We start from the raw sequence: 123,554 nt of genomic DNA, 5'->3' as shown, positions 1-123,554 counted from the left end.
GGACTGTCCCACAGCAAGCATCCATCATGGACTTTATTCAGCTGGTGTGAGGAGCCCAGCGCTGCTGCAGAGCACTCACATGCAGCCCAGACCACATCTGTAAAATGAGGAATGCTCTGCAGGAATACAGGGCTCTTAGCATCTACCCGTCCTCATGCTAGCAGCACCAGCACATGTAAAACAGTCCTTATCTAAAAGCAAGCATTGTTATGATCCAACTGAGATAAACCCTCCATAGTTATCACTCTGTGTTTACAAGAGCTAAAGTAGCATTTGTATGCAGTGGGGGCCTTGGGTGGGAATTGCTGGCATGGATGAGATTTCAGAGATATTCCTCTAACTCAAACCAGCTGTGCCCCAGGGCAATGTGCAACATGCATTACCCATATAATAGCTTCTATTGTGAAAATGATGGAATCAAAGTATAACTTTCATATAATCTAAGAGAGACACCTGAATGCAGATACGCATGTAATTTGTGGTTTAGCTTTTTCTGAATTTTAGCACTTTAAAAAATCATCTACGAGGTGCAAGGCTTCTTTAGAAGTTACTAGGCTGTAATCAGACGAGTGTGTTTAGATTGTCTTTGCCATAATGAAATCGAGCATCTCTGGTTTACTCGGAGCACACAACTCACCAAGCTACTCACATGCAGGTCTCCAGGTAACAAAGGATTTCCTGCAGGTTTCAATGCGGCCCTGCTGCACTGCACCTGAAACAGGCAAACTGAAGCTCTTAGAAATAAATTCCCAATTGCATATAAGCCAAAATTATTTCATTCATGGCTTTAAAAAAATCTGAATTCACAAGCAGAAAGCTGAAAGAGACCTTCCTCCTAAAATCCACCATTGGCTGTGAGAGTTGCCATACGGCTTTCGACAAGCCGCGAGGATGAGAAGTCTGTAAACACAAGGCAGTTGCGGCCTGGAGGGGGGATGTATCCATGGGGGGAAACAGAAATCGCTGGAAGAAAAGCGGAAACAGGAAGAAGAAAGTCAGCGTGGAGTCTGACCTCCCCTGCCTTCCTCCTAGCATGCTTAGGCACACAAAGCAACCAGACCTGATGGGACCAGCGGCTACAGGACACCAAACCCATTCTGTGATGGCTTCTGAGGTTTACAACTGCGCAGCATTCACCATTGGAAGTGGTGCAAAAACTCATTAAAGTGGTTTTGCAAAGTTAATTTGTGGGAAAATGCTGTACCTGGATCACAAATACCTATTTTTAGTTCCCCCGGCTCTCTTTCTTGTGGATAGGAGTGGCTTCAGAAAAGTGTTTATTGAAAAAATTACTGAAATCACTATCTTGCTGTAGAGTATTTTTACTTCAATGACCTTAATCAAAATGCAAACATTTAACCAAACTACATATAATCAAGGATATATTTAATCAAAAATGATCTCATCAGCTCTATTTGCTAGGCATTCAACCACTGCAGAGTTATAAGAACATGGGTGATCAAGTGGGTCCCACTCGGGTCAAATTCTGAACTTTGGTTCTTCACGAAGACTTCCAACCCAGCACAAACACAGACACCCCAAAACTGTAAAGCCACTTCACCCACCACAGGGATAGGACATGACACAAAACTGAATTTTTATCACTTGAAGAATCAACCAAATTAAAATACTCCCACTAGCTATTGCTCACGAGCTCTGCAGGGAGGGACAGACATAAGCAAGTTCATTGAACCTAATTAGCCGCACGGTGAATGCTGGTGGTCTCAACCACGTTTCAGCCACCCCTGAAGGGCAACCATGGTTACAGGTGACAGCGGCCACCCCGGTCCACGGCTGCGCTCCTCACACGGCGTGAGTGGTCACCACTGCGTCCCCAACTCAATCGCTGATGCCATGCAGCAGGATCCCCCCCAGGCTGGAACACAGTGCACTGTCATGCTGTCTGTGGCAAGGCACGAAGGAGCCATAGCGGCAAGGAGCTCCAGAGGGCAACTTTAGCCCATTTTAGGTTTAGGGGAGGATAGGACTTCTACAAGGCTACGAAACAGAAAAAAAAAGGAGGAGAAAACTTCAATAAAAATTGAAAAAATATGGGATAGAAAAAAAACCCAGTGGCAATGAAACACTCTGTCCTTGCACACTTGCACACGGAGTGATGCTGCAGAATGTCCCTGCCTGTCTGCCTTGGACTGGGGCAGCTTCTAACTGCGGCAGAGTAAAACGTTTTCTGTTAGTGGGACAAAAACGTTCGCTGTATTGAAGCTTAAGAACAAAGCTGGGCAGTGATTTACATGGTAGGATTGTGAAACTGAATTAGTTTTGTGAATTTAGAAGACCACATTGCAGAAGAGGTTTAGAATACCTGCCCTGTCAGCTTAAAATGGTTTAATTTCCTGGATATCTTTAATGAAACAGCCCCACGAGTTCTTCAATCGGCAGTCCTGGGTTATGTTTCAGACCTGGTGTTTAACCTTTAGGGCAAGTCACTTGGTATCCCTCTGTTTCTGCTTATCCATCTGTAAAACGAGAACGAACATATTTACCTACCTCGGCAGGGTTTGCTGGGACGGACAGACCGTGGCGCTTCCACTCTGGCACTGCAAATAGCGAGGGCAAACTGTTCTTGAGGGACACCGGTACCTGGTAAAGATTTACACGAGTTTACGTGTTACACGTGCACAAGCAAAACTGGGGTATATAAACCCAGGCATCTGTCCCAGCCTGTGCCCAGCTGGGGCTGCGTTCTTCAAACACATCCATCCTTTGTACCCGTTCCCCGGTGTTTATTTACCAGTAACCCTTTCCCCTGGGTGCCGAGGGCACTCTGCCACCAGCCAACAAAGGCCCGTGTGCCCCAGCGGAGCCCGGGGAACCGAAGCGGGAGGCCAGGAGGCTCCAGCTCGGCCGTTCACCCCTCGCAGCCCTTGGGAAGCAGTCCTGGGAAGGCAGCAGCACTGCCTGCTCCCGGGCAATGAGAAACAGGCTGGCGGCAGCCAGCCCGGGCTCGACAGGCCCCTCTGCCCGCGCCAGGGCCAGAGCCAGCCATGCATGGCAGCGTGGCCACTGTCCCCAGGAATGGCACTCCCGAGCCACGTGTGTTGGCCCCACAGCAGCCGCGATTCGGGGCAGTTGGGCACCACGACGGCTGCCAACCCCTGGCCCTTCGCGGGGTTTCGGGCCTTGCCGCATGGGTAAGCTCCATCCACCATCCACCCCTCGCAGGCGCCCAGCCCCCCCCGGCACAAGGCAGGGTTGGGTCAAACCCCCCACTCCCGCACTGCACCCCCACAGGCAGGGGCAGGGAGGGGGGTCGCCCCGCCGGTGATCCCCCCTCCCACCGGCTGCTGCACCCTGCCCAGAGCCCGCTCCCAAAGCTGGGGAGCAGCGGGGAGGGCACAACCTGTGGTGGCGGGGGGCTGGAGTCCCCCCGCTCCCGCCTCGGAGCTCCCCGGTTCCTGCGGGCGGGCGGGCGGGCGGGCGGGCGTCCCTCCCCGGCCCGCCGCCGGGCCGCTCTCCCCCAGCCTCCCACCCCGGCTTGGCTCTCCTTCCTCGACGGCAGTCGCTTCCCCCCTCCCTCCCCTGGCCTGGCGCTGCAGCAGGGCCGGGCAGCCCCGGGGGCGGGAGGGGCCGTGTGGGGCGGCCCGGCCCGGCCCCGCGGGGGCGGCGGGGCGGAGGAGGAGGAGGGCCGGGGGGCGCCCGGCGGCGCGGAGCCGCTCCCCGGGAGCCGCGGGGAGCTGCGGCGCCTGCGTGGAGCAGCCGGAGCAACAGCTTTCGGCGGCGGCGTGGAGGGGGAGCCCCGTCCCGTCCCGTCCCGTCCCGTCCCGTCCTGTCCCGTCCCGCCGGTGCCCGCCGCCCGCCATGGGCCGCCTCCCGCTGTACCTCTGCTGCTGCCTCGGTAACTCCCGCCCCGCTCCCGCCGCCGTCGGGGCACGGCGGGCTGGGCCAGCCCCTGCGGCGCCCGCCGGGGCGGCTCGGGGCGCCCAGCCCGACCGCGCTGCCGCTTCTCTCTCTCATCCCTCTCTCCCTCCGCGGGCGCGCAGCGCTGTGGTCCGCGGCGGCGCAGGAGCCCGAGTACAGCTACGGCTGCGCCGAGGGGAGCTGCTACCCCGCCACCGGCGACCTGCTCATCGGCCGCGCCGCCCGCCTCTCCGCCTCCTCCACCTGCGGCCTCCGCCAGCCCGAGCCCTACTGCATCGTCAGCCACCTCCAGGTGAGCGCCTCGACGGGGAGGGGCGGCACCCCGGGGCACCCCGCCCGGGCGCAGGGCTCGGTCCCCGGCGGCGGGGCTGGGCATCACGTCCCGAAGCGGCCCGGGGTGCGGAGGCGGCCGGGGGCGCACGGCGGCGGGCACCGCCGCGGCTGGTGCGGTGGGATAAGCCCCTGCCTGCGGGCGGTGCGGGCGGGGGACTCGGGGGGGCACATCGTGCCCCTGTGCGGGACCCCCCGCCCCCTCGAAGCAAGCCGGGTCCACGGAACCCCTCGCGGCTTTCGGCTCCCGACCCCCCTTTCCTTAGCGAGGTTAATATGGAGGAATGTGCCGCAGTAAGTTCAATTAATACTTGATTTTCAGACTTACCCGGAGCCGTCTAGACAGCTTCCTGATTGAGAGTGGTCTGTAGGACCTGGGTAGTGTTTTGGCCGCTGTTCCCGTAATGTAATTACATTTGTATGGTCTCCAAGTGAAAGGATGCAAATAAGGTTGTCCCGCACATCTGGTGGAAAACACAAAGCTCGTTACTATTTAAGCCAGAAGCAGCTCACCAGACCTAAAATCTCTGAGACGGAAGGGATGGTGGAGAAGAATAAAATATCAGTTATAAGCGGGACTCTGTTGAACTGAAAGTAAGGGGATAATCTCTGGCTGAATTTACTGCAGAGACAATAGGGCCGGATTCTGGCGCTGGGAAGGAAAACCAGGGGAAGCAGGAGGAGCCCTGCCTGAGGGGCTGTAGCACTTGGCCCGTCGTGCCCTGAGGTTACCAAATCTCACCCCCACCTTTAGTTTTACTGTACTGCTCCATCTGCTAGAGCTAATGCTGGATTTAACGCGGGGTTTAGCTTTGCTGGAACATTTTTGGCGTATGTCAGGATTGTCTGTAACAGGACTTCTTTAACGGCATTAGCATCCCTGGTGGAACAAAACAACAAAGGCACTTCATTATGTTTTCTTGCCTCAAAAAATGCTGAAGTGGCATAGTAAAAAGCATTGCTTCAGGAGTTCACGTGTGTCCTTATTCCTGATCTCACAGCCCCAGTTCAGCTTTGGGATGTCCCGGGTTACTTCTGAACCATAAGGTGGTATTGAAGAATTTGTGTCAGGCTGTGGATGCGGGAAGGTGCCAAGTATCCTCTTAATAACATGGGGCTGGGCCACACTGAGCACTTTGCAGGATTGAGCCTTCCAGGATTCGAGTTTGGTGGGAGAAGGAGCAAGTTGTGGCATGAGGCGGGGGCTGTGGTGCTGGGGGAGAGGAGCCTGGAGCGGGCAGGGGGATGTCTTCCTTGGGACCCCCACTCTTGCTGTGCTTTTTCCTGGAGGAGTCTCTGGGGGTCGTGGGGGTGAAGCGCTGGGCTTGGGAGGAGCCGCTGAAGCCACAATCAATGAAATGGAAGGCCTCTGTGGTGCAGACCTGCCAGCTCTCACATTCTTGGCTGATAAAGCACAGCATTTGTCTCCATAAACCTGCTGGAGGAATGATACCTGTGTAGCTTTTGACAGTGATGTGTTGCTGGTGTGCCAGGGCTCCCTCGCGGCAGCGCGATGAGCTCCTCTCCCTCCTCTGCCCTCTCCAGTCCGCCAAACTGAGTTGGTTTGGGCAGGAACCCTCCCTTTTGGTTCGGTTCGCATTCTACCTTGCAATAATTGGAATGTAGTGATTTTAGGAACCAGGACAATGTAAAAATAGCATTGTTTGTAGTAATAGTCATGATGGGGTTTTGTCCTTCTGGTGAAGAAGCGTCCAGCCTTCCCAAGCAGCACATGCCAGACTTGCACCCAACTGTTTTTTTGTGGGCACACCTTGTAGTGTGTGCAAACTGGGTTTATGTGCACAGCTTGGGATTGCAAGCAAAGGTGAAGATGCAAGGTTTAGGTAGGAGCTTGACAAGCTGGATTCAGAGTAAAGTTAACCCCACGCTGAAAGGACGTGGTCACTGAATCACCGATGGACCCTTGATGTGTATTGAGCCTCACTGGAGGTATGCCTAATGCCAAGAACTTACATCTCCAAGATAGCTCCCAAAAGCCAACGTTAATTTCACACAAGTTGTTGAAGATGCAGTTTTGCACGTGTACATTTGTACAGAAGCAATTCAGTGATTTTCTGCAGATGCTGCCTTTGGTTCTGACTTCTGCTGGAGAATACGCATGCTGGAAGAGATTTCCTGAAACTGCAATTTCAATAGAAAACATACTTCTCCTAAAAATAAAGTTTATTGAATTCCTGGCATATTTTCCAGTTGGCAATTTGCATTAATTCATAAAGGTAAATACACTTATCATTTCAACAAAAAAAAATACCTTTGGTGACTCCTGCAGGCAAAATGAGTGGAATGTGATACGGATGGAAAATACTCTTATCTGCAGGAAACAACTATTGCCCTGCGCATAAAATCAGTGATGCTGATTATTTTGTTGTTCCAGGAGGACAAAAAGTGTTTCATATGTGACTCCGAGGAGCCCTTCCACGATAGTCTCAATCCTGACAGTCATCGCATTGAAAACGTGGTCACCACGTTCGCTCCAAATCGCCTGAAGCTCTGGTGGCAGTCGGAAAATGGTACGGGGGTTTGTCTGGGAGCCACTTCCAGGGCTGGGAGCTGCTTTCCCTCCTTTTGTTTAAGGGTACCTGCGGGCTCGCTGTTATGTCTGGCCTGGTTTGCCCTGTGATCATGCTGTTCGAGGAGGGCTGAGTAAAACTGGCTCCTTTTGTGTGCCCTGGAGCAGTCCTTAATCCATAACGAAGTGTTGGAAAGAGCTGTCCCACAAGAATCCTTTCCTAAAGAGAAGTTTCCCACACTGGCTCCAGATCCCCCTCATGTCTGGGCAGCAGGAGCAGAGCAGTCCTCTGGGAGTAAATACCCCAGGGCAGCGGTCCCAAGGAAGCACCCCAGGGCTGCCCCGCGCTCCTGGGCTGCACCGCAGGGCTTCCCCGCGCCCCTGGGCTGGAGGGAGGGTGTGGAAGGAGGAGGTTTGGGTGCAGAGCCAGGGGCCACCGTCCTGCCTGCAGACCTCCTGCTTCCCTGCCCTCCTACCCCGGGAGAGCAAAGCGGGGGACATCTCCTACCCTGCAAACTGCCTTCCCCCTCCTGGGCTCCCTGAATTCCTGCTTCCATATGCCAGACACTAAAATGAACACCAGAAACAGGCCAGCTAGTTAAAAAAAAAAATTGCATGTTAGTTTGGTGGCTTTTTTTTCTTTTTTTTTACTCTTCCTCTGCCCTTTTTACTTTTATGGTTATGCTTTTGGCATGCCTTCATACACAAAACAAGGCATTGAGGTTTCTCAAACACCAGTTCTACCCTGAAGCCTTAAAGCCAGCTGGACAGGATGGGACTTCTGCAAATGCATTGTCAGTAGCTGTCTTACTGTATATTAAAATAAAATGGTAATATTTGTAGCATTGCTGCTGCCTGGTAATGAAAGGTTTTCACTAAATCCATTTAACCATTTAGATCAGACTAGCAAGCTGCTTGTCTCCAGCAGCTCTCTTCTAGCATTCCAAATAATTCATGTTTCTTGCAACAGGCTTGGCAGCATTCACACAGAAAAGTTCTTAGCTCATAAGGTCATGAAAATGTCCTTCAACAATAAAAAACAAATGATTCTTTCTGTCCAATTCATGTTTTCTTCTATCCAGGCATACAGCAGAAGGGACCATTGCTGCATGCTGCACGTAAAGTTACAGCTGGCCGAAAATTTAAGCGCTTTATTGGTTTATTATCTTCATTTCTTACCCTTTCTCCTCTCTGTAAATCTTGATTATTTATTTTTTTTTAAATTTCTAACTACAGTATAATTAGTATCCAGCTGTTTTGAGAGGTCTTTTCACATGACAAAATAATGTTTGTAACTGTTTTTCTTCCTTTCTGTGTAGAGTCCTTGGCTGTAGGTAGTTGTACAAGAGTTTGGAAAACCTTTTGCTTGCCACTGGTTTCCTAGCCCTAATGGTTGCAAAGCATGGCTGTGATAGTTGCTTTAGGAGTATTTCAAAACCAGGTTGTAAAGGAACTGCTCCTGCATCCGGATGGACAGGAGAGTCCAGAGTGAGTGAAGAAAGGTGGGAAACGGCTCCCACCAGCCATCGGTGAGATTCGGGGTGTTAGGGCTGCAGAAGCTCGCGGCTCTGTTGCCAGATGGGCTGCAGTGTGTGAGGACAGCCTGGGGTCACCACGCAGATCTGGGCTCAGCATCCTCAGTCGTACCAGCCACTGGGCGCTTTGGTGTCAGGATCCAGCCCATAGCAGTCCCCATCCTTACCCTGTATCTGGTGATGTTAGCCACGTTACGCAGTCTAAAATAATGCCAGTGCAGGCTCATGCTTTGGGTGCAACGTGTTTGGTGCAGATGATGCACAGGAATCCCATGTGCGATACACTCTTCAGCAGGTCCTTGGTGTCTCCCCCGTACCTCAGTAATGCGCTAACCCTCATGTCCCTTTTTGACAACAGAGCCAAGTGGCAAAGAAAAGAGTCCCCACGTCACCGGAGCGAAGAGCTTTGGCTGGCGGGTGTCCTTGTGTGGTGCACAGTTTCTTTTCTCTGCCCCTGCAGGTTTGGAAAATGTGACTATCCAGCTGAACCTGGAGGCCGAGTTTCATTTCACTCATCTCATTATGACCTTCAAGGTAAGGAAGCCACAGCCTTACCCCCAAACCCCAAAACACAAGGAAAAAAGAGATCTCGTAGTCCTTCACATCTGTTTGATATTTGGGATTTGGGCTTTGTCTGAGCTGTTTTGCCTGATTTTTTTAGAGCTGTCAAGCACTATTGACTCCTGCTGAAGTCGTGCAGGAAGGCTGAGTTGTGACTTGTGGCATGAGTTGTGTTTGAACTTCAATGAGGCTGCAGAAGGAGTCATGCTGAAGCTGGGGTTTGTGTTGGTGTCTCTCTCTGGTAGTTGTGTTCTAGAAGATCATTAGCTAAATCATATAGTAGCAAGGATTTTTCTTCTTAAAAAAAAATTGGCCACGGTATCGGTTTTCATTTGGCAAAGGGAAAGGTCTTCAGGAAGAAGGAACATCTGTACACAAAGTGTCTTTGTTTCTTTACAAACAGATGTCTTGGAATAGCAGATTATGTCCCGTACATCCTAAATCGCAGGCAAGCACTAGTGGCAACCTTCAGCTGAGGTTTCAGGGGCTGCAGTTCCTGCAGGGCTAAATCCCTGCTCTTCGCATGGAGACAAATTAATCTCCTAATTTGCACCCATCAGCTCTCTAGGAGAGCTGGTTCCTCTTTCCTGTGGCGTTGGCTTGGGTTTCTCACCCTGCCCCACGGTGGTGACTGAGGTAGGAGGTGGTCCTTTCTGCTGGCCCCCAGCAGCGAGGGACCCCCGAGAGATCCCTGACCTGATGCGAGTGCTGCGGCCATCACGCCCCGGTGCCGCTGGGCTGGGTCTGCTGTCAGGAGGGGGAAGGATAGTTTTAATGATGATTTGTTGACTTTGTGCGGTAGACACTTGAGCTGCCTTACCTCTGGGTTGCTACATTTTTTGTTGGGTGAGATACCAGTTTGTAAGTTGGGTGATATTTTCAGCTGGGAAGCAGGAAGAAAATTTCTTTCCAGCTGTGACTGAATGCTTTTGTGCTTGGCTCTTGGAGGGCCTCTTCTGAATACATAAAACTGATGGAGACTGTTGGAGTTTCTTAGAAGGTGCAAGCCAGGTGTTAAATTAATATCTGCTTTTTGAAATGCAGCTCATAAATTGAAACATGAGATTTTTAGGTCAGAGGGATTAAAAATCTTTTAAAAATCTCATTAGCTACTTGTTCTGGAGTGGAATACAGGTAGGTAAGAAGAGTGGTGGTTTGTGTGAAGCGAATGCAGCCTGCCAGAGTCTGGGCAAGGCCAGCTGGAGTGGGGTCACTGGGACTGGGGGAGTTGAATGCAGCGAGAGTGGATGAAGCTGAACCTCTCAATCTCCTTAAAGAAGAAGGTTTTCCTAATGCAGCACAGAGGACAGCTGGCACGGGGTGGCAGAGATGCTGCAAAAGGTAGTGTGGTCAGACAAAGAGAGGTGGGCAATCCCAGGGCTTTTCTGAGCGTCAGAGATAAGTGCTCAGCAAGAACTTCTGGGTGTCAGAGCTGGAGGGGAGGCACTGGAAGTGGCCTCGCGGTCCCCAGGGCAGGAGAGGAGGCCCATTAGGTCTGTTGCAGATTAGGCAAGGAGGTGCAGCAAAGAAGGCGGCTGTGCTGCTTTCCACAAGCAGTGGAAAAAAGCCTTTTGTCTCCCTAAAGCCCTGCTTTAACCCCCAGTTTTAAGAAAGGATTTGGAATCCAAAAAACTTACAGGTTTGCTTGTTTATTGTGTGTTTAAGCACTTGGCCACTGAGTGCCATCTTTTTTAAAATGGGTAGTCTGTGGTTTGATGTGTGTTGTTTCAAAGGTCTGCCTCTGAGCAGAAAGTGGGATATCAGCAGAAAAATATTTCCAATATTTCCAAATATTGGAAATAGTGCATGGAGAGAGATTAAAATCCAGACATGTGGATTGCTCACACTTAAAAGCGCTCAATGTAAATGCAAGTAATAATTAATTGAATAAAATTTCTTTTGGTTTTCTTACTATTAGACATTCCGTCCTGCTGCAATGTTGATAGAAAGATCATCTGATTTTGGAAAAACATGGCAAGTATATAGATATTTTGCGTATGACTGTGAGAGCTCATTTCCTGGGATTTCAACTGGACCCATGAAGAAAGTGGATGATATAATTTGTGATTCCCGATACTCCGACATTGAACCTTCAACGGAGGGAGAGGTCAGAGAGTTTTTTTCCAATATGTTTATTGTATAGACTTTTTCCATACAAATTCAGATTATCTTATTTTTAAAGTTGAACCTTTCGCTGTACCATTTTTCCTCCAGGTAATATATCGTGTTTTAGATCCTGCTTTTCGAATTGAAGATCCGTACAGTCCAAGGATTCAAAGTATGTATGCAGTTACCTTCCAGACCCATTTGAAAGCATTTCTGTACTGATTTGCTTGCAAAAAAACAGTAAGCCACAAATAAAGCCATGCATTAGCCCTGATAACAGTTTTGAAGTCATATGAATACATTTGTGGTATGGCTTCTTTTCCTGACTCAGACAGTGACATGCTGGGCAATAACGATCAGTGTTGCCAACTCGATTGTTCTTACGCATATCATTGTAGTTGGTCCTTTTCTTAATTGATCAGGGATTTATTTTCATTAAAGACCCCCTTTCCCCAAAATACATGCAGTCGCCAAGAGAAACCTTGGAACGTGATCCCATAATTGTACAGTATTCAGAAAGCAAAGAAACGGAACTACAAAGGTACTTATAGAATTTTGCATTTCTAGGTAAAATCAAGGGGGTCGTGTTTTATTTTTTAGAACATCTTAGTCATGACTTTAGAATTGTTGGCCTTGGTAGCACTGCGTGGCTGGACCACACAGATGTGGTCGTAAAACACAAATGACTGTAGTGTTCATGCACGGTCATGACAATCCAGGAATGCAAAGGTGGAGAGATCTGTTGCTGAGTGTGGCTCAAAGAGAAACCTCGTGGGGCATTTGGCCTGAGCAGGGAACTGCAGTGTTTGGCCTTAAACTTGACCTCCGATTTAATACGCATTCTCAGTTTCGGTTCGTGTCATTGAATGTAAAGCTAACTGGAGCAGAAGAAAATATCTGAAGTAGAAAGGTGTCTGCTAGTTCCTGTATCAGTTGAATGTTTTTTTTAACCAATGTTTTAAAGGAGAAACTCTGCTTTCATGGGCTTGAAGTGCTTTTTCAAGCTTAGTTTCAAGGCTATAATAAATTACACAGGATTAATAATATCAAAGTGAACATGTAGACTGAATTGATTACTGCAATTTTGTCTTCCCATAGATTATTCCTCGGGAACTTCTCATTTGTATTTGGTCAGTGATGGGGTGTTGCTTCTTTCAGCAAAACATAACTAAATACATTTGCTAGGAAAGTTGGCCTTATAAGAAAGAAGAATATATTTGTGTCTTGTTTCCAGCTAAGATTTTTTCCAAAAAAGCTCGTAACTGTTAAAGCTTCTGGTCCACTTGTGGGCAGTTCCTCAATGTCAGGTCCCTGCCCTTCTTACATTTTAAAACCCCAAAGAACCAACGTCTCCTTGGTGGTACTGTTGCACATGCTTGAAATGTTTGTGTTTTTGCCTGTGCATGTCTAGAATAAAATAGACTAGTATTTTTAATTAAGCTTAAACTAACTTATACAGTTATCAACCTGTAGTAAAATAATGTAATTTTTTAAGTTTTGGAGTATGAAGGGATGTGCTGCATAGTATGTAAGTGCTGAAATTAAATCTGATCTAATCTGCCCATAGGAAGTGTGTGCTTGGGAAGTTACTCCTGGCTTCCTCCCATTCAATGCAATATCTGGTAAATAATTCCAAAACAGAGGGGTTTTTTTGTGTCCCCTGCAGACCTATTAAAAATCACAAACCTGAGAGTCAAGTTCATCAAGCTGCACACGCTGGGGGATAATCTCTTGGACTCGAGGATGGAGATCAGAGAGAAGTACTACTATGCCATCTACGACATGGTGGTTCGCGGGAACTGTTTCTGCTACGGACACGCCAGCGAGTGTGCGCCAGTGGATGGCTTTAATGAAGAAGTGGAAGGAATGGTAAATATTCACACTTTTCTGCACAAAGCTGTTCCTGACTCTGCCTCTTTTAAGAAATTTAAACACACATTTAAAGATGACACTCTGCCCCTCCCCACTCCCCCTTCTTAATTTTCAAACAAGAAAACCATTAAAACTATTCCTCCTCAGCAAACATACCTGTCATTATTGGTGTTAATCAAGCACAGAGAGCTCAGATTAGGTGAAAACTGTTTTAGCATTCCTTTTCTAATTATGTTAAAGAGCTGGTGAAATTAAAAGGCAGGAATGCAGAAAGAGAGTGTAACCGCATGGGGCCAGAGGCATGTGGGTCGACTTGATTGCCCTAAAATTGAAGCAAATAGACTCATCAAAGGATGAAACATCTTTGTGACTCAAACATGACCTGCATTTGTATCAGTCGTTATCAGCTGAGAAATGGAGACCGCAGCCCTAATTAACAGCAGGCTCTGAAGGAAAAGCCTGCTGCCTGCGTTGTATGCTGCTGCACGAGTGCCATATCCCTTCTGGGTTCTGGTTTTCCCCATGATTTTTGCCTGACAAGCAGTAATAGCACCCCTGTTAATGAGTAAGTTATTAACTGGATGAAAACGTGGAGCCATACAGGGAGGTTGTGTAGGTTGCCCCAGGGCCTGCGGGATGCCGGCGAGCGGGTATGCTGCATTGCCCTGCGCTTCCCATGAGTGTCTCCACCCAAGCAGCAGCAGCAAGACTGGCTTTGACTTTAAAATCATGGCTCCAGTGCTGGTAGTCCCCGTCATCTAAGGCAGCGGCTGTCACACAATCACTGTTGGTTGGCTTAGTGCTTGTTCTGTGCATGTTGAAGGCAAAGTCTGGGGTTGATGGATAAAACCCATCCAAACCTTCTGTTATCTTTGCTTTGAGAACCAAGGTAGGGCTGGAAAGAAGGCGCTGGGCTACTGACATGCTGATATAACTAGATGCATGTTAATAGCTAATTAACAGCTAATAAACAGCTAACTTTTAGGTCCAAGAGGCTTTTGTGATTATTTAGGTGGAACTGTGCTCTCCTTGTTCATGTCTGAAAGCATTTATTCAGGCATTAGTTCCGGTAAGGAAAGGACAAATTTATATGAGGACGTTCTTGCCTTGGCAGGTAAAGGACGCTGCTGTGGCCCTTTATGTCCTCTTACACACAGTTATGTGCATTAAAGTTTCCAAAAGTATATCCGTTATGTACTATCTATATTAATTGGAGCATGGGGGTTTTTCTTCCCCTTCCTCTTTTATAACCAACTATATTCCTCTCTTTTTTTTTTTTTTTTTTCTTTTTTTAATGACAGGTCCATGGGCACTGCATGTGCAGACATAATACCAAAGGGTTAAACTGTGAGCAGTGTTTGGATTTCTACCATGACTTACCCTGGCGACCTGCTGAAGGCCGCAATAGTAACGCATGCAAAAGTGAGTTTGAGTAAAATGCAGGTGTGGAGTCTGCTGTGAGTTTTACATGCTGTTACTTGGGAACTTGTGACAATATAGAAAGTCCTGCATGTTCTTTGGTTGACGTTGGTGTGTCTTTTCTGCAAACTTGCATCTCCCCTGGGACCAGACTCTTACTTTGCTTTCTGTCTTTGTCACAGAGTGCAACTGCAATGGCCACTCCAGCCAGTGCCACTTTGACATGGCTGTGTACATGACAACGGGGAATACCAGCGGGGGAGTGTGTGACGACTGCCAGCACAACACCGTAGGACGCAACTGCGAGCAGTGCAAGCCCTTCTACTTCCAGCACCCGGAGAGAGATCTGCGGGACCCCGATGTCTGTGAGCGTAAGTGCAGCCCCGCTCCTCGGGGTGGGAATGGCCGTGGCATCCCGGCTGTGGCCCTCCAGGGCTTTCCCTGGAGAATTTAGGATTTACTGGCCGCTTTTTGGCCAGTGTCGTGCTCCTGAACAAAGATCCTTGAGGGAAGGTGGTTGTCTTGGAGGTCTTGAGCGAGCCTGGCTGGGTTTTGTTTTGTCTTTGAGAATCTGGAAATTTATCTGGTCATTACATGTTCAACTCATGTCATGTCTAATACTTGCAGGAATGATACACTCTGGCTACACAGCAGCTGAGTTTAAATAATTCAGTGTGAGGCTTGGCCTTTTCTTTCGTAGCAGTTAATAAAACATGCGCGATGCTTCCTTCTTAGCTTGCAACTGTGACCCAGCTGGCTCCCAAAATGGTGGCATCTGCGATCGCTACACCGATTTCTCCACTGGCCTCATTGCCGGACAATGCCGTTGTAAATTATTTGTTGAAGGGGAGCGTTGTGACCTCTGCAAAGAAGCTTTCTATGGCCTGAGTGCCGATGACCCAGCGGGTTGTCAGCGTGAGTAAAAACATATGTTCCTTTATGTGTGATCAAAAGGTCTTTGAGGAGCTGCTAGAGCTGGGAGAAGTTGGTTTGTAGGGTGTTTTTTTTTCCCCTTTGTTTCATGTTTTTGCTAAAGGAAAAACATTCTTGTAGATTTGCCGTAGCTTGGAGTCCACCCGCCCTTAAAACTCAGTTCCCCAGGTGATTCTCCTTGTGCATTCAGTGGAAGTAGCAGAATCCTCCTTCTTTATTTTTAATTATAAGTCTCTAAGCCAGGGAAGTTTTACTGGGATGGGTGGTGGGCAAAGTGTGCAATTAATCTCTGTCCTGGGAAATTTAGGGGAAGCTTTAATGTAAGTATTTAAGTTGGATACTGTCTAAAATGTAACTCCAATCCTGTGTTTTGATCTGCCTATTTGTATTTCCCAATCTAGCTTGTGCGTGTAATCCTCTGGGTACCCATCCCGGGGGGAATCCTTGTGATTCGGAGACAGGAAACTGCTATTGTAAGCGCCTGGTGACAGGAAAGCAGTGCAATCAGTGCCTGGTAAGTAGCTTACCATAAAATAAATGAGAAGACACTGGTGTGAGGAAGGCTGGCGTGCAGAAAGCACAGAGCAAGGTGATGGCTGCCATCTCTGACTGCCTGCGAGCAGGCGCCCGGCATTCAGGCTGGAGCGGGCGCCTCGGGATGTCAGGAGCTGTGGCGCACACTGTGTTACGGGGAACTGGGAGGCACATCAAGGCAGACAAGAGCATCTGGAAATTAATTCCTGGGACCACAAGGAGTGAGACATTAGGATACCTGTTGCAGTTGCTCTGTGAAAATGAGGGATCTGGGGTAGTTCTGCTGGAGCCCTCACAAGGCTCCATTCTCGAAAGACAAAATGGTCAGAGAAACAGTGTTACCAAAAAAATTGCTTTCTATACAGGCCATTATTTTAGGCAGGGATTATTTTGTACGCATACATTTCCATATAGTGTTATGTGTGCTGGAGTGTTATAGAAACACTGTCAGATAACTGAATGTATTTGTATAAACACTGACAAGCTCTCTTATCTGACAGTCGACTACATGGAAAAGCTAAACAAATCTGTCTGTGTCTGCTGAGCAAGTTGTGGAGTAGCAGCCCTGCAAGGGCAGTGCCCCATGCAAAGCCCTGCCGCCCCATGCGCTGCTCTCCGCTGCGGTGTTATGTACTGGGCTGTGATTTTCCAAGCCCTTCGTGGGTCAGGAGCCCAAACTGGTGTAAATGGTGCAGTAGGAATGAGGTCTCTGAGCTGGGGTCCTCCTGAATCTTGCTTTTAAAACTAGGCGGAGAGATGTGTTTTTTTCTCAAGCCTCTGAGTTGGTCAACAAGGTGGAGGAGAACAGGCGAGGAGATTGTGTTGGTGGTTGTAGGTCTACCCCCACAACCAGGGGAGCAGGATTCATGGTTTGGGAGGGCAGTCTGGGGTGGCTTATGCCAAGTATTTCAAAATATACCTTTGGGGTAGATGGGGTTAAATCGGCACCAGGTTACAGCGCCGGTGATGTTTCCTCCTGCAGCCTGAGCACTGGGGCCTGAGCAACGACATGGATGGATGTCGGCCGTGTGACTGCGACCAGGGAGGAGCGTTGAACAACAAGTGAGTATCAGCCCGGTTACTCTCCTGTAATCGTTCACCTCAGCGAGTTTTGCTTCATTTGCAACCGCAACATGGGGGCTCAGTGTGCTCTGGAGGGAGACGTTTGGGACTGTGTTTCTGCTCTGGTGTGCAGAAGGTGGCAGGTCTGGATTGCAGCAAGGGGTGACAGAGGTATCCATGTCTTTTCCGTGCTGAGCAGCCTCCATTCGTGCCACTGATGCAGATGAGCACATAAAACTTTTTAGTGTAGCTCTGCCTTTGGTCAGCCAGGGTAGGACCCAGCCGTGGGTTGAGCTCTGCCTTGGCTGTAACCCGGTGTGTGGTCCGTGTCAAAGCTTTGCTGTCACAGGATCAAAGCACGAATTAGGCAGTGACATGGGAAGTCAGGCTGGCTCTTGGTTTCCTCCCGAACTGGCCCTTTGGCCAGTCTGTCTGTCCACCAGTGCTGGGGGAAGCACGCTAGCTGCACGGTCCTGCTGCGTTGCCCCAGCGGTGCTGCATGGGGTGGGATGTGGGCCTGGAAGTGCCCATTGGGGAGGTGGAGATTTTTCAGAGGAAAGCGTAGGTTTTGAAGATGCATCCATCAGTAAGAGCATGGAACGCCCTGGCTTAAATACCTAGTCAGAGAGGTGCTGGGTAGCCAGACCACTCCTCCGACCAGAGCAGTTTTCTGTGCATTAGGTGCGTGTCCGACACCAGGCTTTTCAACAGCAGCACATTCCTTCATTCTTTTTTTTCCTTCCTTCCACAAACCCTTTGAAATGTCCTGCTTTAGTCTGAAGCTGCAGAAGTTTCCCAAGGGGGTGGACGAACTGTTTCCCACTGGAGCCCGCAGGACCAAACCGGGGGAGTTTGGGACTGGTCCCGGTGTGACTTGTGTAGGTCGTCGCAGACTGTGGACGCCCCATCTGTGGCAGGGATTGCCGTGGGAATGTCCCACGGGCTGTCTCTCCCCTCCGCTCCCAAGTGAATTATTACCCCTTGGCAGACAGTGGCGTGGTCATTAATGATTATTAACTCCTCCATGCTCGTTCCCTGCATGAGGATCGGTTATGCCGCACAGCTCGTAACGGCTCCCCTGGTGCAGCTGCTTCCAGGGGCTTGGGGTATGGCTTGGCCATGCCTGAGCAAGGCTTTGCAGCCTGTTTCCCATGCGCTGAGCCCAGTGATTGCAAAACCACGTAGGGAGGGAGCAGCTGTGCTTTCCTCTGGCCACAGGAGAGCCGCAAAGCCTGGCTCCGGCTCCCAGCTTCGCTCTCTAACATCGGCGGGAAGGGGGAGCTTCGCCCTCCCCAGGGCTCCTCCTCTCTGCTGCTGAATTGCTGCCACCTGGCTCCCGTTCAGGTGTGGGGTGCAGCGCCTGGGGCTTTCATCCCCATGCTGTAACCCAGGCGGTGGAGTCATCCCCATCCCCAGAGGGGAAACTTCCCAGCTCCCTTTCTGAGGCAGCTAGGGCACTTCTGGCATCTCGAAGTGAGTGTTTAAATGAATCTCTGCAATTTCAAAAATTGTTTCAGTTAAAAATTACTCTTAGAACGTGAGCCTGAAAAGGCTGGAGATTTTGCATGGAAACCAGAGGGGTTTGACTTTAGAAAATGTTTCTAAATTCAACTGGAATTTAAAGAAAGGGGTGTCTTTTGGTGGACCAAAAAACCTTCCTATGAAAAAGTGTGACCGGGTGCATGCAAAAATACAACCTGCCCAAGGGTTCTTCGTAATGCAGGGCAGACTCTCTGGGGGCAATAAAACCACCAAAAGGCAGTTTGGGTTAGAGCTGTATTTACAAAAGAAAATGGCTCGTTGTGAAGGAAGTGGAGCTGCTGTATGTCACCCTGGACAGACCTTCTGCATTCCCCAGTGATGGCTCTGTCCCACATCTTTGGCTGTGTCTGTCCTACTTTAAAGCAGCCGGGTATGGTTTTCCCCTCTGTGTAGCTGCTGGTGGGTGACCTCTTAGGACGTGCTTTGTATCATACGAGAGCAGCTTGACATCCCGGGGCATGCAAGGTCGCGCATGTTCTTGCTTTGCCTGGGCCCGTACAAACAGACACGCTTCTTGCATGGCCTGCAAGCCTGGAGCCGAAGGCTGCCCTCGGCTTGCAGGACAGACGTGCCTCTTGGCTACGTCTGTGGTAGCAAGTGAAGCTCTCCCAGGACTGCTGTCTGGCCCTGGGGAACCGCCTGCATCCAAGCGTGAAATCCTCTAGCCATCCAAACAGAGGAAACCGCATGCAAAGTGCCTACTGGAAATGGTCCCTGGCCTGTGCTCGCTCCCAGCCTGAGCCTAGGAGTTGTTTGGGACAATGAGAGTTGGGTTGAGCCAAGACTGTGCCCAGGACCGTGCTGCCATTTTAGCAGCTGCAGATGGTGCAGCTGCAGAGCCTGAGAACATCTCGTGTCTAGACGCAGCTGTGTCCAGAAGCGCTCCTCCTCCTGTGTCACTTAAAACGTCAAAGCGGGAGATAGCTCTAGCACTGTCTCGGCATAGCCAAGATGTGTTGTACATTCATTGCTCTTCCTTTTTAGCTGCTCAAGTGAATCTGGCCAGTGCGAATGCCGGCCCCACATGTTTGGACGTCAGTGCAACCAGGTGGAGCCTGGCTATTACTTCATTTCGCTCGATCATTACATCTACGAAGCAGAGGAAGCCAGCTTGGGTCCTGTGAGTAGCAGTTTTAGTGGGCTGGTCTGTCTGGACAGCTGTGGGAAAGTTGTTTCACCGTGTGGGTGTTGGAAGCACCTGTTTTATACCCTGAGTGTTTTGCAATTAAAATGTGGAAAACACAAAACTGAATTGTATCAGAAAACTGTCAGTCTGTAGCTCTTGGATCTTAGTAACCATAAATAATGTAGTAATTTAGGGGGGAAACTGCCATTTTTCTTTTTAAACCTGTTTCTTTGATCATGACTGTACAGTTTGTTTCCTGTCAGCATCCCTCTCTGTACCCCACTGCGCACACACCCGCCGCACCCACATCTCCTTCACCTCTTATCTCAAGAGCGGTGGGACACCGACACTGGCTCTTCTCTTTGGTGGCACTGAAACTGGGAGGGAACAAGGCACACATTTAAGCACGTTGCCGCGGCTTTTAGGGTTTCTGTACATCAGTAGCATTTCTTTTATTAATTACTAAAACCATAGTTGATTGTGCAAAAAACTGTTTTTGTAAGTGAGGTTGCCTCTAGCTTGTTTTGCCCCCTGGCATGGTACATCAGGGTCTCTGGCTCTTTCCGTTCACCACTGCACAGCCTTGCTTTTAATTCATTAACAGCAGCTAGGTGATTACATCCTTTATTTTTGCCTCCAGCAAGGAGTCAGGGAGATGAAATAATGGTTTCTCTAAAGCAGCAGATCCTTGTCTGCCTGCAATTGGGACACTTGGTCCTAATTTATTTATTTCGGGCAAAATGCAGCCACTTTGCAGTTTCAGCCAAGGCAGAGGATTTTTGCTTTTAGGTAACTGCAGAGAGGGAAGACGGTGCAGAGCAGAAGTTGGACCGCAGTGGAGGGCACGTGAGCACAGGGGTTTTGGTGCATTTGTGTCTGCCCAACTGGAGAGGTGGTACCGAGGCCTTGCTGAGGCTTGGGGGTGGAGGAGCCCGGCGTGAAAACCACCTTGCCAAGCAGAGCAAGGGCATGTGCTGCTGGTTTGCCTTTCGAAACCTCCAGAACAAACTGTTTTAAAAAACACCAATATTGAAAAGCTTTCTCACAAATCTGGTGGCAGAATAAAACTCTGAATTCCCAGGTAGGGGCCCAGCACAAGACAAAATGAATTGGCACAGAGTTGCAGGGATTTTCAGGCGGTGCCAAGCCCCCATGCTCCCCATGCTGCATGCCCTCGCTCATGTCCCACCTGCCATCCTTTCTGGGGGGCTCCGACCCTTTGTGCAAAGCCAAAGGGCAATAACTTATAGCCAGGCTCTCTTCGAAGAGTGTGAGAGTACATGAGGGGACATCCTGAAGTGATACGTATATAGAGAGATGTTTCCGTACATTTTATCCCTTTCTACTGAAGCAGCTTCCTTAAGAATGCACAGGATGTTGTTCTATGGAGAGAACTATTCGTGGATGCAGATATATTTGAAACGGGAAGTTTGAACACCACACACTTCCATTTTCTGTTGCCTTTTTCCTCCTCTTTGCTTTATATAAAGAGTAGCAGATAAAAACCTGGCACCTCAGACTGAAAGGAGTGACCACGTATTGATTTGGCTATTAAATATCTATCGATGATTAGGATCTCTGTTATTTAGTGACAACCTACTCATGATGGCCGTGATCTGCTTTTCAAATGTTATCCTGAGCAGTGGTTTGGTTTGGAGCAGCCCGGTGTAGTCAGGAAGTAATTAGCACTCAGCTTGCACGGTTAATAGAGCAGCTATGTAAATCCTATGTAAATCCTGTGTAAATAGGTGGATCCTATGTAAATCCACCGCAATAAATCCTACTGCTACAAGTATGATGTGAAAGTCCTTACGGTGAACAAGATGTCATAGCTGGTGGATTAGTTACTCACAGCAAGTTTTTAAATTTAATTCCCCACTATAACAGAGAAATGGATGAAGAGCTGTGCAGTGTTGTTTTATTTTATCTTTCTTGCTTTTTGTATATTGTTAAGCAGAAGGGCAACAGTGTGCACGCACATGGGTTTAAAAGAGAATTCGTGTTCTCTGGGATGCAAACGATGGATGCTGTGATCCAGAAGTGATCCATCAGCAGAACTCATCACTTCACGCACTTCCATGGGGCTCGCAAATTTAATGTATCGGTATTAAAATCTGTGTTCCTTGTTTTTGTAGGGAGTAAACATAATAGAGCGCCAGTACACGCCGGACCGCACACCATCGTGGACGGGCATAGGATTTGTAAGGGTCCCTGAGGGGGCGTACCTGGAATTCTACATCGACAACATCCCTTACTCCATGGAGTACGATATTCTGGTCCGTTACGAGCCACAGGTAGGTCTGTGAGTTTGGGCATTGCTGCCTCCTGGCAGGCACTGGCTGTCCCGGTGCACGACTGACAGGAGCCCGGCACTTCCAGGAGTCATCAGGACTCAAAGATAAGGATAGGTGCTCAGTTATATGTCTGAGATGTGTGAAAATCCAAGAAGCTGTTGACTATTACTAGTATTATTTGCTTTACAGTTTCGTTCATTATTGTGTTGTTTCAGCACCTGTTTAGTGAGCAAATTAAAAAGTGACAAGTCCTGTCAGGACTGATTAGAATATAAATTTGGCACCAGCCAGATGGCCTTCTAATGGGTGGAAATGCTGTTACGCACCTTAGGAGACAAATTGCTCGTCTTGGATGTTGAATGCCTGCAGCCAAGAGTTCGCAAGCAGTTGGTTTTGACTGTGGATAATTCACAGGGTGAAGGGAAAGAGAAAAATACCCCCAGCTCCTTACCTAGAGCCTGGCAGCAATTGACTGCAGTGAAATACTCAGGTGCAGTACCCAGAGGTGGGGGGAGAGGAGGTCACCAAACCCCCCACTGATGCCGTGCCGCAGATGGGACTGCTGACCACCTACACCTAGTCATGTTTTTTGGGGAGGGAGGGAGAGAGGCTGTTGTGCTGGAGGGTGCCCAGGGGCACTTGCCTTGTCTTGTCTCAGCCCAAACCTGCAGCCGGTAGATGCCCCATTGATGCTGCAGCTGCAGCCCCATCCTCCCCAAAGCACAGTGACCACCGTGTTTGTGCGCACGCGTTTCCTGGCCTGAGCTCTGGATGCTCCCGGGAGCTTACAGCCGTTGCTTGATGCTGATCAGCCTTTTTTTCCCCCAGTTGCCGGATCAGTGGGAAAAAGCTGTGATCAGCGTCTCGCGCCCAGGCAAGATTCCCACGGGTAGCCGGTGTGGCAATACAGTTCCTGATGATGATAATCAGGTCGTCTCACTGTCACCCGGCTCCAGGTAGGTATAACTGGATGGGCCAAAAGGAGAAAAAACGTTTAAAAAATTGAAACAGAATAATGTCACGTTTTCAGTTTGCCGTGGCCTCTATGAAAATGAATGAAATTTAATTTCCAGCGGGTTATGAAAACATATTTTGCATTGTGTCTGTAGACTCAAAGCTTTTAGGTTTATTCTTGTTACCTGATTTGTTTCGTTCACTGAGTAAAGAGGGGGGGAAGTGTTTGCACAGCCTGTGAGTGAACATCGGTATGACTCTTTACTTTGCCGATAAGCTTTTCTGGTTCTGACTTGCACAAGCCTCCAAACCATCTCTTTCGCATTGTAGCTTTTGTTCTGCCTGGTCTTGGCTGCTTTCCGTTATGTCAATTGCTTTATAGGGCCACGTGAAATGCTTTATGGTGCTGGACGTTTGAAGTAAGAATTGTTTCCTGTTCCTAATCCAGATACGTCGTTCTCCCGCGGCCTGTCTGCTTCGAGAAGGGGCTGAATTACACCATCCGCCTGGAGCTGCCCCAGTACTCCTCGGTGGATACGGAGACGGAGAGCCCGTACACGCTTATTGACTCTGTGAGCAGAAATTGTTTCAGGGATGCTCTGGTGGAAAAGTATATTTAAAAGCCTGAAAGTTTGCATCTCCTCTGGGATGCATCTGTGTAAATCTGAAGTAATATTTTACAATGCTGTTGCTTGCGGCTGAAGCCAGATTTTAACTGAACAATGTAAAGCACTGCAGGTTTCTTCAGTCTCAAAGTATGTGGGTTGTTTTTGTTGTATTTTACAGGACTGCAGCTAGTGCCACAGACCTATAGTTTCCTTGGGGAGGCTAATGAGTGCCATATATGTCATGAAATGTCAACCTTTTTCTTTTGAATGGATAGAATTTGGTAGATTTGGTAAGAATTTGGTAGATACCAGAACTATTCCACCAAAACCAACAGAAATACTGTCATTTCCCTTCCCAATTCTGTCTGGCTGTTTGCTTTTTGGCCAAAAAAGGATCATAGGAAGCAGGATAATGGTGAATTTTCACAATTTTGTTGGAGGCTATTTATAAATAGTGATACTTTGTCATTGTAAAATCTTGTAGCTTGTTCTCATGCCATACTGCAAATCGCTGGACATATTCACAGTGGGAGGCTCAGGTGAAGACGTGGTCACGAACAGTGCTTGGGAAACTTTCCAAAGATACCGGTGTCTGGAAAACAGCAGGAGTGTTGTGAAAACCCCCATGACGGACGTCTGCAAGAACATCATATTCAGCATTTCTGCTCTATTACACGAGACCGCATTATGTACGTAACCACCTACTTGTAGGGCAAACTGTGCCTGGAAGCTGGATGGCGCTTGCAGGCAGAGCGGTTTGCACAGGGAAGGCATGTGCGTGGGATGAGGCAGGTAGTTCACGTCCTGTGCTGTGGTACTCACTCCCCCTGATGCTTTTCTCTGCTCAGCATGCCAGTGTGACCCCCAGGGCTCCCTGAGTTCGGTGTGCGACCCCAGCGGAGGACAGTGCCAGTGTCGTCCTAATGTCGTCGGAAGACAATGTGACAGATGCGCCCCTGGCACCTTTGGGTTCGGGCCGAGTGGATGCCGACGTACGTTAAACCCTCAGCTCTGGGCTGTGTTGTGGTCGGGGCCCTGCGTTTAGGGCTTGCCATGGAAATGCAGCCCCTCTCTCCCTCTCCTTGCAGCATGTGAGTGCCACGTCCGAGGCTCTTACAACGCCTTCTGCAATGCAGAGACAGGCCAGTGCCACTGCTTCCCCGGGGTGTACGGGCGGCAGTGCGACCGCTGCCTGCCTGGCTTCTGGGGTTTCCCCAGCTGCCAGCCCTGCCACTGTAATGGCCACGCTGACGACTGCAGCCCCTACACCGGGGAGTGCCTGAGCTGCCGGGACCACACAGCGGGGCACAACTGCGAGAGGTACGGCACGTGTGCCCCCTCCCTGGTCCCTCTCTTCCCCCTGGAAGGATGAGCACAGCAGCCATTCCCCTTCGGTGCTGTTGCTAGGGTGGGTGTGAATCCACAGGGAGAGTCCCTGCATCGTGGGAGCCAGAGCAGCGCTGGTGGTCCCCGAGGAGGATGGGAGCAGGGACCATCTTCCCTGCCCATGGCCTCATGCCTCCTGGCAGTGCCTGCCCAGATGCCAGAGGGCACGTTGCAGGACCCCGGGGCTTCAGAGAGGGTTTCTCCATTGAAAGCTTCTTGAGAGGCATCAGCCTTGGGTCTCCTGCTCTTACGCTGGTGTGAGCCAGTCAAATTTGCCTCTGTGGCTGCTCGGAGCATGAGTGGCACAAGAGAGCTGTAAGGATGTTTCTGCCCTTTGGTTCTTCACGGTGGTTTAAAACCTGAGTGTAGTTATGGCAAGGCTGCAGTCTGTTTGCCTGTGGTCCCCTGTATGCCGTGTACCCCATTGCGCAGGTGCCAGGCTGGCTACTACGGAGACCCCGTCCTGGGATCAGGCGACCACTGCCGCCCCTGCCCTTGCCCTGACGGCCCCGAGAGCGGACGCCAGTTTGCCAGCGGCTGTTACCAGGATCCGGTCACACTGCAAGTCGTGTGTGTCTGTAGCGTGGGATACACAGGTACTTCATGGGTGTGTGGGGCAGGGCTGGTTCAACCTCTGAGTGGGAAGGTGTATGTTCGTATGGGTTGTTGGATGTGACCACAGCACCAGCATCAGTGTGTTGCTGCTGGAGGTTGGCAGCACGTGGAAGGTGCCAGGGCAGAGTGGCTTGTGCAGGCGATGCTGTCAGCGTGGTGAAGGATAACCGGTGGTCGGCAGAGGTGGACAGGACAGCAGTGGAGCCAAGGGGACGAGCGTGCTGGCGGCTGGGCTGCAGCACCGTGCCTTGGTGCCCCAGGTGGTACCATCCATGCTGTGCCAAGCTGCTGCAGTCTCACCAAGCGCTGCCTCTGTTGCTTTGAGCATAATCCACTTAACACCCCCCCGCCAATTAATGGCCTTTATTGTCTTGCCTCAGTCTTGCCGTTTAGGGGGCTGCACGCTAGTGAGCCATGATGGTAATTCCCACTGTGCCTGTTTGTTCAAACAGGCAGTCGATGTGATGAATGTGCGTCTGGCTTCTTTGGGAGCCCCGACGAGGTTGGCGGTGCCTGCCAGCCGTGCCAGTGCAACAACAACATCGACACCACTGACCCGGAGGCTTGCGACAAGAAGATGGGAACGTGCATGAAGTGCCTGTATCACACGGAGGGGGAAAACTGCCACCTCTGCAAACGGGGCTACTACGGGAGCGCCCTGCAGCAGGACTGCAGAAGTGAGTGGGGAGACGCGGCCGTGTCCCCTCAGCCGGCCATGTCATGGGGTGGCAGCGGCTGTCCGAGCTCTTTTAAATTTACCTGGGAGCATTTGGGGTGGAGGGGAAACCTAATTACCTCCAGCTGGAGTTTGTGCAGCGGCCCTGCAGCTCAGCAGGGCTCCTGGCCAGGACAGAGTCCTTTACATTTGACAGGGAGAGCAGGGACAGCATTTACATGTGCTGAAAGGACAAGGCTTTTGCGGGAGGGGGGTTTCTTGCCCTCTTGTTAGCAGTCTTTGTTTCCCTCTTCTCCAGAGGTGGCCTGGGGCTGGGTGTGGGTTTGGCGTGTGTTCACACCAGCAGATGTGGCTGGACAGCGGGAGCGAGTCCTACCTGGGGAGCAAGGGCCACCCCAGAGAGCTGAACCAGGCGGTGGGGAGGCAGACCCTCCTCTCCCTCAGCGCTGGATGCAGCCTGGCAGGGCGGGTGGGTCGCTGGGTGGGCGAGCGGAGCCCTGCGGCAAGCAGATTTGCCGCCACAGCTGGCTGACAGGAGCTGGGCAGCCTTGACCTTTGGTTGTGTACAGAGGGAGGAAAGGAGAAGAGGAGGAAGGCTGGGCTGCTTGCCCGGCGGGCTCCTGTCGCCTCCTGGGTGCTGGGGCAGAAGCTGTAGAGGTGGCCAGCCTGGGACATGAGCAGGGCTCTTGAGCGGTGCTGGGTGGCGTTCAGTGTTGGGTCAGGCCTGGCTGCAGGCATGGCGACGTGCCGGCATCTGCCCACACCTCTGGGGACTCTGAGAATAAATTAAATACAAACTCCAGGTGGTTTGGTAACGAAAGGGCAGGCTGACATCGAGGCGCCATGCTCTTTCCCTCACAGAGTGCGTCTGCAACTACCTGGGCACTGTCCAGGAGGACTGCGAGGGCTCGGAGAGCTGCCGGTGCGAGGCGGCCACAGGGCAGTGCCGGTGCCTCCCCAACGTGGTGGGGCAGACCTGCGACCGCTGTGCCCCCCACACGTGGAGGCTCGCCAGCGGCACCGGCTGCGAGCAGTGCGGCTGCGACCCCGCACGCTCCCTCGGGCCCGCCTGCAACGAGGTGAGGGGAGCGCAGGGCACGCTGTGACGGCTCGGCCTTTGCTCCAGCGCGGGGGTGAGGTGCTGAGACGTCTCTTGGTCACGTCTCTTGTTATTTTGTGGCAGTTCACAGGGCAGTGCCAGTGCATGCGGGGCTTCGGAGGCCGGACCTGCCGGGAGTGCCAGGAGCTCTTCTGGGGCGACCCAGGCGTGGAGTGCCAAGGTGAGTCCCAGCCCGGCGCCCGCTCTGGTGCAGCCCCCCTGCTCCTTTTGGAAATGACCCGGTGGCCAGGCACACTGTCACCCCCCGGTGCGCTGGGACGCCCCTGCCAGGAGCAGCCTCTCCGGTGACCCCTGCCAGTGCCCACGCTAGCCTTGGAAATGAGGGAGGAAGGCATGGGGGGGTCTCTCCCCGGGGTTTTGGTGCCTCCGGGGATGGGAGGCACGGCGGAGCCCAGCCCAACGCTTGCCTGGTTTATTTTATTTCTTGTTGGACCCTTATTTAGAGACAATCATCTCTGTGTAGAAACCAACTCTTCTTTAACCGTTAGGTTGCAATGCTGCCAGGTAAGCCAGTGTGGCAAGAAAACATATCGCAAGTGTTTGAGTTTGAGAATTGGTCTGGAAACTAGTTTCCTTTGCCCTTTGTTTGTATGTAGTAGAAGACCCCTGTCTCCTCTTCTGTCTTGTTAGGGAGGCTGGGGCTGAAGAAATAAGGTTTTTGATTTAGTAGGAGACTTTCTTTGTATTTCAGATTAAAATAAAGGACCCAGCAGAGACTGTGCAGTGGGTTAGCCATAGCTACATGCCACAAAACAGAGCGCCATAAAGTCGCTTGTTTAGAAAACTGGATGCTCTCTGCCCTTTCATTATAAACAAGTCTGTTCATTAGCTGGAAAAGAAACTTCAAACACTGTCCAGACCAGAACAAACTTGTATCTCTGATCTGTTCAAATAGGAGCCTTTGCCAGGAGGGTTTGCAGTAGATTAAGGTATTTTTTCCTGCAGGGAGGAATGTGCTTGCTGTGGTCTTTAATAAATCCCTTACAATAGAGATACCTTAGCGCCTATTATCTAACCAGATAGGCAGGTCACAGTTACTTGGTTAATGCAGCAGATGAAAGGATTGGGGAATTGTCCCTGTTCCTGAGTACATATTGGGTTTCTCGGGGAGGCTATGTGTGTTCTGGCGTGGTGAGGGGCGCTGACCCTGCTGGCCCCAGGGCAGGGGTTGTCTCTTAGTATCAGCTGTCTCCATCAGGGTTTATTGGTGGAGTCCATCAGCATACCTTATCAGCAGGATTTTGCCATGTACCAGCATTTCTGGCCTCTCATGGAGTTTCTGCTGTGAACCTGGAGTTTCTGTGAAAACCTGCTTCTTAACATTTCTGAAGTAAAGAGAGGATATATTCTTCAGAGCCTGTTTTTACCATGCTCTTCTACACTCTCCTTCCAACCTGCCACCCCTTCTGTCCCCAAGTGACACAGGAGACTCACTTAGGTGGAAATGCAGATTTTCCTTCAGGATTGCATCCAAGGAGGTCTCTGTGGCAGGAAGGGAGAGCCGGTGCCCAGGGCCGAGCCGCAGCAGCCTGCAGCGCAATGCCCTGGATGGGCTCCAAGCAAGCGCTCGCTCGTGGAGTACATCCAGCCCCACAGCGCTGCCGAGTCTCCCCAGCGCGGTGGTGTCAGTGCCTCCCACCCTGTCTTCCACCCTTCCTTGGCAGAGAGAGAAGCAACTTCTCAGCCCTCATTTAGTCCCAGCGAGCAGAGGGGTGCTGTTCAGGCTGGCAGACATGCAGCCGCCGCGTGGGCAGGTAGTCACTCTCCGTGGTAAGCGATTTGCAGGCGAACTGGAAAACTGTGCCATTTAAGGAGTTACAGAGCAGTGCCCCTGGAAAATAGCTTTATGGCCTGCGGCCAAGGTGAAGCTGGAACTGAGACAGGGATTCATCACAAAGACGTTGACTCCAGCTGCAGGGGGACACATGGAGTCCTGGCTGTGGCGTTTGCCACCCGCCCTCGGTGGCACACTCATGCTGGTGCAAGTAGCCAAAAGGGCCACATTTTGTGCCACGTTCAGGAAGAAAATACAAACTGGGCTGGATGGGGAATGGCAAGAGAGCTCTGAACCGTGTAAGGATGGATGGACAGTCTTCGCTGCGGGCACTGAGCTGATGCGGAGGTGTGGATGTCAGTCCCAACAACTCCAGGTGGGATCCTCCACCGGCCAGGGCAAGCGGCTTCTGGTCAAGGTTGGAAATCACAGGGTGCATCACTCAAGGGACAGTGATGTGTGATCTCTTCACAAGAGGTCTTCAGGCTGTTGGCACCAATAGACACGAGCCCCTGCTGAGAAATGGGGACTGTACTGCCCACATTGCTGTGACACCCTTTACAAATTTTTTAATTAGTTAAAAAAAAAAAAAGTGAGGTCATGTGAACACAAGTGCCTGCAAATAACCTCTGAACACAGCTATGTGGAGATGTACAAAATGGCCCATCTAGGACAGGCTCGGGGTTGCAGCCCCCCATGGCTTCCCAGGCGCTTGCAGCAGCACCGAGCTGCGGATGCAGCCCTGGGGTCCCAGCACGCTCTGCTGGAAACCAGACTCCAGGGCACGCTTCCCCGCCATCCCCATCGATGGCAGTGACCATTTCTGGCTGCTGCCTGTGACTTGTTTTCTAGAAATCTTGGTAAGCTTGGAGATGGTGAAGCAGAAGCTGGGGGAGGCAGGTTTTTGCACCTGGTCTGGGTGCTTTGATTTGCAGTCTGTGCTCCCTGCAGTGGAGAGAAAGCGTCATACGATGTCTCCTCTCTGCATGTCCCCAGAGATCACACTGGGACCAGACCGCTGGGGCAAGCTAAGGTGGGTGCCTATGTTTGGGCAGCATCTCGACCCATCGGTACCGGGTACGCTCCCACCACCCACAGATGTCCATTGGGGATTATACACCGCAGGGAGTCTGTAGGGCTGGGTCTTCGGAGACTGCTTACCCCATGCTTTGAAAAAGCACAACAGTTACTCATTTAATTTAACATAATGCCCAAAACAAGCACAGGAGAGGCACAGAGGATAGGGAAGAGCCCAGCGTGTGTCTCTGGGCCTTCTGCAGGTCCCTATGAGGATTACAGTGAGCAGGAGCTGTGCAGTGAGCATCGTTTGCTCGGAAGGGCAGTGCCAGCCCCTTTGCAGGACTTGCTGGCCATTCCTTCAGCTACAAGCTATATGCAGCTCTGCACGAGCCTGCACGTGAATGTGTGCGTGTGGGTAAAAGTCCTTGCTAAGGTAGTAAATAACAGGATTACAAATTTCAGCAAACTCGAGTCTCCCAGGCATTCTGCTGGAGCTTTTCCAAAGCCTGGCAACGAAAGTGCAGGACTCAGCATGCTGAGCTCTGCACCGACTTCAGCCTGCAAAGCACATTTCTGGCAGGAGGCTTCAGGCTGCCGGGAAGCCTCTGAGATACGGTGTGGCTGCACACGCAGCTCAAACAATGCCCTTGCACAGTAGATATTTGAAGTTTATGTGTTTCATATAATATAAAGGAGATTACAATTTTACTATCATTACTGTTTTAATAAATTGAACAAACAGAACAGAGTGCAGTTAGTAAAAGGTACTGTATCAGATTGAAAGTTAGGTTGTATTGCTACCTCCCCTTTACAGGAAGCATACCTGTGTCAATATTTTTCTGTGTTGGACTGGAATATCAAGCCCTATTGTAAAAACCAGAATTTAATTGCACTAAGATGAAAACACATTTTTATCAAATAATCATTGCAGACATTGGCAGAAAGTTGTTTTTCTCTGGTTTTAGTCTTTGTTATGTACCTGGTGCTGAAATGTCTGTTCACTGAAAATTACCCCATTGCCAATTAAGAATAGGCTTAGTAGGCTTAATTTAACACCTGGGTCTTAAACTAGTCACGTAGGCTGCTTTTATAGGAGGTGTTTATGGTGCAGAGAAAAAGATTAGCAGATGTTTCTTTTCCTTCTGTGCTAAGTGTCTAAAGGAATTCGGACAAATTCTACACTAAAGAAAATATAATTTTCACTTTGAGTTTCATAATTTCAATTGCCCTGTGGTCTTAAAATATTGTAATGTATATTGATTGTTTCTAGAAAATTGCCCTTTCAGCAAGGTCTGCTAGCATGTTAAAATGCAGCACAGCTCTAGTAATTCTAGGCTAGGATCTTATCCTAACACTCGTACTGAAAATCGTAATGCTGAGGAGTTAGCACTATGCTTACAGGGTAATTTGAATCAATAGCTGATTATTCAGAAGAAATTTGCTAGTTCTGCACAACTTTCAACCTTTCAAATTGCTGGATGGTTTTATCATCATAGTGCCTCACTACCACTGGGAAATGATGCCTGAAAGTCAAGTTTGAACAAACCTTTTGGTTTTTTTGCTGCAGATGAGTCAAACATTTGATGCTCTCTGTCCCCGATCTCAAGTAGTAAAATATTTCTGCAAAAATGATTTCTGTTCTGTGTAGGATGATGTATGACACTTGCTTGTTCCTAGCATCCTACAGTAAGGCGTTAAACCCCAAGCCTGTGATTTTCATACAGCCCTTTCAGTATCCATTATATCATCTTGGCTGTAGTATCAACTGCTCTGACACACCTTTGTTTAAATTAAGTGATATGCAAATATGCCATATATTAAATTACAGTAGTTTAAATGGAAGTGAGTTCTAAATATTTAAAATCAGTGGGAAAGGTAGCAGCGCTGTCAGAGTAACTGAAAGATCCTTCTGAGCTTGAAACAAACTACTCGAGCTAGTGATCTACTTCTTTGGGATTTCTCCCCATAGGTTTCTACAAGTCTGTGTTCAATAAACAGGTATGAGTGTTACTTTTATCTTTAAGATCAGTTAAAAAAATTACTAAAAGAGAAATGCATTGATCATGGTGGTAAAAAAATTACCCATGGATACTCTGTGTGCATGCACATATGTGCACATGCATTTGTGAACAGATGCAGCTACAATCTTTTATACTCATAAGCTGCTAATCAGCAGATCCTGACTGAAGAATTAGGCTAGAAAATTTTCCTGTCAAAAATGTGATTTCACTTAAGTCAGAGTATGCCACAGAAGCATGTCTGATTGAGTTAAACACTCAATTAAAGAAAACAATACACCCAGTTCCAAAATGACATTTTGTAACAGAAACCTATTGTTTAACTTAGTAAATGCTCCTTTGAAAACCCTCAGATCTTTGACCAGTGATTTCAAAAAAGTTCTTTTCTTCTGCTATGTTTTCCATGGGAGGTACTGCAGTGTCCTGCTCTGCTTACCCGGGGACAGATTTGATCCCTGCCTAACTGATCTTCAAAGCAAGCAGCCCAGTCTGTGTTAATTTACAGCCCTTCACCCTGTCTTGGTCCACCCCTCTGTATGGAGGGAGAATAATCAACTGGTTAAGGTGTCTAAATGTCTTGCAGTAAACTCAGCATCTGTGTGGTTTTACAGTGCAAAATGAACCACTTTTCACCATTTCTAGTCACGTAAGCATAGGTAAGGCATTTAAAAAGAGCTTACAGGACTTTATATCTTTCCCCGTTCCACAGATACCATGTTAGGTGGAGTATAAAGCCATCACTAGCTACTGGATGATACCTGAAACACTTCTGCATCCCTAGATGTGCCTGCATGTTTCTTGTTCTTCTTGGGGAAAATCAGATTAACCAGGCATATGCTAAAGTTAGATGTGGTATAGCTACTCAAGTGTTACATCAGACTTATGAGTGTGCTGATTGGAGACAAAATCTCCAGAGCCAAGCTATACTTTGAAGATTGTGTTTGTGTTAGCCTGTTTGAGTACAGCAGAAGCAAAACTGCTGTAACAGAGCGCATCAGTAGCATGGGACTGCATAGGAGTTGGCTGACATGGTGGCCATAGGAATAGTTGGACATTAACAAAGGAGGTAGTAGAGGAGCAAGAACTCCACTGTGGCTAGATATGACGCTGGGTTACTTTGGCCAAAAACGATGCTGGGCATGACGTGCTGGATCATTCTGGCACAGTGTTCACTCTGTTTCTAGCAGGTGATGGGAATCAAGGTGTCTCCTGTTTTCACATCCCAGTTCATTGGCAGTGATAATCAAATATCACATGAATCCTTTTGGTGCATGTGCACCCACCATCATGAATGACGGATGTGTAACTTGGCACGTGGTTATTCTTCCATGAGCTATTTGCCAGTCCTGTGCTAGCCTTTTCTAGTCCACACCAACTGGGAGGTCCTCCTTTCCTTTCACATGGATCCTGCCACTGTCACTGTGCTTTTGTCCCTTTAGGACAAAGTTGTGCCCTGAAATCCCACCGACACTGAAGCCAGCGGGTGCTTGGTAAGCAGGCGTTGCATGAGGCAAAGAAGTGAAACCTGTGCACTGAGCTATTTGCCTGGTGGCCCACGGTGTTCAAGGTGCTCCTCACTACCTAGAAGGCTTTATATGGCCTTGTTCTGGGCTTGGCTTACCTCCTCTTGAGAAGTCACCACAGCTGAAGTCAGTTGAGGGTTTGATCCCCACCATGCTGTATAGGGAAGATGCTCTCTGCAAGGGCCTTGGATGTGTTCCGTGCCAGGATGTGAAATAGCCAGTTGGTGGTGGCCAGGGCACAGGATATAGGACTCTTCCACTAAAGGCACTGGAGATGGTGGAGGTCCTGTTCCACATAGCCTTGGAGGGCAGAAGAGCAGTTTCTGTGGGTTTCTGGCTGGCCAAATTTAGTTATTAATGCATTGTCTGGAAATTGGGACCCAGCATCTCATAGAAGCACTCAGAGACTGACTCTAGCAAGGAACAGAGATGACTTCAACTGTGGCTGAAGCGCTTGGCTAAGGTCATCTAGACTGTAAAAAAGATCTCATGTAACTGAACACTGGCATGCACATGTCATTTGTGAGATGAAAGGTTTGCTCACAGGATGTGAGCTGTAAGGAGCAGTGATGCTTTTGTGAGAATTTAAAAAATCTTTCAGTCAGTTCCACAGTAAGGAGTTGTCCAAGGGCTGTAGCTAGAGAGACCGTACCACCAATGTGTAGAAAGGTGTCCCAAATTTTCAAAATGGAAAGAAAATAAAATCTACTGGAATCATCTTATTCCAGTTCTGAGGGAGGCTTTTTCTTGTTTTCCATTAGACTGTGTGATTTTACTTAAAAATAGAGATAAAATTATCTTCAGTTTTACCTTTTGGTTTGAAAGCTGGTGTGGTCCTGGGCAGTTAATGACTTTGGAAGATCATGAAGAAAAGAAAGAGCAAGTGTGAAACCAGCCCTTTTGAAAGCCATTTTATATATGTTGGATTCACACTACTGAAGTAATGCAGAGCCAGCATTGCCTGCTTCTGGGCTTGACAGAGAATCCTAAACCAGATAAAAAACCCACAGTAATGTTTCTAGCTGCCTTGTACAATTTTCTGATGGGTCCCACAAAGCTCAGTTTGGAAGTTTTCTAGAATTCTAGAAATGTGATGATTCTTCCAACTGTTGTGGTATATTTAGAATAAATTACTTCTTTGCTCTTTATCATCTCCCAACAGGCAGCCGTGGAGTTTGAGTTTTCACTTTGCAAACAAGTTAAGTACTTAAATTCTCCTCTCCCCTTCCCCAGCATTTTCTGGCTCCCAGAGATTTTGGAATCCACATTACCATGTAAATGCTACTAAAGCCATGTCATCTATCTGCCTTTCCTGAACATGCAGGTATTCAGGAGTAGAATTACTGACATGGTGGGGTTTTTTTTTTGTTTTTTTCACTTCAAGCTTTTTAAGTCCACAAGTAAATATAGTGATCTGATTTGCCAGCAGCAAATATTCATGTAACTTGATCAGATCTCAGAATCTTTGAGAAAAAACACATGCCATTTAGCCTCTTTCTATGCAGAGGAATTTTGACAATTCATCGTTATACCGAGGGCCTTATTAGTTGACAGAAGGGTTAACTGACCTCCTTCAAACAGGAACTCGATGGTTTGCCTGCAGGGAACATATTCCATGGCAAGTTGACTACTTAAGCACTTTCGATGTAGAGTAAAAACAATCTCTTGTGTCAGGGTATAATTCAAAGAACAAAGGACCATTTTGCTCAATTGTGCAGGCAGCAGAAGTTATTTTTGTCTCTTGCCTATCATATTCACATTGTACAAGAAAGTAATTTTGTTGAGGAGCGATTTGTTCTGCTGAGGCTCTTTGTGTAATTTTTGAACTGAAGACCACCACTGTGTTTTGGCATTGAAGAAAACAATGTACAATCTTGAAAACGGCTTTGTGTTTTGCCCTTTTTTCAAGAGGGCATGTGCTTGGGGTGTGTGAATTGATTTATGGACCTTTTTGAGCCATTAACCTCCTTCAAGGATGCCTGGTAATTTACTTACACTGGATGTGTAAGTGAAGGCTTTTATCAGGTATCGCAGTCCTTTTCCTGTTCAAGGAATGTGTGCTTGACCTGCTTCGGGTGTATTCTGCCACAATGGGAGACAGATGATCTGCCTATTTTCAAGGCCTCTCTTTTTTGCTCCTTGCTGCCATCCCTTCATTAAAAGCTTTGCAGGTTGGTAATTTCCTCCGCTGCTGCCTGCATAATTAAGGAGGAGGAGAGGTCAAGTGGCAGCCCTGCTGCATGGAAGCTTCTCCTGATAGCGTTATTGTGTACAAAGTGTGTCTGTGCGTTTAGAAGTGACAACTAAGTTGCCCAAACCTTATCTCTCCAATTTGGCAACTACCTGGAGCCCCTGGGTCTTACCTGACCAGCATATGAAGATAGGTAGGTGTTCACAGTTACAAAAATAAAATAAGAATGAAAGTCCATTTCAGGAAGGTGTGACTACTGACTCCGGAGTTGGTGCTCAAAGTGTGGAATAATTAAAAAAAACCAAACTGGTTAATCATCCTCATTCCCACTTGAGGGTGACAAGCAGTGTGTAGGCTCTTGGTCGTTAGCACCCGTGTTGGAGAAGACTTCTCGCTTCTCCCTTGGACAGGGCTGTCCATGACCACATTCTTTGTTCTATTCTACTTTTTACTGCCTGTTTTTTTTTCCCATTTTCTGTGTACCCAAAACATCAGCCCAGTGCCAGGCTCCTCGATGCATGTTGTGAATGTTTTCCCACCATCCGTGGCAGGAGCATGTCCTGAGCCAGGCCCTGTACCTCTGCATAGAAGATCTCTCAAGGGCTGTTACTCCATAAATTAGTCATGTACTTCTTTGAAGCCACCTCAGCTTTTAGCACCCATGGTGTCTTGTGGTAGGGAGCTCTCCCACGTAGTTAAGTGCTGTGTAATCAACTATCTCCTTTTATTGTGCTGTTTGTGGGAGGTGCAGGGGAGGGTGGTTGATTTTTGATCTGCTGGATTCCTCAGTTGGCCCCTACTGTGCTGGAGGAGACGGTAAATGGTTGTTCCTTGTTCACTTTTTCTATTTCACTCCCGTTTTATCTTAAACCACTATGGTATGTGCCTTCCTGTTCTTTCTTTTCCTGTCTGGAAAGCCTTACTCTACTTTTCATTGTAGGAGTGAAACTGGGATCTTTGTCTTCAATTGCTATCCAACGGACATCCAAACACTGCAAGACGTGTCCATCCTTGCTCCATTATTGTGCCTGTTTCTGAGATGTGCAAATCCTGGTCTCCCCTAGAGTTATTTCCTTGTCTCTCTCCCCTTTCACACTCAGCCCTGGTTCCCCCATACCCAAGCGGACACATCCATAATTAGCTGATTATAATCCAGACACAGATCACTTCAATACTAATTTCCCTACTTCATGACAACTGGTTGTGTTTTTTTTTCCTTCCTGCCAATGTCAATGATATTGCCCTCACTGTAGCCTTTTTCTCCTTCCAGCTTGTGATTGCAACCCTCATGGCATCCAGACCCCACAATGCGACCGCGCCACCGGGCAGTGCATCTGCAACGAAGGGGTGGAAGGGCCACGCTGCGACAAGTGCTCCCGGGGCTACTCGGGCTTCTTCCCTGACTGCGTGCCATGCCACCAGTGCTTCGCCCTCTGGGACGTGATCATCAGTGAGCTGGCTAATAGGACCCAGCAGTTCCTGGATAGGGCTAATGCCCTCAAAATCACTGGAGTCACTGGCCCATACCAGCAGACACTCAACACCCTGGAGGAGAAGCTCAGTGAAATTAAAACCATCATTGCTCAAAATCCAGCTGCCGAGCCCCTGAAGAACATTGGGAATCTCTTCGAGGAAGCAGAGTGAGTACAGTCGCAGTTACGTGGCTAAGTCTAGTGTGGGAAAGAGTGGGAGTGCCAGTAAGCTGGGATTTACTTGAGTGACTGATGTCCCCACGCTGAGCTGAGGACACCCCGGCTCTGCTCCTCTAGCTGGGCAAGGTATGCTGCAGCTCTTAGCGCTGGTGAAGCACCTCGCCATGCTCAGCACCAGCAGTGAGCATCCGTCCCACAAGTGGAAACCTGGCCGGGGAAGGTAGGAGCAGCACAGCTACCATGCTCTGGGCAGGGGTTGTCCTGCTCCCACTGCACACCAGGCAGCGAATTACCGCAGAGCCACTCACGCTTGCCTTGCGCTCCCCCGGGGCAAAGGACAAACACTGCTATTATGTGAGAGAATGAAGAGGGGAGAGATTAAATTCCTGGATTTCTGTGTGTAGCCCATGACTTGGAAACTTGGGCTCCTTTCTGCACTCTGAGCGTGTGTGGGGGGAAGCACCAGCTTTATAACAAGGATTGTTTCCATTTTTCTCAGGGTAGGAGCCTTGTATTTTGTTTTACGGCTAAGCATACAAAAGATGGTAGTTTGTGCTTTTGGAGATGGGGCAGTTTAACATTAAGTAAGATTACAGATGCTTTCTAGCCCTGCGTGCAACTGCTTGAGCTTGCTTATGCATTGTAAAGGGGACTGCACAAAGCAAAGGGGCGAGGATTAAAGCACAAATGTCTCAATTAGGGATATGCCTGTGCCCTGCAGCCCCCCCCCTCCAGCTGGAGAGCTGGCGGTTGCTGCTGCATTTGGGCTCTGTGTGTACTGAGGGAGGTCAGAGCAGCTGAGGAGCTGCTTTTCCCTGACGTGTGTATATATATCTGTTCTTGTTCCTCTCTGGCTGTATGGAAGTACTGGGCTTTGAAGGACTCCTGGAAAACAGCAGGCTGTTGGGCTATTGAGAGAGCTGTAAATTGATCACAGAGCTTAAATAGTGCCTGATTGTTTCAGAATGAGGAAACACGGGGATTGGTGGGGTCACCATGGATGGGAAGAGCTTCCTATGCCTACTTCTGCTCCGCAGCAGCATTGATGTGTAACATACACTTGCCTTTCCTTTTAGGGCTATCCCACTAGCTAAAGCTTGCTCTGTGGCTCACTGAGGCCATGCTGAATGCTGAGGGCGGGAGGTTTTCCTTCATAGCCCTAGAGAAATGGCTGGTGAGGAGGGATCTTTACAGACGAGTTAAAAGAATCCATTGTGTTAAAACTAAGGCTTCCCCCCCCGCTTCCTGAAGTTCCAGTCTGTCCCATGAGCTCGTAGTAATCAAAACTGCATTTGTAGCTGTGTGGGATGGGAAGCAAATTATGTATGGATCATAGTAGTCAACTCTGACCTATGCAGTTGCCAGGCTGCAGGAGCATTACACCAGTCCTCTGGAATCTGCCTCCAGTTAATCTTACACAAAGCAGCTGTTTTCTGAGCAATTTGGTGCTTTGAGTTTATAAACGTGCTGTAGATTAAAAAGTAGTTTTGTATGATAAAGGAAACAAAACAGTATTCTAGGTAGGCATGTTGTTACAAATCGAGCTCCACCGAGGGAGGACAGGTCCTGCTGTGGGAGAAGCTCAGCACGGCTCTAACCACCACTCTTCAGTGAAGCAAAGCACCGCGGCTTACAACCCTTCCCGCCCTCCGTGTTGAGTCCTGTCCCTGTTTTACAGAAAGCTGACAGCAGATGTTACAGTTAAGATAGCCGACATAGAAGAAAACCTGTCAGCCTTAGCAGTGAAGAGCAATAGCACAGACACTGACCTGAGCACACTGGAGACAGATGCCAAAAGCCTAGACCGTGTCGTGAAAGAACTTGCAGAACAGCTAGAGTTCATCAAGATCTCTGATGTTCGGGGTAAGTGTCACAGGGAGGGTGAGAAAGCAGCAGGGTGGCCAAGGATTTAATTAGTGCATGGTTTTAAATACCAGGTTAATCTTCTAACTTGTAATAAAACACAGTTCCTAGGAGGGCAGCTTCTTTCTGTGCATTAGCAGAGTTGCTGATGCAGCAGGAATTTTGTTTTGCCCCCTCACCCCCTCTCTCTCCCTCCGCACATTGCAAAGCCGGCTCAAGTTCTTGGGGCACAGAGTTGTCTTAAAGGCTCTTGATTAATACGTTTTAGATGAGATACAACAGCTGAAAGTGCAGCAGATTCCAAGATACACCTGGACATCTCCCTTGCTCTCCCCAGTCTGTTAAAGTGCTGTTTCTGTTTGGAAAAACTACCTGGGTCTTGGTGACTAAGAGCACACCGTAAGGGCTCAGTTCTTCCGAGCCACCCAAGCCTTGCATGCCTATTGGCACATTGAAATGGGCCAAGAATCAAAATTTGCTGGAGAAAGAGGAATGTCACCAAATTATTTGGAAATTTTGAAAGTTGACTTCATTCCAATTTGAAACAATTTTTTTTTTTTTTTTTTTTTTAAATTTCCTGCTTTGCAGGAAGTCTGAGATTGTTTCCAGTGAACATGGGATTTCGCAGAGCGAGGCAAGTAGGATGTAGAACAGGGGAGTCCCTGACTTGTGGCATTCTGCAGAGGAAAGCTGCCCTGAGGTGCAGAGTGCGGCCACCCCTGTGGGGTCCCTCACACCCGCTCAAGGCCTCTCTGGGAGTTGTCCAAAACTAACAGTCCCATAAATCAGCATCTTTCATCAAGCAGTTGTTTCTTAGGAAAGCTCTGACCAGCTTCCAAGCAGTGACTCCATAAGCCAGACATCCCAGGGCAAGCAGCAAGAACTAAAGGGATAAGTGAACCCTTAGAAAACAGAGTGTTGCCCTATAAACCTAAAAGGCTGGATCTTCTTTTGCCTTCAGGGCAAGCAGAATTCAGTCACTAGGGTCAGAGAAAGGCTTAACTTCAAAATCCAGCAAACTTGACACACTGTCAACCAAGCAAAGAAATTAACTTTTTTTTTTCCCCCCACAACAGGCCAAATTCTGTCATCCTTGCAATGGCACTGAATATAGCTGCACAGGCTAGCGTTTCATTTAACTTGATATTTGTATCGCTAACCTTGATGTGTCATCTGCCAACCTCCATAATATAAATTAGTTTGGGTTACTTAACAGATTTCTGAGCAGCTCCATCTGATTTCTGCAGGAGCCTTGGATAGTATCACCAAGTATTTCCAGATGTCCCTGGAGGCAGAGGAGAGGGTCAATGCCTCCACTGTTCACCCTGATAGTGCCGTGGAGCTGTCAGCACAAACGCGGCAGGAAGTGGAAGACTTAATCAATGAGAAGGAGGCCCAGTTCAAGGCTAAACAAGAGGAGCAGTCGCGCCTTCTGGATGAACTCGCAGGCAAGCTGCAGAGCCTGGATCTCTCCGAAGTGGCTGAGAAGGTACACAGCTGAGAATCGCTGGTATAAAACCTGTAGCAAAAATAAAGTCGGGTTTGTGAAGAAGTGATGGGCAGGAACTGTGTAGAGCCTTGACAGTGAGATACAGTTTGTTCATGAAAAGTGCACGTTTCTTGGATGACAGGGTATTTTGTGGGCTAGAAGAAGGCTGTTAAATCTGTGGACTCTCAGACCTACTGGCTTTCAGGCACCAGCCTTTCACGTTGGTCTCCCTCCTACCCTTCCCAGCCCTGACAAAGCACCCATCTTTGCATCACCCCAGCTCTAACCCAAAGCCCTTTGCTGTGGACAGAGCTTCCACGTGCAGAGAAGCGTAGCAGGTCTGCTGGACTGAGAGCCATCCTCTTAAGCCTGTCCTCAGTTCATGTGCTCGTTTTCTCTCGGCTCCTCTCTTCCTTTTTGCAGCTCTGTAGGGTACACGCTGTGCCTGTGCAGCGCCCAGCCAGGCAGCGCTTCTGCTCGTGCCAATGGGCCGCCCTGCTCGGCCTCACCGCGCTCCCGTCCTCGAGCTTGAGACAAAGCAGAACTTAAAGGGAGCTGGAGTCAAAAGGGCATTTTCTCTGTTGAAGCTGCCTGCTCAGCTGTAGATATGATCAAGGGTGGCTTTTTCTTGGGAGAGGCTGGGTGTTCCCTCGGTTTTGCTTTGAAGTTGGCCAGCTGCATTCAGAGAACAAGCCTGCATGAAGGCAGGCTGCAGGGGACTGCTCATTAACTCCCCTGGGCAGGGGGATGAGGATGAGTTCTGAATTGTCCCCTGTCCTTTGCAACTATGGTCATCCCTCCCGCCTCCCCCAGCCCTTCTTTTTTCTCAGGAGGGAAGAAAGAGACATCTTTTTGTTTAGCTTCCCTTCCCCTACATTCCTGCCTAACTGTTCTTGAGGACTGAAAGTCTTGGGTAGATGTTTATCAAGGCCATGAACACCGAATTGCTTGGAGGTGTAATCATGGGACACAAAAAAAAAAAAAAAAAATCTCTTTGCTTTCTAGCTACTGCTGGGTTGCATGCCAAACAGGTAAGAGGGCCTCATTTACACTTCACAGGAGACAGCTGCAGCTAACTTGGCACAGCTCCTAGGTTTTCCCAGAGAGGTTTTTTGGCTGCAAAAAGCTAGTCAGTTAGTGACGATCATTTGGCAAAAGGGGTGGAGTGGAAAAGGAAAAGAACCTCATAAGAATGGGGAATTTTCCAGTTTTTCCCTCTGGCTAAAACAACGCCCGAGTGATTTCACTGTCCAAACAATTGACCAAGTAGTGGATAATTCTCAGTACAATGTTGCTGATTGAAATAGTTTTGCTTTTTTTAAAAAAGTAAAAGTCTACTCTGAAATTTCCTATGGGAACAGATCCTGGACAAAATTCACAAATTGGAAAATGTTCTGGAAAGATTAAACCAGAGCAAACATTTGGTGGAAGGGAATGGGACAGTTTAAGGGAGATGAAAAAAAGTTTCCTGTTCAACTTGGAGCATTTCAGCTTCTATTACATTTCTAGGGCATTAGAGCAAAGGAAAAGATACTACTCTGCACCAAACACTTTCTTCCTTATAAAATAGCTTCTTGGGATGGCCAGTGTTTCCTCCAGCAGTAGTGAAGACTGATTGCAAACAAAAGGCATACAGACAGTAGTAGCTTCCAGCTTGAAACCAAAGCTTAAAGGCAGCTTTCCAGTGAAAGATGATATACAGGAAAAGTGGATGATGAAAGCGAGGCAAGGCTTCCCTCGTAACCTCCGGCTACTTCAGCATCAGGGAGCTGCATATTTGTAACCAAGTTAAAGGCAGGAAGGTGCAGGGGGCACAGAAGAAGGATTAAAGTCATGCTGGTATGGACCCGCTGCAGGAACCACCTCCAGCTTGCAGCTCTACTTCAGCTTCCTTTGCTGAGGTACTTGAGATGCTCCTGCAAGAGGCAGAAACAACATAGTGTTTCTGTCGTGGTACAGCAGCGTCCTACTCCATCCCCCTCGCAGCTCAGCAATGGAAATAAAGCTGTGACCATTTCCCTTGTCTCATGTGTCTCTGCAGACATGTGGCACTCCTGCACGAGCCTCTTGTGCCGAGTCCGAGTGTGGCGGTTTAAACTGTCGAACAGATGATGGAAAGAAGAAGTGTGGAGGACCTGGCTGCGATGGGCTGGTGACCCTCGCTCACAACACCTGGCAGAAAGCCATGGATTTTGACAGAGACATCCTCAGTGCATTAGCAGAAGTTGAGCAACTCTCCAGAATGGTAATATGCCAAATCAAGTGTTAGATATTTAAAAAAAAAAAAATTCTTTTAGTTGTAACACAAGTTTAGGCACTGATTGACAAAGTATGTGCCTGGCTTACTTCAAAATACTTATTTTCAGTTGTGTAACTTCATCATGCTTGTAGAGATCCTCAGAAAAGGAGCTTGCTAAATTGAAACTTCATGGATAACTCTAAACATTAGCCCGAGTTGTTTAAACTAGCATTGGTGGTATGGATCATGGCCAGTTTTTAAAAGTGTTCTGTGAGTTTTATGAGAAAAACCATTTCTCATTACTATTACCTCTGACTCCAACTGACTTTTGTTTTATACCAGGCCTTGAAGCATAAGCAAATACGCAATCAAGCCTTCTATTTTCCTCTTTAGGTTTCTGAGGCAAAACAGAGAGCTGATGAAGCAAAACAAAATGCACAGGAAGTTTTGCTCAAAACCAATGCTACAAAAGAACAAGTGGACAGAAGCAATGAAGATCTGAGAAATCTTATTAAACAGATTAGAGACTTCCTAATGCGTAAAAACCTTACATTTAGATTCTATTTTAATTCTGGGTTTTTGAAAACTAACTATCTTTAGCTCTGAATCACCTTCTAAGGGGTAATGCAATAGTTGTGTGTCATTCCCCTGCTTTCAGCCAGACTTAGTGTGTATGATGAAATCTGGAACCAAGAGAAAACCAAGACAATAGGAAAGTGAGAGCAAACTGTAGCATGTTGTTGCATTCGTTTCAGCTGGGGCAGTTGTACTGCTGTAGCTTGCCAAGTGTGTTCATAAGTTCTGACTAGAAAGACAAAGTTCTATTAAAGGGGAAGAAAGTCAGAAACTTAGTTTATCTCTCTCTAAGAAAGCAGGTAGAGGTTCAATGAGGGCCTTGTTCACTAGCAAGCAGCAGCATGGCAAACCCATTCCTTCCCTGTTTGCACAAGGCTGAGTATACTGCTAGCACAAATACATTTATATGCAGCTGTTAGCTTCGTTTCCTGTGGGCTCTCATCTCCGCCCCACAGCCCCTGCATGGTGTAGCTAATCACTGAGATCTTCAAATGGCTTCCAAGAGCTATGCCAGCAGGGCCTACGCGCCTGCTGGGCCTCTCCTGAGGTGGAAGTTTCGCCAGTTTTAACACCTTGATTTTCTGTAAGTCTGGGGGAGGAAGTTTTCCCATGATTTTCCTTCTTAAGGGAGCAGTTGGACAAAAAGTTGAGTACTGAGACTTGATAGGGGGAAGCTTTTACTTACACCTTTGTCATCTGTGTCCATCTACTAGAAGACAGCGCTGACCTGGATAGCATCGAGGCGGTGGCTAATGAAGTGCTGAACATGGAGATGCCAAGCACTCCCCAGCAGCTGCAAGCCCTGACAGAAGATATTCGTGAGCGTATAGAAAGCCTTTCTGATGTTGAGGTCATTCTGCAGCAGAGTGCTGGAGACATTGCCAGAGCAGAAATGCTACTGGAGGAAGCTAAAAAAGCAAGGTATGCAACCCTGTTCTGTATTAGCTGTTTTCCATCACCAAGAGCTTGAATGAGACTTTCATTTAATTGTATCGGAAAACGCAGAGTTTAAACTTAGCCCATGCAGATTCTCATTCCTTCACTAAGGGGCAAAAATGGCCCTCTGCAGTGTATCACTAGTTCTTTTTCCAGTTGCAAGTAAAAGCATTTTTAGTGTTAACATAGTTTTGCTCCACAGCAAAGGTGCGACAGATGTTAAAGTCACTGCAGACATGGTGAAAGCAGCACTGGAAGAAGCTGAAAAAGCTCAAAATGCAGCTGAAAAAGCCATCAAACAGGCTGACGAAGATATTAAAGGAACTCAAGACCTGCTGACCTCAGTGAGTTCTTTCTTAAGATATGAGTATTTCTTAAGATATAGCAACAGCACCAAGTCTGATATTTAGAAACTGATGTAAGCCTGTCTAGGGAAGGCTCTTGGGTACTGCAAATCAAAGACTGCAGTTGAAAAGAATCTAAACCATTCCTTCCTTGACATAAACTTTTGAGTTAGTATGACAGATGCTAGGGGACCATTTTCTCTTAAAAAAAAAAAGAAAAAGAAAAAAACAACCAAAAGGCTTTTCTCACCCCATATCCTGCACCACTGAAGTTGAACGAGCAGGATTGTAGCCCTCTAACACAGCAGGTGTGCCAAGATCCCTGGAAAGTCATACCTGTCAACCACACTGGTAGTGTAGTGCTGTAGCCATGTGTCACCCACCACTGCAGCACGAGACTAAGATAAGTGAATGCTGGATTAAAGTGGTAATTGCTGTAGTCTTGTCAGATAATGTATTTTCAGACTTCATCTCACAGCCCTCATGAGACCATAGTGCTATCTATACCCATGAAGCTTGGCCAGCTTAGAAGATACGCAGCTTCACAAGTCTGTTATTACATGATGGAGTCAAATGTCAAACTTCAGTTTTGCCTGTGGATTAGGCAACTCTTGCATGTGTAATATGCTCAGGTATTTTTAACCATGTTCCTTAATGCTTTTGCAGCCCCATATGTACCCCCATCTTCAAGCAGTGGGCTCTTTCATCCTGACTGCAATTGGCCATGTGTAACAAAACTAAAACACTGGTTTTTGTATCAGATCTATGGACATGAACTAATTAGTTGATCAGGGCTTATCCAGAAAGCTTACTATTATATTCAGTGTCTTTTGAAAATGTAACTGTTGCCCCTCTTTCTTAGATTGAATCTGAAAATGCAGCATCTGAAGAAACACTGAACAACGCTACCTTACGTCTGTTTGAGCTAGAGAAGAGTGTTGAAGACCTTAAGCAAAAGGCTGCTACAAATTCAGAGAATGTGGACAATATAGAAGAAAAAATTGTTACTGCAAAACAAAATGCTGAAGAAGTTAAAAAGGTGAGAAGCTCAGGAAAGATGCTAAGGGAAAGCCAAAAAAACTCTCACCCCAGGTTTGGCTAAAGGAACATTAGTGAATACATGAGATCCATTTCATTATATTGGTCAATTACTGGGGCCAAAAAAAAAAAAGCACTTAATACACTTACCAAAAATAGCTGGTTTTTACTTACTTTGGTACCAGATACAGAGAGAAAGAAGTATTGGGAAGTTTTCAGGTTCTAAAATAGCTGCAGGAAACCTGTCATGCTGTCACACTGTTAGCCTTTCACAGATCCATTTCTGTCCCTCAGCTTTACTGCCTGCTACAGGAGACCTAGTAAATTTTTTTCCCCTTCCACAGCATATTTATGGTTCTATGACAACAACAGGTTCAGGACAAACCACCCAGAATTTGGCATATACAAAATCAAGCATCAAGAAAATTCGTTAGCTCAATATAAAAGCAGAATCATTTCTAAATATCAGAGATGCAAAGTTTGCTCTGTGACCATATGGTGTTGCTCCTGATGTCTGCCACACACCTTCGTAATAGCAAAAGAATGCTCATTAACAAAACAATTGACAAATCTGCCAAAGGAAGTTTCATTGCTCCAATCTGTTGTCTATAGTTAGTCCATCAGTCTCCAGAGAGGCATTTTCTGCCAGGAGAGATTTATTATCCATCAAATCAATTATTTCCAAACACTAAGTAGTATTTCAGGTGGCTGTCAAGTAAACACAAGAGACTTCCAGTACTGCTACAGCTTGTTAACTTGCTTATTGGTGAATTCAGTTGGGTCACAGGACTTGGTAACAAGGGTATTCCTCCCCCAATGCAAGCATTCAACCAGAATGAGTGCCAGTTCCTTACCATATGCAGCTTTCCAGCTGTACTAGCGACCATGGCTTCCCTTAGTTACAGAATTGTGTAACCAAATCCTGTAAATCCTTGCCAAGTGTCAGTACTAATGCCTTAAAAACAGCCACAGATCTGCAGAAGGGCAACTGATGAGTCTTCACCCCAACTCTTAGAGTCCTGAATATTAAGTAGGAAATACCCCAACACTGTTTCTGCTTTTGTTAACTGAGCTAACAGTGCAGTCTCTCCTTACACCCCGATTAGTAAAGATAGAGGGAGGAAACGTGCACTCCCACTGCATTGTCTTTTGAATGAGCTCCATCTTGTGCTTCAATCTGGAACAACAGGTCCTCAATACCGAGCTGAACGACAAATATAAAACAGTGGAAGATCTCATTGCCAAGAAGACAGAAGAGTCGGCTGATGCTAGGAGGAAAGCTGGCATGTTGCAAGATGAAGCTAAAGCCTTGTTGGCTCAAGCAAACAGCAAACTCCAGCTGCTCAAAGGTAAGGCTGTTCTGGGGAGGTAAGTTGTCAGCTTAGAATATGAACCAATGTCATGCTGTTAAACCAACTGTTGATCAGCAGTAGGGAAAAAAATGGAAGTTAATTCTTTGTTACTGAGGTTTGATCTGCTTTCCTCATTCTTATGGATACAACACAGTCTTCTGAATCAAAGATTTCTATAAAAAAAGCTGAAACTTACAGTGAGACACAAACTTCTGCTACGGCACCTATCACTGCTCCAAGCACCACTACAGGGAAGGAACATAGCTACCAGGCTTAGGACAAGGACTAACCCCTTCAAGCAAGGCCCCCATCTTCAAACAATACTACCCCCACCCTGGAAAGCTATTAAAACAAAAGATAATCAGGATACATCAGTTCCAGTTTACAGATTAATTTAACATTTCCCATTGCCAATTAAAGTTGATTGAAACAGGAGGGGGCAATCTGCCCATAACTACCAGGGAGGGAGCTAAGTTTTCTTCTGTTTCTGCCAGGCCAGGAACTCATTCTTCCCCTTAGCTGCTCCTGCACATTTGCAAAGACTCACTGAATAGTCTTAACTGTAACAAGCGAAAACATTTCATTGTTCTGTAAAAGCCACCATACAGCAGAGAATGACAATTATTTTCAACATGAATCAAAGTATACTGTTGGATTTCCACTTATGGAAAATTACTTCCTTGTTGCTTTATGTCATAGTGTTAAGGAAACAAAAAGGTGCCATTCTAGCCCTTTTTTTTTCCTAATCAGATTCTCTTCCACAATAAAAACAAATTTGAGCTGTAGTTTATCTGTAATGATAACAATTTACATTTTACTGCATTAAAACACCCCTAATAAAGCGTTTTTCCCCTTCCTTTGCTGACAGACTTGGAAAATACATATGAAAACAATCAAAAAGTTCTGGAAGATAAAGCCAAGCAGTTGGTGGAGCTGGAAGAGACAGTTCGCTCCCTCTTGCAGACAATCAGCCAGAAGGTTGCTGTTTATAGCACTTGCTTATAAATGGGAGCAGGAAATGCTTGCATTCAGGATGGATTTTACAAGTATTACACTAGTTCTTTTTGACTTACACTAAGACCTGATAAAGTGAACAGGTTTTATATTGACTTTCAAGTCACAGAACCAAAGACAAGTAACTTTTTGATGTTGAAAATAAACAGTACTTTTGTATCACTGTATGTACCTAGTATGACTTATTAAGTTCCTTCCTATTTTCAGTAGCTGAAATAGTACATCAATTAATAAGCAAGTCTTGTTTTTAAACTGGTTAGAGATCTAATAAAATCTTGGCTCCAATTATGTAATTCTAAATAAGGGCTCCAATTACTATGAAATATAGGATGGTCACTTAGAACAAAATTACAAGTGAATGAAGAAATACGATCCTCGTGTGGCTAGCTAGCATTTACACCACTACTCAAAAAGGATTATTTACCCTCTGCATGATATCCATTTAGGCTTAACACTAGTTTCATGTCACTGATTATGAAACACTTGATATGTGAAGTGGAAACAGAGGTCAACACTGAAGGGGCGAGTGTGGTTTACATTTCAAGCACCAAATTTACATGATAAACCAAGCTTGGAGGATCAAGCCTCTCTGGAAAAGGAACTACAGAAGTTCACAGGGCACTTTACACAGACATTGCTCTCTAAGAACAGCTTGCACTTAACAAAACACAAATAAGACTTTTTGAAAGTGCAACAGTAACATCCAGTTCACCATACTTTAGCTCAAAGTTATGCAGAGCAGTGCACTTCAGACAATTGTACAGTCCTGCACAAATTGATTGACAACAGTCATCAGCTACACAAGTTAGCATCCAAAGCTGCAACGTGCATTTACGCATCCCGACTGCTAACTCTGACCTGAGGAATACCTACATATATACTTTGATCAGCACCTTACCTAATCTTGATTAACATCAGCGAAAGTTAGTCAGGACAACTATGGCAGAATATCTCACCACCTAAGCGAACTGAAGCACATTTATTATGTTTAAATAAATAATTACCCTTAAGCTCCACAGGTTACAAATGCTAGAGCAAAAAATCCATCGCAGGAATTGATTACCATTACCAGCATCATACACCACTTCACTGCCAGTATACTTAGTAGCTGTTAAAAATACAATCTGCAAACTTTGCAACATTCAGACTTAACTGCCATCAGACATTGACAGGCAGCTCAGTAGCTCATCTTACTTTTACCTTTACAAACGCTCTTTGCACACTTAACTAGAAGAGCAAGAGAAGTAACAATACAGTAACAATTGTAAGGCCTTGAATTTTATTTTCAAGTGTCTAGGACACTACAGTCTCCAGTATAATTTTAGTAGTAGTCTTGATTAAAGTTTCCTTGACTTTCCAAACTTCACTTAACATGAACAAAATGAGATATGACAATTTGTAACTGATGAACCTCAAGGCTGAACTGCAGTAGACTGCCACAAGTATTGATGGGGGGAGTGGACACAAAGCTGTTTCTGGAAGAGCAGGGCTCCTAGGAAGAACCTGCAAAGCACCAGACTAACACTTCTACCTGCAGCAGGTAGAATTGATTCCAAAAGGCCTAGATCTATCAGAAGAAACAAGTTTTTCTTCCCTCACTATTGTCTCACCTTTGTTTTCCCTTCTGCAACTTCCTGCTAATACCTGAAAGCAGATCCACATTAATTCACTTACTGCAATTCACAGATATGCTGGGTCATCTCATAGCCTGGTGATAACGTTAGTGAGCTGTAATGGTTTAACCTCATCTACACTTAAAACAGGACTCAAAGAACCAAACAAACCAAAATGAAGAACAGTATCACTGATGTTTGTTGATTAACTGATATCTTAATAAAACGGTAACATCATATATTTCCATCACTCAGTATGGATACTGGATCAATACTTTATAAGAAGCTCTAAAGAAAGGCAGGAGGATACAACCGTCTTGTCTATGAACAAAACCAAGTACCTTTTGCACCATTTTCTGAATGCACATTTCTCATCTGTCATGCCATTGGCATAATGAAAAAGGACACGCACAATACCAGCAGATGCTAAGGTTTTCTTCAAGGCAGAAGAGCCAAGCAAAAAAATGAAATGGCACCCTGCAAAACACAACTTAAAGTGAGCTACTGGAATTGGGCACATTCCCTACACACGTTAGGAATATTCCAAATATGCCATTTGTTTGTGAGTTTCTTCACGTGTTCGACAATCTAGTCACTAAAAGGAGTAACAGGGCTGATCAAACAATACCCAAGAAGACCCTCCAGCTATGTTAAATGTTTATTAAGCTCTCTTCCTACAGAAGAGACAGAGAGAGAGCACAAAATAGAAAAAGAAGAGAAGAAAGCATGTCTTAATTGTGTGGAGAGCTGACACTGCAGCCCTTATGTGTGGAAGGTGCAGAATAACCCTCATGTCATAGCACTTAACAGCAGGTGCTGCTTCACTACCCAATTTTAGCATTTCAAGTTTAAGAGAGTTGAACAATGGAAGCTTTAAAACAAAAAAGATTAAGTAGCAGTAAGATTAATTTTTCTTCAGTCTTTCACTTCTCCATCAGCACTTGATTTTTTCCCCTGATGAGTTTTCAATATGAAAACATGACTTGTGGAGAATCAGACACACACAAGAGTAATTTTCTCTTTAAAAAGTCAATATAGTTTTAATTGATCTATATGAGCCCCTCTTCTCCCAACATCCTAACACTACTAGGTCAAAACAAGTTTTGGTACTTGTTATGTAAGAAGTAGGTTAAATACTAAAGTTAATCCTTTTGGGAAGGAAACACGTTTTTGTGCAGAAGTGCCAGTGGCATTGTAAGTGCCAGCATTCAGCTGGTTTAGTCTATTACTACTTCAAATAAGAAGACACCAGGTATGCTGGACACTTATTCAGAGTTTTGACCAGCACACCTGATAATCCCATGCAGCAGCGAAACGTTTGGTTTTGAAAAAGAGAAGAGTTCTGTCAGGCTGTTTTTCTGCAACATTCATTATGTAAATAAACATGTAATTTTAAGTATTTGATTTACAGAGACTGGATAATTCCACTTGTTCAAATACTGGATGTTTAAAATGAAGAGATTCACTTAATTCACTCCTAAAATCCTCAGACTCAGCCTTCCATAAGGGCCCACAGTCCATTTTCAGAGGTGTACTACACACGTATAAAGATCTGCTCTTTCGTTTTAGAAGTTGATAGCTTTGCCAAAAGATGCTGCTAGGTTTGCTTCCCTGAAGGCTTCTGACACTGTCTGTAGAGAGCAAACACAAAAAGGTACAAGTCATTAATAGTTACATGTAATTATAGCATGTCTGCGTAACCCTGGTGTTCAACAGTCCTTTTAAAAAAACTTACTGGATGGGCATGGCAAACTCTGGCTACATCTTCACATGATGCTCCATATTCCATAGCAAGGGCAGCTTCATTAACCATTTCACCAGCACCCTGTAATTTAATGGTATTTGTAATAAGCACAAATCTTTATGCAGTTGTCCAGGTTCCCCTGAATCACTAACAGCTTGTAAATAAGCATCTTTTGCTAAAAAAGAAAAGTTATAATACAACTAACACTTCAGCTGTGTTCTAATAGAAGTCATAAGTACTTAATCTGTTTGGTGACTGTGCTCAAGCCTAGTGTAAATCTAAACATAATTCTTAATGAGAGTATTTGTTCTCTCATTACTGAGAGTTGTGCAAAATCTGGACATTTTTCCACTACAAGGTACTGGTCAGGTAATACCCACATTCTCAAAGCTACAGTGTACATTATCACTGCTGAAACTTCCCTAAAACATCAATGCCCTCCTGGAAAGTTAAACAGATAACTAGATAAACAAAAGTGTGTTACTACATCTGCACCCTCATTTGTATTTGTGTATTTACTCAGAGAACATTTCTTTGAGGAGTCAAAAATAGTGAAATCTTCTGTTACACCTTTAGCATTCAGATCCATATGCATAAGATTTTCCCCCAGCCCTTTCCCCATGAAGAAAACTAGTCTGTCTCACACCGATAAACCTAAGTTGTGCTTCCTTTAAGACATGTTGATTTTTAAATGACTGGCATTGTGAGAGAAAATAACTAGCATAATGTCTTATTATGTATTTCTATCAGAAATTATGAGAATCGGATTCAGAAACAAAAAGCCTATCCACTAGTGTTGACAGTATATCTGTTCATAGGAATGACACTTCCTTTCCAGGAAAACGGAGAGCAGTTTTAGTGTTTGTCTTAAAGAAAGCTATACACAAAGATGCATGGAAGTGTTTCTGCATACACCTTTAGAAAAAAAAAATTATTTAAAGCTAAGAAACAAAACAGAGAGATTAGGGTCTAACTTTGGAATGTATGGGACAGCAGAAAATGATACATTTCCTAAAATAGAATTTGCTGATTTCTCATCTTTACAAAGGATTTTTAATCAAAGTTCCCCAAGTTACTGACCCAGATTTGGTGACTGCAGCATAAGATTACCAGCTTTGGTGAAGTCTGAAGTTCACAAACGGGGAAAAAAAGAAAAACACCAATGAAAAAGCCACAGTCTGTTCAGCTCCCTTAGCTTCCAGAACTTCAGTCAACAATTTCTGCTGTTCTCTCAAGTATTTGGCAGTATTCATTAAAAAAAAAAAAGGTAGGAGAAGCCAATTAATCCTAGCAATTTGGGGGGCAGTGGGGGAAATGCTGGGTCTAACACCAAAGTAACAGGAAAGTGGGAAGGAGGGCAGGGCTGTGGAAGAGAGCAGTAAACAAAAATTACTATAGAAGACTCAAATCTTCCTTCTTTTTACAAGCACCACTTCTCCTAACTTGAAAACTACTTTGCAACTGTGCAACACTAAATAAAAGACCCTCACAAGGCCAAAACAGCAGCACAATTTACAATACTTACTGCGCCTAAAATGTGAGCACCCAACATCCTGTCTGTTGATTTTTGACTAAGTATCTTCACCATGCCATCTGTGTCAGCATTTGTCTTTGCTCTACTGTTTGCAGCAAATGGAAATTTCCCAATTTTGTATTCTATACCCTATGAAACAGATGTGTTACTGAGTTAATGACCAACAAGAACAATGTAACCATACAGACAATTTGATAAATACAAGAACAGAAGCAATACAAAAATAAAAGACACACAGAGTGATGCATAAAAACAACCACCAAAAGGGGTATAAGCAGGTATTAAAAAAGATTAATTAGCAGATGAACAATATTAACTTCACAGAACAGAAGTCATTAAAGAGAGCTGTGATCCTTGGGAGAGTGGCATGCAGGAGGGAATCATTCAATCATACACCCTAAGCAACAAATTCAGATGCAGAAATTCTCCTGGAAAAAGTAGCTAGATAAACTACTAGACAATGAAACCACGCCCAAGATGGAAAACAAGTTTTGTCTGAGAAGAAAACAAACAGTACCTCTTCTTTCAGCTGTTCTTCTGATTTGCCAACCCAGGCCACTTCAGGGTGAGTGTATATGACAGAAGGTACGCAGTTATAGTCAATGTGAACTGCTCCCCCAGCCATCCCTTCTACACAAATAATGCCTTCATCCTCAGCTTTGTGGGCCAGCATAGGTCCAGCAACTACATCACCAATAGCATAGATGCTATCAGACCAATGAAACAGAATAAAATACTGTTTAAAAACATCCTAGCACACCTAGGCTACCTTATATAAGTCAGTTTGAAACATGTTACTGAAAACTCTAATCAAAACAGATTAATATAAATTTCAAAAGAAATACAAAGTATGAAAGAGCAGTTTCCACAGAATGACAGCACTTCAAGAAGTGCTAGTGACATGAAATACACAGTGACTTTTAAATTACAAAACTTCAAAGGTTGACTAAAAATCTTTAGTTCCTGAAATAAACAGAAATCTTGAGTTTTCCTTTTCTGAAAAGAAAGCTATATTCCGCAATTACAAACAAAAAAAAGTGCTTCAGTAGGTTAAACTTTTAAAAGCAAGAGTTCTGCTTAAAAAAAGTAAAAAATATTTAGTTTTACTTACTTTGGAATTTTGGTTTGGAATCTGTTATTGACTGGGATTCTCCCCCTCTTATCAAGTTCAATTCCAATATCCTCGAGACCTAGATTTTTTGTAAAAGGACGTCTACCGATGCAAACTAGGAGCACATCACAAGTTATTACTTCTGCCTTGCCACCTGCAGCAGCTTCAACACTATGGAAAAATAAGTAGCAAAAATGCTAAGCTGTAAGCTTTCAGTATTGTATTTCTCTGACTGGTAACTAATATGATCCAGATGGTGACCTACTGGCTGCATCTGGCATCTGAAACACTTGCATTCAGTCTGCCCCACACTTCTTCCTTGCAAGAGGAGAGAAGAGGAAGGAAAGGACAGTAACTCTTACTACATTTGTTAACAGCTCTTAGATACAGAAATTCAGGGTATATATCCACTTAGCAAGGCGTGACCTGATAGGATCAAATCTGTACAGCAAAATAATTGGTGCTGAGCACTCAACATCCAAACTATATATATTTTGGGGTGGCGTAGGGCCACGTATTCTGAGCAAGCTTTCTTCTGGCCCAAGAACCAAACACCTGTTAGCAGCTACCTGCATCAGGGGCATCCCTCAAGTGCATCTTTCTGTATTGCATCCAGAGTAAGTCCAGTTCACGTGCTCTGAGAACGCAAGAACCAGAGCATGGTGAGGATAAGTAGAAGTGTGTTTCAAAAGCATACTCCTGAACCAAAATGAAACTCTAAATGTAGAAACAGACTACATGAGAGATCCAACCAACATCAGTGTGGTATGCAAAGAAGCCCAAATCTAGGACCTTCACAATGGTGGAGGGCAGACTATCCCAAGGTATGGCAATACAGTAAATACAAGTCACCATATTAAGATTCCAGTGAAAAAACATTGAAGCTTACTTTTGTTAAGTAACATTAAGCATTTTCTTAGAACTCAAACTACAGTTTCTGCATAGAGAATATGTTAACAAGAAAAAGAACAGAAGTAGTGTGTACGTATGGACTTTTACAAAGCAAATTTGCTTTCTGTGTTTCTCTATTAGCTGGTCATTTATAAGTTTTCAAAGGGCTTGAGTGTGGACGTTAAAAGACACTCTGGGATAGTTTCATTTATTTCTGCTCAAAAGCAATAAAATCTCTGCCACGCTTATTTTGAGACAAGAGGAGGTATGGACAAAATAACCCTTCCAGTAAGCAGCCAAGAATTAATGGCTTGAAAGTGACTGTATGAACAATCATGATATTTATGTCATTTGTACCAGAACCAAAAATCTTCCATGAAAATAATGATTTAGAGTTCTGTTTTTATTACTGATCTCACTATAACAACACTGGTTTTACACTAGCACGCCTTCAACTCAAGTCAATGGAACCTCTCCTGTATAAGTATAAGAAATCTAGGACTCAAACCCAAAATTATGAGCTCTGTAGGTTACAATACAGGATAAAAACTACATTTCATTAAAGAATTAAGTTTCATCCTAAAACCATTTTTTCCTGTTTAAAAAATAGTATCAGACTATTTTTAAATAGGTTTGATGGACTGAGAGGAAGAATATTTATGGCATTCCTTTAGTTTTATGTTAAACACTTACGCTACATCGATTTTTCCATCTGGTTTCTTGGTAGCACCAGTAACTTTGGTGTTCAGTTTAAACTTAAGTCCCTGCTTCTGAAGAATACGTTGGAAGTTCTTAGAGATCTCCATATCAATTCCCATTCCACCAACATGGCCCATGAACTCAACAGCTGTCACATCTGCACCGAGGCGCTGCCAAACTGAACCCTGCAGTCACAACAATATATGTAAAAAGAGTTCTTGAAAAGCAAACTTCAGACTTCTTTAATATTTACTACAGACTGTAAACTTTTCAAAAGCAGGACAACACATAATAGCAAACTGATCAGTTTTTACACGTTACAGTGTAGAATAAAACAAGTCCAACTTTCCCCAGCCTTTCCACAAAAAATGGATTTATCACTGCTTGTTTGCATACCCAGAACTTCAATGATTGAATTCCCGGAATTAAGCTTTTGAAGAAATAGCTAACAAAATGATTAAGTATAAATTAGGTATGTTTTAGGTTATAGGTACAGAAAAATTCAAAATCAAAGAAGCTGAGTGTAGCTCAGAAAACCCAAAGGAAATTGCTTGTGGTGTTCTAATATCACTACAAATTAAAGCAAAACAATACCACATTAAGGAAATTTTATGCAATAAAATGGAACCACTGCTGCTTCTGTATGTATTTATAACTATAACCACTATCATCAGCTTCACCAACAAAACCCATATACACCCTATTTACCTGCAGTTACCTACATCCACCCAACGCAGTATTTCCCTTTGCTTACTCTTTCCCTGCTTAATGCTCAGCAGGCTAAGCAACCACTAAGCAGATGTGCATATTTTCAAGCAGTTGTAAGACCAGCAAATACACATTCTTTTTGAACCATGTAGGTATGAGGCAAAAGGACTCAGACCAAGATGAACTACAAAGTCTCCACTCCTTTGGTTGTTAGACAGAATGTGTCCAATCATGTCACATAAACATTTCTTGGGATTAACTACACACAATTTATCCTGGCTTAAAATGAACTTCCCTTAAAAAAGGAAGTTCTCTCATCTATACATAGAGCAGGTATAAACCTCAGTGAAAGTTAACCTCCCCCCAAAAAAAACCTGTATGTGAGGCCCTGTATGTTCCTCTCATTTCTCTGCTTAGCTAACCAGCTGCAGGAGTACTGATCCTTCAGACACTTATCACAGCTTTTCTGTTAGAAAAGGAAGCTAGCAGGCTATGAAGTCTGAACAGTTTTGTTACAACTCACTCAACCAAATATCTGTTAAATCACAGCAACACAATCAAATATAACACAAAAAATAACAACCCATTCCTTTGTAAATTAAAAACCAAGGGGTTTAAATGTCCTCTCACCAGTTCTACACCAATGACTCCTGCACCAATGACAACCATCTTTTCAGGAACTTTCTTCAGTGACAGTGCACCAGTGGATGACACGATATTATCTTCATCAATCTAATGACAAAGAAATCCACAAAGGGAGGTTTACAATCTCTTTTATACATTATATACAAAGCACACAGAAGGTGAAGTGCAATCAGATGCAAAAAATTACACATTAAATTATGTGGATATAACGCATTGAAAAAAAATAGCATTAAGATTTCAAATACGTACAGTAATTCCAGGGAAGGGAGCAACTTCTGAGCCTGTGGCTATAAGTATGTTCTTTGTATTTATAACTTGTGTGCTGCCATCTTCTTTGGTTGCAGTGACTTGGTTTTTGCCAGTTATTTTTCCAAACCCAGATACATGTACAACCTTTAGTAATCAGAACACAGTAAATTCAGACTCAAATTACTTACATAAGTTACACTACATTTAATCTGAATCTCATTAATGCTTTAGAGAAGCTGCCAACACGTACCTTTGCATCACCATCTGGTACAAATCACAAAGTAATTGTATACTATTCTTTTAAGTAGATTAAGAATGAAAGAACTGTTCATTTAAAAATTTCCTAGAAGAGAAGCATTCAAATTCTGCCCTTGCCGAGTCAGTCACTCAAATTAATTTATGTGGCAAGAATATGAAAGTGTAAAAGGCAAGAAATTCAGATCAGAAAAAAATCATGGATATACCTCAGTATACAATCTAAACTAACCTTGTTTTGTTTAAATAAATGAGCAATTCCACCTGTTAAGGCCTTCACTGCACCACTCTTCTGTTCCATCATCTTCTCTAGATTCAAACGGATTCCTGTAACTAATGTTAAAAAAAAAACCTGTTAAGCATTGCATTGTTTTTATTTAAAGGAGCTACCCTAAACACAATTAACAGCTCTGACACAGTAAGATGTATTGAATGGCCCTACTAAATGCTAAAGGTTACATTAAACTGCTATGTATTATTACACTTAAATAATGAAAGCAGTATTATTACACTTTTCAAATATAACTTACCTAGCCAGGATTCAGGGTTCAAGGAGCAGACACATGTCCCTAACCCTCCAACTGACAGATAAAGGATATTATTTATAAGTCTAAAAAGTCTTCTGACCAGAAAACTATAGTAGTCAGACTTGAATGATTAAATTTGCTTGTTGATGGAAACCATTTATGTTAACAGGCACTGACAAGTTGCTCTTCACACTCACTTTCAATTCCTCTATTAGCGAAATCTTTTCCATGGGCCAAGTGATACAGATGTGAGTTGTTCAGCAAGGCCTAAAATACACACACAGAAATGTGAACGGGGACATACACATTCGTGACTGAATTAATTATTTATTATATTATCAGGAAAAAAAAATTTGATGTTATTTGCAAGACATTCTCACTATTAAGAAAAAGCCTGACATGTACATATTTAAAAAGGTGTATTTCAAACACAGAAATTGTACACAGTAGCTCTTACTGAAGAGTTTTATAAAGTTACATATTTAACATAAAACCAGAAAATAGTTAAATTCACACCTATCCTTTTTGCTTGTTTCAGAGAAATTGGGAATGACTCCATGAGGATTAAAAAAAAAATAGGAACAGACTAAGTAGAGGAAAGAAAGATGATTCTGACTGACTCGCAGGAGAATTTCCTTATTACCTCAGACAAGAGTTTCCTTGTCAACAAAAAGAGGATACAGAAAAACTGGATGAGGAAAATCTATACTGAAATCCCTGTTAAAATTTTACCCCATGTAGACACATGTGAGTTACATTTTGTAGTTGAGGAGTTGTGCTAAAGTTACTACAACTGCATAGCTAGTTGAGCTGAAGCTAGATGGCTTAGAGCTAGCTCAGGTCACTGGACATTGTGAATTCAAAATAAAAGTTAGAATAGTTTATATAACGACGTTTATAAATCAGCAGTTTGAAATGCAGAACCTCTAGAACTGTATTTTGGTTGGAAATAGCAACATAGTTAGGGAGGGATCTTGGTAAGAAAAATGATGTCTTTCACTATAGCCATCCCAAACATGAAATTATCAGTATCTTTTCAAGGACAACAGCGCAAGTCTGCACAGACTGAAAGCAGGCACAGTAAAACATTCAAAGCACATTTTGAGATACCTGCCTTATATATACACGCTTGAGTGAAACTAATACTGTCAGAATGAGATAATTCAATTTTTATTAATAAGTCTTATCAACTCTCACTCTTTAAAATTCATTTGCCCATTTCACATAACTGTCACAACCCTGAATCTGTAACACCCAACATTATTGAAAAGACAGCCACCGCTTAAGACTTCAGCAATTAAAAAAGAAAAAAGTCCATGCCCAATGTATTATTTCGGGTGGCTTTTTGGAAAAGAATTTTCAAATAGTTTGTTATTGCCTCAGTGTACGCAGCCTACGTATCCACTTCTTAAGAAATTTATTGCCACTCAAAAAAAATTCTGGATAGCATCTGAGTTTAGCCATGGGTTCAGAAGTATTTCCTCAAGAACTTCAAAGGATTAAAAAGAAAAAAAAGACTCAAGAAGAAAAGTTAGTTAAATAGATCCTAGCAGAGTTCCAAAGTAACACTGTTGATCTATACCTCATTTTTGAGTTTTTCTTCAGCATATTAAAATATTCTGAACTTCATTAGAACTATTAGTAAAAATGTTTAGGAAAATTAATAATCATTTTTAAAACTTTGTATTTATACTGTATTTTCTCCTACCATGCTAATGGAACCTCTCTGAGCAAACAGATTAGAAATAGCAATATAGTTAGGAGGGATCTTGGTAAGAAAATTATGTCTGTTACTATGGCCACTACAAACCTGGGATTACCAGTGTCTTCCTTCACCTGCTGGGTGCTAACAAGGCAGTCTCATTAGCACCTAGATAGACAGACTTACTAGACTAATCTAGTCTATCTCGCAATAGCACTGTTCTTACAAGGCCCTAGTTCTGAAATTACTTAAAACTGGACTGACAATATCAAATACTAGGTTCTTCTGAATTTCTCCTTACTTCTCCTTTCTTTCAGAGTACATGCCTTGTATTCTCCCTTTTCTCTCCCCACCTGCACTACTACAAGTAGTACCAGCCCCACTCTCCAGGCCATCTTTTGGGGCTGGTGAGAATACTATTTTAGCTTAGACTAATAGTTCAAGAGCTAATCAACTAGGCTTTTTCTACAGTCAGTGGAAAGAGACAGCTATCTTCAGAGCATGGTGCATCCAACCAAAACCAGAGTTTATGATTTTTCAGGGATGCCCCTCTCCCTCTAATTTAGATTTACTTTCTCTACTCCTAGTGACACAGTTCATCATTCCTTTAATGTAAGAACATCATCTTGGACAAAACTACAGGTTTATTTTGAACAAACTGATATGAGGCAATCAAGAACTTCACATGGTATACTACAAGAGGTACAACCATCTGAAACAGTTAACACTGTAGTCAGATACTGGTTACAACACAGACTCAACAGCTCAGAGTGAGAAGATACATCTGTATGCACCTCTGGTTTTCAGTCTCTTCCTCTCTTTCTTTTGGGAAAGCCCACAAAACAGAGTTTGCAAACAAAACATTTCTGTTGAGCAAATAAAATGTTAACCTTTTGTGTTATTTGGATCCTCAGCTTATTTGGATTGCAATTTCAATTTTTAAAGAAAGTACATCAATCTTGGAAAAAGATTAAGGAGGAGCTTCTCAAGTGATACATATAATATCTGTTGTTTTTAGAGAAGTTATGACAAACTACATAGACTTACCTTGGATGGAATACATCCAACATTCAAACAGGTTCCACCTAAGGTTTCATTTTTTTCTACACAGACGGTCTGAGGAAGAAGGGGGGGAAGAACTTTTTAGCAATACTATGCCACCATTTCCTTACAGGGTATCTGACAAATTAGAATTGATGACAAAGACCAGGCATTTACCCAATAACTCTTCCTCTACAAGTGTCTCATTAATTTCATTCCTAGATTTATTTTGTGGCTCAGATTTCCCCTCTCTCATTTTTTTCCTAACATAAAAACCACAGAATGGCTCTTTGCAGCAAAACTCTCTACCAGAAGAGAGCCACATTCCCCACTGCACCATTTATACTTTCATACAAGTTTAAGTGTTGTTGTTCTGCTTCAAAAATCCACAAAGTTGCCTCAATTAAATACAACACTCAGTTCTGTGAAAGATGTTCCCCTTGCAATTAAAAAAAACCCCAAAACCCGCAAAAAGCAAAAAATGTAAATCATGCAAAAGATTCCTAAAACAAGCAAGACAAACAGACAAATGAACCAATACATGTTAAAATCACATGAAGTAATCTCTTCTTTAAAGAAAACAAAACCCCCAAACCACAAACATTTCCCTCTAAACACATTGTCCTGCAAGACCCATTGCTATAAAGTTGTGCCAATATCTATAAAGAAAGAAAGAATAAAAATCAAGTACAGCAAAGCCAAGCAAAAATAAGGTCAATACCAAGAGGGATGGAAAATATTTAATCTCCCTCTCATCAACTTGACAACATCAAAGCGTGCAAAGGAAAAAAACAACTAACAGAACTTCACGTAAAAACAGGTCACTTGGGGGCAGAGAGTATCATAAACCTTTTCTATAGAAGCAGAAGAATTGGCATCTCCTTCTTTGCAAGGTGCACACACATTCAAAATAACAGTTCCTCGGTTTATACTCTAAGAGCTCCAGTCTGCTGATAGAAGTGACTGCCCAGTGGAAAGCCTTTCATCATTTCTTTTAAATTGCTGCTTTTGTGCTAAAGTAGAGGTGATGGTAACATGAAGAGCAGGATTCACCGTATCAAATCACAGAAACACATTGAGACATGCTGATCCCCTATCTATCCTTCCTCCTGTTTTAAGCACATGAATGCATGAAAAATGATCCAAGGGCTTTAAAAGCTGCACTATGGATCAAACAGCACCAGACTGCTCCTACCTTTACCTGATAAGGAGGTTCTGCCTCATCCACTTTACATCAACTTCACCGACAAGGCCAAGCAAAGCTGTTGAAAAGCCAATGCCCAGAGAACATTGTCGGCCATAACGTGGGATGCTGTGGTGGTGATACGAGGACTTAATGCTTGTGCTAGCACACGTAGCACTAAAGTTGAAGGTTAAAGTTCAGTAGTTCAGTAAAGCGCACAAAGGTTCTTCCACAAATGGTGTCACTATAGAATCTATCTTTTTGCCCATCTCACAAAAATATCTCCTTACATTCCTCGTGGACAGCGTAAACATTCTTCATGTTTATTCAGTGCTACAGGTGACACAAGCAAGCGTGTCCAAATATTTCGCCCACTCTGACTAGCTGTAAAGCAGTATAACAAAATTATTTTTGCCATGATGAAAACCCGTAAATTTTTGGTAAAATATTTCAAAAATTTAAATTAGATACTACAGTATTCCTACAGACATATTTTCGCCTCTAAAGTTCTCACATGGCAATGGAATTCTTCTACTCACATTCAAAAAAAAAACACATCAGTTGACTATTGTTTTTTCCTCTTTTGAGTTCCCTCAGTCTGTTCTTCAGGACAGTTTTTCAGTGGCCTTTTTGTCACTGTCTCAAATTTTTTTCCTCTTTTCTTTGTTGGGAGAAAAATTACTTCCTAGCATTCTTTTCCCACCTTCTCTTCTACAAGAGTATAAGCTCACCTCAATTATCACTTCCAATCAAAAGCAAGCTGTCCTGAGCAGCTTTGTCAGTAGCCTAGCAGGGCTACAGACAGTAATACCTTCACATCTCCATTTCAACTTCCGTATAATCTTCATAAGCAAGGTAAAGAAAAATTACAGACATGTCAACAACATCTGGTCGCCCAAGATGTAACAGCAGAATTTCAGTTTTTCGGTATCACACAAACATCTTCCAAGTTCATCTAGATTAATATTCTCCTATCTGATTGAGGTCTCATCTCACCTTAAATCCAAGCTGAGCTGCTTTGATAGCAGCAACGTACCCTCCAGGACCTGAGCCAATAACTGTGACATCGGCATCAACTGAAACAGACAACATTTGAGTTATTTTTGTTTCAGCAATTAACATTTTACTGCAGGAATACCAGTTTATCATTTCTGAAATAATTCGTGTTTGCAAATATATTTTTTTTAAAAAGCAAAATGGCTATTAAAAATGATGCAACTTCATAAACTAGGTTTAGATAAGTAAATTACACCTGACACCTGAGAGTAACTTTCTGGACAAAAGGAAAGGTTGCATGGAGGTATTCGCTCTGCAATAAAACCAACCAGTCTTAAATTTTATAGGGAAAGTAATGTAAAATGAAATGAGGCAACTGAATTCTGTCTGATCCATCCACCTTGCTACAAATCCTTTAAGAACTTAAGATGCCTGTATAGTTTACGATAACATTTTTCCAACATAGCTTCTATTGATGTTTAGTGCAAAAGATAAATGCTTACTGAATGCCATAAAATCAGTAGTTTATCAAGGAGAAAATATGGCTGAAATAGATATCTATGCAACCTCTATTGATTATGAACACAGCAGAAGCTATGAACTTTGTACCTAACTCGTATCTCACAACCACAATCTCCTTTGGAATATTAATTACCATCATTGTTCTTCTGTTATATAAAGTTCAACTTCTATTTATAGCTTTAGCTTGATATCAAATAGGGCAAATAAGCCACTAGTTTTCATCTAAATCTCCATGCTGACATGGATTCCCCCATTACCTGGAAGACTGATTTCCAAGTTTGAAGCACTGCTTTGGTTTTTGAGGGTTTTTTTGGGTTTTGGGTCGGGTTTTTTGTCCAAAGAAATCCTTCGCAACTAATTACCTTGATCAGCATAAGTCCTTTGTGACACTGCACAAATTCCCTGGAGACCATGATGAATTCGATCAAAATGGCTTCTCTAGAAAGGGGAAAAAAAACCCTTAATTTTAAAAGTTAAAGTCTACCCTTGAAGAAAAATAAGCATTTGACCACACACAGACAAAGACACAGTTACAGTCATCAGTTAACCAAAACAGTAACAACATGACTGAAGCAGACACGGAGGGCACTGACTGGAACAAGAGGTAGAAGTCGCTCTGCCATTTACCTGCTCTGCAGCCTCAGCCGATCATTACACCTGTTTTCATGTCAACCTCGCCTAAGGCTGCCTCCAACTACACAAACTTTCAACCCTTCACATGGGGCTCTCAAACCACTTAGTGACATAAATTAGACACCCGCAGGAGTTTATGAAGAGTCTTGTTGTTCCATAACCATCCCCTTCGGCCACTTCCTGTGAACAGGCAACATGTCAGAGGTGGTTCTGGAGAGCAAGATTTTGTAATTGTAACGGGACAGCACAGCACAGTTGCTATAAGCATCTCACAGGCCGATCATCCTGTAACTGGAGTAGAGGATGCTCCTGGAACTATTTACGAAGCCCTCAATGCTGCCCAAAAGGCGGGAAGCGACCCTCTGACAGCTGGCGGTTCCAACAGCCACGAAGGTATCCGCCCTCACTCCCGACTCCGCCCGGCCGCTCCCTCCGGCTGCGGGCCGGGGCACCCCTCCTCCGCTCTCGGGAGGACCCGCAGCCACAACCTACACTGCGGCAGAGACGAGACCCCGGGCCCGCCCCTCCTGGAGCGGCGCGACGCCTGCTTGGGGCCAGGCGACGCCGCGGGCACCGTGTCACCTCAGCCGCGCCGGGCGAGGAGCGACTCCCCTTCCCTGCGAAGGAGGCGAAAGCAGAGAAGGGGGGGAAGAGCAGCCAAGCCCCGCGGCCGCCAGCCGCCCGGCCCGCCGCAGGGCGCCTGCTCCGGCTCCGCCCGCCCTCACGCCCGCTCCCGGCGAGGGGTGGGGGAGCGTGAGGGAAGCCCAGGCCCGAGCTCCCAAGCGCGGCGCGGCCGGCTCGGGTCCCGCCGCCTGCCTGCCCGCCCGCCCCGCGGCAGTGCCATCCCCTGCCGGCGCCGTACCCGAGCGAGCGCGCAGGAGACGCGTCCCCAGCGCTGCATGTCCGCCGCCCTCAGCCTGCGCCCCTCGGCCGCCGCTCCAAGGACTCCGCGGACTCGCGCAGGCGCAGTGGGCCGGGGAGGGAGGGGGAGCGGCGGCGGGAGGAGCGGGCGCCGCCGCGCGACGGGGCCCCCTGGCGGAGGCGGCCGCCCGGTACAGCGCTGAGAGCGGCGCTGGGGGGCGGGGCCTGAGGGGCGGGGCGGGGACATGCAGATGAGGCTCTTAAAGCGGCAGGGCGCTCGCAGGGAGGCTCGCACAGCCGGTCGCAGCCCTGCCTGGCGCTGAAATGACTCTTCGGGTCGAGCAAAGAAGCTCACAAACCCACACCGAATGAACCGAGATAAAATTTGGGAACAGACGGAGAAAGTAAAAATACTTCATTTTTCAGAATGAAACCTTTTTCATCTAAATAACAGTGAAATGTACATAAATTCAATTTCTAAATATTCAAAGATATAAAGTCCAAGATATTTAATTTTGGAAAGAATTTCAAGTGACTTGGAATAATTGCTTTCATTTTATTTAATCAGGAAAAAAATTGAACTAGAATATTGAGACATTTTCATAATTGACACAGTTTAATTTAATGCTATTTATATTCTTCCAGACTATTTGTTCTCTAGAAAAAAGGGTGCATGCCCCGCGGTCCTCTGTTATTTGCACTTCAGCACATCAGTATTTGAAAACCTAAATCCTTCATTGCCTGTGGGGGAACAGCAACGGGCCAAGACCATTTTCCTTCTCTACTGAATTCCACTTGGTTTAGAACATGTGCAATATTCTGTTCAATTTATGCTAAAAACATCTAAATGTGGCTTTAGGCAAGTAACATGCAACACAGTTCATAATATTGGTTGCCCATCTTGCCCGAAAGTGAAAATATTTTATGTGAAAAAGAGTTCTCAAGTTTTCTAGACTTCTTATTTCTTGCATAAAATCAAGATTTCCATCAGGTGGCAGTGTTCTGCTATTTCCCATACAGAGAAGCACGTCATTGAGCGCAAATTTGGGGGATCTCTTCGAAGAAAGGCATAATATTCACAAATACCAGGCTTTCTGATTAGAGCAGTCTTAAATTATTTAGAAGAACCACGTGGGAGAAGAGCAATTCACCCATTAATAAAATATAGTCAGATCTGTTGGAAGTGCATTAGCTAATGAAGGCGCCGGCACCTAATAACACTGTGACAGTGCCTGGGTTCAAAATGAAAGGCCATATTCAGTGGGCAGAATTCCTCTTCTGTCTTTCTACATAAGGATTCCTCTGAATGCACCTCCAGCAACACTGGACAGTGGATGTGCCTGATATTTTTACATTTAAATCCCTAACGCTTAGGCTGGCTAATGAGAAAGCATCCCAGAGTCCCTGGTGCTTGCAGTGAAAGTATCATGGCCCCGTCGTTTCCTCCCATCCTCACTAATAAGCAGACCAGAGAGAATAAAAAGCAAAAATCCTCCAGCTGTACCTAACTGAAAGTACTCAGGCAACACATTTTAATTCCTCATGGCCTTTCCCCTGGCCTCCCAGCCCTGGTGCGCAGCAGGATGCTGAGCCCTCCCCTCTGCACAGGCAGTGCACGGCAGTGCGTGAGTATTTCTGAGGAAATTACACTTTTTTCAGACATAGATCTAAATGCCATGAGCACTTTGTTATTGCTAGCAGTGAGCAAGACCATCTTCTGCAACAAGAAATGACTCGAGGCTCTGAAGGACAAGCTTTGGGCACGTCATGTCTTGCTAAGAGTGCAATGTCTGGGTAGCAAGTGCAAGAACAGGACAGGGCAGAGCAGATGGCTGCCCATCCCTGTGCCCCTCTGAGGGGGAAGCCAAATCCCCAGCAGAGCTGCTGTAAAGCCCCATGGGGAAATCTCCGCAGTGATGCAGCATCTCTTTGCACTCCCCATGTCCCAGCTGGAGGGCTCAGCTGCAGGTTCATGCTGCACCATGAAGTTTTCTCAAATTAGAGAAGATGCAGATGATTACCCTGGCCACTGAAGGGAAGGGGGCTTGTGTGACGATTGCTTCAGGACCCAGGAGTAGTGAGGGGGTGTAGGGGACCTGGAGAAGTGCAGAAAGCATCGAAGTGTGTCTTGGTGGATGGGGGAAGTGGGGAGGCAAAGGGGTACAGCGGAGCGCAGGGCTGGACCCCTCCACCCTGTTTGCTGCAGGCCTGGCAGTCATCTCCAAACAGCCTTGCCCATTAACCGCATGTCACTTGGGGTTGTGGTGGCTGGGACTGCCTCTCTCAACCTTCCTGGGGACTTTGCTGGAATTTGGAGGTTGTTAAAATATTTTCTTGAGGTTTTACATCTCTGAGTAATAAAGACCATAAAGATCAGATCCTCAGTGGATTGCCTTTAGGACTGTGGTAGTTGTAAACCACAATCACCCGAGTGCTTTTTGTTCTACTGCTCCTGGCATGACTCTACCTCACCTCTCTTTGGTTGTGGCACTCCTTTTGTGAACACTGAGGTTATGGTACCTGGGTACACTCCTGCTTTTTATTGCATTCTTTAGTACACATGAAATGTCCCCTTGCAGCAAAGCAGGCTCCCAAGGATCCCAGGCTGCATTAGGCAAAGTACTGCCAGCATGTGAGGGAGGTGATCCTTCCCCTCTGCTCAGCACTGGGGAGGCCACAGCTGGAGTGCTGGGTCCAGTTCTGGGCTCCCCAGTACAGGAGAGACATGGATGTACTGGGGAGAGTCCAACGAAGGGCCACAAAGATGGTGAAGGGACTGGAGCGTCTCTCCTATGAGGGAAGGCTGAGGGAGCTGGGACTGTGCAGCCCTGAGAAGAGAAGGCTCAGGGGGATCTCATCAATGTACATAAATACCTGAAGGGAAGGTGCAAAGAGGACAGAGCCAGGCTCTTTCCAGTGGTGCCCAGTGACAGGACCAGAGGCAATGGGCACAAACTGAAACACAGGAGGTTCCCTCTGAACATCAGGAAACACTTTTTCACTGTGAGGGTGACCAAGCACTGGCACAGGTTGCCCAGGGAGGTTGTGGAGTCCCCATCCTTGGAGATACTCAAAAGCCATCCAGACGCAGTCCTGGGCAACCAGCTCTAAGTCACCCTGCTTGAGCAAGGGGTTGGACAAGATGAACTCCAGAGGTCCCTTCCAACATCAACCATTCTGTGATTCTGTGTCAGGAAAATAAACTGCATCATTAAGTCTTCTGGTTAGATGCCTTGAGAACAAGAGTCAGCTCTGACTTGGAGCTAGAGGAAGAAAGCTGCAGGAACATACTGAAGTCAACAGAGGGCAACATGACTGCATAGACTAACGGAGATCTGGAAGGATGTTTTTGAAAGAAGTACACCTAAAAACGTAGAGCATTATATTTCTTTGAAATACTGAATATTTTCTTGCATCACAAATGGCATTTTTACACATATGCCTATGCACACATGTTTGTTTGTACACATCAAGATTATCAAATTATCAATCTAGACAGAATATTACACTGGCTCTGACTTGGCAAAACAAAACTGAAAGACCTACCACACTGCATCCAAGGAGTGGATGGTGGCCATCAGTGTCTTGTACCTTGCAAAGCCATATTTCACAAAACATATTTTCAGATGATTCCTCCTATCTTTGGTAAATCCTTTTGGTAAACTCCTGTCTTTGGTGAGAGTGAGCACCATGGCAGGGTAAGGTATATCCAGAAAGAGACAGGGGTGGCATTTTGTTCTGCACCCTTATCCAAAGCACGGTACTGTACTGCTTTCCAAACTGCTCAGTTTACTGGCCTGCTTACAAAAGCTTTCTATCACTCAGGCATTAAAGCCAGATGAGTAGAGAAAGTGGAGAGAAAGCAAGTCCATGACCTCTGACGTTCTGCACCAATATGTGGGCAATATGGGATAAATAGGAAGGAGGAAGGCAAGTGGGACAGGGCCAGATGCAAAACAGCAGCATACCTCAGATTCACTGAAGAGGCAGGACAAGTGTCTCAAAAGCATATCAGGAGTTCTGGTATGTGCTCTGTTCTGCAGGTATTTTACAAAGATCTGTGGCTCCCAAATGCTTGCAGGAGAGTTAAGCCATTGGGACATTCCTCTGCTAGCTGGAGCTCTGAAGGAGCACACGTAGGCAAGCAGGGGGTCGGGGAGGCTGAAGCACTGCATTTTTGAGCTAAAGGGAAGTTAGATAGGAGTTCCAGACCCTAAAAAGGGCACCAGAGCTGGGTCTGGTGGCAGGACCCATTTGGGTTCTCTCACACCACATGGTGACCACAGAAAAGGGCATCGGTCCAAGCTATAACTATGACATACCTAAGGCCTTGTCACATACCATGGTTAAACACCCGGCACCCTGCCCCTGGCCGTTGGCTTGTGAGTGAGGTGCAATGCAGCTGCCTTACCTGAGGGACTGACTCTTCTTTGCATTTAAATGTTAGGCACCTAGTGAAGCCATCCTCCTAAAGCAAGTACCTAAATTCCCTGGGTGGTCAGCAGGTGCCTTTGGAAATAAGCACCCAGGAGATCCTGTCTGCCTATCTTATATGCATGCACCAAGGCCAACACAATCTTCCTTGGGGCCTTCAAGGATTCCTGCCTCTGCTTTTATTACACAGGGAAAATGAGCAATCGAGGCAGGACTTGTCTCACCTCACTGCAGCTGCCAAGGTCAGACATCTGGTTTAGCAGGTCTAATAGAAAGCTAGTCTTCTGGGCTGCTATGGGAGACACAGAAAGACTGACAAATTGAGAGGGTTATTCATCCTGTCCCAAGGTGGGTGTCAAGGATTGCCCTGCAACGGCTGACTGTAGTGCTGCCATTCGCTGAGCAGAGAGGGGACCCAGGTGACCTACATTAAACATCTAACTTCGAGATAGTCAAAGCTGGTGGGAAAAAAGCTCGCCCCATTTATGAAGGAGTGCCTCCATAGGCATGGAGAACTTGGGTGCTAGTTGGGCATCTCAGACAGTTCCACTGGGTCCTGCCCTGGGCATCCCAGGGCCACAACTGTGCTGCTGCCCCTCAGAGAGGCAGAGATGAATCTCCCTTCAGTCATCAGTGTGCTTAACTTTATCAAGTCTGTGCTGCAGAAGGATATGTCTGATGTCCTTCCCTCCAATTTCCTTCCATCTGACTTCCTCCTGGATATTAATTATTTCGCAATAGCAGTGAGTGGTTTTGCATATCAGTAACTCGGTGTACCTTGTAAAATTTTGTTGCCTGCACTTTACTCAGTTCTGAAAATTTGTGACCTTCTAGCTAGAGAGGAGGTTACGGACGAGACTGATGCGGCATACGGTAGCCTGGTTTGAACATGGGAAAAAGTCTGTGTTATTTCTAGTAGGTTACGCAAAAGAAAAAAATGATTCACTGCAGGATAAAATTGTGCAGTGCCCATAATTCGAAGTCTTTGCAATGAGAATTAGGGTAGGATTATGTATTACTGATGTTTTCCTTTTCCTGTGCTCAATTTGTCATTGCCCATTTAAGCTTCTTAATAAAAATTTATACCGGAGCTGATCATAAAGTGCCAGTTAATTTTCACATTTTAAAACAAAAAAGCACTTTCATTTGTTTTAAGCTTCCAGTTAAATTTTCAGGGTTTTAATAAAAATCAAAACCAAAACTACAAATATTTTGTATTTCTTAAACACCTGTAAAATTCATTGGTTCTATTGTTGTTGGAAAACATGTAAATCTAAACTGAAGTGGAAAGTTTCCACACAAGTTTTCATGTTAACTAAAATCTCACTTTTGTCCCCAAACAGGGCCATTAAAAATGCAGTGACTATGAAGTATTTCATTTTCTTCGATTCCAAAAGCTCTGGCAAACAAGGTAATTAAAATAAAAATAAAAACTAAATAACAAGGCAATTAACTCTCAGACGCCCTTCAAGAGATGTATTACATCAAGGAAATGGCACACTTCTACTCAGGGGATGGGTTTTCTCCTGCTCTGCTCTCCTAATCCAGGGTCTGGCCTTTAAATCCCCGGGGTAAGGGGGTTTTGTGGCTAACAGGAAATTTTGCACGAGGAGTCAGGGACATTTTCTGTGTTCAGAGAGAAAATCTTCGAAGTAATAAATTCCCATTTATCATCTTGGCTTTATGAAAGTCAAAGTTCTCCCTGAAGCACAATGTTTCTGTGCTTGGAGCTTTCTCGGTCATAACAGGGTGATAAACAGAGCGTATTTCCTGCATCTAAGATCGCTGCGGTGTTAACGTTGTAAGCACTGTATGGTACCTGGACGGGAGAATGTCCTGATCTAGCACAGCAAATCAACTGACACCGTGGAAATCAAGGTGCATGCAGCTTGCTAATCTGCAGTTTGCCCTTTAAGAACCGTAATTGATATAGTTTAGTTCTATTAACATTACTGTTTGCTTGTGATATTGTGTGCGAGTCTGTTAATATAGTACATTATAACAAATTCGTGCACCTGGGAGGCACTCACCCCGTGCTACAGTGTAGGCTGTGTTCCAGCTGGCAAGAAAGCGGCTCTGGAGAAAAGGGCCTGGCAGCCCTGGTGGACACCAAGTTGACCACGAGCCAGCAATGTGCCCTGGCAGCAAAGGCGGCCAACAGCCTCCTGGGCTGCATGAGCAAAGGTGTAGCCAGCAGGTCGAGAGAGAGGATTATTTCCCTCTATTCAGTGCTTGTGGGACTACATCTAAAGGTCTGCATCCAATTTTGGGTCCCCAGTGCAAGACCTCAAGCATGGCGGTAGAGGCAATAGGCACAAGTTGGAGCATGGATGCTGTGCCCTTTTTCGCGGCACCTGCCCAGCCATCCCCGAGGCTATCTAACCTGCTCTTTAGGAGCTCCAAGGAGATTTTACAATACTGTTGGCTACCTATTCCTCAGCTCTAGTATTGTTATCATTAGAAAGTTTCACATCTACTTTAGATCTACCCTGGGCTGCTTACTTTATGAAAGAGAATGTTTTATCAGTTTGATACAAATTGTTCTTGAAACAAGTCTGTTCATCTTTGCTTATCTCTTTGTTATCTTCAAGGTGCTAAAATTTATATAAAAGTGTTGAAGTAGTCTCGAATTCCCTCGGTTCTCCTTTCTCCTTCAGTTAAAAATAAAGAAAATCCTTTTGCATTCAGCAAGACTCCAACGTCCCGTCCTTCTCCAGGTCTCTGTAGACAGTCAGAGGTTGCTTCTCTGACTCCTTAAGTAGTCCAGGATTAATTTCATCAAGTTCTGCCAACCTGGGGGCCTTTACCTGCAGTCTATAAGCAAAAGTCTATAAGCAAAAACTTTATATATAAATTTTGTGTTTATTGTTAGGATACATAGCATAGAGAAAGAAGAGGTTAAATAACATTCAGACAATCTAGAATAATATATGACTACTCTTTACACTAAGGGTTGGTGTTTCAGCAAAGAAGAAATGTAATTTTGCAGGTGGTAAAACAACGTCAAGCCAAATGTTGCCTGAAACTACTTGTACATAAGTAAAAGAAAAGGAAGGAGAGAAAAAGAAACATACAGAAAAAATGAGGGTTAAACGAAATAAAACCAGCATGACTTGCATTACGAAGTGAACAAGCACAGAGTGAAGAGCTACCTCTACTTCAACATGTAGTACGTTGTACTGGTTTTGGCTGGGATAGAGTTAAATTTCTTCATAGTACCTAGTATGGGGCTATGTTTTTGATTTGTGCTGAAAACAGTGCTGATAACACAGGGATGTTTTCGTTATTGCTGAGCAGTGCTTGCACAGCATCAAGGCCTTTTCTGCTCCTCACCCCACCCCACCAGTGAGGAGGCTGGGGGTGCACAGGGAGTTGGGAGGGGACACAGCTGGGACAGCTGACCCCAACTGACCAAAGGGCTATTCCATACCATATGGCGTCATGCTCAGCATATAAAGCTGGGGAAGAAGCAGAAAAGGGGGACATTCGGAGTAATGGCATTTGTCTTCCCAAGTACCTGTTATGGGTGATGGAGCCCTGCTTTCCTGGAGATGGCTGAACGCCTGCCTGCCCATGGGAAGGAGTGAATGAATTCCTTGTTTTGCTTTACCCATTAGACTGCCTTTATCTCAACCCATGAATTTTCACACTTTTACCCTTCCGATTCTCTCCCGCATCCCACTGGATGGAGGAGTGAGCAAGCAGCTGAGTGGGGCTTAGCTGCTGGCTGGGTTTAAACCACAACATATGTACAAACATGAGTGGATTTGTACAGCAAAGCTCAGGACCTGAAATCCACATTTCAGTGTTTTTCTTTATTTTGGATGAGCTGTTGAACTCCCCTTTGCAGCTGCTCCCAGACACGCCCCTGGAACACATCTTCCCATTCATTCCCATCCCCAGGAATCTGGTTCATGCAGTCTGAGGCTGCTCCATCAAGCAACCCAAAGCAGAGGAATGGGAGATGATCAAGAGATTTGCTACGAAAGTGGACTTGTGTTCTGAATCAATGCACTGATGCAGATGCTCCCAATGAGACTGCAGGAGGAGGCTGCAGGTGCTCAAATAAAATAAATCTATGGCAGAAAGTTTGGAAATGGCACTGAAAGAGAAGAGTTAATTTAGAGAGTGGCTTAAAATAATGTACTAGCTTACAACCTGCACTTTTAAAAAGTGCACACGTGACAGAGAAGATGATCCTGATTACTCATACTGATGACACAAAAGGAAAGAACAGCAATAATCATATAATTCTTCGAAACTGGCCACAGGACTATATTTAGAGGTTTACTAGATAACTAATGTTAATTACTATTCCTCCCCAGCCAGCCTTAATAAACATTGAACCCAAAAATGTGAACTTTACTTTCTCTTCTGTTCTACATCTTAACATAAGGACTCATTGTCATTAATACATTAACATGGAGATGGGCTAGGAGCTGTCTGGAAAGTTTTTTCCTCTCTGTTTAGGGTGTCCAGCTTTCAGTGCATGAGGGCAGCCAGTGCTGGGATGGCAGGAGTGAGGAGGAGGCAGGCCCCAGCCCCACAGCAGAGGAAGGCCCTGGGAATGCAGTTTGGGGTACCGCACATGCCTGCCCGCAGCAGGGCTGCACTGCCTTCTGGCAGCTTGGTTTGCCCCACTCCAGCACAATGTCTCGTGCGTTGTGTCTTTCACTCTAAACTGTGTCCTAGAAAGCACTTCACGTGCTTGAGTTCAGTCACTTTTCCTAACCCTGAACTGGACACCAGCACAAATGTGCTTCTACTGCCGACACTCCTGCACCCAGACGTGCAGGAGCCTGGACAGACCTTTTGTGCTACCCCTGTGACTTCTTCAGTAGGGAAGTCTCCTTGCATCCAGGTTCATGGATTTGCAGGAAACTTTTCAGTGCTGGAGGAAGGCTAAAGCATAGTCAGAAGTAAGCCAGGGAGCCAGTAAGATGAAAAAAAATACAAAAAATATTGGATACAGGAACCCAGCAGCTGCAGAGGACAAAAGAGGATGTGGAGCAGTTTATATGCAACTAGGTGCAAGTCAGACTGGAGTGTTTTCTCTTATTAGCATCTAAATTAACCAGTTTTAGCCAGTTCAGGTATGTCTACGTGAGTGGGAGTGAAGTGCAGCCATACTCCTAAACATAGCTTCAGGGTGATAGGAGTGCCTGGATAAGCTCAGCAAGGCTCAGCTTCTTTGGGAAGAGGATGTCTGTGATCTTTGAGGCTGGTTTCAAGTAGAATAAGAAAAGAAGCACCCAGAAAGGTAACGCTCCTGTGCCAACTGCTGGGCAGATTTGTCCCCACTGCCCTGCTGGGTCACCAGATGCTCCAGCATCCCACAGTCACCAAGCAGTAGCCTAAAGTACATTGTCAGCACCTGTGAGGACTCCAGATCTGCTCCTTCTGCAGGATTAAGGAATCTTTATTTCAGAGATTTTCACTCCTTCTAATGCCTCTATTAACTTGGGCATATTTAGACATTGATTCAGCAATACCCTAAAACATGGGTTAAAATCCATTTCTTTTCTCTATCAGTTTGTTCTAGAGTGATATTGTCATGGCTCACCAGAGATATTACTACATCCATTTCTCTTGCAGCAGCAGCCATCTGAGGTGACTTACCTCTTTGTGCATTTACACCTAAATTTGGATTAACTATGCTGTAGCTCAACTGCAGATTCCCCATGCCTGTGGTTCAAGCATATTTATTCTGCCTCACTCTAAAATAACTTCTCTCCCTCCAGAGGTAGCTGAGGGAACTTGAAGACTCCAAAAGGCACCAGGGCTGGGGAAGGATTGGGACTACAGACTGTGCATTGTGCTGCCACCACAAAGCCCACTCACAGTGCTGTTGGGGTAGAGATTCATTTCAAAGGTTTTGCTTTGCTGTTGCTCCTCCAACCTGATTTATGCTGTAAAACTGTGATCTGACTATGCCAAGGGGAGATCTAGCAGGTTTACTTGGAAAATTGCAGAGCAGACTCACAGTGTCTGTCTTCCCTGGTAGTTGCCAAGTTTCCACTCATCTTTCCCCTCTTCTCCTTACTGTTCCTTTTCTATCTGTTCTTCAGTCAAGCTACACATTAGCACCTTTGCTGCGGGGCAAAGGACACACCAGCAATGCACAGCAGAGGTGTCAGGGTGCTGGAGAGGGGAGCAGGACCTCCCCGGTAGCACCCACGGCCCCTTAGATCAGCCCAGCTCACCTGACTGAGCTGATCTAGGAGGCCACTGTCAGCTCAGCAAACAAACACAGGAGTTGCCTTATGGCACCGGCTCAGAATCTACACTGCTCTGTCATGACCCAAAGTAGACAGATGTTGGAAATTCATCTCCTGTTCCTGAAGCCCTCTAACTTTTTCAAGCCTCCCTTTAGTGGCACCTGCCATTACACACCAAGGATAGGAGTCAAATCACTGGACTTTAAACGTCTGCAAAGTCGACACCTGCATCTGGGAGACTCCTGTGGGAGTGGCATCCGGGACTGCCTCTGCAGTCAGTGGGAGTGACAGATAGTCACAAGGCACAATTCAGATGACCTCCTGTAGACAGCCACCATGGGAAGATGGGCTAATCACACCCTGGAAGTGTCCATCTTTTCATAAAGACAGCTGAGTGTGACAAGCTCAGCTATGGGCATCCACATCAGCCTTCTTCCATGAGCCACCCTATCCATCTCCAGCGAAGACTTCTTTTGATCTGAAAGAGGCAAGGGTCCTGTGGGACACAGCCATGAGATCCTGTGGTTAATGTCTATACCCAATATATATGCACATAAGCAACCTGAATTCTGTCACATCCTAGTTTGGGATGCTTTACTTTGCAATCTTAATAGTCTTCTTTAACTAGTGATTGTTTCTGGGCTCTTTTAAAAAGTGATAACAAGAAATCAGGAGACCCAATATCTGGCTTCATTTTGGTCCCCTCTCAGCAGGTCTGCAGCCTTGAGGCCCATTGCATGGAGCAAGTGGGGTAAGTTGGAGTGTCAGTGGGCGGAGGTGGTCATTTCACAGATAAAAGCTGGCAGAAAAGGAATGCATTCTTCCTAAGTCATATTCTTAGACATGCCTGAACCATTTGGACTAAAACCATCCCAAAGTTCATCCTGAAGCAGATTCTATGCATGGGAGCTTATTGCAAAGACCTGCAGCTCAGCACAGAGCACTGCAGCTGCAAAGCGGGGCAGTCAATATTCACTTGCTGAATTCCTGTTGGACTACTGGCCTCAATGACACTGTATGGCAGGAATTTCACCTTGAGTTGGGCACTCAGAGAAAAAGGATTTCCTTTATGGGTTTTGAATTTGGTTCTCTCCAGTTTCCTTTACACTTTTTTGTTTCTAGTATTGAGAGCTAGGGAGATCAGGAGCTCCCACTCAGAGCATCCTTTGCACAGAGGTACGTGTGCCTTTTGTATAGTCGTGTTCTTAACATACTTGGGGAGTACAGTCATATTAATGTCTAACAGACTAATATCAAACACCTGCAATGCCCCTCACAGACCTCCCAAACAATCTCAACCGCAGTCATTGCAATTCTGGAATTCTTGCTGGTGGCCTAATCGATAACTAAAATGGATTAAAGAGGCATTGTTGGGAAACAATTAAGGAAGACATCTGACGAGACATCCTCGTGGATGGCAGCACACGAACAATAGGACCTGAACACCCAGGTCACATAGCTGAGGCACAACAACCCACGCAAGGACATGGCTGCCTGCCCTGTACAAGCTAGTCAGTCATGGGGTAAATCAGTGCAGACTCCTGAGGGACACAGTGCTGATTTTGAGCTGGTTGGTAGCGAGGGAGATGGAAAACCATGTCAGTAATCCAGCCCCACTGGATCGTGACACAAGAGCAATAGCTCTGCCACCAAATCCCCATTATGCTTTTCACAGCCTGCTTCCCTGCCTGAAGGAGGGAGCAGATTTCTAGGGCAGGGTTTTTCAATCCAGGGATCTTAAGACCTGGAATAGACTCAAGGACCTGCCACTGACTTGAAGCATGAGTAAGAAAGAACATAAGGATGGTATTTTTCCCCTTGAAATAATACAAAGCTTGGTCAGGCTCTCAGAAGGCTTCTCCTGGTCAAGGTTATTTTAATTCCAGAACAATGAAGAGTATCGATTGCTATGAGCTAATATCTGCCTCTAACAAGAGCTGCACTGGGCTGTCTGGGCCATCACAGGAGACGATGTCCTTGCAAAGGAAGTTTCCAAAATATCTATCAATAAAACATCCCTTGATATGGCACTGAGACATTTTTACATGCCTCAGTTTCTTTTAAGTAAAGTAAATATCATATGTTTATCTACTATGGAAGGCTGTTATAAAGTCACAGTAACAGTCATAAAGCAATTCAAGAATCTTGAGTGGAAGGTCCTAAAAACCAAGTGCTATTGTATCACTAATACATTAATAGTGAGATACCTCGGGTAATGTTTAACTGTAGAGTGAGACAGTAGTAATAAAAATGACACTGAAACAAGCATTAATTGTTCTTCTAATCAAGGTACTGTTCCTCTTATTGAACTATTATCTTCCAAAAATTTGGAGTGATTAAATAAGAGGCATATTTACAAACACTTTATCTTCAGACAGAGTGTAAAGGTTATCAACAGGTTTATGTTAATAAATTATACTTGAGTAAGAATCATATTTTGGATTGGTTTTCAAATGCTAACCAGGAATAGAAGATTTCAATGGCATTTCATATGCTGTATTTTTAGACTGTCCAGGCAAAACATTTTTTAATATATATATAAAAATATCAATATCATAAAATCTCAATATATATATAAATAATGGTTTATAGTGGTCACAAGAGCCCCAACTCTTTTTTGTGTATGATCAGGCCAGTCTAATGGTTGTGTTTGCATTGTCGTTAATATTGATTAATGGTTGTGTTGGAATTGTTAGTATTCATTTGTGTTTTTGTAAATGTACATAAGGAATCTGGCACAGGCAGACATAGACAGGCAGAGTCTAGGAAGTGAGGAGAGAACTTTACATATTGGTTCTTAAGAAAAACAGGTTTTCACAGCTGCATCAATCAGGAGCAGGGTGCCTGGGATATTCAACCTCAATCTTTTCTGCTGAAGATTTAAACACTAATTTGTTGGTGCCTTAAAGAGACACCCACTACTCTGCACATGTCATTTATTCTTTCTATGCATTTTGCTGGCACCTTGTTCCTCTACCACAGACATGATACTCTTTCATCCTCTCCATCCTGCCTTCGAAATATTAAAACTATCCAAGTTTTTCTTGCCTTTTGTGAGCAAGGTCATAGGATGGCACGGATGGTCTTCCACAACCATTTATAATCTTAGCGCTCCATCAAAGTTTCTCTCCCCTGCACCCCCAGCTGAGTCTCTGGCTCCCATGCTACTCCCACTGCTCCCTAATCATGGTGACAAAGGCAAATAGGTTACAGCCATGCTATGGTATGTGCTTGGTCCCTGTTTGCACACCAGGACTCCTTGCTGGCATGACTCTCTTCACTCTCCCGGCGCACTGTGCGGGTCAGCTCTCACGTGTGATAGCTTCACCAGAAGTACTGCTTGCAGCTCTCTGGGGCAAGCCCGGTTCATCCGCTGTGACTTCCAGCCCACGCACCTTACAAGCTCCCGGTCTGCAGGAGTGCGTGCGAGCTCTGCCATTCAGCAGCTCAGACCCACCAGGGCTGTCTTGCTTACACAGCCCTGCTTAAATCACAAACCCTTGCCACGGCTTCTGGGATAAGAGTCAAAAGCACAAGTCTTATGAGGAGCGGCTGAGGGAGCTGGGGCTGTTTAGTTTGGAGAAAAGGGGGCTCAGGGGAGACCTTATCGCTCTCTACAACTACCTGAAAGGAGGTTGTAGCGAGGTGGGTATTGGTGTCTTCTCCCAAGTAACAAGCGATAGGACAAGAGGAAATGTCCTCAAGTTGTGCCAGGGGAGGGTTAGATTGGATATTAGGAAAAATTTCTTCACCAAAAGTGTTGTCAAGCACTGGAACAGGCTGCCCAGTGGTTGGGTCACCATCCCTGGAGGCAATAGATGTGACTCTTAGGGACATGGTTTAGTGGTGGACTTGGCAGTGTTATGTTAATGGTTGGACTTGATAATCTTCAAGGTCTTTTCCAACTTAAATGATTCTATGATTCTATGATTCTAAGACTGAGTTTAAATATTAATGAAATGCTCTGCGGTGCACAAGGCAGGCAAGGCTGAGCATGATGTTCTGCAATTGGGTTGCACCAGTTTGGAAAAATCTTAGATTTCAATGGCCTCGTGTATACACAATAAAGTTTCATTTTCCAACATGTAGGCAATTGGCAAGAGAAAACATGATCCTTAAGAAATTCCTTTTTTACCTCATGTGACTAAACCAAGTCCAGAATTGTCTCTTTTCAGACCAGAATGAGTGCTCAGCTGTTTCTACTCCCCTGTGGGTTGACAGGAGGAGGGGAAGGGCTGAGAGCAGGGCAGTGGGGACATCTCCCTGCTCCTCCTCCTCGGTGGGGCTGATTCCTGAGTCCTCCAAAGGAGCCTTGCAGGAGGGTCACCCTTCCACAAGAGCATGCCAGCAGCCCTCTGTGCAAGGGTAAGACCTCAGCTGGGAGTGCAAGGAAAGCAGTCAGACCACCCTCCCTGCCCCTGGTCCCCCGTGCCCTTCTTGCACGCAAAGGTGTCACAGGACCCGCAGGGGCTGATGCCATGCTGGGGCTCTGTACCCACCTCCCACACATGTGCCAGGCTGCAGGCACAGAAAACCCCTCTGGAGCACATGGCCCAAGTCCCTTCATAGGTTAATTTGTATTTCCTTGCCTCGTACCAGCCTCCCCAGCAAGCTGGCTTTCCTGGTTACTTCTGCTATCTCACCCATCTGCAGCTCAGCATTTCCACCTGCGCTCTCCTAAAAGTGCCCTGACTTTCTCCTTTGCTTCACCCTGATAATTTTCAGCAATTTTTAGTATGTCTCACTATAGAGAGTTGTGGTTTAATCAGTCATTGAAACAAAACCCAGTTGCTTAAAAGTAACTAAGACTTAGCTTCATGTGGAAGAAAATTGTCCTAGAAACTTTAGGAACATCTTAAAGTGCATGAGGAAGGCAGAAGGGTTCTTGTGGAGGTGGATATCCTTTTGGCAAAGCCTCACTTTACAGCCAAGAGATGAGGCAGAAAGCTTTTCAGACTTGCCACCACTGACAGCAGGTCTCTCTTCCCACAGCAGGCTGGCCCGGAGCCCGTCAGGACCCAGGCTAGTCTGGGCAATGCAGCCTTTCCCACCCAAACTGCAGCAACTCAACAGTCTAGAATATCACAAGTCTCAGCAAAAGTTTGTGTATATCATTTATTTACTGTGATCACTACTTAGGAGCTGGCACCAATGGGAACAACAGCGCTGCACCGTACCTTGCATCCCATAGCTCAGGCGATAGTCCCTGCTCGCCTTGTCTTGACGGTGAATCCTGCCAATCCAAAACAAGCTGCAGTCTGACTCTTCAGTGCTGTTTAAATCAGGCTCTGAGTACATAGCTCAGTAAATAAAGGGCTGGATTGGCTAGAAAAACAGAATGATTTAAAAAATGAAGGAATACACACGTTTGTGTGGTTGTTTTTCCACGGGCACATCACAGGACAGAGGATATTTAATCGGGGCTTGTACTGATAGTGACAATAGACTGCAACCAACTCACACTTATCAGATGTACTTGGATACATGGTTTTTATTTTAGGCCCATCCTGAGTCATAAATAAAAATTCTTTCCAGCAGACCTTGGAAAATATTACATCATGTAAGTGCAGCCAGTAGATAAAAGGTAATTAACTTTTGATCATAAAGGCAGCTTATAAAAAGAATACAAATATTTGAACGCATTTTTCATGAAAGCCACTATCATATGAGAAGGTACTACTATATTTATAATGATGAATCTTAAGAAGTTAGTTATTAATGCCTTTGTAAGGGATATGTCACGAGTGAGGAATTTCCTCAAACTCTGTGGCACTTTGTAATATTGTTTCAGGATTGAGCTTTAAGACACAGAAACACAATGCGTTACAACGAGCAGTCATTTAATTTCAATCGACAGCCAGACTGGATCACCCAAACATACTCACTACAAGCACATTGTCTGTGTGACCATTTTTTTCATGCAAACGTCTTGGGAAATGAGACAGGAAGGCGTTTTCGAGATATGAAGGAGAGTCTGATAAGGAGTGATTACTTTTCTGACCTTTCTTTGGAAGACCACCTCCCCAGACCTCCAGCTGCAGGTTTCTACCCAGCGGACTCCGTTTTGCCCAGCCCAGACGACCACCCGGTTGTGCTTGTGGAGGCTCCCCGGTGCTGTTGGCCCCATCCCAAGGAGCGTTCGCCTCCTCACCCTTCAGGGGAGAGCCCTGCTGAAAATCCTGCTCTTATTTTATCCTCCTTCTGTTTGCTCTAAATTACCTTCTTTATAGACTTTGATAACTGGATGGTAAATATGGGCAGCTCCCCTTTCCCCTGCCATTCACCAGTCCCCCAAATGCTTGTTCTCAAGGGACTTGTGTCCAGGATTACGGTTGTTTTTCCCAGTCCCAATGCTGCCCTTCAGGCTGACCAGTTTCTTACTGCCTTATTTTTAGGTGTTTTTGCCTGAAGCTCAGCATGGGGGAGATTCCCTTTTTAGTTTCACCCAAAGGAGTTTTTCGCTTCACTCCTGCAGCCCAGCGCTTTGAGCCCCATCAGTGACTCAGTGGGAATGATGCCAGCTATTGAGAAAGAAGCTTATTTCCTGGAGCAACTATCTTTTCCAAGATGGCCTTTATCCTAAACTGATTAGACGCGATATTTTCAGCTTGCTTGATCTGGCATGATTACAACCTGAAGCAGTCTGTCAAGGAGTGAAGGAGAGCACCAGCTTTGGCAGCAAGTGCTGTGGCCAGGGTCTGTTCCCAGAAGTTGCTGCAAAAGAAGGTGCCACCACCCCTGGACTGGAGGGTTTTCCCATCACTGTTACTGCCCACTGGTTGCAAAATGGCTTGCACACGTGGCTTTGGGATCTGTGGCTTTGCATATTTTTATCCCATCTGGAGGAAGTACACTCTTTGTATCAATAATGTTGCAGATAGGAACTGCAATAGTGCCCACTTTGGGATCCGAAGACAGCTGTGGGCCTGATTACAGCCCTGGGCGGCCAAGCTTTCCTTCAGGTTTGGCACCAGGAGCAAATAAGCCTCCTTTTTTTTTTACTGAAAAAAAACAGCTAAAGAAAAAGGCTGAAACCGTAGGCTGTATGCAAGTCACAGCTAAGCCACATGAACTACGAGGCTTCCCGTTGTACAAGCAGAGGCCAAAGTATCAGCTACAAGCATCGTGCGGGGGAAGAAAAAAACTAGCAGTCAGGGCTCAACTGACTGAGAGATGCTGTGGATGAGCCCAGGAGTCCTGGAGCTGGTGGGTCTGGGACTGTGAGCACAGAAATACACACATTGCTACCTGCTCTTCGTTTCACCGAGTGATAAATGAAAATTCATTCAAATGCTCCATTTGTGGTTGGGGTTTTTTTTGCTGGATCTCTCGGCCGCCATTCTTGTAAACCTCCTCAAATAAGCAGTGCTAATAAGGAGTGCTACAGCTGGGATTGTCTCATAGTCCTGAATTACCACTTTCCTATCTCTGCCTTCTCCTGAGCAGGCAGTATGCCAGGTCAGGCCACCTCCTCATCTACATAAAGATATTTTAGTGTCTCCCTGAGTTGGTCTGCAAACAAGCAGATAGGAAGGATATTCAGGGGTGTGAATGCAGCAGGGGGTACTGAGGGGCTTTTTAACAGCACAAGAAAGATCTCATTTGTAGATTGAGAATGAGAGAGATGAACAAAATGATGTTTAATTTCTGCTTACAACTCTACTCAGCTCTTGAATTTTACCTAATTTGCCCTACTCGTATTGATGATAATAGTTATTTTAAAATATATTTAATATTTTATTTAGTATTTAATATATTTTAATATTTTTAAAACTATGTGGTCTCTGTATGATATAGAGAAGCAAAGTTTAAAGAAGGGACAGTTTGCTAGCACTAATCTAAAAAATTAATCTGAACTACTGATTTTCAGCATGTGGTCTTTGAACCTACTGCTTTACTTCTAAGGATGTCTGTAACACAAGTAAGAAAAGCAGGCTTTTCTGTGCTAGATGGCAATGTATACTTGGGAGACTTGTATGGAAATGTTTATGAGCCCACAAATGGAAAAAGTTAAGTGTGTTAACAGTAAGTCGAAAAATAAGAAAAATAAAAGCATTTCAGTGACAATTCATTGCAGTACAGAAACTGGAAGTTCCTCTCTTAACAATTACCAAAATATTCAAGAAAGTGAGGCTCGTTAAATAATCTGAAACTACCCTGACATAAGATCAAAAGACAAAAGACTCCATGTCCCATGACTACCCACTTTGTGCAATTCCAGGGGAAAATCAGGCTGGCAATAAAGGTGAGTTCAGGTTAAAATTTCCAAATCCAAATGTGATTTCAAGCGTTATAAAGAGCGGGGCTGTGCACACCCGAATAGTTCTGGAACAAACACTTGGCGATGGTGTGGGGCAGTGTAGACCCCAGACCTGTCGAGCCATGGAGCCTGCAGCCAGGTGAACCCCTCTGCTAGATGAACACAGCAATGTTGCTCCATGAGCAAAACCCCAGATCATTTCATTTTGCACATTCTTGCAAAACAAGCTGAAGCTGATAGGAGCCCAAGAACTGATAAGAGACCTGGTGAAATATTGGGAAATACATTTTTCCATTTAACTGTTACCTGAGGGAAACATCAGGCATAATTCACACAGTTTAAGGAATGGCACAGTCTAAAGTATCTGGAGATAACGGAGTATTTTATTGCACTGCTATCTGCAAAGGTACACCACACAGGGAGACCTAGAGCACAAACATAAATGATTACAAGGAGCTGGCTCTGACTTAATGTTTGAATATATTCAAACGTTCCACTAGCTACATAGAAATATCTGCTGCATATTTATTTATTTAGGTTATTTTTAACTGTACCCTTAAGGGTGTTTCAAAATGGATAAGCAACTGAAAATGTGCTCCGCTGGACTTTAAAGAGGAAATTGGGAACAGTGGCCAGGGATTGCCTGGGAAATATGGTGCCGGCACCCATTTGGAGATGCTGCTTGTTGAATTCTGCCAGGCAGCGTTTTGGCCTTTTGTAATTACTGTTTGGTTTTGGTTTTACTTTCATGCCAGTTTGACATTGCTCTTGTTTAACAAACAGAAATGTTTTTGGGCTTAGCAACTGAAATTCAGGTGACCACTGTTGTGGTCTTCAAGGATCATTATCTTGACTGACCTCTGGGGAGACAGAAACCAGACCGAAGTTATGGCCTGACGATGGAGTCATGGACAAGTGGTCCAGCAGTGCTGAGAGGTGGGAAAATGGGCCTTTTCTGGCCCAGCAGTGCTGGACATGGACACTAGTGTCAGGCCCCATCCAACACGTGCAACAGCTTCTGGGCTGCAGTTGACCAAGACCAGCCAAGAGAGGAATAAACTATTCCTCCTTCTGCCATCTGCTCCTGCTTGCCAGGAGGGAAAGACCTCTAAGGACACCCAGTGGGGACACCACAGATTTCCTTGGGGCCAGCACCACGTTTCCATGGTATTCACACAATGGACCTGCACAATCTCGGCAGGAAAGGGCTGCAGCATAAAGCTGCAGGCAGCCAGCACCATGGCTTCCTAGAGACAGGATATACGTAGAGGAGGGATATACATAGCTGCTGTGCGCAAGTCTGAGGTGGACAGGACCCCCTGCAATGCCTCTTCCTTAGTCTGGGGGAACACAGGATGTTTTTACACTCTCACATGGCTGAAAACCCTTTGCAAATGGGTGTCCCACAAGCATCTCTTGGAGCAGGTGTCCCTGGGGCCAGCAGGAAGGAGCTCAGGGTGGAGAGGCAAGGCTGAGCCCCCCCGCTCCAGCACGGCAGTAACAAGGCTATCTAAGCCTCTGCTTTATTTTCAGATATCTGAACGCTCATTAATCTGTGTTAAACATAACTCCGTGCGCATGTAGTAGTATCTGTACCAAAGGACAGAGCACGTTGGGCTGTGACACTGCAGATTCCCTGACTCACCCATCGCCGGCAGGAGAAGATCCGCAGGGCTCTGTGACTGTGCATTCTCCCATCGCTGTGATTCTCAGCCTGGTCAAGTCTCAAATAATGTGTTGCTATATTCAGCCACAGTGTAAAAATACAGTTAAACACTGAATCAACAAGTCTAATCTAGTTGGTTGCTTCTGATGTAAGAGACCTCTTAAGAAATTAATTTGTTTTATGAAATCAAGAGACAGATGGCTTCAAATAAAACCAAAGGAACTACTTATGTCTTAAGCAAAATATGGAGAGTTCATAAGAGAGAAAATAACATTAACATTGGATTAAAATATGACACTTTTGTCTTGAAGAATGAGGCCCAATTTTTAGTGTTGGCAGAGGAGGATGACAAAACTCTCCCTGCTCTGAAAGGCAACGTGCAGGATTTTGTGTTTGTGCTCTTTATGGTGCAATGCCATCATATAAACATCTATCATCCAGGCCAAGATTGCTGGCTTTCAGGGCACAATAACTCTGAAGTACATAATAAAAGGGAATTAAAATACGTAAGAGTAATGAAAGAAATTTGAATAAAAAATGAGAGGGATGTGAATATGGCACCAACACTTTTATTGGAAATGTCCAGCTCCTCTGCGCGATACGCTGCCGTAACAGCACTGGGTGCTCCTGCTTATTGCATGCTCTGTACAAAGGAGTGATAACCTTCAGTGACCCATATCCTAGCAGGGTGTTATCTCTTCCTGAGTCACTAAGCAAAATTCAGACCCTCTTCTTCTACAAGTCTTCATAAACATGAGCAATCCAGAAACATCATTGTTAATGGAACTGACCTTCTTTTCCTGCTCAACCTCACTGCCCTTTCCAAACTTATGTTGACTGCCTGACACTTGCTTCTTAACTGCTTAGCTACTGCCTAACACTTGCTTCTTAACTTACTCACCCTCACCCCCATTTTATGCATCACCACTGAATTTGACCCAGTATCATGGCTGATTTGATTTGTGCCTCAGGGTAACAGAAAGAGAAACTTGCTGTAAAGACAACAAGCACTAGAGAGTATAAGAAGCTGGATGTGAAATGACATGATGCTTCCTTCTGGCATCAGGGGCCTGAGTCTGTGCGTACAAGTGACACCTCTGCTTTCCATGAAGACCTCTCAGGGCCACCCAGTTTTGCTTTTCTTTCTTGGAGGTCCCCAGGAGGGGCTTCAAATTTTCCTGAGGATGCCATCCACAGGCTGCGGTCCCTGTCCTTCCTCCAAAATGGGAGCAAGGAACTGGCACCCGCCAGTGGTGCGTGCCCAAGCTGACTACCACACTCAACTGCTGAGCAAACTATAACATGTTTCTTTTACCCACTGAGCTGCCCAAGTAGAGCAGTGTCATATTTGAAAGGCTTGGAAGAACTTGAGTTTGGAGCATTTTACACTAGGAGCATCACAGCAGATGGTATTTTGAGAGGTATTTTGCTTGAAGGTTTTGGGCAGAACCTGGCAGCAGGGTGACCAGCTGGGCAGCAGAAGACAGGACGTGGCCAGAAAGCTGCACATGAGAACAGAAGCTTTATACAGCACATGGTGAAGGAAAACATTGGGAAACACTAGAAGTCGGCAGGGGCTGATGCTGTTATCCACATTCTCAGCCAGCTAATCTCCCAGGATCGATACTGGTGTTTATTTAACACTAAAGAAAGACGTGGAGTTCTTCACAAGACAAGTAAAATGCATCTCTGTCAGAACTGTTTTCTTTTCTCTGTGAAAAATAGCTTCTCTCTGCAGTCATAAGCCACTCAGACAATTTGTTACTGCTTTATATCCCTCCAGCCACTTGTTCCTCCCTCCACATCCTGGACAGGGCGGGAGGCAGCACACATGAAGCCCTTCAGAACTCAGCTCACCAAGAGGCTTTCAAGAGCTGTGGGTAGTTTTCAGCTCCCATGAAAATAAGAGGAAGCTGAGGGTACTTGAGATTTGGCAAAGGATCAGGCTGCAATTGATTTATGGCACTGAACTCTGCATTTCTGGGGCTGCCTGAGAGACAGAGCAATGAGAAATTTTCATTTCCTCCTCTTATGCTCTGCCTTGGCAGAAAAGACCACACTTTCCCAGTTGGTTACGAAGTTTCACTGGTGTTTAAGCACCCAGTGTAAAGCCATCGGGGGGTTGCACAGCTGAACTTCTGCGGTGTGGGACAGAGGCAACCTGTCTCCCGTATGACCCTTGTGCACGAAACCTCTTCTGCCGCATCAGGAGAAAATCGTGTTCTTAACGTTACTGCTGCAAACACAAAGGCCAAAGTGTTTACTTTGGCCTTCATCACTCCATGTAGCACCTTATTGCTTCAGTGAATTAGTGGAAATGATCCAAGAGTAAAGCACCTACAGGTGGACATGATGAAGCCAAAGACAAGACTCTACTGACTTCATTAGAGCCAAGGGTCCCTCCTGCATTTAAACCTAGTCCTAAAAAACCTGTCCTACTGTTTTACGTTGTAGCTTCTCATGACGTATTGCAAATACAAAGAATTAAGAATACGTTCAACACTTCAAAGTGGTTTTAAAGCACTTCTATGACCACATCATGCCTGCACTTTGAGGAGGGAGGCCAAAAGCTGTTTCATTGGTTTATGGTTTCTGCTGTTCTACATATTTTTAAATGTTTGTTATTTTAGTCATAAATGTGATTTCTGTGTCAGTTTTACAAACTGCAGCAAGTCCCTTAAGCCTAACAGCAGTTACCAAAAACAGGGATTTGTTGTCACAGAGAAGGTACTCTCGACAGTTTAGGAAGTGACCTGGGATCTTTACTGACTAGGGGAGCTTATGGTCTTGGTTAGAAGTGTAGCTCCAACTTTCAAAAGCACCTGAGGTCCATAAAGACTCTCAGTGAACCCACAGCCATGGGCTAAAGCACAGGAGAGAAACCCAGACTGAATAGGCTAATAGAGCTCACACTTTGCTGGGACAGATATTGGGGTCCCACTTGCTCCACTATTTCTTGGTTTAATCATTGACTGAAATATGTGCAAACCATCTGAGAGCAGAACATCAGGCTCCTCCTCGACCCATGTGTGTGACTGTCCCTCTGGAGTACGCAGCGTGCCCTCCCTCACGCCATGCCCTTTCACCGGATGAGGAAAACTCTGTCTTCAGGGGCAGGGTCTGTGACTTCAAACCCTCAAAGGCTAAGGCAAGCCCTGGCTTCCAGCCTGGAGAAGTGCCCTAAGGAGCCTGGCACCCCACGACCTTCCTGATACCATGGGTATCAATGGCTGAAGCGTTTCTAGGTCTTCATGGTAGCATAACCTAAGGAAAGGGTCCTAAGAATGGTTTTCATCAGAGAATTTTGATGCTGGTGTCCTCAGCACTTGGATGCTGGTGTCCTGAGGTGTCCTCAGCACCTCAGAACTGAGGGTTTACTGCTCTCCTGAACACGGGCACCTGCTACCGAAGTTGCAGCCTGAGGCATCAAAACGTTATTTCAGCTATCTCCTTAGGTGGTTTTGGGTATGTTTACATACCCAAAGGGGAATGCCAGGGAAATGTTTACAATGGCTCACTTTGGCCTAGGCAGGATGATTTCCCTCAGTACCTCTGTAGGCAGTGGAGGGGAGCAGGATCCTGCAGGACAGCCCAACCCACCCAAGCCACATTCATGCCCCAACACTTGGCCGCACACATGGTCTGCATCTTTCCACTGGCTGTCATGGGATGCTGCAGCATCACCTTCACCAAGTCACAGCTGGCCGTTGGAAATCCCTGCAAAGGCTGTTTCTGGCAATGATCTGAGCATATAAGAATTGCTTCTGGAAAGACAATTTATGGTTCCTTAAAGGTGCTTGGGAGGAAGGTTCACAGTGGCACACCTTGCTCAAAGCTGGCACACCCAGCAGCCCCATCTCTCTTAGCACTGGCTCATGCTCCTTCAGGAATGAAGGGTACTGTAGCTGAACTCTGGTCACCACTTCCCACTGTACTCAACAGAAACTTGGCAGATGCACAGCACAGGATTGCAACAGACAGTCCTTCTTACTCATCTCTATTTTCCCATATTAGTCTCTGCAGACCAATCAGAAACAGTTCACCAAACAAAGTTAAGCAATATCACAAAGAACTTTAAGAAATTACTCTTATCATCCCTCCTGAGGACAGGCTCAATGGTCAAGGCCACAGTGAAATCTTCCTTTTGTTGTAAAAGTTAACTGAAGTTAGTTATTAAAGTGCTGCCAGTATTTAGGGAGGTTTTCAAATGAAGAACAGCACAAGATACCTGCACTGCCTCTGAAAATTTCAAGGATATATTTTTCCATGAAATCTTGGTGTGGTTTCTTCTGAAGAGCTTCCTGGAAGACACGTCAGGTATGATTTTGACTTGCCAGTCTGGATATGGGGTATGTGAAGTAATGCTTATAAATGAAATGCTTCTAGTCATGTTCTGTATTTCTTGTAAAATTTAAAAGGTTCTCTTGTGGAATTTGTTTGTATTTTTCAAATGTGTATATTGCAGAGGAATAGAGTTTGTGAATAAGCAACATCTATAACAGATGGGATAGAAAAGTGGGATGAAGCATGTTAATATTTTATTATTCAGTTAAAGTTACCAGATTTTCTATACTTCTCAGTCAATGTTTACAATAAATTAATAAAGGGAAAAAAGTATCCCTTTGCTAATCCCCTCGACAAAATGACACACATCAAAATATGCATTACCAAAGGTTCACAAACATGGGGGATTAGCAGTGGAGTTGGAGTTTTTTATGTGTGAGAGATGCTAATGCTGTTAATTGCTGGCCATGAGAACAGGATCAGAGGCTATATGGAATAAAACTGAACCACAATGTTATCTCTGGGGTTTCAGTTCAGGGGCGTAGTCTTGGTCAATAGCGAGTGAAAGTTGTTACCACTTGATAGCTGTGTGGTGTAACCTTGGTCTGCGCTCCTATTCCCCATGGGTGGGTGGACACATTATAGAAGTCATCAGAAGAATTGTGCTAATAGGTCATCTCCCACAAGGAGATGACCATAGGAGGAGTCCATAGACTTAATGATGGGAGCACTCTGGGAAGGCACCGTGGATTACTGGAGTATGGACCTCTCTTGTAGGCAATTTGTGGAGGATGTTAGCATACACTACACTGGCACCCATGACAATATCCCCATTTTCTTTAAAACATCTAAAGTAAGTAAGGGTGCTGACAGCCAAAAACGTGTCTCTATATAGAGGACACCTTATCTTTCTAAACATATATGGGAGGAAAATGAGAGTGAGCAAGAGGAAAGCAATACTGGCTGAAGTCACGGTAGCTGATAGCTGCTGACAGAACCCATGGAAGAGGGAATAAGATGAGAAAAGCTCAACTAGCAGATGACTTACAGCACTGGCCATGTAGCTGCAGCAAGGTGCCACACTGTATGGTCTCATTTACCAGCCAGGAAACAGGTTGGAGGCACCTTACACTGCACTTCAGGTGCTCAGGCTGACTTGGTTAAACTTAACTTGAGTAATGCCATGTGGCACCACAGTCTTTAAAGCAGACTCGTGCTCACATGGTTCAGCCTGACAAGACCCTCGGGGCGAGGCTCCAGGTCTCCTTCTGCAGCTCTAAGCCATTGACCCAAAGCTAACATGGAGGAGAGTCGGTAAATTGGGGTTCTTATCAGGAAGGAAAAAACACATGCGAAATACTTAGACCTTCAATAAGACCACCACTAACAAACCAAAGGAGATTGGGAGAGTTGTAAAGAGGCACATTGTATGTTCCCTGAGATCAGGGCATTAAATTTGGCCTGAGGAAAGAATAAAGGCTGGGCAAGGGGCAGGAGTGACCACTAAAGTACTCAGAAAAGCTACAGCAGCTGCAGCACTGGGGAAAACCTGAAATGAAAGAGTAACCCATGCACTTCTTTTATTTTTACGGCTTATGAACATTTCAAAGGGTACAAATAGTACACCTTGTGCCCTACAGTGTAATGAACAAAACTATTCAACGGGGCTTTCAGCAATATTCCTCTCTGCGACATGAAGTCTAAAAGACTGATATGCAGACCAGGAAACAGAGCAATTCTAGAATCTTTGATAGATAAAACTTCATCCTGCAAATCTAAGTACACTGAGATTTATCAGAGAAAGAACTAAATTAAACAATTTTTTCATTGAAATTTCATCAGCCTCAGGTTTGGAGCTCTGATCACAACAGAGCAGTAGTGTACAATTACAGGATTGGAGTATGATTTTAACTGACTTTGGATCAGGGTCTTGAATTAGCTTAGATTTTGAGTGTTAGTCTGTTAGAGTAATTACCCACCAGTTTTTGGAAAAAAGTACAGATCTAATTTTTTTAAGTTAAAAGAGGTAGTAAAAATGTTTAGCCCACTGCCAAAATAGTGAATCCTTTGTGGGAAAATAGTATAACAACAAAACCAGCATATCCAAGAGGTTCATCTGACATTATTTGGGCTTCTACACATCCATGAATTTCCCCAGAATGAACTAGGAGGAAACTAAAATGAAATCATTCAAAATAGGTCAATAATGGGCCCTGTAGCAAAGTTTCAGGATGGGATTCACATTTTAATGCCAAAATCATCACAGATAAAAAGCTTTCCATCTGTTCATAACTATGCAGACTGCTTTGTGCCACTTGAAAATCTGTCCTGTGATATCTCCAAATATTGAGTACACAATATTTATTTCTAATTCATTGAATGAGAAATGCACGTAGGCTATTTCAACGCTAGTCAGGTGATAGACCTGGGTGAGGAACTAGTGTTGGTTGGACATCTCTCATGAGACCACCAGCAAGCACCAAGGCACTAAGGAGCATTTGAAATTGCTAGGGGAGAGAAAACAAAGAGAAACACTCTATTATCAGTGTCACAAAAGACTTTTTCCATCCTACAGTACATCTTCACATCTGAGTCAAAATAGAATAGAATAGAATAGAATAGAATAGAATAGAATAGAATAGTTCAGTTGGAAAGGACCTACAATGATCATCTAGTCCAACTGTGACTACCAAGAGCAAGTGCCACAGCTCCTGTCTAGGACTAGTACTGTATTAAATATTTAATGGTGGCTACAGCAGAGAGGAATGTTTTTAGACAATACATTTATTTAGGTGAATTTAACATGGGAAGAATGTGAGGCATTGAGAGAAACGTAACAGCACAGTGGGAAGCACAGTGATGGCATCAATTAATTGCTGCAAAATACCCAGTGTTATCGACTGAAATGAATCTTGAAGCTTCTCATGTGTAATACAGGCTTTGAGGGTCATTTCTGGAGTGACCGAGGACAGTTTCTATTCAGCACAAACATGTGAATGTGGGTTGGGACGTGGCAGAAAATAGTATTTAGGTCAGACATTGCAACAACTGTTTGTGAGCATGAAACAGAGGAGCAGCAGTCCAAACAACCTGTGGAAATAAATCTTACAAATAACTTAACGAGCAGCGACACCATGCTTTTTTACTACTGAGCCTAACCTCCTTGTCACACAGACCCAAGCCGAAAGGTTCAGTGCTGTCTCTGAGACCAAGAGAGGACGGCTGAGCCCTGCCTTGGCTCTGCCTTTCCCCTCACGTGCCAGTGGGTTCCAGCAAGCTCCCAGCCCTCCCGGCGGTGCCACAAAGAGAAACCGCTTGGGATGCACTTGTTTGCTCCTTAAGGAATTAGTCTCCCTTGGGGGAGGCAGTTTTCGGTTGTAGACAGCTGACTTGGAGATAAATTAACTCAAAATCCATCTTGTCTGCTTTTTGGCTGCATCTTTAGAAAGAAATACTTCATGCTCCAGCGAAACACTGCCCTGCAGTGGGCAGGAGGAGGGGGCAGGAGATCACTTTGGCAAAGTGAAGCGGGTGTCTCAACCCGCTTTGATCTCTTTTGATCTTCAAAGGTGGTAACGGTCAGTTTGGAGTTCACTCATCTATGCTACGGCTACCCGCCCCACAGTACATAAGGAGCTAACCCCACTCTTCATTTCAGGTTTTTAAGTGACTAAGGCCAGAGAGGAGCACACACGAGTTGCCATCCTCGCCTGACATTTCAGGAGAAATGGTTGAACCTGTGGGCAACCACTATGTTGTAGCCAGACCTGTGTACTCAGAGAATTTGTTCAACGAAGAGCATGAGAAATTGCACAGATACCATAAAACCTTTTGGGATCACCTGAAACTATATTTTAGGTAAGGAGATTTTTTTTTCTTTTTTTAAATAGGGATCTAAGAAACGGCCTGAACTGCTGCTCTCAAGACAGCATGAACTCCATCCTGACAACTTCCATCTCAGATTCCAACAAAGCAAATGAAAACTCATTAACCAAATGCAATGTCAGATTTTTCTAAAGAATTTTAGCTGCTATTACCCTTAAGCCTTCCTACAGTTGTATCCCAGGCAGCTTCTCTTTTCCTAGGCACATGGTAGCACAGGCTCTGGGGAGACCTTATTGCGGCCTTTCAGTACTTAAAAGGGGCTTATGAGAAAGATGGGGACAGACTTTTTAGTAGGGCCCATTGCCATAGGACAAAGGGTAATGGTTTTAAACTAAAAGCGGGTAGATTCAGACTAGATATAAGGAAGACATTTGTTACAATGAGGGTGGTACAGGTTGCCCAGAGAGGTGGTAGATGCCCCATCCCTGGAAACATTCAAGGTCAGGTTGGACGGGGCTCTGAGCAACCTGATCTAGTTGAAGATGTCCCTGCTCGTTGCAGGGGGGTTGGACTAGATGACCTTTAAAGGTCCCTTCCAACCCAAACCATTCTATGATTCTATGAAAATTTCGGTTGGAAGGGACTTCTGGAGGCCACCGCGTCCTCCTTGAAGCATAGCTGGCAGAGCAGGTTGATCAGGGCTGTGTCTGGGTGAGATTTTGACCTCTGGTAGCCTGAACCTGAATCCTTCCCCCTTTGTTTCCCCTCCGAAGACAGGCTGTGACTCAGCTGAGCTGTTCACTGACAGACCTCTGTCCCCTTGTGTCTTTACAGCTACTCCCCACAAAGGGTCAAAAAAATTGCCTTTGGTTTGTTTCCCATTGTCTCGTGGCTGCCAGCGTACCGCTTCAGGGAGTGGATCCTGAGTGACATCATCTCCGGCATCAACACGGGGCTCGTGGCTGTCCTGCAAGGTACCGCCGGGAAACGTGGGCTCTGACACAGCCTGCAAGCAGGTGCAAAGGGACTGCTGGCTGCAGTCTGTAACACGCACATCACCTTCCCTGGGTCCCTGTCTTTGCAGGTCTCGCCTTTGCTTTGCTGGTGAACGTCCCCCCTGGTTATGGACTCTATGCAGCATTTTTCCCTGTTCTGGTCTATTTTATCTTTGGCACATCTAGACATATCTCAGTGGGTAAGTTCAGGCACACTGACTGCCCTCATTGCTGGTGAAGAAGTCCGCGCTGCCCTCGCAGGTCTAACGAACGCCTTGTGCTGCTCAGGTCCCTTCCCTGTCCTGAGCCTGATGGTGGGAGGAGCCGTTGTCAGGCTGGTCCCCGATGACAGTGCTGGAAATGGCAGTTCCATGAATATCTCAGCAATAAATGAAGAAAGAGTGATGGTAGCTGCATCTGTAACCTTCCTTTCTGGGGTTTTTCAGGTTGGTAAACATATGTGTGTGCCTGCACACAGCTATATGCACGTATATGAATAGATGGATGGTGGACTGGCCTTCCCCTTTGGTTTCTGCTGGTGTAGTCACCAAAGTAATTCCCTTCCCTTTCCCACATAGCTGACCTTGGCTCACTGATTAGGAGACATCTGCCCCCTCCAGTCACCAGGCACTGATTCACGCTGTGAAATCCCTGGTTTCACCCAGGAACCTGAGTCTACAGCCCACACAGCTGCACCCCACCTACAGCAAAAACCAATCTGCTGGATAGGAAAAAAGTAATTGTGAGAGTAATGTGAAGGATGCAGACACACCAAGGGGAATAAAAGCTCTGTCTCATAATAGTAAAGTATTTGGATTTTTCTTTTCAGAAAAAACAATTTGTCCTTCCTTCCTAATACAGAATTCCTACAGTTCCTTCCTTCTGAATATATTAATGTGTTTTTACTTCATGAAACACAGGTACCATGTAAAAAGATGGGTACCGAAAACCCTAAGACTAAGGATGTTTATTTTAGCTATAAAATAAGAATAGGTTTTAACTGCTCTAGCAATTACTCTTGTTAGTCTTATGCCCCTGGTTGCTAACTCTCAACTTTTATGGCAAGTCTGGTGACAGTATTTTCCATAAGCACTGGATGTATGGAATTGGGTGAAAATCTTTGTTTCCAATAAATATGGTTCTCTTTGTTGCAGAGCTTGCTTAAAAGCACAAATGAATCCCACTGACTTATGGTCATTTTGCATTTCAGTTGCTTCTGGGAATTCTCCAGTTTGGATTCATCGTTATTTATCTATCACAATCATTAATCAGCGGTTTCACAACTGCTGCGGCTATCCATGTTGTGGTATCTCAGCTGAAATTCATGCTTCAACTACCTGTCCCTGGATTTAATAAACCATTTGGCATCATCTATGTAAGTGCTAAGTATTTGTTATTTGCTAATGAATTTGCTATTGAAACCTGTGATGTATATCTGATCATATATCACAAGGCAGTAATAACAGACCTCAGCATAAAAACAGCCAAGCAGGAGGAAACACAAGAGAAAAATATGAGAGATGTGTTATTAGTATATGACCAATCTTTAAATTTATTACCAAACACCGAGTTACACCCTGTTGGGCTAATTAGATAATATTTTCTATTGTGTGTTAGCATATTTTAATTAAGTGTTCAACTTTGCCTCAAGCATTTAATTATTCATTTTTACTGGACTGATATTATATACATTTACTGTGGCTATGACTCCGTGAGAGCTGTTAGATGAGAAAGGAGGAAGGAGAAGGACAGGAAGAAGGAGTGGAGAGAGGCACCTGCTCAGTAATGCCCATTGCTCACGGTTCCTATCGCACACGTGCGTGTTGCTCTGACCTCCCTCAGGGGGAGGCCAGGAGCAGAGGGTCAAGAGCCAGCAGAAAGGGTCTTTCATAGATGCTTTCGTCATTTGGACGATGCACATGCACATTCATCGGGGCTTGCAATCCACACCATGCCACAGGGAATAAATCCCAACCGCCGTAATCCTTAGAGCAATTCAGATACAGGCCCTTCTGGAAGGGATAGCGCTACTGTGCCAGGACACTACTATTTCTAAAGCACCACATGTTTCTTCCTGATTTTGCAGACTTTGGAGAGCGTTTTCAGCCAGATCACAAAAACAAACATCGCTGACCTTGTCACATCCCTTCTTGTCTTGCTTATTGTGTTCGTGGTGAAAGAAATGAACGATCGATACAAAGCAAAGTTACCAACTCCCATCCCGATCGAACTCCTTGTGGTAACGGTCACTTCTCTTTGATTTTGCAATTGCTCCATTGCTACAGTGACACGGGAAGCAGCCTTTTAACTATTTTTGCATTAAATGATGTGTTATCATTTTACCTATAAGGAAAAATTGACAGCGTTCAGGAGCTATTGTGAGATGTTTTACCTCTACTTAGCTGTTCTTGACTAAATATGTCCGTAGTGAGTAAGATGTTATAAACTATGAATTTTTTCCTTGGATGAAATTGGCTCTGACACCAGCCGGCTGAAGTCCCATAGCTGGGGCCCCTCTGCACCACACCTGCAAGCAGCCGCTGAAGTCCTGGCCATCATGGCCGAGCACAAAACAGTTTTGCCTTCCAGCAGCAGAGGGTTTTGCCTCCCCCACCCCAGCAGCAGTGGGGTGGGGGAAGCCTCACACAGGCAGCAAGCTCCTAAAGTCCTGGAGGATGTTGCTATAGAGGCAGGTGGTGCTTGTTTTTCCCAAGAGTTATTACAGCACCTTGTTAGAAAACATCTGGTTTTGGGTGGGATGTTCTCTGTTGTTAGTGAGATATTCTGATCTATTCTCCATGTGATTTATGAATGTAAACTCTTATCTGCAAGGTGGTTCAGGAATGACATCTGAACAGCAAAGGGATGTACAGACTTGGGGCATAATTCTGCTGATAGTGTTGAGACTGGCGGGCATGTGGGAGAGGGAAGGAAATGTTTTTTGACAATTTCTTCATACTCTTGCTTGAATGTGCCTAATGGAGGTGGGGTTTATTATCTTTCAGACGGTCTTAGCAGCACTGATTTCCTATTTCGTTAACTTTGAAGAAAAATTTAACGTAGCTGTTGTCGGAACACTAGAGGAAGGGTAAGTGATTTCCTTAAAATTCACCAGTGCAGCAAAATGTTCTCTCCAGTTTGTCAGTGATAAATCAGTTCAGCTCTGCTTTTTGACTAAAATCATCTGCTTCATCTTCTTTTGGTAGGTAAATAAACATTTCGCTCTCAACAATATGAGGACTCTCTTTCAATAGATAAAAGTTACTCACTAGAGCACATCTACACAACGAAGAATACACTGCGACATGAAATAATTGCATGCTTCATTTTCTAAGACAGCTGTTGAGCAGGAGGTTAATATTTGTCCCTTTTACTGAGCTACTCATTCCTGAACCCCTTTACTTCCCTTGAAGTACATGCACGGTTCAGCAGCCACCACCAACCCTGGGAAGCCACTGCGACACCATACAGTCCTCCCACCTGGTCCCCTGTGACCGGCCACCAGCATCTCCCCGGGCACTGTTATCCGCAGGAGGCCTCAACGTCTGTTACTCCAGGAGTATATCCATACAGAGAATATATATTCATATATAGAGTATATCCAGTCACGCCAGAATTTTGGCCTAAAGAATTAATAGGCACACATTAAGTTAAGAAGAAGGAGGAAGACATTTACTAACTAGGACAGCAGAGTGCAGCCAGTTACTCACTGGGGCACTCTCGATTGCCTCTTGTAGCCCCGGAGGTGTTAGTGGATGAAGTCTGCAGAGGAACAGCTATTTCTGCTCAAGAGTCTTCTCTTCAGATTTCAGGTCACTGGTGGGGGGGGCGGGGGGAGCCCAGAGAGGAATTCTCCCTAGGATCTGCAAAAGCCCCTGCTCAAAGGAGCAGGAAATGGTAAAGCTAAAGCATCTAGCAGATAGCCTGAGAGACTAGTCAATATTACCTGAGTTAGTAAATATTTGTTGAGCTGTCTGAAGTGGTTCATTGAATCATGCAGGGATTTTTTTTTTTTTGGTCACAATTAAGTGAAATCCTTCCATGTGCAAATTGCCTGTGCAAGGGCCCCAGTTCTGTGTCAGATCTTACATCCATGCATAACTAGAAGGCAGAACTGTGCATGCACCTCAGACAAAATAAGCTGTGGCTGGTCCTGGCCAAGTAAATGAACCTGCTGAGACACAAACTGAGCCCAGTGCAGATAAACAGAGTCCCTGTCCTGATCAAGGATTCCCCAAAGTTTTACAGGGTTCAGATCCACAATTATGTGTTGCACCTCACCAAAGTGCTCAGCTAGGACAGTATGAGCTGGATCACTGCCTTGCTCGCTTGCTTGACAACTTGTCTCCTTGGGCATATCCTTAAGGAGTAGAGTTTTTTGTCTTTCAGATTTCAAGCGCCTGTTGCACCTGATGTAGGTGTCCTCCAAAAGTGTATTGGCGACAGCATTTCCATCGCAATCGTTGGGTTTGCAGTAGCCTTCTCTGTGGCTAAAGTGTATTCCATCAAGCATGACTACCCAGTAGATGGCAACCAGGTAGGCAGATAACACAGAAGTCAATACAGTGCATTTGTCAATGGGAAATAAGTCATTTTAGGAATACTTTGCCTTGTGAATAACCGTCATGAACTAGCTTTTAAGAACAATCACTTTTGTTTTTATTTCAGGAGCTAATTGCTTTTGGGCTGGGTAATATAGTTGGTGGATCATTCAAAGGATTTGCCTCCAGCACTGCTCTGTCAAGATCAGGTGTGCAGGAGAGCACAGGAGGCAAAACACAGGTATAGGAAACAGATCATGATGGCGTTTAATGCAAGAAAGCTCTCTTTTTTCCTGGATGACCATAATGCCTCCGGGCACTTATTCATGGTGGAATTGTTCTCTCATGCAGATTGCTGGCCTCATCTCAGCTGTCATCGTCTTGATCGTGATCTTGGCCATTGGGTTTCTTCTGGCACCATTACAGAAGGTATTCACTGGTTTCACCTAGCGCTTCCTCCTGCTTGCCAAAGACAGGGCTGCTCTAGGAGTCACTGGGAGTGTCCATAGGCTTCAGTGGGAGCCAAACAGGATTTTGCAAAGCTCGGTTCTTCTTCCTAGGTCATGACAGAGAGGACCACTACATCTGGTCCCTCAAAGGGAATGCAAGTGCCCAAACACCAAATATCACACCAAGCACCAGCTTTCAGGTGCCAAAAATAAGTGGGATTTGCAGCCTCAAGTCAGACACCTGTGCTGCAGCGTGGCTAGGGAGGTTCCAATGCGATGGATGGGGCATCCCGACTCACAGCAGTGACACACTGTGAGGAGCTGCCTGGCCTTTCAGCTGCACTTTGGCCCTATTTGTATGACCTTCTAAGTCTTAATGTTCAACATTTGCTTTGCTTGCTTTAAAATTCAACATGTATTTTGGTCTTTTTAACAGTCAGTCCTTGCATCTTTGGCTCTTGGCAACTTGAAAGGAATGCTCATGCAGTTCAAGGAAGTAGGCATCCTATGGAGAAAGGACAAGTATGACTGTGTAAGTTGAGTCTCACAAGCATTCAGGAATGAAGCAGTCTCAGAAAGTCATCTATTATGCAAATTCACTTACAGGTTATCTTTATTTTTAAACCTGCCTTACTTCACTAAATGGAAAGTACAATAGTGGCATGCCTTTTTTACCCTTATACCCCTTGCTCATGTTTTCCATTTTGTCCCACCTATTTTGAGTCAATTCGCTCTCCTGACTTCTCTTGGCGATGTTAATTTTCATCCATTTCATCAAAATCTATTAAAATACAGTTCATTATATAAATCAAATATAGAAAGAAGTTACAGAAAGCGTCTAAATACCCACTGCATCGGCTACACATTCAGGGTCACTTTCTCACACTCACACAGCACATTAGGTGGGGGTTACACAGCAAAAAAACAAGTGACGACCATGGCTTGAAGGGTTTACTCAAAGTGGCAAAGCTTGTGGCTGGAGGGCAGGACTGCTTACCTCTAACACTCAGAAAATTTAGGCTCTTGGCTTCCTCATTGGCCAATTCCTTGTCTTCCCAAATGGTTCCAGGCCTCAGTTTTCCCAGCCACCAAACAGTTATTTACCACGTGAAAATGCTTTGAGATCTGTGATTAAAAAATACTCAGTATTATCTAGTCGTTTGTGCTTATCAGTCACGTACATTCACAGCACCTACATTTGCCTGTTTTGATACCCAAAGCACATTTACAACTCTCAGCTTTACCTGGATCCTGATTTACTTGTTACCATGACTTTCTGCTCCATTTTTCTTGAGCGTTTAGTGAACCACCTATAGAATATCCACACTTCTACTATTCTAAGCCTTTATTGTATAGAAATTGTTATCCCTAGAAACACTCCCTGGTGCTAGTTGGTGAGTCTGGCCCTGTTTTACAAGAAAAAAACCTAGGAAACATGAAACCCCTCACCAGAGGCAGATGGACAGCCTGGACCAGATCTGAGATCTGTTGCTGCTCCCAGCCTGGGCTCACGACCCAGGTCCTTGACACGCTCATAACACTGCCATCCACCTGCTCGTTACAGGTTATATGGGTGGTGACTTTCTTAGCTGCCGTTTTTCTTGGCCTGGATATTGGGCTAGCAACTGCCGTGGCGTTCCAGCTGCTGACCGTGGTGATCCGCTCCCAGATGTGAGTACTTGTTGGACGCGATGACATCTCAGGGCCTCCTGTTATAAGTTAAGTCCCCCTGTACAGAGAAGGCCAACAGCCCCATGGCTCAGTCAGTCCAGCAACTGTGTATGGAAAAATCATTTACAGGCGTAAACCATTGGATGTGGGGTCCCGCTTCAGTCTACCACCGCAGCTGACATTGCTTTCTCTGATCTTTCCCTTCTGCCACGTTTCGGTATGGGGTACAAATAATTGTGTGTGTGTGTTTGTTCACAGTCCAAGCTGCACCGTTTTGGCTAATGTTGGGAGAAGCAACATCTACAGAAACAGGAAGGATTACACTGACGTAAGCAATGTTTCTTTTATTACCTGCTGCATTTGTGTTTCTATAGCAGACGTCATTACTGACACCTTTGCTTAATTGTACAGATCTATGAGCCAGAGGGCGTGAAGATTTTCAGATGCTCATCTCCTATCTTCTTCGCTAATATTGAATTCTTCAGAGAGAAACTCATCACTGCTGTAAGTGTCTGGGGCTGTCATTCTGAACATATGAATTGCATGACAGGTTAAGGGTGAATACAATTTCCCAATAATTACTATCTATGCAGTCAGTCCACAGTTCAAAGATGAATTTTTCATGAACTATTAAAATATTGTTTCCGCTACTGTAATCCCATATATACACACATACCTCTGAGAAAGAGAACAGCCTGACTCATGCTGAACTTATACCATAGCAATGTACATACATATATTTTAAGTCCTTTAGAAAAAAGTACTGCAAACATAGATAATATAAAGAGAGATTATTTTATTTTATTAGCATTTATATAATTTACACCCAATAAATGCCAGTTTACTCATCTTGCCCCAAAGAATGTAACCTCAACAGTCAGAAGAAAAGCTGAATGAAAGCACACTATCAAAGAGGTCTTAATTTCTTCCATGACAAACTGGGCGAAGGCAGCCAGTCTTTCCGTAACCAGCACAGAGAGCCAGGACCCCTGAGTCCTCACCGTGCCAGAGAGGCCTGCCACCCCCAGATGAACCGAACTTGCACCCATAACCTCCCCTTCCTGCTGCTCTTAATGGGGAGTCAATAAGCAGTGGCTACCCTGAGCAGTGGTAATGAGCAGTTCACTGTTCACATGAGGCTGGCAGAGGAACCAGGGAATCTAGCACATTTGGGCCTCCACATGCTTGGCTTTCACCTCAGAAGAGCCTGAAGGGTTTTTTCTGTGAGTGCAGATGCTCACACCACTCTCTTTCTTTACTAATACGGGCACTTCTAACACCTTTCTCCTCCACCCACTAGACAGACAAGTCAGAATACTTGCAAGAATTTAGCATTTTTGAAACCCTTATTAGCCTAATTTACCTCCCATCTTATTTTGTTAAACAAGCTAACAGGTTCAAGAGACATACGTAGCCAGCATACGCAGCATACGCAGAAAAAAACCTTTGTTTTTCTTCTTCAAGAAAACAAAATGATGTATATAGGACCCACGCTGCAGTCAGGTGGCACAGAGCAGATACAACCTGTGAGCTCTCTGATCTCGGTAGCCTGGGTGGCCATCTCATAACGAAGATGAGTAGGACAAGCTCTGGGCTAGCCAGCACTGTCCCAGCCTGCTGGAGTTACTGGCCTACGCTACAGCATCATCACTGCTATAATGCTGTCTATGCTGGTGTCCTAGAGCTACCACAGATGGGCCTGCCTGGGTTGTAGTCATACCTGTAGATGTCTTCCCCACCAGGAAAAAGAGCCCGTGCTTGAATTGGTGAAAAGTAGTAGGCAACATCAAGTCCAAACCATGCTCATCATAACTGTAAAGAAAAGCCGCGTGAGATGCTGTGTCCTTCCCCTGATGTCACTGGGTTTGGGGTTTTTTAATTATTCAGAGTGTTGTTTCTGCAGGTCGGCTTCAACCCACTGAGAGTCCTGAGGAAACGCAATAAAGCTCTAAGGAAGATCAGAAAGATGCTGAAGAAAGGAGAGCTGCAAGTGACGCCCGTATGTAAGGCAACTCCACCCAGGAGGGTTAAGCAACCAGCTCCCTGGCTTGAAGTGGCAGAGAACTGCCTCACAGCGTCCTGTACTAATTACATATGCTATTCCCCAAGTTGCCACTTCATGACATAAACATATTTCAAAATTAAGATTTTAAATGGCTCTCCCAGTAAGACACCTACAGCTTTACCATGGGCAGAGCTTGTGTGTCCCCACTGGAGCTTTGTTTGGCATCAAATGGCAAGATCAGATCCCACAGAGGCGATGTTCATGCTGCATTAATGGTAGCATAAAGTTGGTTTTCTCTCAGCCCAAATCCTGCATGATTTTTGTTGACTTCAGGGAACAATAAAAGGCCATCATTAACTGATTATGATGATGATGATGAAATGATTGATGAGAGGAAAGCCAAGATTTCCAATCTCCTCCAGATGAGGGAGAGGCAGAACTTTTTTCTAGTGTAAAATGCAGTTGGGTCCCATTCCATCTCATGGGTACATCAGTTTTGCATTGCCACCACTATCGCCTGAACATAAGATGCACTACTACCCTGGCTGGGTCTTAAAAATAAGTATTAATTACAATACTTTTCTCTGTCAACACAGAAAGGATTGATTTGCATGGCTAACCATACACACGAGTCAGATGAAGAATTAGACAACAACAGGATAGAGGAGCTGGATCAGCCCACGAACATGACAGACTTGCCCATTCAGATCAACTGGGGTGCTGACCTCCCCCCCGGCATCACCGTGCCTCGGGTCGACATCCACAGCATCATTCTGGATTTCTCAGCAGTGTCCTTCCTTGACTTTTCTGCCATGAGAGTCCTCCAAAAGGTAATTCTAATTCATAAAGCAAACAGTGATCACATGAAAGAAAAACATATGAATGTAGTTACACTTGAGGGATATGCTTGAGGGAAAGCACCCAAAGAGACCCTGACAGACTGGAGGAGTGGGCTCGTGTGAACCTCATGAAGTTCAACAAAGCCAAGTGCAAGGTCCTCCACCTGGGTCGGGGCAACCCCCAGTATCAGTACAGGCTGGGGAATGAACGAATTGAGAGCAGCCCTGAAGAGAAGGACTTGGGGGTACCGGTGGATGAAAAATTGGACATGAGCTGGCAATGTGTGCTTGCAGCCCAGAAGGCCAATCATACCCTGTGCTTCGTCAAAAGAAGCATGGCCAACAGGTCAAGGGAGGTGATTCTGCCCCTCTACTCTGCTCTGGTGAGACCCTACCTGGAGTATTGCGTCCAGCTCTAGGGCCCCAGCACAAGACAGATGTGGACCTGTTAGACAGGGTCCAGCGGAGGGTCACAAAAATGGTTAGAGGGCTGGAACACATTCCCTATGACAAAAGCTTGAGAGAGTTGAGGTTGTTCAGCCTGGAGAAGAGAAGGCTCTGGGGAGACCTTATTATGGCCCTTCCATACTTAAAGGGGGCTTATAAGAAAGATGGAGAGAGACTTTTTACCAAGGCTTGTAGTGACAGGACAAGGGGCAAAGGGTTTAAACTGAAAGAGGATAGATTTAGGTTAGATATAAGGAAGAAATTCTTTAAGATGAGGGTGGTGAGACACTGGAACATATTGCCCAGAGAAGTTGTGGATGCTCTATCACTGGAAGTATTCAAGGTCAGGCTGGATGGGACTTTGAGCAATCCGATCTAGTGGAAGATGTTCCTGCCCACAGCAGGGTGGTTGGACTAGATGATCTTCAAAGGTCCCTTCCAACCCAAATAATTCTGTGATTCTATTCTGTGTTTCTAGCCTGCTTCTTAAAGGTATTCCTGTATGGACTGGAAAGTCAGTGGCAACCTTTGAGTTTATGTGAATTCTAATGTACATTTTCCATAGAAAATGTTTAGGAAATTGATTAAATAATCAACCTACAATTTTTTGGAATTAGAGTGTTGGTTAGCCTTTCTTCACCTGGTAAGATTTTGGGAAGCTTTACAGAAATGAACGTATGAAATACGGCTTTAAACACCAGGCTGGGAGTTGGAGCACTGGAGTTTCATTTCCACTCCTTCCCTAGCTTCCCAGGATGACCTTGAACAAAGCAGTAAGAACAATATTTTCAAACAGTAGTAGCTGAAGTTAACTATCTAGAGCCACATAGGGTGTGTAAATCTATTTCCGTAGGAACTAAACACCCACCATGTCAGTGGGAACTGTAGTTATGCTCAAATTCCCAGTTGTAAAAATCTCCCCAGAACCTTTTGGAGTCTTAGTTTCATCATGTGTCAAGTAGGTACAATAAAGCCATACAATTTATGAAAGAATATCTTTTTCACTGTGGGCTAAATGTACTTAATACTGCCCATTTTCTAATTCCAGTGCCATGTGAAAAGACCATCCTGCCTCTAGGTGCGACGGAGTTTGAGTTTAGAGCTGCTTACCATCATAGATCTTAAATATCTCAAAGTGGTTTTTTTATTTGCTGTGGCTAATCACCATAATGGCTGTCATCAGCAAAAATAGCAGTATCTAAATAATGCCTCTTTCTGGTTTAACAGACTTTGAAAGAATTTGTCCGGATCAACATCAACATTTACATTGCAGGGGCACAAGGTGAGTACTAGCCTTTCCATCAGCATCACCACAGATGCCTCGTCCCACTGCCTAGGGGACTCCCACCTGTCAGTGGGAGTCCCACTGACAGGGAGTCCACCACCGAGCACGGCTGCAGGGGATCACCCCAGTTTTACCTTCCAGTCTTGGATAGTGAACAGATACAGCTGAGCGGAGGCGTCATCCCTCCCATGCTGTCCCCGGCGGGCTGGGACCACGCACGACGGCTCGTTTTACCTACGGCCACTGCTGTGCTGTACAGCTCTGGGCTGCGAGACCTGCTAGCAGGCAGCCTGGGTTAGGCATTAAATAAGAAACAGGGCTCAAATTCCCTTCTGCCTGGCAGCGAGCAGGGCAGTACTGATGGGCATTTAAATCCCATCCTCTCCACATCAGTAAAGAGGAACCCATCTGCTCTAGTAAATAAAACAGTGCAGTATATCAGAAATTCACACAGTGGATACACTATTTCTTCATTTTCAAGGCCCTCAGGTCACTTTGTGCTTTGTTTTTCTTCCCACGCAGAGGGCTTCCTGGACAAACTGGAGAGATGTGCATTTTTTGACGAGGAGATCAAGCCATCCATGTTTTTCCTCACCATTCACGATGCAGTTTTACACATTTTGCTGAAGAAGGACATAGCCAGCTCCCCCAAATTAAAGCTCGCGGAGGTAACACTACAGTTTTCATCTTTTGCTACTTTAATGCCTTTACATTACTCACAGGCACCCAAGTGTGCTCTGCATAGCTAGCCATGTGCTATATACCATGTCTATATTAAAAAAGTTAATGATTAAAACTCAGCTGCTCTCCAATAAATTTGGAGAGTGAGAGTGGCCCCTGGTCCAGGTACTTGGCAAACTGCTAGTGAAAGGAGTGAGTAATTCCCACTGGAGACTGGCCTGGCCGTGGACTTCACTTGAAGCCACCTCCTTGGGAAGGACGTGGTGCGGGGGCAAAATCCTGGCCCATCCATCAGCAGTTCTCTGTCATCACGTATTCGGTGGGGACAGCTGCATATGCTGCAGTGGCTCTTGCAAGGCAGACTTGACACTGCTTGCATGTAGGCCTCTCAGGCCTGTTTACCTTCAAAAGGAGTGCTAAAGTAGTGCGGATAAATTAGTACCACCAAACTTGGTGCTGGCCTTTCTGGGACTGTTCTTAAATCAAGAGCAAGAAAGGATCCTGCATATGTTAAATCTGTTTAAAAGTACCAAACCCAGAATGCTACTCACCTGGAAACTGTCTAATCCCACATAGCTGAACTGGCCCACCCCTTCTGCACTGACCTGGAGACCTGACGGGGCACATAAAGGGCTGACAAGTGAGAGCTTCCTTCCTTCCAGGTCAACTTCCCAAGCATGTTCCAGAGATTTAAAAAGCAAGCAAGACCTTCTTCAATGTGAAAAAGGAAAAAAAGAAAAAAAGAAGCAATCCATTTCCTAACCCACAACTTCTTGTGTTCATTGCAGGAGAAGGGTAGCAGCAACGACTATATAATCATCCCCAGCAATGGACTGCGCAGCCGGGAGTGCATGGTAAGGCTCCTCTCTCCGGTAGCGGCACTCCAACTGCAGGAAACGCAGCCCCAAATGCCGCTCATGGGAACTGCTAGGTCAGATAACAAAAGCATCTTCATCCCTGAGCTCTTGTGTCAGCCCAGAGCAGAAAGCATCCAGACAGCTTATTAATGGGATTTGACTTAAGGCAAAGCCTTACAGGAGTTAAGACATGCAGGGCTCTGCTCACAAGCCTTGCCGCGTGCACTGAGAGTCTGCAGGGGGAAGGTGGGCGAAGGCCATCTCACCAGGCTGTCACCTGGTCTCCTCACCTGTCCACCACAGTTCCCCCATGAGGAGCTCACTGGTAGCATGTCCGTGTGGCAGAGATGTCAGTATTGGTCACATTTATCTAAATGTCTCGGGCAGGAGGGGAGTCCGGAGGCAGGGATAAGAATAGGACACACAGCCTTTTATCATGGACTTTAAGAGAAGGGCAGTATCCAGCACACGGCAACCCCATAAGGAAAAAATGTCAGACCACAGTCTTCCCACACAAATGCTTTAGAGGAGCAAATTCTTACATATCACTTACCAGAAGGCACCTACCCTGGCTATTCCTTACAGACGGTGACATTTATTTCCTTTTATTTCCTACAGATTCCAACAGAAACAAAATTTTAGATTTAATTTCCTAAACATAATATCCTCCAGCAACACAACATCACTTACAGAAGATGAATGCAGATGCAGTGATGAGCATGAAGACAGAAGGATACGTTTATATACCTTAAGAAGGATTTACTATATATGGTTATGTTCCAAGTTCTGGAATGGGCATGTTAAGTCTTTATGTGTCTCTGTATATACAGAAATGTATTTATGTACATACATGGCCGCTAAAATCACACAGTTTTTCTTATTTCACACCTTGCTGATAGCCTACCCACAGAGTTGAAGAAACAGGTAATGTTAACCCTATTTGCATATACTATTCTATATTCTATATAATTCTGACAGTTTGTAGACAACCTGTACAGTTAGTAGAGATTATATAAATATTTGAAATCTTGTAATTTATAACACAGATTAATAGCTAGGAATGATATTTTATCTTCAGTTTGTATACAACTTGTATAAAGTTTTCTTTATGGTTTGTAAGATACCTAGTAGACTGAGTTATTAAACTTGTTTTCAGCTCACTGGCATGAGCGTAGTGTACACAGTGACCAATGTATCAACTGTGAAACATGAAGATCATTCAGGAAAGACACAGCATTTTCAGATCCAAACACGATTCATTGATTTGGTGTGGGATGGTACAAAGTGCACAAGAGAGGATAAATATAGAGTGAAGTATTAAATAACTATTTTGGTAACTCTGCATTGCTTGCTGCATTTGTCAATATACCATCGAGGTAGTTTGTAATCAATGAGCCCTGGGACATGTCCCCCAAGAGTGGACAGACGCTGGAAGTCTAAGGCTTGAAGATTAACTACATCACACCTTTCAGAGAAAAAAAAAACAAACCCCAAAAGTGACAGAACTTTTAATTTAGCATAGCAAGTGCTGGAAGTATAAAAATCTTCACCCGAAAAGAAAATGGAACCATCCCCGGAGTCTGAAATAAACAGCAGTCTGAAATCACTGGTTTTTGGTTTTCAAGCCTAGTTTTGACTTTCAACCAAGCTGGGGTGACCAGAACAGTGTATTTGGACTTGTATTTCAGAAGGGCTGAAGGGAAGGAAAAAGTGCTCTGGGTAAACAAGAACTGCAATTTTTGTCTCCATAGCATGCAGGACTTCAAAACAATTTGTAGGAAAGCCAGACAGGAATAAGTAAGGAGAAATGTAGCTTGCTTTTATAAAAGATACACATACACATGCCATGTTCACCTGGCACCTTCATTTAGAAAACTGAGCTTCCAAAGGGAAATGCCATAGATGTCACCTCTCTGGACCTGAGCAAAGCCTTGCGTGCCATGCCAATGGTCAATTGTTTATGCTGTTGGAGAAGATGGGATGCCTAAAGGCACTGAAAGGCGAGGATGGATTATGCGAAAGAGGAGGTGACAACTAGGAGCTTTGAAAGGGAAGTACCAAGGTGGAGGGAGTACTGACCTGTTAATTTTTTTTATTTTTATTTTTATTTTTTTTACAAAAATCTGGAGTTATCTGATGAAATCTGCCAATGAAACCAAGCTGGAAGATAATATTAAAGTGAGGAGGCTTTGAATACAGAAAGAATGAGGTGACCTTGGAGGCTGAGGTAAGAGAAGCTCAGCATTCAGAAAACATACTCATGCATTTGCAGATGACTAACAAGCTGCAATTCTGCAGTGGGTGATCATGCACCTGAAATGGCGTGGGAGACGTGGCCTTGGGTGGTAAGCACAGCAAGATGTTACAGACCTCTTTCTACAGGCGTCAGACGGATGGTGGGCAGTTGTACTAGCCTGCTGCTCTTCCGAGCATGCCACAGCAGACTTGCTGGCTAAGTCAGGTACGTGCCACGTGCCAGACAACCAGCACAACAGCATCTGAGAACAGGTACAACCAGGACGTTGCTGAATTGCCTTTCTAATGCAGTCTTCCAAAAAACACAGACTCTGGGAACAGATTTTCCCAGCAGAATGAGGAAGATATTAGCACTACTGTACAATGCACAGGGTACATTTCACTCTAAATTCTCCAAACTTCAGGACTGAGCCCTCCGGTTCGAGAAAGATTAAGCCAAACTGCAATTAATGAGGAAAATTGCTATGAGGATCTTTGTGGAATGGAGAGCCTGTATCTAAGGACTGGCAAAAAGAGATATAGATACATCAGGGATTTAACCTGAGAGAGGAAAGGATATGCAAGATAAAAAATAACATTGTCCTATGAGAAAAAAAAAAGAAGATATAAACTGGCCAAACACAAACATAAGCTAGATATTAGAAGATGGTTCCTAATTTTTACAATGGTGAGATTCTGACACATCCTTTCCAGTTAGAGTAAGAGGAGCAAAAAACCTAAACTACTTTTAAGATGAGGTTTAATGTATTTATGAAAATCATTACACCACATCATACCAGTGGAATCTGGACTTTCCGACTCAGGCTGTTCCTCCCAGTCCTGTGCTCACGTGCACCTGTACAGACTGAGGCAAACATACCTAGCAAAAGCAAGTCAGTCTGGTGGAATACCACATATTGGACTTCAACACCATATTGGATTTGCTCACAGGCTTCAGGTTAAGAAAAAAATATTCTTTTCTAAATTGCACTCCTCAGAACAATTCATTTCAATACTAATGACTCTTCTGATATAGCACAGTGCCCCAGAGCATAAATCCCCCTTCCAAAACTATTTGCCATTTCTTAAATGGACAGGAGACCTAGACAGCCTTAACCAGAGAACCTCACACTCCCATGTCACACATCCCTACCAGCTACTTGTCATCCTCTTAAATCATCATACTCATTTTTTATGTTGACAACAGCAGCATTGTATTTCTGATGCATTATGCGATTTCCCCCTCCAGGTACTGGTTACTTCTGCATTCAACTCTCTGTTACTCTAATACTAACATTTCTCTGGGCAGTTTACCCTCATGCAGATTGTAGCACATACACCTTGCTCCGTTGTTGGATATTGTGGCGATGCAGACTTACTGGCTTATTCTTGAGACAGGCACCTTTGGAAACCTAGACATTTACTGCTCCTCCATTGGGCACTGTTGCTGCTTGGTTAGAGCAATACCATACACTGCTTTTTAATATTTTACTCAATAATAAGCTAGAAGTCAAACTTCATACCTGCTTTCTTTTTGGAGAGCTGACAGGTATGGTGTCAATCCATCATATATCCTGAGCCTGCCTCCTCTCAGTACAGTGCAGACGCTTGGTGACTAAATAACAGGCATTTTACAGCCAGCAAGGGAGATGGAAAATACAGAAGCCATGGAGCCTGTGATGCTCAAGCCTACTCTGAAGCCTCATTTTCACTTTGCAGTGCAGATGAGATTGCCTGTGTGAAATACAGAGACAAAAAATTCAAAGGTCTTGGGCCCAATGGAAAAAGCATTATAACATACAAGACTGTATTTTTCTCAATGTCAAACTAAGTTTCTATTAAGGAAAAAGTATCCTTAAGCACTTCTTTACTGGAAAAGAAACGTCACTCTCAGTTCTCTGTTCCTCATTCCTGTGCTGAATGTGGACGGCTTTCTTTTCTCACCCTTCTTTATGCATCTGCTCCCTAAGAAAATGCCTGAAAGTTTACCTGATCCAGAAATGGCGAAGAACAAGTGCAGGAACTCTCATTAGTACTATGTGATTTTATTTAGTGTAGGAAATAATTCACCAGAAATTATCTTGGAGCTGTGTTCAAGCATTGGTTTTCATAAATAAAACTGAAGAAAACCCTTGTCAACTGACACATACTCACATCTATTTAAAATAACTCATTGTGGGGGTTTTTAAGCAGTTAAGCTGAAGTTCTTTTGTGAAACATTACTACATAAAAATGGAAGCATTCCTGCCTGCATACATTATCACTCTTTCCATTAACAGAAGAACTGTATTACAATCAGTCCTACTAGCACTTGAGAATCACTTGCATTCTATTATCAAAATGAATGCTAAACGTTTCAAGATGACTGAGCTAATTTACCAGCTTCCTGCTGCTATTCCACCCACGCCTTTCTGGATGTATGTTGGGTTTTTTAATCTTTTCATCTCTTGTACTCATGAACCGAGTCAAAAGTGAAAACAATTTTTAAAAAAAACCCAACAAATTAACGTCCATATTTAGAGAACAAGGAGATACAATTCAGGGTAGGAAAAGCTTCTAAAGTCGCTCTGTCTTATGGCTGAGTCAAGACTAAAAGGAGCTTTAAACTTCATTATTCTCACTCACATTGCCCAAATGCCGCTACTTCAGTTTACAAACTGGTCAGTATGAACCATTAGTGTGAATATAACATACCTGAATACAGTGAAGAACCTCACAGTGTGAGGGCACCATTACTATATAAAGATGATTTAACAATTGCTAAGAATTGTTTTTAACACCATCAAATAAAAAACAGGGGAAATACAACTTGGATAATACTGACATTTCCTCTAGAAATGTAGTCAGGATGAAAATGCACGTTTCTCTGCTGCATTGGACCCTGTAGTGTCATATATATGAACAGGAAAAGTTCAAACTTATTTCCCACACGTTCAATATTACGTTGCAACTGCAATCCGCCGTGCTCCTCCAGTTTCCCAGGCTTGACAGTATCTTCTGATGCGACCCTGTGCATGCTTTTGTCAGCAACACGGCAATGCAAGCAGAGAGAAACAACACAAAATCAGACACGAGTTTTACAGAGCAGACAAGATTTTAAGAACAGAGGTGTGTTCAGACTTGATCCACAGAGAAAGCGTATCCACAAATGTGCTTTTGAGAAGACTTGACTTCACATCATACAGGAGACAGTTTTTCTCCCTTGCTATGGGTGCAAATTCTAACATGGAATGAATACGAGTTACTTCCACTTCAGTTTTTAACAAACAGAATTTGACACTCCTTTGCGAGCAGTAAGTGAAAAGAAGTGGAAACTCCATCCAGTAAGGTTTTCCAATTCTCTTGGATCAGACTTCTGAAAAATAATTCACATTTTTCATTTTTCTTTTTTAAAAGGCATGAAAAATATCACAACACATGTAGGTATCCAATCTTTATGTTAATAGCATTTTTTAAAAAGACACCAAAGTACATGTTCACGGTTAGCATGGCTGCAGGCAATCCTTTAAACAAAGTTATAGATGGAATCGAAGATAAAGTGTAAGGAGACGAGCATCTAAACCACGGATGTTTTCAGGCCATCTGCTGGTGTCCTTTCATTCATTCCATGGTGGACACAAACCATCATCAAAACACTTTTCATTCCCTTACGTGACATTATTAGAGGAACCTACAACAGCTGACAAATTTAAATGTCGTCAGAGTTCTCTTCAAACCTTGAGATCTGCTCGGCAATGCCTCGGGAGGGAGATCACTACCACAGACAGGGATATTTATTCAAAATAAACCTAATTAATTCCATTCAAATGTTTGTCTTTACAGGAAGAAATAAGTAGGAATCCAAAGAATTCACAAGTACATCTCACCATTTCTAAGACTGTCCATTATACAATTAAATACAATATATGGCATTTCTGAACTTCAGATTGAAACAATCAGGTATTTTGAAAAAAAACCCTAACCAACCAACTGAACAAAAAAACCCAACCCCAAAACATGCCCAAAACCCCATAAACAAATGAAAAACTGTTAACATAAGGTTTCAACCAAGGCAGACATTTTTTAACTTTGTAAATATGAAAGCATCAACAGTACTTTTACTTACATAGGCATGCTTAAGACTTAATTAAAACATTGATTTAGGTCTTCCTATATAAGCAGGACATAGAAATTTGACTCAAGCCCAAGTCCTGCCTACAGAAGACAACTTTTCAGCAAGTCCTCTATCACGAAGACTTTTGGTCCATGGTCACTAACAATTCAAGGGATCTAACCGATTTTTTGGGTAACATGTCATTATCCATGTAACATGTCACCTTTGCCTCAAATATAAACAGCAAGGAATTCTCATGCATTCTCCACAGTGACATACATTTATCTTTTGTGCTTTTTGATAGAGCAAAGTCTGCTGTTTTCCCTAAATCAATTCAACTGCCTCAGCATCTTCAGAAAAGCCCTTTATCAGTAAACTTCAGGAAGAATAGCAGTGGGCCCATTAAGTTTGAACCCTTCATCTGCTTCACAATGGACTGGATAACATGTAACAGAAGTATGCAACCTGACTTATTTCTAAAAAACTAGCATAATGGAAAGATTTGCCTTGTTTCCTCATCACCTGCAACTGACAGGTAATAGCTGATTGCAGAATGTCTTATTTTCCAAAACAGAGTGCACAGGGGTTGATGCATCTCCCTGCACAAAAGCCTGTCACATGGTGTCCTCATAAGCCTGCATGTGTTACCTTCTCAGCCTAAACAAAATGAAGCTGGTACCTAGAACCATCAGTAAGTCTGTTTAGAACAGGTACGTCAGACCTAAGTTTGGCTTTGCAGAGTCTAAGAATATTCATCAGACATGCAGATTTCCTCCCAGATGTTTTATGCTGTAATATAAACATGCCTAAGCCTACCTCCTACCATGTAATTTAATAGTGACAAATGGGGGTCCTTAAAAGTTCTTCACGTTTATTCTAAGTTACTGAAACAAAATAATGCTGGCAGTCATTTTCGCCTTCATACACACTGAAACAGTTAATTTTCAACCAACCCCATACCACAGCACACTATCACAATCAGCCTCTTTTTCTTTGCCAGTGTGTTTTATTTAAAATTACTTATTTTTCAGAGAAACCAAAACAAAGAACTCTGTCTTAGAAAGAAGCATAATACAGCTAAGCAGACTTTTAATCAGTTGACACTTACTGGCCATTTGTATACCCCAGAACTTATTTGCACATCTCTAAAGAAGTATTTATTTGAAAGGTAGTCTAAAAGATTTGCCCATGGTCACAAAGAAATCAATGGCAGTCAAGGACAGAGAGTAATCTAAAAGAGCCCTTGCTCTGGTAATTAAAAAAATAAGCAGTTTATACTTAAAATTACAAAATTTGGAATGTTGCACTGCCAAAGCTCTTTCATAAATTTAACACTTATGAAGCAGGAAAGAAGGTTTACAAAATAAATAGTAACAATGAGGCTTTAAGATGGTTCAGATTACTCAAGAACAGTAGGAAATTACAAACCTTAGAAAAAAACCACAAGATTTCTTCATCTAAAAGCACCACTGCTAGAAATGTGGCATTTTGAAAAAACAAAGGTTCAGCACTAACATTAATTAGAAATGCAAAGATAAGCACTCCAAACAACAGGCAGTACTGTCATCTTATTGTCCGGTTCTGCCACCAGCTGCACTAAAAAAAATTTCTCATATTTATTATGTTTCTCTTTAAAAGTATGCCATAAATTTTGGGCGAAAACAGACCTGAGGGCCTGCTTATATTGCTACTTCTTAAAAAAAGCAAAACAAAACACCTAACTATTGTCTGTTCAATTAAATCTGCATCACAAAATCAAAAGAGGTAAAGGATGTGTAGCTTTTTATTTCTTTATATCTACATAAGGGATTTCAGACCACTTCTTTCTGGTTATCCAAATGGGAAGTTCTCCTACTGCACATACTATATAAAGCGAGAGAGGCAAATATCACTTCCCTACCAAAAGTTATCTGCTTCTCACAGACATGGCAAGCCAATTCACAGCCACTTCCACGCAAACATAGTCATAGGTAAACACAATAGTTTGAATTCAACTCCAGTGAGTAGTGTACATGTAAACAGAACCTTCTGAATCAAAACTAGCTTTAAAACAAACAAAAACCCTAAAAACTCAATCACAAAAACCCAAACAAAAATAGACAACCCCCCCCACCAAAACCCACAATACATTATTACACGGTTTCATGTCATGCCCCAAGCTGTATTTCCGATAAATTTATTGTGCTGCATAAATTTAAAGAAAAAAGAGAAAGAAAAAGCTGAAATGCAGTATTCTGCATGTCTGATTTCTAGTGCCATGAATTCACCATAGCCTGAATTTGTATAAGTAATGGTAACTGTTAGTAGGAGAAATAGTGAAGTTCCCTCGATATTTCATTATGCTGCCCATTTGGAAAGTATTAGTGCCGAAATGGTGTCCCGGAACTATGTCTGTGTTAACTTCATATAAAAACCCACCACTTCTACAACCATATTTCAATTTAATTATTGTACACAGGTTAACAAAAACGTATCACAAGTGAAACTAAACACTGGATTTAACAAAAACAATATTCAGAATGGTACAACACGTGTTCATTTTCTCCAGGAAATAATATTACAAGTGTTCATCTTAGGACAATTTAGCCACACTAGAGACAGAAGTTCTGTTAAAATGCAACCGTGGTCTACTAAGCCACTTATTTTACGACTACAGAATATTTGAAGTCAGAGTCCTACGGCCAAGGCTTAAAAATCATTTAAGATTCAAACCCCAAAATGTCTTACAGTCAAAATGACAGTATTTAAAAAAAAACCAACACAACAAAATAACTCCAAAACAATTAATTAAAAGGCTGTTGTATATAGTTTTATCCTCTTCATAGCACTCTCTATTCATATAATTGCTCGTATCATTGGTAATAGGGTCTGTATCTGGCTTGATCAGGGTGGTGTGGTCCAGGAAGCGGGGCCTGAGCAGGAGGCCCTTGCATCCTTGGAGGTGGAGGCGGCCCCCGTGGAGCTGGCCATATCCCTGGACTCATACCCCCGGGCTGCGTGAAAGGGGGACTAAGAGTTCCTTGATCTTCACTGAACTGTGGCAAAGAGTTAGGATTATAGTGATGGGGAGGGGGTGCATTTACATTTACGGGTGGGCCTCCGTGCTGAGGAGGGGGAGGTCCTGGAGGAGGATGATTCATGTATGGTGGCATCTGGGCAATTATATGTCCTGGTGGCGGGGTTATTGGAGGAGGAGCAGAGGTCATTGGTGGTGGAGGAGCTTGGCTATATACCATGTGAGGAGTACCTGCTGCCTGGGGAGGATGCTGCAGCGGATGGCTTATTGGTGGAGGTGGTGGTGGGGGTGGTGCATAATGTTGCTGTGGTGGCATAATATGATGAGGGTGTGATACCACTGGTTGACCCTGGTATTCAGGATGATGATGAGCAGGTGCAGGGGCTGGTGGAGGTGGTTCTCGAGCACCTGAATTCGAATCATCCTGAATAGGGACAGTTATTAAGTTGCTGTGTTTTCTCGTTGAAATGCGGAAGGTGTCCTGACTGACGGGGCGAGGTGGCGGTGGAGCCATTGACATCTCTGCAGGAGGTGCACGGATGTCTTCGTGTGGCTGGTTATAATGCTCATGTGGCACATGCTGTAAAGGAGGTGGTGGCATCATGATGTGCTGCTTTGGCGGAATGTGGCTCATATGATGTTTCTCAGGTGGCATTATGAAACGCTCAGGAATTTCAGCAGGCGGTGGGGCAATAGGAGGATGCACAGGTTCAATTGGAGGACGAGTAACAGGCTTTCCAGCTCTCATATGACGGTGGTTGATGTGAGCTTGTAAGTCCCTCTGTGACAGGTAAGTTCTCTTGCACCCCTGAACAATGCTACACATGAAGAGAGACCCTCGGACACACTGCTCGATTCGCTGCACAGGTTCATTACAGCTAAATCAGAAAACATTGGTTTATGGTCATCACAGAGAGCTCAATCTGCAATTTTTTTTTTGTTAAAAGTCAACCAGTTTACTGTAATTACCCAAATTAGAACTGACTATTTTTTCCTCACTGTAGCAATGAAAGAAACATTTCCTTGATTTTGAAGTTTATCTAGTTTTTAAGTCTCCAAACACAACTATGAAAGAACGTAAAAATTTCATGAGGTAGAAATTTATAAGTAGCATCACTCTCTCACAAACTCCTTCTGCGCATTAAGACTTACCAAGAGTGACTCTCACTAAGTAAATTAAACTGCTGTTTATTCCTTTTCAAATTAGAGCAGTAACAGGTTATCTACATAAATACTTACGCACTGAAGTAAACACTGATCTCTTACAATCCCAAAATATGGGATACAAAACTATAATCAAGTAGTGTAGTAGAGAGTACTCTACTGCCTCTGCTAAGCGTACATAAATAAGAACCATGTTAATACAGTATCTGAGATAAGATATATCTGAAATAAGATATTGAAGTTACTTTCCTACATTTCCTTTAATAACAAATCTTGAGATTACTTACCCTGGACACATCTTGTCTCCCTTTTTCTCATGTAGTATAGCACAGTCATAACAGAAAACGTGCTTGCAAGGTATCTAGAGACAAAAAATGGCTCTGTTAAGACATCTATATATAAATATCTATGTCATTTTGCACAATACAGTTCCTCCCTCCAGCACACAATTTCTAATAACAGAAGGAACTAAGTTACCTATGAGGTGGACAGGCATAGTGGTAGTTAGCAGTTTACAGCACCTTCACATAGAAACTTTCTAAAACAGTTTGTGTTGAGTTTGGGTTTTTTGGGGGGTAGGTTTGTTTGGTTTTTTTAAGAGTTGACAAAAACATATAGTCTTGAAGTAATACCAACACTGAATGTTTACAGAAGCTGCATGTGCAATCTGATTACACTTGTCTTGCTGGCAAGGAAGGAAAGTTTTAAAAGCATTAACTGTCATTAAGTCAGATCCTGAAGCCTGTTACATCATGCTTAGAAATCTAAATTAGTGTAACAAAATCCCCGAGATTAATGTTAAAGGGACATAAAAGTGAACAGTGTTTTCTAACTTCATTGTAAATCTTTAACTGAGATAAAGAGCTTATTTTTAAAGCTAAAGTTGTGTAAGGTCAAAACCCACTGAACTTGAAGGTTTTATTGTTGGCGACGGTGTTTTAATTTTTTGTTTGATATTTTCAAGCTTACTTTATTAAATCAGGGGATAAAGTGAAATCAGCCAGACAGATGGAACAAACACACTTCAGCAGTGAAGGGCCCCAGTTCTATCCTGATATTATTCTGCTTTTTATTCAGAGGCCTGCTGAAATCAGTAACCTCTAGAGGCCTCATAGAGACACAGTAAAACCTAATTTTACCTAAAGGGAAACCATGTCTGCATCATCCACTGATAATTTCACTCACCATGCGTCCATACATTTTGATGGGCAATCCACACTTATCACAGAAATGGACTGGTGTATCATCCTTTTCCCCCAGCAAGTTTATCTGATAGGATAGAGAAGGGGGTGGGAAAACAAAATCCAACATCACTAAAGCTTCTCATTTCAGTTATCACCAACACAACATCATGTTATTTCTGAATTAGTTGAGAAGGAAGCAAGAACACCACAAACGTGAGAAAGCAGAGGATGTATTTTCAGTCAGTCAAAAGTAATGGAAGCGCTTTTATTTAAGAAGGTACCTACCAGGACTACCTACAGTTTAGCAAGATTCACAAAGATTCACGACTTCCCATCCATTACTTTACCTTATAGTCCCAAAAGATGGGTCCAGGGAACCTCCTTTGATTGCCAAACATTTCACTTCCTTTGCATTCGTATCGCTCCTCTTCGTTATAATCAAATTCTTCTGTGGAAAGAAGAAAGAGAAGAAAGACACGAGCCAACCACAACGCTTTCCTCATTGACACTGGCTGCTATTAAGAGCATGTGTCATTCTATACTGAAATTGTCAAGAAATGACACAGCACTTCTAATCTGCTGGGCCCATTCTACAGAAAGGTACAGTCAAAATAGTAAGACAGTCTGTTTTGGGAATGTGCACCATTTAATCCTTATAGTGCAGCAGCACCTGGAAATTTGAAACTTGTTTTGCACTTGGACAGAACCTGGGACTCTTAAGTCTCCAAGACTGAATGAAGTCTTGAACAATGCTGCAGAATAATACGCCTCCCTACTACAGGGCTAGTAATTATATTAATTTACCTTCATCACCAGCTTGTGTCTTTGAAGGCATCCTGTTCATATTTCTTGGAGTTCGAGGTGCAGGTTTGGTTTTATTGGCCTGTTTTGAGATAAGCTTTATAGGGATTCTTCTACGAACATCAAGACCACCCAATGATCCTGAACTATTTGTTCCTTGCAAATCATTGTCTATGAAAGGAAAAAAAGAGTTTATGTAATTTTTAACTTATCTAATAGTTTCTAAAGAGGCTAAATATTAACAGAAGAGTTTTAAGAAAAATAACTAAAGCTTGTTTAAGACTCATACAACATATCGAAGTTTAATTACTAGAAAATAAATATCTTCACATACAATTTCTTCTAGAAGTCAAGTCACAAAATTGTACAGGGAACAACCATGATTTTAGGAAACCTGGTTCTAAAAATAAAGATATTTTTAAAAGTTAGCTAGTCTGTTATTTCTCCACAACAGGAAAAACACCATTAATTGTATAGCTCCTCTCACAGCGTGAATAGTACTGGAGTCCATTCTTTGTACAACCTTGACAACATAGAATTTCTTATGAGAAAAGGTAATTTTTACAATTTATGTAAATCATTTATTAAAGTCGGAAGGAAACTAGTTTCCATATTAACTCAGCATCCTGACATATCACTTAGAAGTTTAGCATAAAGTATCACAAAAATATCAGTACTTAAGAGTACGTAGTAGTATCCTTGCTAAACTGAAAATTATTGTTCCCCACTACATACAGAATTCTCTTTAACCAGATTTAAATCCGAGTACCAGGGCAAAGGAAGCAAGAAATGGCCTGACACATGCATCAGTAGATACAGGCTCCAAGAGGTAATCTAGAGAGGGTATTGCAACAAGCAACACCAATGAAGGGGGTACAACTCCCTCAACTTCCAGTAAGTCTACTTTAAACCACTGCATAGCATCTCATTCATACACAAATAAAATTATGTCCTTCACGAATCTACCCAGCTCACTTTCACTTTAATTGAAAATCCCTTTTGACAGGCATTTGACATGCTCAGCCTCAAAGGGGTGTGCCACAAGCTGTTACACTGTGAGCCCTGCCGTTCCACTTGATACGGCACTGCAGCCCTGGAATGATCACTGAGGTCCCAAAGGATTACAGCACGGTAGCATCTGGACACTGAAATTAGGGCCCCATTAGTGTAACTCTGCACAGTGCCTCACAAACTACTGCCCCTCAAAGCCTATAACCACCCCACACAACACAACAAGTAGGAGGAAAAACAAGAAAAAAAAGGAAAGAGGATTGCTCTAAGTTATTCAGCAGCTACCACCAAAACCAGGAACTGCGACAAAGTTTCAAATTGGGACTGTGCCCTGACAGTCACTTTACCTCAAAATCAAGAGCCCTCAATTTCCTCTGAGAGATCAAATGTATTTATTCCTCTTAGCACTGCGGTTGACATGTTTCACTCTAAAAGGCAATATGTAAAAAGGCACAAACAATAAAGCCTATTTTTACTTTTGCTCATTTGTTGCTTTTGTTTAGGCAGTTCTGTTGGCTAAATAGATGACCCAGCAAACATACAACTATGATGGCAGGCTTCCCCAGAGACTGCTAGCCTAGAACATTGGAAATAATAATGCTAAAGCTATTTTCCACCTGTCGGGAAATTCTGTTTTCTACCAGCGTATGCAAAAATGCAACACCATAGACGAGAAAAAGTCTCTGCAGGACCTCAATCCATTCACAAATAGGGATAACTAAAACAAATTTAAAAGAAAAAAACAACTTGTGTGTTATTCAGTCCATTGCACCGTCAATAGGAAACAATTTTAAGTTCTGACATGTGTCTTCCATATACCTTAGCAAGCTAGGAATGTTTATATGAGTTAGCTGCTCAACTAATCCTAACTAGCAACTTTATTAGTCATTCGTGTTTCACGGAAGGATAATAAATTGCACTCTGTATAAGCATAACTAGCAGGATTAAGTTCAGAAAAAAATAGCAAAAACATACCAAAATTGTTAAGACTACTTAGAAAAGCTCTAACTGAGGTGTTACATCCTCCTGAACTGTGACTTTCATCAACTTTTCTTAAGTTTTATTTTTGTATTTCAGGTTTTCTTAAAATTCATAAATACAGCTCAGCTACTATACCTTATACATATAAATTGATAAGGCAATCCTTGCTAAGGGAAAGAAAAAAACAAAAAAATACCCTAGCAAAAAACCCCACGCCCACTCATCTATGCATTACACCATGCCAGCACGCTAACCAGCAAAGTACCAAAGCTACACAACCGAACTGAAGCACGTGAGAAAGTTTCCTCTTCAGAACACGACCAGAAAACACATTCTCGGCACCGATCCCGGGAAACACAGCGGGCAAACAAGCGCCTCGCCGCCACCTCCGAACCGCTACAGGCTGTGCCCACCTGCCGCAGGCCGACGAGCTCCGCACACACCGCGCTACCCAGCGCAAGGCCGCCCGCCCGCCCCGGCGCGGCCCGAGAGCGCGCAGCCGCCGCCGGCAGCGGTCGCGCCTGACGCTGCGTCAACCCCCTCCGCGCTCCGCGGCCCGCCCCGGGACGGGCGAGGGGGCTCCGGCCGCGGAGCGGCCCCTCAGGCCGGCGGCGGAGCCCTCTCGGGGTGGGGGCCGGGGCCCAGTGCCGCCGTGCCGGGGGGTGGAGGCGGGGCCGCCGCGCGCCGGGCGCGACCGCTGGAGAGCGCGCGGGGGAGGGGGGGAGTGGGGGACCGCGAGCCCGGCGCTGAGGGGAGAGAGCAGGCCCCGCCGCGCGGGCTGCGGGGAACCGCGGCGAACCCGGGCCCCGCCGGCGTTACCGAGCGCCGGGCCGCATCCCGCCGCCACCCTGGCACCGCCCCGCACCCAGCGGCCCCGCGCGCGGCCTCTCCCCGCCCGGTAGCGCGGAGCGGGCCCAGGTGGGGACGGGTATAAATGGGTCTCCCGGCCTCTCCCCTCCTCACCATTGTGGTCCATGATTCGGCGCGGGGCACTGTGGGCGCGGAAGGGTGCGGCCGGAAGCGGAAGCGGCTGGGAGACGGGCGGGGGGGCGTGAAAAAGTGCGCAGTGGGGAAGTGTCTGCGGTACCGCCATCGCCGCGTCCCTGTGGAGCGGCCGCCCCGCAGGACAGCGAGGGCATGGCGGAGCCCGCGGGGGAGCTCGGCGGAGCCGCGCCGCAGCGGGACCCTCGCTCCCGACAGGCTCTGCGACGAGGCCGGGGAGGAAGGCGCGGCCGTTCCGCAGTGCCTGCCGGGATCGCGGCTGGCGGACCGCTGCCCCCTGGGGGGTGTAGTGCCGCATGCGCCGCGCCTGCGCGCTGTGGCGAGCGGCGGGGGGGCGCCCGCGGACATGGCGGCGGCGGGCCTGGGTGCCGCCCTGCCGGGAGCCGCGGGGTGACCGGGCCTTCCCGGGCCCTGTCCGGCGGCGCCGAGGAGGTGGGGCGCCTGTGCGGGCCTCGGCGGCGCTGGCGGGTGTGCTGTGCGTCCCCCTCGGGGCCCGCCCCGGGCTCTGGGGGCTCCTGCCCCGCTGGGAAGCGCTTCCAGCCGCTCTGGGCGGAATTGCGGCGCGCTCTCGCCTGGGTGGCTGGG

At 44.9% G+C, this 123,554-nt stretch overlaps 4 protein-coding genes across 7 annotated transcripts; 2 read left to right on the top strand and 2 right to left on the bottom strand.

The window, feature by feature from the left end:
* The first annotated feature begins 3,635 nt into the window (after window positions 1-3,635).
* LAMB1 (laminin subunit beta 1) lies at window positions 3,636-48,278 on the top strand. Its single transcript, XM_072859780.1, has 33 exons — window positions 3,636-3,856; window positions 4,002-4,171; window positions 6,605-6,740; window positions 8,735-8,808; window positions 10,754-10,942; window positions 11,050-11,113; window positions 12,608-12,810; window positions 14,115-14,235; window positions 14,415-14,603; window positions 14,968-15,147; window positions 15,567-15,679; window positions 16,682-16,761; window positions 19,288-19,423; window positions 21,565-21,723; window positions 22,552-22,679; window positions 23,126-23,249; window positions 23,770-23,974; window positions 24,134-24,277; window positions 24,374-24,605; window positions 25,104-25,267; window positions 25,739-25,963; window positions 26,824-27,041; window positions 27,146-27,242; window positions 36,879-37,248; window positions 38,939-39,123; window positions 40,371-40,612; window positions 42,654-42,857; window positions 43,245-43,389; window positions 44,141-44,348; window positions 44,566-44,707; window positions 45,570-45,746; window positions 46,935-47,094; window positions 47,966-48,278. Exons 1-33 carry the CDS (start codon window positions 3,820-3,822, stop codon window positions 48,100-48,102), a joined length of 5,358 nt encoding a protein of 1,785 aa, XP_072715881.1. The 5' UTR covers window positions 3,636-3,819; the 3' UTR covers window positions 48,103-48,278.
* Window positions 48,279-49,163: 885 nt separating this feature from the next.
* On the bottom strand, window positions 49,164-65,137 carry DLD (dihydrolipoamide dehydrogenase). The gene is made up of 14 exons (XM_072859802.1): window positions 65,027-65,137; window positions 63,894-63,969; window positions 63,010-63,089; window positions 60,837-60,905; window positions 58,285-58,354; window positions 57,793-57,893; window positions 57,306-57,449; window positions 57,042-57,143; window positions 55,698-55,888; window positions 54,114-54,284; window positions 53,520-53,709; window positions 52,994-53,131; window positions 51,460-51,549; window positions 49,164-51,355 (listed from the first exon to the last, which is right to left on the bottom strand). The coding sequence occupies exons 1-14, from the start codon at window positions 65,063-65,065 to the stop codon at window positions 51,290-51,292; spliced, it is 1,527 nt and encodes a 508-aa protein (XP_072715903.1). The 5' UTR covers window positions 65,066-65,137; the 3' UTR covers window positions 49,164-51,289.
* Window positions 65,138-93,614: 28,477 nt separating this feature from the next.
* SLC26A3 (solute carrier family 26 member 3) lies at window positions 93,615-108,193 on the top strand. Its single transcript, XM_072867668.1, has 20 exons — window positions 93,615-93,745; window positions 94,547-94,686; window positions 94,797-94,907; window positions 94,996-95,153; window positions 95,918-96,082; window positions 96,794-96,946; window positions 97,713-97,795; window positions 99,097-99,244; window positions 99,376-99,489; window positions 99,600-99,677; window positions 100,134-100,229; window positions 101,262-101,368; window positions 101,627-101,696; window positions 101,780-101,872; window positions 103,272-103,367; window positions 103,970-104,203; window positions 105,887-105,941; window positions 106,467-106,612; window positions 107,414-107,479; window positions 108,101-108,193. Exons 1-20 carry the CDS (start codon window positions 93,615-93,617, stop codon window positions 108,122-108,124), a joined length of 2,268 nt encoding a protein of 755 aa, XP_072723769.1. The 3' UTR covers window positions 108,125-108,193.
* Window positions 108,194-116,231: 8,038 nt separating this feature from the next.
* Window positions 116,232-123,212, bottom strand: CBLL1 (Cbl proto-oncogene like 1). Of its 4 annotated transcripts, XM_072859759.1 has the most exons (7): window positions 122,931-123,026; window positions 121,334-121,414; window positions 119,979-120,146; window positions 119,522-119,622; window positions 119,176-119,259; window positions 118,278-118,351; window positions 116,232-117,704 (listed from the first exon to the last, which is right to left on the bottom strand). In XM_072859759.1, the coding sequence occupies exons 3-7, from the start codon at window positions 120,016-120,018 to the stop codon at window positions 116,663-116,665; spliced, it is 1,341 nt and encodes a 446-aa protein (XP_072715860.1). In that variant the 5' UTR covers window positions 120,019-120,146; window positions 121,334-121,414; window positions 122,931-123,026; the 3' UTR covers window positions 116,232-116,662. The 4 variants fall into 4 exon arrangements, with proteins under 4 accessions (XP_072715860.1, XP_072715850.1, XP_072715840.1 ...); XM_072859749.1 differs by lacking the exon at window positions 121,334-121,414 and having other exon boundaries at window positions 119,522-119,619; window positions 122,931-123,212; XM_072859739.1 differs by lacking the exon at window positions 121,334-121,414 and having other exon boundaries at window positions 122,931-123,211.
* Window positions 123,213-123,554: the final 342 nt, after the last annotated feature.

The sequence above is a fragment of the Ciconia boyciana genome, chromosome 1, assembly GCF_034638445.1.
Source record: "Ciconia boyciana chromosome 1, ASM3463844v1, whole genome shotgun sequence".
Lineage (NCBI taxonomy): Eukaryota > Metazoa > Chordata > Aves > Ciconiiformes > Ciconiidae > Ciconia > Ciconia boyciana.
The sequence above is the reverse complement of the archived record's forward strand: the minus strand, read 5'-3'. Positions and strand labels throughout refer to the sequence as shown.

Excerpts from the sequence above, each read along its gene's own strand:
- LAMB1 (XM_072859780.1), top strand. The coding sequence starts at position 3,820 with ATGGGCCGCCTCCCGCTGTACCTCTGCTGCTGCCTCG. Across the intron at positions 8,809-10,753 it reads ATCTCATTATGACCTTCAAG|ACATTCCGTCCTGCTGCAAT; the intron begins GTAAGGAAGCCA and ends TCTTACTATTAG. Across the intron at positions 45,747-46,934 it reads ATGCTGAAGAAGTTAAAAAG|GTCCTCAATACCGAGCTGAA; the intron begins GTGAGAAGCTCA and ends CTGGAACAACAG.
- DLD (XM_072859802.1), bottom strand. The coding sequence starts at position 65,065 with ATGCAGCGCTGGGGACGCGTCTCCTGCGCGCTCGCTCGG. Across the intron at positions 63,090-63,893 it reads AAGGACTTATGCTGATCAAG|TTGATGCCGATGTCACAGTT; the intron begins GTAATTAGTTGC and ends TGTCTGTTTCAG. Across the intron at positions 55,889-57,041 it reads GAGTCATTGGTGTAGAACTG|GGTTCAGTTTGGCAGCGCCT; the intron begins GTGAGAGGACAT and ends TTGTGACTGCAG.
- SLC26A3 (XM_072867668.1), top strand. The coding sequence starts at position 93,615 with ATGGTTGAACCTGTGGGCAACCACTATGTTGTAGCCAGACCTGTGTAC. Across the intron at positions 100,230-101,261 it reads GAAAGGACAAGTATGACTGT|GTTATATGGGTGGTGACTTT; the intron begins GTAAGTTGAGTC and ends TGCTCGTTACAG. Across the intron at positions 104,204-105,886 it reads CCATGAGAGTCCTCCAAAAG|ACTTTGAAAGAATTTGTCCG; the intron begins GTAATTCTAATT and ends CTGGTTTAACAG.
- CBLL1 (XM_072859739.1), bottom strand. The coding sequence starts at position 123,060 with ATGGCGGTACCGCAGACACTTCCCCACTGCGCACTTTTTCACGCCCCC. Across the intron at positions 119,623-119,978 it reads GACACAAGCTGGTGATGAAG|AAGAATTTGATTATAACGAA; the intron begins GTAAATTAATAT and ends TTCTTTCCACAG. Across the intron at positions 117,705-118,277 it reads GGAGACAAGATGTGTCCAGG|CTGTAATGAACCTGTGCAGC; the intron begins GTAAGTAATCTC and ends TTTCTGATTTAG.